At 45.5% G+C, this 144,179-nt stretch overlaps 4 protein-coding genes and 1 long non-coding RNA gene across 12 annotated transcripts; 1 reads left to right on the top strand and 4 right to left on the bottom strand.

Annotated features, from left to right (window-relative positions):
- Window positions 1-1,338: 1,338 nt before the first annotated feature.
- LOC142915738 (hydroxylysine kinase-like) lies at window positions 1,339-9,834 on the bottom strand. Its single transcript, XM_076061436.1, has 5 exons — window positions 9,510-9,834; window positions 6,358-6,500; window positions 5,689-5,869; window positions 4,234-4,543; window positions 1,339-4,097 (listed from the first exon to the last, which is right to left on the bottom strand). Exons 1-5 carry the CDS (start codon window positions 9,832-9,834, stop codon window positions 3,923-3,925), a joined length of 1,134 nt encoding a protein of 377 aa, XP_075917551.1. The 3' UTR covers window positions 1,339-3,922.
- Window positions 9,835-16,059: 6,225 nt separating this feature from the next.
- On the top strand, window positions 16,060-24,657 carry LOC142915737 (speckle-type POZ protein-like). 2 transcript variants are annotated; one of them, XM_076061434.1, is made up of 8 exons: window positions 16,060-16,150; window positions 16,713-16,834; window positions 17,005-17,156; window positions 20,375-20,502; window positions 21,286-21,463; window positions 22,858-22,913; window positions 23,341-23,463; window positions 24,487-24,657. In XM_076061434.1, the coding sequence occupies exons 1-8, from the start codon at window positions 16,073-16,075 to the stop codon at window positions 24,640-24,642; spliced, it is 993 nt and encodes a 330-aa protein (XP_075917549.1). In that variant the 5' UTR covers window positions 16,060-16,072; the 3' UTR covers window positions 24,643-24,657. The 2 variants fall into 2 exon arrangements, with proteins under 2 accessions (XP_075917549.1, XP_075917550.1); XM_076061435.1 differs by lacking the exon at window positions 16,060-16,150 and adding an exon at window positions 16,201-16,289.
- Window positions 24,658-33,998: 9,341 nt separating this feature from the next.
- On the bottom strand, window positions 33,999-51,326 carry LOC142915735 (hydroxylysine kinase-like). Its single transcript, XM_076061426.1, has 7 exons — window positions 51,192-51,326; window positions 47,624-47,721; window positions 44,782-45,109; window positions 41,645-41,787; window positions 37,812-37,992; window positions 36,353-36,662; window positions 33,999-35,684 (listed from the first exon to the last, which is right to left on the bottom strand). Exons 1-7 carry the CDS (start codon window positions 51,250-51,252, stop codon window positions 35,510-35,512), a joined length of 1,296 nt encoding a protein of 431 aa, XP_075917541.1. The 5' UTR covers window positions 51,253-51,326; the 3' UTR covers window positions 33,999-35,509.
- LOC142915736 (uncharacterized) lies at window positions 51,322-60,831 on the bottom strand. Of its 7 annotated transcripts, none has more exons than XM_076061427.1 (7): window positions 60,727-60,831; window positions 58,257-58,496; window positions 55,999-56,538; window positions 54,656-54,847; window positions 53,737-53,818; window positions 53,537-53,611; window positions 51,324-51,426 (listed from the first exon to the last, which is right to left on the bottom strand). In XM_076061427.1, the coding sequence occupies exons 2-7, from the start codon at window positions 58,411-58,413 to the stop codon at window positions 51,360-51,362; spliced, it is 1,113 nt and encodes a 370-aa protein (XP_075917542.1). In that variant the 5' UTR covers window positions 58,414-58,496; window positions 60,727-60,831; the 3' UTR covers window positions 51,324-51,359. The 7 variants fall into 7 exon arrangements, with proteins under 7 accessions (XP_075917546.1, XP_075917547.1, XP_075917548.1 ...); XM_076061428.1 differs by having other exon boundaries at window positions 53,737-53,800; XM_076061429.1 differs by having other exon boundaries at window positions 53,737-53,797.
- Window positions 60,832-62,672: 1,841 nt separating this feature from the next.
- Window positions 62,673-122,918, bottom strand: LOC142915734 (uncharacterized). The gene is made up of 2 exons (XR_012936075.1): window positions 119,506-122,918; window positions 62,673-63,099 (listed from the first exon to the last, which is right to left on the bottom strand). It is a non-coding gene; the product is annotated as an uncharacterized LOC142915734 (long non-coding RNA).
- Between the last annotated feature and the right edge of the window lie 21,261 nt (window positions 122,919-144,179).

Here is a 144,179-nt window from a genome sequence, read left to right as displayed (position 1 = left end):
AGCTATGGCAGGGAGCAATGTTGGGATTAACCACAGGTTGTCGCCCCAGGAGGTAGCCGTGCAGAGGAACGCAAGCATCGTTTCCGGAGGATAGCTCTCCGCAGCTGGGCCGCTCGCGTCTCTCCTGTTTTGTTAAAAAATAAAGGCACTTTTGAAGGCGGAAAACTACACGCGTTACGCCAGTACTATCCTGTGCGCGCAGGTTATGCATGTAGGTAAATATTAGGCATGTACGAATAAGACTACCCCCCCCCACCACCCAGCAGTTCGACGTATCGTCATCACTCGGGCGCTGCGATAGATTCAAGATTAAACAATTTGGTTTTAATTACCAAATGTGGTGAACGCGGCACCTCGAGTGCCTGCGGTAGATTAGGTGACCGGAACAATTAGGTGGATTGCACGGATGGAATGCAAGTGGTTTCCCAGTAAAAGTGGAACATCTGGACCAGCGCAAGGGGTGAACGTTCGGCCAACGTTGGCCAAACGGTTTACTGGGCGATTCTAACGTTCACTATTTGCCACACGTGTTGCGAGCATACGGAATCGAGGATTCTGATCCGCTGCGTCGTTACTACGACCGATAAAAACACCGGTCCTGCAGTGGGTCACCATCGATGATGAAACTCGCATTTGTATTGTTTCACACTTTTTTTCGTTCTCGTCTCTACGGTTTTCGTTCACTCAACTTGGCCCGACTGCGATGCGTACGGTGTCGCTCGGACGTCGTTTGCATCACTTGTAAATAACAAATTCCCAAATGCACGATTAGATGCGAACGTTTGTGGGTGTAGGAATCGTTTGTTTACGGTCTATGCATCGCTACACGCCTAGTATTTGTGTATGCACACCCATACTTGTGTGTACAGATACGCTTATGCATGTAAAATACTATGGGTGATTTTCTGATTTAAAAAAAATTACTTGCTTGCATTTGTAACAATTATGGATCTTCTTATGGATTTTTGACCACTTACACGATGTCCTAATTTTTATGCGTTTTGGGGTTTTAACAAGTGATGTCATGTGGCAATTACCTCCTGTCAAGTGACACCACTCTTGGCGTGAAGGTGATGCCACCTGTTTGTGACATCACTTTTTCAGATCAATATAAAGATTATTTATTTATTTTGTCCCAAATTTTATGTCTCAGCCTGGATTGCGATATTTTTCAGATTAATCTGAAAATCTGGAACATCCCTAATAGTAATACATATACATCATAATTCTAACAGCATGCATTTAATGTCTCAATGTACACGTTTACTGTATAAGATTGTGAATGTACCTGTTACATGGGTGTCCACCAATCACTGAAGAAAATGGATTACAGTAGACTGCAGTCCTAGCTATGTTTATGAAATCACATAACCCATACACACTTGGTAATGTGAAGATTTCATCATCTGTGTCTCATGCCCTCCTCTCGACCGCCACATGTCGACCATCGCGTTGACACGCATCATATCGAGATTTAAAAGTCCCAGGTGTTTGCCAACATCACGTGCTTTTCTCGTGTGCTGCTATCGGCGACCACTCTAGAAAGATGGATGACCAACGGATGCAGTTATTTAGGAATTGGTGATTTTGCACAATGACCAAGGCGGAGACATTTTTGTGCACTCGGCACGCGCCTCTGTGCGTGCTGCCGACACGGATTCGCTCGAGGTTTTCGCAATCGTTAAATGCAAGCACGGTAAGGATTATTTTTGCTGCCAATATTTCAGCCAGGGGGACACGTTAAAGATCCCTTGGCGTAGTTCGCAAGAGTGGGACCACTGTGCGCTGGCGTCAGGGTCCACGTTTGGCGAAAATTACACCGCAAATTATCTCGATTGGATACATGGTGTTCATCACTCTCCCTACTGCCCATCCGAATGGCCCAGGTCAGTCTTCACATGAGACCATCCTGGTCTCTTGGGTTCTCATCTGCATGAACATAGCAAACTTGAAACTTGAACCGCACAGTTCAATTAGATGTATAATTACGATTATTTAATTATGGGTACATTCAAGGACAACACACCCTGTACAGGACAATGTGCTATACATACGAATATAATTATATGGGCCTAAGTAAGCAATGTCATATACCCATGCATGTGTTGCGTACACATACATGGGTATATGTTTGTACGTGTATTTACAGATGTATATATCTGCAAACATGTTCCTACGTTTATTATTAGTGGACTTACATATATATCTGTACATATGAATGCATGTGTCTATGTATGAATGTACACATGCATACATGCATGTATACATACATGCATGCATACACACATGACCTATGGGAAAAAAATGTATGTGTATGGAAATACGTATACGTGTCAATGTGCGCGCCATACAGACATATACCCATGCATGTGATGCGTACACATACATGGGTATATGTTTGTAAATGTATTTACAAATGTATAGATATGCTAACATGTTCCTATGTAAATTATTAGTGGACTTATATATTTATATCTGCACATATGAATGCATGTGTGTAGGTATGAATGTACACATGCATGTATACATCCATGCATACACACGTAACCTATGGAAAGCAAATGTACATGTGTATGGAAATATGTATAAATCCGCGTATGTACATATGCAACAAGGCAGTGGGTGACCAGTGCCTCCAGGTTGAGGAAACAACAGCTTCCACTTCAGGTTTGTTCAACCTCCGGTGACGTGAGATTGAGAGGCACGCGTACAGGCCTCGTGTCAATCCACTGCTGTATGAGGACGACCCCCACCCCACGTCGTGCTGCTCCGTTGGGGTCACGTGACCACAATTCACCGTGCCGGTCAGTGCGGGTTAAAGGCGGCCAAGAATGGACACGGGAGCATAGAAGCACAATACGACAATGGATTTTGTCTGTGACGGCCCTGTGCTTTCCCCGCCCGTCACTTGGCGCGTACAGGTGGATTCATTGAGAACTGGAACGTGAAAAAAAAGTCTGATGATGATGATGAAGCTCCTTTGCTAGGGACCAATTATACGGAGCAGTTTATCCCGGGAAGATATGTGCCCCTGTCCGGTTGGAGAAAGCGCCGATGTAACTGCTGCTCCGAATCTTATTCGTGCCTTCATCATGCTCGTTGATTAATCATGGAGGGACCCCTCTCTGTGGACTCCACAAATCTCCCACCTTCCTAAGTGCAAGTGATCGTCCAACCTTCAAACTTGCACCCATCAATGAGAACGCATCAACCCGGTACTCGGATCCCTCCACTGTGCTCTCAACCTAATTCCGACTCAACCGCAAGATGGAGGATCTTGAAGACGCCTTCAATGTCTTCAAGATCTTCCATGGGCTCTCAACGCTCCAACCTCTCCCCCCCCCCTCTAATCGCCTATAATATTATCTGCACACCAGCAACTAAGATCTCCCATCTTACTGCCCCCTGTTCAAGTCCAGACCAAAATCTTTCCTCGTCCTTCTTGTCTACGATCGTCGCAAGTCTCCGAAATGTTTCAAAGAAGAAAATGAATACTTTCCTGTTTTTGGGCGATTCCCAGCGATGCGGATTTAGACGGTCTCTCAATGCGCTTGGATCGTATTGCTGATGAAGCCAATGCCGTCGCATTCCAGTTACTCAACGAATCCACCGGACGCGCGCGCCATCGCCCGAGACTGGAAAACCCGAGGTGGCACTTGTGGCCTCCTCAACCTGAAGCCACGAAAAACCTCCCCTATGCATTAAGTGCCTGGCATGAGCAATTCACATTTTTCAGATTCCGTATTCAAAGATCGCACGTGTCCAAAACCAACGGCGCCACGATCAAGTTGAAACCGGTTCCTTGCGAAGCCTCGGGAGGTACCGGTGGGGCGAGTGGGAGGACGTGTCTCACGGTGGGCCCCCCCCCACCCCAAACTCCCCCTTCTCTCTCCTCGCCGTTCGCTCGATCTCCACCGCGGTTCTAGTTTCTGTACCGTGCCGCAACATCGGACCACAGCCTCTGCATGTCCTCCAGGCCCCTGGTCCAGAGCTCGTGTAGCTTCACCCAGCCGGTGCGCGCCGTTATCAGCAGGTAGTCGGCGTTCTGCGGGTATCGCAGGATCGTGTAGCGGGCCATGACCAGCGACTGGCAGAACCTGCGGGGAAAAGTAGACCATATTGTTGTTGTCGCCGTTGCTGTCGTGACGGTTAATATCGTTTGTTATTCAAGAGGGTTTTTGCTGCCGACTTGTTGATCGACTGGGATTTTAGTGTCCCCACCTCTGCTCTCACCTGCACGCCACCAGGAAGTAAACGGCCCTCCTCTCGTCCTCGGTGAGGGCCTGCACGCTCTCGTAGCCGGCTAGGACGTGACCCCCGGCCTCCATCGCCTCTCCGCTCTCCACCATCATGTACATGATGGCCATGGCCAGGTCGTACACGTGGTAGCCGAACATCATCGAGTTGAGGTCCACAATGCCGGAGACGCGGTGCCGCGGCACTCCCTCCGCCGACTTGGGCCCCTGCTGCTGCTGCTGCTCGCTTCCCACGGCCACCTCCTGCACCAGGATGTTGTCGTCATTGAAGTCACCGTGGATTATGCCTGCGGCGAGGGGGAACGTCGAATTTGATTTCGTCCGTTGTCTTTTATTGTTGACCGTCCTCCCCTCGTCGCCGTCGTCATCGTTCGTGCCCGTGCCGTTTTTATTCCGGCCGCACGATTGGTGTTGCGCAAGCCGCGTGTGCGAGTCTAAGAACGGCCCCCGCAGAGTCTCAGTGAATCACCGACTTCTCCTGCCTTCAAAGGCACAGAATTACAATAACCCACCAGCGTCGTACAACCCTGCACGGGGGCGAGATATGGAGCGGTGTGTAGTGGTATGCACACCGCATCACGAGCCCTTGATTCCCGGCCATGGAGAACATCACTGATATCTGAACCAGTCCTGGGATCCTACCTACCTCCTCACCGACCAGCATGGTGAAGGTGGCAAAACAACCCCCATGACCCTACACAGCCTGGGAATGCCTTCGTCCAGATAGTGCATTTACAAAGGGCTGTACATTATTATTATGAGTATATGTGTAACAAAAACTGTTGAACACAATTTAGCATCCATTGAAAAATGATTTGGTAGAAATTACAATTATGATTTATATACAGTAGCGTCTGAATGTCATATCCCTGTCATTTGATTTCACCTGTGATCAGTGTCTGTGCGAGTGTCCCCCATTACATGCATGCCCTGTAATGCATCTGTGTATGCTGGGTAAAAGTAATCACGTAAAGCACATTGCAAAGAAAATGCTTGCCACAAATGAATCACAATACCTTGCTGATCTCGTCAAGCAGCATAAACCATCACGCGAATTCGGGTGATCCTCGCAGCGGCTTGTGGCTAACCATCGAACAAACAAAGACAGTCACCGCATCGCGCGCTTTCAGATGCACTTCTGCGGCCGTCTGAAAAGCTCTTCTTTCCGATATTAGGAAGGCACTGGAGCTATGCACTTTTAAACCTAGATTGAACACTAATTTATTTTTGAACTGATTTTTTGTGTTTAGTTTGTTGTCCTTCCCCCGCACCTCCGATTAGCACGGTTGGCTACGTACGGTGCGAAAGAAGTTCAACGTATACACGTACGCGGCACCCGTCGTGGCTTCAAGGCCTCGTCGGTGGCCTGAAGCGCCCCTCGCCCCCTGAGGCATGGAGCTACGTCCCGGGTGAAGCTGCGAGGCGAGCGTACATCTGGTAAACTTGTGCAGGTTGGGTTGGATCTCCTCGCGGAACTTGGCGATGACCTCCCTGACCAAACCCTGGTTGGGGTCGCCGTCCAGAGTGAAGAGGTAGGACTCGAGCAGGTGGGTGTTTGACAGGTTCCAGATGAAATCGTCTCGTTGCAGGGAGTGCAGGAACGGGTGCTCAAACTATGCAGATGTTTAAAAATGAAGGCGGTAAGATGACAAAAAATGCAATACGAGATTAACATCGCATTGGCCAGTTGAGTACATATGTAAGTTAAAGGCAGCAAAACGTCAAGCTAGCAAAGGATAGTCTTCGTTTCAAAAAAGATGTTCTCCTTGACTTATTATTTTCTCTTTGTTTTTTTTCGGTAAAGTCACGTAGGTAAAACTATAAAATAAAAGAATGAATGAAAAAACAACTACATTTTTTTCATCATCAGGTGTGAAAACCACAACAAGAATTTTTTTTTTTCAAATTTCCTTGTTGTGGTTTTCACACCTCATGACGATTGCTTGTGTTGCAGTCGAAACGTCGTGAGAATTTCATTGTTTTATATTTTTTATTATTTTATTGTTTCCCTTCTACGTGGTGGTGACTTTACCGAAAGCAACAAGAATATGAATCCCTGCAGTCTCACGTCACCTGTCAAGAGGCGCTCGTGCGCTCGTACCTGCTGCAGGGCTTGGTGGATGCTCGCTGCCAGCTTGCCCACCTGGTAGTACAGGCTGCCATCCGCCAGCACCCTGGACAGCGGCACGCCGGGCAGGTACGTGAGCAGCCGCACGTTGAACTCCTTCTCTCCTTCGCCGCAGTCTGAGAATTCACAGCAGGAGTCGCCACCGAGGTCAAGAGGTCACCATGGTTAGTGAAATCTCACCGTCGCTTCCTTTTGCTGGAACATAAAAAGCTGTTCGGAAGCTGATATCGGAACCTCCAAGGTCTGGCCAAAGTGTCAACTCACCACTTTGCGCCCTGTGTCCATTACCCACGTGCTATACTACACAGGGTCTCTTATGAATTGCTCAACTGATAGCCAAGGCTACTATTCTTTTTTTAGGAAATTAAGCGACAATTTGCTGCTCAGTATTAAATGGTTAATAACAATAATGAACGTGCTAAGTCCGATATATAACGCACATAAAATTCGTGTAGTCTTTAAAACGCCAATCTCTCAAGCAACTTGAATCGAGTATTTCTGTTCCCCCCCCCAAAAAATAGTAAATTGGAGTGATTTTTTCCTCATGACTTTCTTTCACGGTACTATTAACGCAGAAATTAATAACACGAACGCATTCCGAAATTCGCATTCCTATATAGCCTTGTTGTCTAAACCGCTGTAGCTAAATAAAGCATTTGAGAGGAATAATACCTCGCCACACCCATGCGTAAGGCATCCGCCAAAGTTGCAACGTGGCACGCAACCCTCACGCCTTAGCGCACGCTGGCCGGAACCGGGGGCAATTCGCCCAGGTTCGGGCCAGAATGGATACGTCAGCACCACGAGTCTAGCTGAATTCCCTGGGTTCAGCTTGAGCAAATTACTTAGGAGCAGGGTGAATGGGGGCCCCATCTGCATCAGGAGGCGACTTTTATCGCTCGTTCCATCACGTAAATATAAGGGTCAGCGGCATTCCGTGATCTTCGCATTCCAAACACGGCGTTGGGTGGCGATGTCAGCTCACGCGATGAACCCCAAGCCTGGGTTTAAAGGAGCGCTGCTAGCCCAGGCATTATAATCAGAATATGTACTTTTACTGGAGGAATCCGATGAGCTATGAAGCACTTTGCTTTACAAATGTTTAGCAGCCCAGTGTTGTCCCAACTACAGCCCGTGGGCCAAGCCCGAACCACCAAAATTAATTCATTCTGGTCTACAGGACAACTATCCCGCCACGCCTTACAAGAACTAATTAAGTACATGTCTCAGTCAGCAATACTCACTTGAAATTACACACGACAACCGTCGCCCCCGCGCCCTACCCCCAACTGAAAAGTTTGACAAGACCCTCCCGATACTCAGTGAGGCTCTGCTGTGAAAACAAGTGTAACGATGATGATTACAATAATAATATTAATAGAAGTGATGCGATGCAGGAGGTCGGAGTGGGTGTGGGGGAGAGATAAGCTCTGTATCGACATGTTTGCATTTCTCTAAATCTCTCCTCTTGCGGATAGATCTTTCTCCTATCTCTTCCATATAAATATATTTCTGATTAAATCTCTCTATGAATGAGTTAAATGATGACATCACCCTGCTGCTCTATTTAAGACCGGGAGCAAGTGAGGGCTTCACCATTCTGGCGAATTGCCCGATGATGCTGGATGTAATTACCAGCGAAACGTCGTACTCAAATATTGTAAATGTTGTGTATTCACTCATCACACCGGTGGGCTAAAGTAGTGAACTATTTTGTCTGTTGTCAACGTGACACATTTTTTACTGTTTGGCTGTGTCGGGTGGTGGAGGGTTACGACAAATTTATTAATAACGCGATCTCACCCAAAAACCTTTATCATGAATAAATCTCTCTCATATCTCTACATTATATTGCTTGTGACATCTCTCTCCCGTCTATGCTTGTTCATGTAATACATGGTTTTGGTTTGACGTGTTCCCCTTGTCAGCCAATCCGGAACTCGATGCAAAGAGTTTGACGTTTGCTTCTCTGTGCCATTAAAACGTCTCAGGGTCTCGTGGGAAGATAAGCAGAAACAAAAATTACGATTTAGGTTTCGTAAGTATGTTGAAATTCTTTCGCACCATACGTACGTAGCCAACCGTGCTCATCGGAGGTGTGGGGAGGTGGAACACACTGTGCAGTTGGCGAATGGCGGCGTCGGTGAACTGTACAAACATTATATCTACCAACCTGCAGGTCAGTAGATGAGAAAACAGCAAGTGTGCTTCTGATCTCTCACCACAGATGTTATCGTCTCGTCCGTGTGGCTTTGCTGTGAGCAGTCATTCCAGTTTCATCCCACACACCAAACATTGTTTTTTTTTATATACATGAAGAATTTACAAAATATCACAATGTGGACCTTGGGCCAGTACCAACAAGCAGTGCGTTACATCCACCAACCTCACAAAAACTAAAAAGTATGATCCTTTTACATCACTTATCGTCAGTGGAGTGCGACCCAGTATTATACCACCGCCTCATGCTCGGATATTGATCGTTGTCTTTGCAAGTATAAACCAATGCTGTGTTCGTATGATTACTATCAGCCTATTACTAAATCACCTGGAATGTGCCCTATCATAAGATCTGAAAGCTAAGCAGGTTGAGCCTGGATTAGGGCTTCTACGGGTGACAATCGTGCATTAAACAGGCATCACAGGCTGCTGCGTGGTGCTACGTTGTGGGGGCCAGAGTTCAGTTGCAGCAAAATCAATTGTACTGCACTGTACATCTATTAAACTTGATTTGTCGCTTTCGTGACTGCAGGAATTACTCTTTGGTTTTTTCGGTAAAGTCACGTAGAAATAAGAAATAATAATAAAATTACATAATAGCATACGACGTTTCGATTGCAACGCAAGCAATCATCATCAGGCATAGAAGAGCTAAATTTAAGAGAGAGGAAACACAGAACCGCAGATATATATACAGACACCTAAGTAGAAGGGAGTTCACACAGAGACACAAAGAGAGACACAACGTACGGAGCACAGAGAGATAGGGTCTCTGTGCCGAGGCCTTAGCATGTAGGGGGAGACAAAGAGAGATGGAGACGCACATCAAGTAGAACAAGATTTAGTATTATGTACATCTCTTCTCCAATGTCTCTGCTCCCGGGACCCACGCAGGCGCAGCTCACCGATGCTCTCGAGCGACATGATCTTCCCGCTGACGTTGTCCACCACCTCCTGCATGGGGAAGCCCCTCTCCCGCAGGAACCCCATCATGGCCATCTGCACCTCGAGCAGCTGCGGCCGCTGGCTGTCCCGCGTGTTGGTGACCTTGAGCACGAACTGGCGACCGTCGCGCGCCAGCACGTGGTAGTTCTGGTCGACGTAGCTCGCCAGCGGGCTCACCCCCGCCACGCTCACCCCGTAGAGGCGCTCCACCAGCTTCGCCGCGTGGGACTCGCTGATGCACGGCTTCTCGTGCTCGTGGCCATCGTCCTGCGGCGCGGCTTGCATCGTCTTCAACGGACAAAACGAGGGCAATCGAAAAGCTTTTGGGTTTTGCAAGTGCACGTTGGCGTTCGCTCCATTCGTGCAGCGCGAGGCGCCTCCGATGAGCACGGTTGGCTACGTACGGTGCGAAACAAGCTCAGCGTACACACGAGGCTACACCCTGGAGGCGCTACGCTTCGCGGACAGTCCACAGTAGTTTTCACATTTACAGAGTTGTGCCGACACACGTGGCATACTACTTATTTAAATTACATCTCCGAGATCTTTAGCATCCGACTGTGAAGCAGACAGTGCGCAATATTTACAGTTCATACACCCACAGTATTAACCGGGGTGGTCGTGGGGCTCATACCACAAACATCTGCAACGCGCTACCGCTCGGCCATGAAGTCAATCGATCGATCAGCGATCAATAAACACGTCTCTTTGCTCGCATCACATTTAATAGCGACACATTTCACCAAACAGAAAAGCACCACTTAAACATGTCAGATATAAGATTCGTAATAACAGAGAATTCTCCTTGTGTATTTCAGTGGAAATACAGCCAGTGCCTGATAAAGTAGCATTACTGTAACTGGAATTTTAACAAGAACCGTGGGTTTATGCAGCATTGGGGAGCTGCAGCTATGGCCCACCGAGTAAACACCTTGTCCCGTAAGCACGAAATCACGTGTTCAAATTCCACTGGATGTGTAATTGTGTGAATAATAATCAGGGCTTAATCTGTCACTGAATATTTTCCGGGTCGCTGGTGCGGAGTGGAGTGGGCAGCACAGCCCCGGTAGCCACGGCGATAGTGAAAGGTACACACTGGACGTGGTGTGCCGGGTGTCAGCAGATTTTTCAGAGTCGCTGACACAGGGCAGCCCTGGCCGAAATTATCTCCATACAAATGTAAAAGGCAAAGTTGTGATTATGTGTGTCTGTTCAAAATGTTTAGCGTACTTCCCGACATGCAACAAACTTGAAATTTGCCATGTGGGTACTTTCCAGACTGTACACCACGCAAAAATTATTAAAATACACTTTTGTGTTTTATTCTGGGAGGAGGAGGGGGGGAGCTCAATAATGCACTTTTTTTGCACGGCAAGTGAGCTGTGACGTCAAATCTGTCACGTGACCCACGCATGTGGAAGCTTAACGCATTGTAGTGTAGTGGTTAGCGCACTGCGCTACGAACCCGGCAACCCGAGTTCAATTCTCGCTCACGGCCACCATCGGTGACGATTATTTCAACCGCTCCTGGGCCTCCCCTAGATCGACTCAGCCTCAAACGAGTAATTGCTGTGGTGTGTGAACATCGCCACTGGGGACACAAAGGCGGCCGGGCGTGGTGCTGTCACCCACCCCTTCGTCTGTATATATAAAAGCGAAATTTGTGAATATGTGTGTCTGTTCGAAATGTTTAGCATACTTCCTGACATGCAACAAACTTGAAATTTGCCATGTGGGTAGCTTCCAGACTGTAAACAATGCAAAAAGTATAAAATATACTCTTTGGTTCTATTGGGTAAAGTCACGTAGGTGAAAATAAAATAACAAAAAATCACGACGTTTCGGCCACAACACAAGCGGCCTTCATCAGGTGAAGGGACGAGACTGTCTGGAGGACAGCGCTGGAGTGAGAGAAGCCACGCTTAGATCACGACCTTTAAGCTGTATGAGAAGAAAAGACCAAGCGTCTTGACAAAGGAATTAGCATATAATTTAGCATTGAAATGGCTCATTGAAATAGCTAAGTTAAAGTATACACATCCGCAGAGGTACCCCTTGACAAAGGAATTAGCATAGAATTTAGCATTGAAATAGCTGAGTGATTAGCTTGTAACTGGTCACAGAAATAGCTATGTTAAAGTCAGAGCATATTTCACGTAAACAAAACGTGCCAATTAGTTACTTCTTCAGCACACTGGTGTATTGGATAGTAAACCCAGAACATTTACCATTAGAGTATGACGTTTCTCTGATTATTACAACCAGCTTCATCAGGCGATTTGCCATAATTGTGAAGAAGTATTTCTGTTTCCGTCTTTGAAGTCAACTCAGCCTTAAATGAGTACTTGGTGCAGGCTGTGAACATCGCCACTTGGGAGACAAATGCGGCCGGGCGTGGTGTTTGGCCACCCACCCCATCGTGTGCTGGGCCGGCCTTCATAGGTGTTGGCTCCCAGCCATTGCCCCGAGTCTGTTAAGGCTATACGGGGGTCTTTGTCTTTGTGTGTGTGTATGAGATGCGTGTGTGTGTATGAGATGTGTGTGTGTATGAGATGTGTGTGTGTGTATGAGATGTGTGTGTGTTTGAGATGTGTGTGTGTATGAGATGTGTGTGTATCAGATACATGTGTGTATGAGGTGTGTGTATGAGATGCGTGGGTGTGTATGAGATGTGTGTGTGTATGAGATGTGTGTGTGTATGAGATGCGTGTGTGTGTGTATGAGATGTGTGTGTGTGTATGAGATGTGTGTGCGCGCGCGTGTGTGTGTATGAGATGTGTGTGTGTATGAGATGCACTGCTTTATAATAATGAACTACTCACTACTGAGTACACAGACAGTCCCCACTGTGTTCACAGCTACCACCCCAACGCACGCATAAACTCAACTCAGTCATTAAAAATGTTAAGTTATGTTTAGCAAACAATAGTCATTGCAACGTTATACTTGAATCTAATAACAAGTTTAAGGCACTGCTGTATAATAATGTACTTGTCACTACTAACCACACAGTACCCACTGTGTTCACAGCTACCACCCCAACGCACACAAACTCAACACACACAGTGTGCTAACCACTGCACCACCGCTCCCCACACACGCAGTGCGCTAACCACTGCACCACCGCTCCCCACTACACACACAGTGCGCTAACCACTGCACCACCGCTCCCCACTACACACACAGTGCGCTAACCACTGCACCACCGCTCCCCACACACACACAGTGCGCTAACCACTGCACCACCGCTCCCCACACACACACAGTGCGCTAACCACTGCACCACCGCTCCCCCACACACACACAGTGCGCTAACCACTGCACCACCGCTCCCCACACACACACAGTGCGCTAACCACTGCACCACCGCTCCCCACGTCCACCACAACCTGGCACCCGATGATGTATCGATCGGCTCGGCTCACCGTGGTTGCTGCGCCAAGTCACCTGCAGAAAAAATCGATTTAAATTTCGATTAACTATACTCGCGCCGATTCCTAATGGGATAACATTAGGAATCGATTATAGTAGAGTTACGAATGTATGAGTCGATTTCCATTGGGATAACATGAGAATCGATTTATTTGTGGCTTAGGCTAATAAAATCGATTTGCATTGGGATAACATGGGAATCAACAGTGGTCTAAAATGAACCTTCATTAATCGATTCCGACTGTGTAGACGTGGGAATCGACCACGTTAGACGATCACGTGTGTGGGCGTGGTCTCTCAACGTCAATCAACCAGGTAGGGCGTTGACTGGTGGAGAGTTTGGGATCTGATTGATTGCTTCTGTGGACAGCTGAGATTAGGAGCACACTCTTAAAGGGAGTGCTCCTAATCTCAGCTTGTTACCTGTATAAAAGACACCTGGGAGCCAGAAATCTTTCTGATTGAGAGGGGGTCAAATACTTATTTCCCTCATTAAAATGCAAATCAATTTATAGCATTTTTGACATGCATTTTTCTGGATTTTGTTGTTGTTATTCTATCTCTCACTGTTCAAATAAACCTACCATTAAAATTATATTTCTTAAAATTATATTTCTTTGTCAGTGGGCAAACGTACAAAATCAGCAGGGGATCAAATACTTTTTTTCCCTCACTGTAAACCCCAATGATCCGATCGAAATGAGGGATTTTGATCGGATCATTGGGGGGCCACGTGTCACCACCACCCCCCCCCCAAACAGTCATGAGCAGCACCTCCCCACACGCCCTGCCACGGAGAAAAATGTTTCACGTACGAGAGTGAAACTGATATTTTCATTCTCAGCTGGAATTTAGCCAAATGCAATACGCTTGAGAAACCTGGTTTAAAATCACAAGCAAGTTGCCTGAATTTCAAACTCATGGTCTCAGCGGTACAGCTCGGTGCTCTTGACAGGCTGAGCCAACCGGTCACTTCATCGCAAGCAACCGGAAGCATCAAGGTTGTCAATGCCGTGTGCGCCGTCCTAATGGGGAGCGGCAGTGTGGTGGCTTGCAACGCTGTGTTGCGAACCCAGTGAACAGAGTTCAATTCCTCCCCACTCACGACCAATAATGGTGCCGAATATTTAAACCGCTTTCCATGGGTCGGCATGGCTTTAAATGAGTACCTGGTGCAGTGTGATCGTGGTGGTGGTTGTGATGGTGGTGATGATCATGGTTGTGATGGTGGTGGTGATGGTGTCTCTATGGGTCTCTGTGAGTCCCTGAGCCTCTATGGGTGTCTACGAGTCTCAGTCACTCTGGGTCTATATGGGTCTCTATGAGTCTCTACGGGTCTCTACGGGTCTCTGTGTGTCCCTGTGGGTCTCTGTGAGTCTCTGTGTGTCTGTTGGTCTCTGTGTGTCTCTGTGGGTGTCTCTGGGTCTCTGTGTGTCTCTGTCGGTCTCTCTGAGTCTCTGTGGGTCTCTGTGTGTCTCTGTCAGTCTCTATGTGTCCCTGTGGGTCTCTGTGGGTCTCTGGTGGCCGGGCCTGCTCTTGGCCACCCACTGCTCGTGTGCTGTGCCAGCCTTCATAGACGCTGTTACTCGCCAACAGCAATTGCCTCAACAGTCTGTTATTTCAAGTTTCATTTCAAGTTTTCATGTATTAGGTATAGCCCTGTGACATGGGAATCAATAGTGGTCACCCACCTAAGTTCATTATAAATGTGGGAGCATTATACGCATTAGTTCGCTATCACGACATACAGTACCCTGGTGTCTACAAACTAAGTTGCCTCTGTGGTAGTAGTTACATTGTAGTTACATTGGTGAAACCAAACGCCATGTCTCGGACCGCATTCGTGAACACAAAGCACACCTTAAACACGGTAGGACCAACACCTCGGCCATGGCAGATCACTGTTATAATTCAGTAGGCTCACATGACATTGACTTCTCCAAGACAGAGGTTCTTTGCAATCCATCTGGCTACCATGAGAGATTTGTTCATGAGGCTATCCACATATACAAACACAGAGACAATTTCAACCGAGAAGATGGACTATGGCTTAGCAATCATTGGAAGGATTTGATAAACCATTTCAGGTCTTAATTGATTGTTCACGCTTACGGTGGCTTTCAGACAGCATAAATTAATTTTTCGTCTCCCCCCTCCTCTTTTCAGAACATAGATGGACTCTTGATTTAAAGCTTTCGTGACTGCAGTAATTCATATTCTTAGCTCTTTCGGTAAAGTCACGTTGAAGGGAAACAATAAAACAATAAAATATATATAAAAAAGAATATATATTTTATTATTTTATTGTTTCCCTTCAACGTGACTTTACCGAAAGAGCTAAGAATATGAATTACTGCAGTGACGAAAGCTTTAAATCAAAACATTAACAGGCTGATGTGCCACATCTCCTCCTTCAAGAAGTCTCACAGCCCTGCGATGTTGTGTCCACACAACCCAAACTACGGAGTGCCTGGTGGTAAACCGCTGTGCTGTAGCCTGCGCCCCTCCAGTGGAGGAGGAACAGTAAAACCTCGCTGATGCTCTCCTGAAGCACTCCTGTGCGCAACAATCATTGAGACTAGTTGCACGTGCATCGATTGTAAAACCCCGTTCCGTTTCAGGAAGTGGGGACAGTTGGTGCCGTGTGCTCGTTTCACGTCGGGGTGCCACTAAAGGCGCAGGTCCCACTCCTGAGTGATCGGTTACGCGACGCTCTTTTGCACGAATAATCAATCTCTTGCAATTTTATTTAATTATTTAAATCTTCCGTGACTGCAGCGATTCATATTCTTTGTTCTTTCGGTAAAGTCACCACGTAGAAGGGAAACAATAAAATAATAAAAAATATAAAGCAATAAAATTCTTACGACGTTTCGACCGCAACACAAGCAATCATCGTCAGGTGTGAAAACCACAGCAAGAACATTTAACTCGTAATCTCGTAGTCACTTACATGTTAATATCGCCTGACGATGTCACTTCCCTCTTAATGTCGCCTGATGATGTCACTTCCTGCTTAATGTCACCTCATGATGTCACTTCCCTCTTAATGTCACCTGATGATGTCACTTCCCTCGCATGCAATGCAAACATGTCCAGGGCCCCGAGCCCCCCACCTCCGTCTGAAATGTCCAATGCGCCCATCGCAGAAAGCTGGTGCTACACACAGGTACTTGTTCCCCTGTGGCCAATCACATTCAACGGGTCTCCATCTTGTGCCGGTCAAAGTATGCGCATGGCTAATGCATTTAACTTTTACACGGTTTTTGTTCATCGCAAAGCCATCCAAAATGGTTTCATAATTATGTGTAAGTGCAATTATGGATTATCATTGTACAGGCTATTTTTGTACATCAGATTGCAAAGTTCATAGAATTGCACTAACAACATTATACTAGATAATTGTCTCTGATTTTGACTGGTAGTGTATTTATACAAAAGGGGCAGCAGTTTTTATCAAATAAAAAAAATAAAAAGGCCTTTTATTGCACACTCTAATCTATGACATGTTGAGACTTGTGTTAACGCTGTGCAGTAATGCACATGCAAGGTAATCGCAGAACACTAATAAGACCCTTTCATTTACAGTAATGTTTCTTTCCTTATAGACAGTTTATGTTTTTTGAGCACAATATTCAGATGTGTGGGTGAAATACTTGAGGGTTTGTCAATGGTCATGTATTTATGGTAATGAATGAGCTTTATAGCTGTTATGTGCTCGTGTATTTCAGGTTAAGGTGGTAAAGTTCTCTTATATGTGGACCATCAACAATTTCAGCTTCTGTCGTAAAGAAATGGGCGAAGTTCTCAAGAGTTCTACATTTTCAGCAGGCACCAATGATACATTGAAATGGTACAGTAAATTCTGGCTATTTTATGACATTAAAAAATCACAATGCTCACGGAGGTGCTTTACTAGAACAATTTTGCATAGTGCATGTTTTAGTTCATACTATATTGTTTTAGTAATGTAGTCTGCGCGTACATACACACCTAATATGTCTTGTTTATATGTTCAATCAGGTGCCTACGCATACACCCCAAGGGTCTTGATGAAGAGAGTAAAGATTACCTATCGTTGTACTTGTTATTGGTCAGCTGTCCCAAGAATGAAGTCTACGCCAAGTTCAAGGTTTCTATTCTTAATGCCAAGGGAGAGGAAACCAAGGCTATGGGTGAAACTACTTGTATTTAAGTATCAATTCACGTCATATGTGTATTTGGTAACAGGATTATATCATAATCAGCCATTATTTATCGACTGCTTGAAACATTGTATAAACCTTCCGAACACCATCCCTCATCCTTCACATGAGCTGATCTAATATCTCCTTGTCTACGTTTGACATCGTCTTGGGCATGTACTCTACTTTTCTTCCTATTCGACCACTAGTCTCATCCATCAACCATCCCATTTAGCGATGTGTCCTGTCCAAGCCCAATCTATATTTACAACAGTGAATATGATGTCTCTAATTTGCCGTTTTGATTTGACCAACGTGTTCCTCTTTCAGTTTCTCACTGTAATTCTCAACATACTTCTCTCCACGCTTTGTGTACTTTTTAGTTTTGTTCCATTTGTCAGTGTTTCTATTTGTAATCAGTGTTTCATAGTAGGTAATATGCACTAGATTGGAATCTTTCATCCTGTAGCACATTGCAACTTTTCATTATCAAATTCATATTCCAAAAGTGCTCTTGATCCTGTTCCACCTTCAGAAGTTGCCATTATGCATATTTTTAGTGTTTTCCATGATATTGACCCTCCAATAATTATTTTATTTTGCTTAGTGTACCTGGACATTGTCATTCACGGACATTTCTTTTCCTAGTTTTACAATCTTCACCATGTGTTATTCCATTGTAATTTATCAAGTGACGGCTTTATTTTTTCTGCTTGCACTCACTGTTTATTACAACTTCATTATTTTTGTTTGTATTCTCATCCATTTTTGTATTCATTTCTGGTGGTTTTACAAAGGTTGGCATTTTCATCCCATTTCACACTTCTCTTTTACCTTGCTTTAGTGGTTCATATTGTTTGTTTTATAATTGCCTTATTACTTTCAGGATACTCTTTCAATGCGCGATAACTATTTTAAGTGATGACATACATACATTTACTGTGCTTTGCTAAGGCTATTAACATGTTTCTGAGAGTCTAAATCTATCTTTTTGTTTTAAACTTTCATGTTTTTTTCTTATTATTTGCTTTGGTGTTGTCTTTGGTAATGTTAACATGTAACTCACGTCACACAACCATGTTTACAAAGACAAGCATTATTAATACACAAACACATTCAACTAATCCATATGAACTATATCTTCATACACTTAAATCCAGGTCTGATTTTCATCTACCTTGAAGTTAAAAGCTAAACTGAACTATTTTTATTTTACCAGGCAAGGCCCACTGAGCTACAGTGTGGGAAAAAAGTATTTGATGCTCTGCTGATTTTGTACGTTTGCCCACTAACAAAGAAATGATCAGTCTATAATTTTAATGGTAGGTTTATTTCAACAGTGAGAGACAGAATAACAACAACAAAATCCAGAAAAACGCATGTCAAAAATTGTATAAATTGATTGGCATTTTAATGAGGGAAATAAGTATTTGACTCCCTCTCAATCAGAAAGATTTCTGGCTCCCAGGTATCGTTTATACAGGTAACGAGCTGAGATTAGGAGCACACTCTTAAAGGGAGTGCTCCTAATCTCAGCTTACCTGTATAACAGACACCTTTCCACAGAAGCAATCAATCAGATTCCAAACTCTCCACCATGGCCAAGACCAAAGAGCTCTCCAAGGATGTCAGGGACAAGATTGTAGACCTACACAAGGCTGGAATGGGCTACAAGACCATTGCCAAGCAGCTTGGTGAGAAGGTGACAACAGTTGGTGCGATTATTCGCAAATGGAAGAAACACATAAGAACTGTCAATCTCCCTCGGTCTGGGGCCCCATGCAAGATCTCACCTCGTGGGGTTGCAATGATCATGAGAACGGTGAGGAATCAGCACAGAACTACACGGGAGGATCTTGTCAATGATCTCAAGGCAGCTGGGACCATAGTCACCAAGAAAACAATTGGTAACACACTACGCCGTGAAGGACTGAAATCCTGCAGCGCCCGCAAGGTCCCCCTGCAAAACAAAGTACATATACATGCCTGTCTGAAGCTTGCCAATGAACATCTGAGTGATTCAGAGGACAACTGGGTGAAAGTGTTGTGGTCAGATGAGACCAAAATGGACCTCTTTGGCATCAACTCAACTCGCCGTGTTTGGAGGAGGAGGAGGAATGCTGCCTATGACCCCAAGAACACCATCCCCACTGTCAAACATGGAGGTGTAAACATTATGCTTTGGGGGTGTTTTTCTGCTAAGGGGACGGGACAACTTCACCGCATCAAAGGGAAAATGGACGGGGCCATGTACCGTCAAATCTTGGGTGAGAACCTCCTTCCCTCAGCCAGGGCATTGAAAATGGGTCCTGTATGGGTATTCCAGCATGACAATAACCCAAAACACATGGCCAAGGCAACAAAGGAGTGGCTCAAGAAGAAGCACATTAAGGTCCTGGGGTGGCCTAGCCAGTCTCCAGACCTTAATCCCATAGGAAATCTGGAGGGAGCTGAAAGTTCGAGTTGCCAAACGTCAGCCTCGAAATCTTAATGACTTGGAGAAGATCTGCAAAGAGGAGTGGGACAAAATCCCTCCTGAGATGTGTGCAAACCAGGTGGCCAACTACAAGAAACGTCTGACCTCTGTGATTGCCAACAAGGGTTTTGCCACCAAGTACTAGGTCATGTTTTGCAGAGGGGTCAAATACTTATTTCCCTCATTAAAATGCAAATCAATTTATAACATTTTTGACATGCGTTTTTCTGAATTTTGTTGTTTTTCTGTCTCTCACTGTTCAAATAAACCTACCATTAAAATGATAGACTGATCATTTCTTTGTCAGTGGGCAAACGTACAAAATCAGCAGGGAATCAAATACTTTTTTCCCTCACTGTACATAGCTCTTTTTCAGAAGTGCCCCGGCCACAAACGATAGCTTAACGAGATGGCTTATTGTGTGGAAATGTATAGCAGCCAAATACTCTGGATTTTTATAAATATGGAGGGAAAACCCGGAAGACCTGGATAAAAATACATGCAACCACAAGGAGAACATGCTGATTCCAAATATACAGGCATCAGGGTTGAGATCGAACCCATGACCTATATTCCAGGCGAGGTAGTTGACTGCCACCGTGGCGCAGGGCTTTAGAATACATTGCTGTCTTTACACTTTGAAAATAGAATTAAGTTTTTTTTTCCCATTACATGAAATTACCACAGTTTATTGTAAGAACTGGTGAGTATTGTTTGAAATCTTTTTTTACAGAGAGCCCGCGAGCATACCGCTTTTTCCAAGGAAAAGACTGGGGATTTAAAAAATTCATTCGAAGAAATTTTTTGCTTGATGAATCTAATAGCTTGCTTCCAGATAACAAACTGACACTCTTTGGTGAAGTAAGTATGACATGCTGCAGCTAATGTGTAATTTTCTATTTTAGTCATTACAATTGCACAGTTGGAGTCAATATTCTACTTAATTGAAGATTGTAATAATTACTTTCCCTGTTCCATACAAGGAAATTGTTAACATGAGTTTTACAAGCACGTTTTTCCTCCACTGGTGCTAGAGTTAACATAGCACAACAATTAAATAATCAAGCGTATTTTTTTTAGATTTTCTCCCTCTGGATAGTGTTTATATTTAAACCTTGACATTTTTATAAACTAGAATGTCAGGTATTACATAAAGTGTTTTGTTTAAATGTCGCCACATGAATTCCTTTTCCTATTCTCGGACATCAGCCAGTTTGATGTAAATGTTTCTTGTCCTTAGGGGGGTCCTTTTAATCAGCCAGATTTATATTTTTTATCTTTAAAATACTTTACAAAATACAAGCATTTTTGATAATGAAAGGAAGCACATCAAGAAGGGCTGTTCACTTCCTCTGTTGTTGTGCAGAACCCATAATTAGGGGCCTCACTACCTGTTTAAACTGTTTATACAGTGTAAAATAACTTGACAAAAATATAGAATGAAAATTGATTAATATGAAAAACATTTCACGGACCTCTATTTTGGCATTATTCACAACACTTGTTCTGATATAGGATGTCTGTGCAGATTTGCTTGCTTGATTGAACCAAAGCCTACATCTTCATGCAAAATGTGTAGTTAAGTGAGGATTTGTAAAAAAAAATCATCAAATGCCTTCTCAAAGCTGGTTGATGTCTATGCAGGTTAGTGTGGTGCAGGATTCCGTGAACTTTTCTGGTCAATCCAGCATGAGTACATTGAAAGTGCCAGATTGCCGGCTGGCAGTTGACTTCGGGGAGATCTGGGACAATTCCCGCTTCACTGACTGCCTGCTTCGTGTTGGTGGCCAGGAGTTTAAAGCACACAAGGCCGTATTGGCAGGTCTGTGCCACAACAAGCAACACATGTGTCGTTTAGTGTACAATAGAACCATATAATTAATGATACTGTAATTAGTTTGGGGTAATCAACTACAGCCATTTCCTGTTTTACACTGAATTTTATTAACTAACACTGGCAAATGATTACGTCAATTTGTAATGCTTTTTGTTATAGGATACATCAGTAAATATGTGTAATGAATTCAACTGAGTCACAGACGCACTTCTTCAACCGACACACGGGGTACTACCCCTTAACACATGAACAACCTATGGTGGTGGACCACCAGGCTATCTACACTAATTACACGGGAATTAGCTACGACGGACCGGACCCTGGCCGGGGTCCGGGTCCACGTGTTGGTGACTCTTGTAGGACGTAGATTCTTCAGGATGAACAACAGCAGCCGGTCCCTCTCAGGGACCCGGCTTTTATCCTCTGTGGCGGGGGTGGCTCCGCCCTTGGCCACGACCACCTTCTGGAATCCTCTAGCGGGTTCCGGGCCCTGACACGTGACCACCCCTAGCCCCCACCTGGGGGCCCTGTGTACACTTTACCGATCACGTGTCCTTCGTGGTCAAGTGCCATGGCCCTTGGTAACCCCATTCCCATGGCCAGCACTCTCACACCCTATCCTGTAGGGGTCGGCACCCCACGCAGAGCGTGGTGCCACTCAGCACTGTCAGACAGCGCTCACCATGCCCCTCTCGGGCCGGTACTGCACCCACATCCACGTGGTGCCCGCGATGTTAATACATCGCATGCTGTGCCTCTCTATAGCCGGCATTACACAGTGACATTCGCGATGTCACTACATATATAAATGTAATATTGTATTGTGTGAGAGATACACATATTTAATTAGCCTGTTGCTAAAGTTTGTATTCCGTTTTTATTTACTTCACTATATCGTTGTTGTGCAGGAATTCATTTTTCACAATGCAGTTATGGTGTAGGTTTTGAGCCTCTAATTTGGACATTTATTTGCGTCCATGTTTGACAAATCTGTAATGGATATGCCATATGAAATAAAATATGGATCTGGATTTTACCTCATTTGATCTCTAGATATAACATCTAAATGTGTCTGTACCACATTCCGGTGTTTTTCCAATTCACTGTACAGTAAAACCTTGAATTGCGAGTAACTTGGTCTGCAAGTGTTTTGCAAGACGAGCAAAATTTTTTAATAAATATTAATTTGATAAACGAGTGAGGTTTTGCAATACGAGTAGTACGTATACGCTTTGTCTGCCGAGCGTCACGTGATCACAACTGATATACGAGTGCTTTGATATACGAGTGCTTTGGATTACAAACACGTTTCCGGAACAAATTATTCTCGCAATCCAAGGTTTTACTGTATTTGTTAACAGTTGCTTTACCTTTTTCAGGTCGGTCACTTGTTTTTAATGCTATGTTTGAACATGAAATGGAAGAGAGGAAAAAGGTATCTTTAAATGCAATCTTAATACAGCACATTAATACTGTGATCATACATTTCCAAGGTGCATTTATCACAATGGAACGGTTGATAAGTATCTCTTGAGAGTGCTGTCAAATGTTGAACTATTACCCTAGTAACTCTTTTGGCGCATTGCACATTTATTATCAAAAAGTATTCATTCCGAGGGAATGTTAGATTGTATTTTATAGCTATTTTTTATTCAACATTTCACAGAAGGCCATTGCATGTGTGTCAAGAATGGATTTATTACGCGCAATAAATAGTCATCGGCAAGTTGAATACAACTTGAATGGAGCCACTTTACATGTGTTGTGTAGATATAAAGGATTTTTATTTAATTTAATGCTATATTTTCGTCTCCCAATATATGCCGAAGTTAATTTGAATATATTGTCTTGCTACCTTGCAGAATCGAGTGGAGATTAATGATGTGGACCCTGACGTGTTCAAGGAAATGATGAGTTTTGTCTATACGGGAAGGGCTCCAAACCTGGAGAAGATGGCTGATGAGCTGCTGGCCGCTGCTGACAAGGTTACACGCTTAAAATATTAACATGAGATCGCACCACCTTGTGATGTATCGGTATGCAGTTGCAGGTCGCAAGTGAAATTAAAACAGCATTTAGGTCTTTTCTAAAGCCCGTGTCACAAATAATATGAATAGCAAATGTATATGATGTAGACGTTCACATTAGTGCTTTCAGGTTTTGGAATTGATGTCCTGGGAGATGATTGAATTTTCAACAAAAAATAAAAATTGTCATGCAATTTCACAATTGAATTGAATGTCAAACTGGTATTAGTCCATGCTAGAGGCTAGTACGTGTGCATTGAAGTGCATTCACATGCAGCATTTTTATCCTAAGTGCAACCATTTGGCTGTGTGTTCTTGTATTGAGGGATTTTTGTTAATCACATTAACAATTGATATAATTAGTAATAAAATAAAGGGAAGTGTTTTAAAAGATTGTTTGATGTGGCATGGCTGTATAGAAATAAATTGGAACAAATATACTTTTATTAAGGAAACGGATATCCTGCTGTTCCTGAAGATCTGCCAGATAATCAGTTAAGAGTCATTACTCTCCCTTCTGGAACATCATATTCAATAGTTCCTAAAGCGATTGTAATGAAATAAGAATACAAATCGTATAAAGTCGCATGTTCAAGCTTTGTTCATTAAAGTTTAATATTCTGCTAGAGTTGAAATACGGTGGCTTGCAGTTGCATTGTTTATCAGCTTAACAACCAAACTCTTGAAGCTCTTGGAAAACAACATCTCACCTCCTTTGTAATTTGCATGACTTTGTAACCAATATAATAAAGTTTAGGACAAGGACCCCTAATTATAGTAGAGATCAATAAATACATGACTTAAAACATAAATATGCTGAAAGGTTGATGCCATGTTTTAAGAAAATTCTCAAACATTTGACTGCTGTATACTGCGTTTATAAAGTAGTTCATGGGGTGAGGGAATGTTATACAAGCGAAATAGGTAGAGAAAATAGTGTTCTTAATACTGAAATTGCACTTTGTTTTTACTTTTCTCAAGTATGCATTAGAGAGGTTGAAGGTGATGTGCGAGGAGGCACTATGCACAAACTTGTCGGTGGAAAATGTTGCAGAGACTTTGATCTTGGCCGATTTGCACAGTGCAGAGCAGTTGAAGGCCCGGGCCATTGACTTCATAATAAACAGGCAAGTCTAGTGAGAGTGTGACTGTCACTGAGCTGCGTAAGATTGATGATGCTTACATGGCAATTTGCATTACAGTCCCTTTTAATGGAGACTAACCGTTTGCCCCAATCCTTATAGACACTGCTTATTAGGAGCTCGCTTAACCCTGACTTGTACTTGCAGTCATGCGATGGACGTAATGGAGACGGCGGGCTGGAAGTCCATGGTTCTGTCTCGCCCTCACCTGGTTGCGGATGCTTTCCGTGCCTTGGCCACGGCCCAGTCTCCACAGCTGGGACCTCCATGCAAGCGTCTCAAACAGACTTAACGGTGGCAGGCAAAGAACATCTATGGCCAGGAAAACTTGGGCTGCACGGTGCGGTTATTTACCTGTGGCCTCCATGCAAACAACCGTGAAGACTTTGCATCAGACTACCAACTTTCCTCTGCTTTGAAAATAATGTTAATTTAAGCAAATATGTTTACTTTCACAAAAAGGTGGCCAAATTAACTTTACCATGTAATATAGTGCTACATCTATACATCTACAACTCTATAAACAAGTACATATGTAGAAAAAATGGAAAACTACAACCTAATAAACACCACGACATATCCCAATTGAGAGAGTGTAAAATAAAATGTTCGATGTGATTGTCCCTATTTGGCAGGACAATTTGGTTCAACTGTTTAGTTAAGTAAAAACAGAATGGTCTAAAACCCTGCAATGTCTACCTTAACGTGAAGGATGAGTATTCGTCCAGTGTCTGTGTACTCAAGGTTACAGATAGTGGTATAGGGAACCAGTTGTGAAAGATAAGAATGTGCCAAGCCATATAAGGCCTTAATTCAAGAGGTAAACTTTTCAGATTGATTTTTCATTGCACAGACAGCTTATGCATTGACTAGAACAGTACTATGATTGCCGAGTTTGAAGACTGACAAAGATAATATTGCAGTCGTGTATCCTGCGTATAACGAAGCATGGATGGAGTGCTCGGTGTAAGAAAAGGCAAGGCACAGCATCAATTTGGCTATGTTAAGCAGTTGATAACATTTCACTTTTTTGCTTGTATGGGCTTTCATGTATGACCCAAAGATTTTTGACTTACAACAAAAGTAAATCTTATTTCCATCAATTTAGTAGTTTGTATTCACGGAAACAAGATGTGCTGTTTTCTAAGTTTTGTTTCGTATTATATTGTAATGATTTGTTTTTATTATGAATTTCATCTATTACCAACTCGTAGCATCATGTCAACCCAGAGTTTTACGTGATTGGAAGGACCGTAATTTTTGCATCAGCGCTGTTTTACGTAACCTCCCATTTAAAATTAAATTGTACATAAAATTGCATAAGCTTTGAAGGATTACACACATAGATTTGGAAGCACCATTTAAATAATATTCAAAGCTGCAGGATATAATATGAAAGTACAACAAATGAGCAGTGTCATGGATTTGAGTCGATTTTAAGAATATTACAATCTAATGCAATGTGTTGGGATATGAACAAATGCAAACGACGAGAATGTTGGAGGTGCGGTGGACTAATTGAACCCTGAAATGTATCAGGCAGTTACCGATAATGTACTCTTCAAATTGTTGCCTTGTATGACTTCCGAAATTAAAAATACTTTGCGCCAAATGTAAATGTTTATTGGAAATGGACATACTGTAACTGCCAAAAATATATATAATTGCAGAAATAATAATATGGTCTTTGTAAAAAGTGTGTTTTGAAAAAGTGTGATTGCATGCAAGACAGTTTTGGGTTCTTCCCACGAGTTTTTTTGCATATTCAGAGATGAAAATATGTTAATTGGTTTAGTTTAAAAATTTTGCTACAATTGTAATACAAAATATAAACTTGAAGCTAGTAATGCGGTATAGTGCCCCAATGTTTGACCTTTTTTTCCATTACAGATAATACTGTTTTGGATGTAATATAAATGTTTTGTAAGGCCCTTTTACAATGAATTGTCAGCAGATGATTGGAATTGCAAAATGAACCATTCTTGTAAATTACGTGTTTTCTAAATTTATTTGCATTATAAATGGCAATATAAACCCTTTTCATATGGTAAATATATTACCGTTATCTGATCTCTTCTAGAAATCAGTATTTGGATGTAAGAAAAAAAAGCTGCTTTTAGCTCTGCACCACTTATTCCACATTTTTTTCATTAAAATTGTTTTTGATGTTAATATTTTCATTCATGACATTTTGCAGTGTTACACTTTTTTCGGTAAAGTCTCGTCGAAAGAAATCACTACACTTTACCCGAAAGAACCAAAGAGTCATTCCTGCAGTCACGAAAGCTTTGAATCTATTTTGCAGTGTATTTAAAAGTTGAATAAACATTAATGTACCTGAAAATATGTCCAGTTTAAGTTGTCATGTTCTTTACTCTGGGAATGTTACAGATATGTGGATATGTCAAATTTCAATTGACACCCAACAACATTTTAACAAGTTGTATTTTGGAGCCCTGCCACTTTTAAAGGCATGTTTACCATGTGTTGATAAACAGTTCACTGGAGAATTGTAATGTGTTCACTGTTCATCATTTACAGCGTTTTGTCAACCCACTGCTTAAACGAAGGCCTCACCACACCATGTCGGTCATTCTTCACCCACTGATGTTAACTGTGGCTGGGAATTGAACTGGTTGTTTCGTCAGTTTCCTAGTGCCACCACTCCATTCAATTACATCCTGTTTAATGTGTATAATTATAAGTGGCATTCTTACTCTTTGGTTCTATTCGGTAAAGTCACGTAGGTAATAACATTAAATAAACAAAAATAACGAAGTTTCGGCCACAACACAAGCGGCCTTCATCAGGTGAAGGGACCAACCTGTCCAGCGGGCAGCGTTGGAGTGAAGAAAGCCAAGCGCTGGTCGCCTCCCTTTAAGCTGTGAGGGGGCAAACAGCAAACGCTCTGACAAAGGAAATTAGCATGAAACGCACCACTGACAAAGCTTGGAAGTAGCACAAGATGATAATACACCACCCTGGGAGTTTGGAATACCACTATGCATGTTGTTGTTGCAACGCAACAACAACATGCATAAATACAAACTGACAATTTCATCCTTGCAGTCACGAAAGCTTCAAATCTAGAAGTCGCATTCTATTTTTGGTGATCATACGTTCAGTATTTTCTGCTGAACTGAGTGTTGGATTTATTCATTTTAAATGTACTTTTTGCTTGGTTACATTTTGCTCAGGTAACAGCTCGCATTTGCGGTAATTGGTGCCATACATCAATGTCTTGTCTGGCATTAGACACGTCTGTACGAACAGTGTTTTCATTTGCCTCCATTTATCAGTTAGGGGAACAACTAAGCTCGAAGGGGCAGTACGTGCCGTTCTGGTCACTCAACACGACGTGTACTGTTCACGGACCACTGAGAAAACGCGTTGCAACAACAATATGCATAATTACAAACTGACAATTTCAGCCAGTGCAGCAGCTTTATATAGCATGACCACATCGATTCAAGTTTCACAAACCTCTTATTCGTATGTGCAGACGTGTAGCAACTACAATAATGTTTCTTTGAGATGGTAGAGCCGGATGACTGCGTCAGCTGTAGCAGATTGTATCACTGTAATGCCTCCATTATGTTTGTGAATCGGGCATTGAATTGTTATATGTTCCATGGTTCTGGGTGACCCCAGTCGCACACTGGAGAGTTTTTTTTTTATTTTCCATTTTTGTGCATCGACCGGATGTTGTTTAGGGTAGCCCGTAAGCTTTACGGAAGATCGAAGCCAGGTACCTTTTACATCAGGTATTTCATGAGGTGTTTGTGTCTTGTGGACTTCATTCGGATTTCCAAGAATCACGCTTGAATGTTGACTTAAAGCTTTCGTGACTGCAGGAATTCACATTCTTGGGTCTTTCGGTAAAGTCACGTAGATAGGTTCAAAGAAAATAACAAAAAAACTACGTCGTTTCGATCACAGCACAAGCAATCGTCATCAGGAGAGCAATCTTATTATCCCTGAGATCAGGGCTAGGCCAGCCCTGAACAAGATCCGTTTACCATTGGGAGAAGTGACAACAGCAGATGTCAGTGTGAAGGCGATCGGTATTACCTTAGTGTCGCGGCATCTCTTCAGAAATGTGAGTGACTTGATCGAGTCGACGGATCTTGTTCAGGGCTGGCCTAGCCCTGATCTCAGAGATAATAAGATTGCTCTCCTGATGACGATTGCTTGTGCTGTGATCGAAACGTCGTAGTTTTTTTGTTATTTTCTTTGAACCTATCTACGTGACTTTACCGAAAGACCCAAGAATATCACGTTTTAAGTTACGTTGTTGAAGGTTAAGCGCGTGGGTCCAAAAAGGCTTGCTCGACTCGAGTGCTGGCGAGGGACTGTATTGAGATCCGAGTGGATGGGGAGACGTTCGTTTTTCCACGATTTGCTGTGCTTCCCGGACAGTTGCAGTATTGAGGCAAATGGATGGGGAAGTGATGCGTGGCAACTCGAGAAGCCAGGATTTTGGATCCTGCTTTAAGGTTCCAGTGCCACCGCATTGCATCGTTCAATTGGACATCAACAAGCCGGGTGTGTGCCGAGCTATTTATGGTCCATGCCGTTGCACAGAATACACAAGGACCATGGCTTATACCATAACACCGGTGATAAATAAGAATTATCAAACAAGAACATGGAACAAAAGCTGAACAGTATTTAGGAAAAAAGCGTGAAGCGGTGCATGCTGAGAGTTACTCTGGGATGGAAAGAGGAATGCAGATGTACTGACATCGCAGACGTCACTGTGTAATGCCGGCGCTAGAGGGGCACGGTGTGCGATGTACTCACATCGTGGACACCACGTATATAGTGACATCGTGGATGTCACTGTGTAATGCCGGCCCTAGAGAGGCACGGCGTGCGATGTACTCACATCGCGGACACCACTTGTATGCGGGTGTCGTGCTGGCCCTAGAGGGGCTCTGTGAGCGCTGAGTCATAGCGCTGAGTGACACCACGCTCAGGTGTGCATTGCCGACCCCTACAGGATGGGGTGTGAGAGTGTCAGCCATGGAATCGGGTTACTATAGGCCATGGCACTCTGGTTGACCCCGGAGAACACGTGACTGGTAAAGTCTACACAGGGTCCCCAAGTGGGGGGCTAGGGGTGGTCACGTGTCGGGGCGAGATCCTGCTCGAGGATTCTAGAAGGTGGTCGTGGCCAAGGGTGGGGCCAGCCACGACCACGGAGGATATAAGCTGGGTCCCCAGAGTTGCTGTTGTCATCCTGAAGATCTACATTCGACGTCCGTGAAGAGTCACCAACACGTGGACTTGGACCCAAGCTGGGGTCCTGTCCGTTGTAGCTACTCCCAGTGTAGTTACGGTGTAATTAGTGTAGTTAGCCTGGTGGTCACGTAGCTAGTTACGGTGTAATTAGTGTAGTTAGCCTGGTGGTCACGTAGCTAGTTACGGTGTAATTAGTGTAGTTAGCCTGGTGGTTACGTAGCTAGTTACGGTGTAATTAGTGTAGTTAGCCTGGTGGTTACGTAGCTAGTTACAGTGTAATTAGTGTAGTTAGCCTGGTGGTGACGTAGCTAGTTACGGTGTAATTAGTGTAGTTAGCCTGGTGGTCACGTAGCTAGCTACGGTGTAATTAGTGTAGTTAGCCTGGTGGTCACGTAGCTAGTTACGGTGTAATTAGTGTAGTTAGCCTGGTGGTTACGTAGCTAGTTACGGTGTAATTAGTGTAGTTAGCCTGGTGGTTACGTAGCTAGTTACTGTGTAATTAGTGTCGTTAGCCTGGTGGTCACGTAGCTAGTTACGGTGTAATTAGTGTAGTTAGCCTGGTGGTTACGTAGCTAGTTACGGTGTAATTAGTGTAGTTAGCCTGGTGGTTATGTAGCTAGTTACGGTTTAATTAGTGTAGTTAGCCTGGTGGTTATGTAGCTAGTTACGGTGTAATTAGTGTAGTTAGCCTGGTGGTCACGTAGCTAGTTATTGTGTAATTAGTGTCGTTATTCATAATAAAGGTTTTTGGGTTAGATCGCGTTATTTATAAATGTGTCGTAACCCTCCACCACCCGACACGGCCAATCAGCAAAAAAAGTGTCACGTTGACAAAAGAGTTTCACTACATCAGCCCACCGGTGTGTTGAAGAGTGAATCCACAACATTTACAGTTTGAATACGACGTTTCGCTGGTAATTACATCCAGCATCATCGGGCAATTCGCCAGAATGGTAAAGCCCTCACTTGCTCCCGGTCTTAAATAGAGCAGCAGCAGGGTGACGTCTTCATTTAACTCATTCAGGTGCAGTAATTATATAATCGATTGGTGATCAGTGACAGCACCGTGACTACACGGGATGTCGCGCTTGGCCTGAGCAAAAGGCAGACGGCACAAAGAATGAAGATGCACAATATGACACTGTGAACTTGCGAGACGATTTCGTTTTGCGCGTGCGACAATTACCGCCATTCTGCTGGGTAAAATGTGTAGTACTCTTTGGTTCTATTGGGTAAAGTCACGTAAGTGAAAATAACATAACAAAAAATCACGACGTTTCGGCCACAACACAAGCGGCCTTCATCAGGTGAAGGGACGAGACTGTCTGGAGGACAGCGCTGACTTTACCCAATAGAACCAAAGAGTATGGATCCTAGCAGTCACGAAAGCTTTAAATCTAGAATTAAAATGTGTAGTCCAATCACTTGGCACTAAACATTTTATTTAAATGTGAAGACCTTTGTCGATCCACTGCTGGATAAATTCCTCCACCACGATGTTTCTGCCATGGGGGTTGTTTGACCATCATTCACCACATTGGTCAGTGTGGATTGGTGAAGGACAGGTAGGTGCCCAGAATTAGTTCAGATATCACTCACTACTGATGTCATCTGTGATCAGTAATCAAACTTGAGTCGCTGCTGGGTTCATAGTGCATTGCGCTAACAATTGCACCGCTACTACACCTTAAACATTGAATGTCATCATTGACCACGATCAATCCACAGCTGGATGAAGACCTCCCGGTGCTATCCGTGTACCTGCTTGAGTCGCGAGTGGTTGGGGTCATCTGAGTGCAAGTGGTGTGTGGTTATCCACGTCGGGTGAGTTTCCTCACCAACCTGCATTGACCAGGGTATAATGACTAACGGTCACGTATCTTCCCCACAATTTTAACGCATCTTGATACATTAACCTGAATCTGAAAATTTGAAATATTCATCATTACGAGGAAATAAAACAGGAAAGAGACAGACTTCTAAACATGGATTTCTCTGTTAGATGCAGTCATTTGATGCCACTATTTGTGATATCTCAGGGAACACGATGTGACAAATCAAGCATACCAGCTTATATGGAAGAATGTCTCGATTCCAGCTCTCAAATCAACAGATAGACACTATGCTTATATAAATAACCACATTGTACAGCTTACCGACCTACCAAGGAGTTGACGCGTTCTTTCGCTGTCCTCTAGTACACAGGTAACTATAGGCTACAACAGGTGTTTCGTAAAGCCAGTAGATACACCTTTATGTGGCCCACTTTTCACTTCCCACAAAATCATCAGCCTGCAATACAATGCAGCGATACGGTCCAATTTACACTTCAATGGCGACTAATGGGAGATGCGAATGGACCGTGGAAGACTGGCCCGCAAATTTCAGTTTGAGAATGCAGAGGACTGGAGGGAAAAATGCCAAGGAAATCCCAATCGGATACCCCCCCCAATCTGTCTCTACGAAGAGTTGACGGCGGGGATTTGAGAGGCGGCAGCAGCAGCAGCAGATGGTGGCCGTACGCTTGTGGCAGCGAAGCCCCGAGTAGCCGTCCCTGCAGGTGCACACGCCAGGGAGCCGCGCAGCGCCCGCCGTTGACGCAGCCATCTCGGCACAGCGCTGTTCGGGGGGCATCGCCAGAGGCGCACGGGAGGAGGAGCCTTTAGCCGTCGGCAGAATCCTTGCATCGGGTAGAGCGGCCCCAGACATCGTCGTCGTCGTTGTCGTCGGCCGCCAAGTGATCGGAGTGGCGATGATGACGCATTGGCGAATGTCCGTGCGTGTGTATGTGGTCACAACGGTGACTTCCTGGGCCTCAATTATGTCGGCTCAGACTTAAATGAGTACCTGGTGTGCTGTGGATACGTCAGCATTGGGGCGACAAAAGCGGCTTTGGGGCCGTCCATAAATGACGTCACGCGATTTTGGACGATTTTTGACTCCCCCCCTCGTCATTGTCACAAATGTCTGACCCCCCCCCAAAAAAAAGAGATAAAACATCTTCTTTGGTCTTGTAGGACAGCACTCCAGCGCTGTCCTACCAGACAGTCTCGTCCCTTCACCTGATGAAGGCCGCTTGTGTTGTGGCCGAAACGTCGTGAGAATATTATTGTGTTATTTTATTTTATCAATTTATTATTTTATTCTCATTCTACGTGACTTTACCGAAAGAACCAAAGAAGATGAATCATTGCAGTCACGAAAGCTTTAAATCGAAAGATAAAACATGCTTCAAATCGCTTTAAACTATTGTCATTGTAGTGCGTATTTATTGTGCCGCTGCACTCTGATGTTGTAGGAGAAAACATTTATTAACAAGTCTATTTAATTAAGTGGAGCGTGTTGTCTATATTCATTTAAAGTTGCGCATTTTGATGTGACGTCACATTTCTCACCCCCCCCCCCTCGTCACGCATCGTCACAAATGTCTGACCCCCCCGCCCAGGTGCGTGACGTCATTTATGGACGGCCCCTTTGGCGTGGTGTTGGCCACACCACCTACTCGATACAAGACGTACACAAGCTGAAGAATCAGACTGGCGAACGAGAGGCACAATTGAAATAAATACATCGTGACACGGTTGGCATAGATGAGGTGAGAAGGAAAGGAGAGCACCCCATACCTCTGAAGAGTGGCATAACCTTTCCTATCATAGGAGCACAGCTGACAGTAATTCTAGAGGAATGGGATTATATTATTGCTGTCTCTGAGAATCGCACTTCGTGTTTGATCGCTCTCATCGGATAGGGCGACCTGAAAAACTGGCGGTGTACTTTCGGGTGTTCCAGAGCACAGAATGCAAGCTCACATTCACTCGGGTAAGATGGGCTGCAAGCACAGTGGCCAGATGTTAACTACCTCGCCTGGTATACAGGAGGTCGTTGGTTCGATCTCGACTGACGCCTGCTGCTGTATATTTGGATGTTCTCCCCTTGATCGTGTGGCTTTTTCTCCGAGTCCTCCGGTTTTTCCCTCCCAATTCAGAAGCATGCGTTTGGAGTATTTGGCTGCTAGAAATTTTCACACGATAAGCCACTTCGTTGAGCTATCATTTGTGGCCAGGTCGCTTCGAAAAAAAAAGAGCTTTATAGCTCAGTGGGCCCTGGTAAAATAAAAAATAGTTTTAATTTAGTATGAGAACGCAACATTCTCGTCGGCAATGGCATAAGACAGGAGGCGGCAGTGTATACGTGGTGCATCTGCGTTCGAGGCTTAGCCAATTTTCACAGCCTCAGATCAATCCACTGCTGGATGATGCCTTTCCCCATATTATATGGGTTGCTTGACCATACTGCACCACACTGGTCAATGCGGTTTGTTTGAAAAGGTCCAGATATCACTTCCAATTCATGTTATAGTCATTCCCTGTAATCGGACTTACAGTGAGGGAAAAAAGTATTTGATCCCCTGCTGATTTTGTACGTTTGCCCACTGACAAAGAAATGATCAGTCTATAATTTTCATGGTAGGTTTATTTGAACAGTGAGAGACAGAATAACAACAACAAAAATCCAGAAAAACGCATGTCAAAAATGTTATAAATTGATTTGCATTTTAATGAGGGAAATAAGTATTTGACCCCTCTGCAAAACATGACTTAGTACTTGGTGGCAAAACCCAGGAGTGTCCCACTTTTGTAGAGGAAACCTTTACAGCAAAATCATCAAACACCCACCACCCCCACCACACTACCGTTCCCAAAGTCCGCCGAGTGGAAGGTCATGGCAACGGAAGAAAGTCGACTGATCTTTCACGAGGCCAGGACTCCCCACGCCCATGTCTGAGGGTTCTAAGGTCAACTGTAGTTTAGATTTAAAAAATATCTGAATGCAACTGCAACTCACAAAATAACAAAATTAACCCAGAATGCACCAAATCTCGTCAGATCTTTGAAGCTCAACCGGGGAAGAGCCTGGGTTTAGTGCTTAATTTGAAGACTGTCTGGGAAAAGCAGACGTTTTAGGCCTTGCGCTGCAAGTTGGCCAACAGATGTCGGTGTACGGTGACGCTTTTTATATTCTTGGTTCTTTCGGTAAAGTCACGTAGCAGGGAAACAATAAAATAATAAAAATATAAAACATCTATGCAGTTGTCGAGTGTTACCCCCCCCCCCACCACCTTTCGTATGCACAGGTAATCTCCGAGTTACTCCGGTTTCCTCTCACGAGCCAAACAAGCTACAAAGGAATTGGTCGAACATCTGAACGCTGGAACTTCATGAATACAAAATCTCAGAAACAGTCAGGATTTCCTGAGTAAATGAACGGGAAAAAAATATTCTGACAGTATTATTATTATCACCCACGGATGCGCATGTGAACGCCGTTTTGTCAACAGCGCTGGATGCAGCAACAATACGTTCCTAACCTGAAGCCACGAAAAACCTCCCCTATGCATTAAGTGCCTGCATGAGCAATTCACATTTTTCAGATTCCGTATTCAAAGATCGCACGTGTCCAAAACCAACAGCGCCACGTTCAAGTTGAAACCGGTTCCTTGCGAAGCCTCGGGAGGTACCGGTGGGGCGAGTGGGAGGACGTGTCTCACGGTGGGCCCCCCCCCACCCCAAACTCCCCCTTCTCTCTCCTCGCCGTCCGTCTCGATCTCCACCGCGGTTCTAGTTTCTGTACCGTGCCGCAACATCGGACCACAGCCTCTGCATGTCCTCCAGGCCCCTGGTCCAGAGCTCGCGTAGCTTCACCCAGCCGGTGCGCGCCGTTATCAGCAGGTAGTCGGCGTTCTGCGGGTATCGCAGGATCGTGTAGCGGGCCATGACCAGCGACTGGCAGAACCTGCGGGGAAAAGTAGACCATGTTGTTGTTGTCGCCGTTGCTGTCGTGACGGTTAATATCGTTTGTTATTCAAGAGGGTTTTTGCTGCCGACTTGTTGATCGGCTGGGATTTTAGCGTTCAGGAATTGCAGCCATAGTTGGATCAAGTCTCGTGGTCAGCAGCAGAAGTGCCAGCAGAAGGAAAGTCGCCGTCTTCATCTTCCTCGTCTCCAGCAGCAGTAGCAGCAGCGTGATCAGCAACATGATCGTAAACAACATCGCTATGAGTGTCTTTTCTATAATCATCATCACCGTCATCAGCAGCATCCGTAGAAGTGCTGTTAGCAACATCATGGTAATCAGCATTATTATGTCTTAACTGTTACTGATCCCCCCCGTTCACCAATACACATTAACCAGCATGGTGAAGTATGGTCAACCACCGCGACGATCGACATGGCATTGGCAAGACCTTCATCATTGGTCTGATGAAGAGCTTTAAATAAATAATAAAGGACTTTTTTTGCCGCACAATCATCGAGTTTATCGGATTCTCGCCAGACCTAGATTAATTCTCGTTACGCAACCGCCACAGGTTTTTGAAGCCAACGTTTCCCGATGCGGCAAACGGCGATCCGGGCAGACCCGACCCGACCTGCCCCGGCCCCCCTCCCCACCTCCGCTCTCACCTGCACGCCACCAGGAAGTAAACGGCCCTCCTCTCGTCCTCGGTGAGGGCCTGCACGCTCTCGTAGCCGGCCAGGACGTGACCCCCGGCCTCCATCGCCTCTCCGCTCTCCACCATCATGTACATGATGGCCATGGCCAGGTCGTACACGTGGTAGCCGAACATCATCGAGTTGAGGTCCACAATGCCGGAGACGCGGTGCCGCGGCGCTCCCTCCGCCGACTTGGGCCCCTGCTGCTGCTGCTGCTCGCTTCCCGCGGCCACCTCCTGCACCAGGATGTTGTCGTCATTGAAGTCACCGTGGATTATGCCTGCGGCGAGGGGGAAACGTCGAATTTGATTTCGTCCGTTGTCTTTTATTGTTGATCGTCCTCCCCTCGTCGCCGTCGTCATCGTTCGTGCCCGTGCCGTTTTTATTCCGGCCGCACGATTGGTGTTGCGCATGCCGCGTGTGCGGGTCTAAGAACGGCCCCCGCAGAGTCTCAGTGAATCACCGACTTCTCCTGCCTTCAAAGGCACAGTATTACAATAACCCACCAGCGTCGTACAACCCTGCACGGGGGCGAGATAGGGAGCGGTGTGTAGTGGTTTGCACACCACATCACGAGCCCTTGATTCCCGGCCATGGAGAACATCACTGATATCTGAACCAGTCCTGGGATCCTACCTACCTCCTCACCGACCAGCATGGTGAAGGTGGCAAAACAACCCCCATGACCCTACACAGCCTGGGAATGCCTTCGTCCAGATAGTGCATTGACAAAGGGCTGTACATTATTATTATTATGAGTATATGTGTAACAAAAACTGTTGAACACAATTTAGCATCCATTGAAAAATGATTTGGTAGAAATTACAATTATGATTTATATACAGTAGCGTCTGAATGTTATAACCCTGTCATTTGATTTCACCTGTGATCAGTGTCTGTGCGAGTGTCCCCCATTACATGCATGCCTTGTAATGCATCTGTGTATGCTGGGTAAAAGTAATCACGTGAAGCACATTGCAAAGAAAATGCTTGCCACAAATGAATCACAATACCTTGCTGATCTCGTCAAGTAGCATAAACCATCACGCGAATTCGGGTGATCCTCGCAGCGGCTTTTGGCTAACCATCGAACAAACAAAGACGGTCACCGCATCGCGCGCTTTCAGATGCACTTCTGCGGCCGTCTGAAAAGCTCTTCTTTCCGATATTAGGAAGGCACTGGAGCTATGTACTTTTAAACCTAGATTGAACACTAATTTATTTTTGAACTTATTTTTTGTGTTTAGTTTGTTGTCCTTTCCCCGCACCTCCGATTAGCACGGTTGGCTACGTACGGTGCAAAAGAAGTTCAACGTACACACGTACGCGGCACCCGTCGTGGCTTCAAGGCCTCGTCGGTGGCCTGAAGCGCCCCTCGCCCCCTGAGGCATGGAGCTACGTCCCGGGTGAAGCTGCGAGGCGAGCGTACATCTGGTAAACTTGTGCAGGTTGGGTTGGATCTCCTCGCGGAACTTGGCGATGACCTCCCTGACCAGACCCTGGTTGGGGTCGCCGTCCAGAGTGAAGAGGTAGGGCTCGAGCAGGTGGGTGTTTGACAGGTTCCAGATGAAATCGTCTCGTTGCAGGGAGTGCAGGAACGGGTGCTCAAACTATGCAGATGTTTAAAAACGAAGGTGGTAAGATGACAAAAAATGCAATACGAGATTAACATCGCATTGGCCAGTTGAGTACACATGTAAGTTAAAGGCAGCAAAACGTCAAGCTAGCAAAGGATAGTCTTCGTTTCAGAAAAGATGTTCTCCTTGACTTATTATTTTCTCTTCGGTTTTTTTCGGTAAAGTCACGTAGGTAAAACTATAAAATAAAAGAATAAATGAAAAAACAACTACATTTTTTTTCATTCTATCATTTTATAGTTTTACCTACGTGACTTTACCGAAAAAACTAAAGAGTATGAATCCTTGCAGTCACGAAAGCTAAAAATCTAGACTTATTATGCAGCTGAGGGTGGGGCTGCCCAAGTCCTGCGTGCGGCTGGCAAATGTTTGATTGGTATTTGTGAATAACAGGACACTTGAATGGATCTGAGAAGTAGTTTTGTGAGATCACCTTCTGTGGGCCATTCTCTAACCAGAGGTGATGCACAGAATGAGATGTTTTTTTCCATCTCATGACATGGCACCAATTAGCACAACTCATACAGCCCTTATCAAGGCACTGCCGTATTCAGCGTTGGTCATGTAGGGTGTTTGACCATACTTCGCCAAACTGGTCAGTGTAGGTTGGTGAAGGATAGAGGACAAGGGGGGGTGGGGGGGGGCAGGACTGGTTCAGATATCACTTGCCACGAATGTTAGCCGTGGCCGGAAATAAAACTCAGGTGGCCGGGTTCGTAGCGCAGTGTGCGCACAACTGCGCCACCGCTCCAGCCCGACGCTTGGAATAAAATTTGGGGGGGGGAAACAACAAAAATACGTTGTTCATAATAAAGGTTTTTGGGTTAGATCGCGTTTATTTATAAATGTGTCGTAACCCTCCACCACCCGACACGGCCAATCAGCAAAAAAAAGTGTCACGTTGACAAAAAGACAAATAATTCACTACTTTAGCCCACCGGTGTGTTGAAGAGTGAATCCACATTTACAGTTTGAGTACGACGTTTCGCTGGTAAATACATCCAGCATCATCGGGCAATTCGCCAGAATGGTAAAGCCCTCGCTTGCTCCCGGTTTTATATAGAGCAGCAGGGTGACGTCATAACTTAACTCATATCAGGTGCAGTGATTAGAGGCGGAGGGGAGGGGGTATTGTAATTATATAATCGATTAGTAATCAGTCATTGGTTATGATTAGTAATGAGTTGTAGATTAGTAATTCTTTAAATCAAAATGTAATGTGTATTATTTAATAATACGCTTCCAGGCCGCACTAAGCCTGTAGCTGTCAGAGCGATTAAAGTTATTCTTGTTCCTCTCAATTTCAATGGATTCTCTAATTAGTCTTTGCCAGTAATAATTAGTTTTACACACCACTGCAACATTGTCAAAATCAATTGAGTGTCCTTGTTGACAAGCATGTTCTGCCACTGCCGACAGTTGTTTGAGATAATTTAATATTTATCTGATGTTCTTTTAGTCTTACGCTGATATTACGTCCCGTCTGCCCAATGTAGCAGCTGCCACATAAACAATTAATCCGATATACACCTTCTGTTGATAGTTAGGTAATGCGTCTTTAGTGCAAGATACTAGTTTTTTTTATTTTGTGTACTGTACCAAATCTTACTGTAATGTTTTGCTTTTGCAAAACACGGGCTAATTTGTCAGTTACTCCTGAGATATATGGAATTTTTATTGTTTTAACAATCTGGTCGCTTTCAGCAGTATTGCTTTGCGATCGTGATTTGGCATTTAGTGCTCTGTTAATTTGAGCATTATTGTAGCCATTCTGTCTTAGTGCGTCTTTAACGTGTTTAATCTCTCTCACTAGACTCTCACCATCTGACACTGTTTTAGCCCGATGTATAAGCATTTTATCTGAGCTGGATGATGATGTGATTCTGCATTCAGATAGGCATCAGTGTGCATTTGATTTATGTAAACGCTGTGTTATTTTATACATCGGGCTAAAACAGTGTCAGATGGTGAGAGTCTAGTGAGAGAGATTAAACATGTTAAAGACGCACTACGACAGAATGGCTACAATAATGCTCAAATTAACAGAGCACTGAATGCCAAATCACGATCGCAAAGCAATACTGCTGAAAGCGACCAGATTGTTAAAACAATAAAAATTCCATATATCTCAGGAGTAACTGACAAATTAGCTCGTGTTTTGCAAAAGCAAAACATTACAGTAAGATTTGGTACAGTACACAAAATAAAAAAAACTAGTATCTGGGACTAAAGACGCATTACCTAAATTATCAACAGAAGGTGTATATCGGATTAATTGTTTATGTGGCAGCTGCTACATTGGACAGACGGGACGTAACATCAGCGTAAGACTAAAAGAACATCAGAGAAATATTAAATTATCTCAAACACAACTGTCGGCAGTGGCAGAACATGCTTGTCAACAAGGACACTCAATTGATTTTGACAATGTTGCAGTGGTGTGTAAAACTAATTATTACTGGCAAAGACTAATTAGAGAATCCATTGAAATTGAGAGGAACAAGAATAACTTTAATCGCTCTGGCAGCTACAGGCTTAGTGCAGCCTGGAAGCATATTATTAAATAATACACATTACATTTTGATTTAAACAATTAATAATCTACAACTCATTACTAATCATAACCAATGACTGATTACTAATCGATTATATAATTACAATACCCCCCCCCTCCGCCTCTAATCACTGAACCTGATATGAGTTAAGTGATGACGTCACCCTGCTGCTCTATATAAAACCGGGAGCAAGCGAGGGCTTTACCATTCTGGCGAACTGCCCGATGATGCTGGATGTAATTACCAGTGAAACGTCGTACTGAAACTGTAAATGTGGATTCACTCTTCAACACACCGGTGGGCTAAAGTAGTGAATTATTTGTCTTTTTGTCAACGTGACACTTTTTTTGCTGATTGGCCGTGTCGGGTGGTGGAGGGTTACGACACATTTATAAATAAACGCGATCTAACCCAAAAACCTTTATTATGAATAATATTGGTCGCGAAAGCCTACATGTTAAACCAAAAATACGCCGCTTGAAAACCAGCCATTCGATCACTTGGAAGGACTCTCACGTTGCTAATTATGAACAGCTGCGTACGTTCCGAGCGAGTGGGCTCGTTACGTCACATTACACTTGCTTACCGAGAGAAAAGGCTCGCCGAGACTCAAGAGTTTTTTTTTTTAAGATTGTCGCAGTAAGGGGTTGGGGAAACTATCGCTCCGCATTTCCCAATGAAGTAATTTGCGAGATTTCTTTTTTGGCTTTTTACTTTGGCGAATATTCTCATATTCTTGTTTCTTTTGGTAAAGTCACGTAGAAGGGAAACAATAAAATAATAAAAATATAAAACAATAGAATTTTCACGACGTTTCGACCGCAACACAAGCAATCATCATCAGGTGTGAAAACCACAGCAATATATATTTTTTCAAATTTCCTTGTTGTGGTTATCACACCTGATGACGATTGCTTGTGTTGCAGTCGAAACGTCGTGAGAATTTTATTGTTTTATATTTTTTATTATTTTATTGTTTCCCTTCTACGTGGTGACTTTACCGAAAGCAACAAGAATATGAATCCCTGCAGTCTCACGTCACCTGTCAAGAGGCCCTCGTGCGCTCGTACCTGCTGCAGGGCTTGGTGGATGCTCGCTGCCAGCTTGCCCACCTGGTAGTACAGGCTGCCATCCGCCAGCACCCTGGACAGCGGCACGCCGGGCAGGTACGTGAGCAGCCGCACGTTGAACTCCTTCTCTCCTTCGCCGCAGTCTGAGAATTCACAGCAGGAGTCGCCACCGAGGTCAAGAGGTCACCACGGTTAGTGAAATCTCACCGTCACTTCCTTTTGCTGGAACATAAAAAGCTGTTCGGAAACTGATATCGGAACCTCCAAGGTCTGGCCAAAGTGTCAACTCACCACTTTGCGCCCTGTGTTCATTACCCACGTGCTATACTACACAGGGTCTCTTATGAATTGCTCAACTGATAGCCAAGGCTACTATTCTTTTTTTAGGAAATTAAGTGACAATTTGCTGCTCAGCATTAAATGGTTAATAACAATAATGAACGTGCCAAGTCTGATATATAACGCACATAAAATTCGTGTAGTCTTTAAAACGCCAATCTCTCAAGCAACTTGAATCGAGTATTTCTGTTCCCCCCCCCCCCCCCCCCAAAAATAGTAAATTGGAGTGATTTTTTTCTCATGACTTTCTTTCACGGTACTATTAACGCAGAAATTAATAACACGAACGCATTCCGAAATTCGCATTCCTATATGGCCTTGTTGTCTAAACCGCTATAGCTAAATAAAGCATTTGAGAGGAATAATACCTCGCCACACCCATGCGTAAGGCGCCAAAGTTGCAACGTGGCACGCAACCCTCGTGCCTTAGCGCACGCTGACCGGAACCGGGGGCAATTCGCCCAGGTTCGGGCCAGAATGGATACGTCAGCACACGAGTCTAGCTGAATTCCCTGGGTTCAGCTTGAGCAAATTACTTAGGAGCAGGGTGAATGGGGGCCCATCTGCATCAGGAGGCGACTTTTATCGCTCGTTCCATCACGTAAATATAAGGGTCAGCGGCTTTCCGTGATCTTCGCATTCCAAACACGGCGTTGGGCGGTGATGTCATCTCACGCGATGAACCCCGAGCCTGGGTTTAAAGGAGCGCTGCTAGCCCAGGCATTATAATCAGAATATGTACTTTTACTGGAGGAATCCGATGAGCTATGAAGCACTTTGCTTTACAAATGTTTAGCAGCCCAGTGTTGTCCCAACTACAGCCTGTGGGCCAAGCCCGAACCACCAAAATTAATTCATTCTGGTCTACAGGACAACTATCCCGCCACGCCTTACAAGAACTAATTAAGTACATGTCTCAGTCAGCAATACTCACTTGAAATTACACACGACAACCGTCGCCCCCACGCCCGCCCCCCAACTGAAAAGTTTGACAAGACCCTCCCGATACTCAGTGAGGCTCTGCTGTGAAAACAAGTGTAACGATGATGATTACAATAATAATATTAATAGAAGTGATGCGATGCAGGAGGTCGGAGTGGGTGTGGGGGAGAGATAAGCTCTGTATCGACATGTTTGCATTTCTCTAAATCTCTCCTCTTGCGGATAGATCTTTCTCCTATCTCTTCCATATAAATATCATATTTCTGATTAAATCTCTCTCTGAATGAGTTAAATGATGACATCACCCTGCTGCTCTATTTAAGACCGGGAGCAAGTGAGGGCTTCACCATTCTGGCGAATTGCCCGATGATGCTGGATGTAATTACCAGCGAAACGTCGTATTCAAATATTGTAAATGTTGTGGATTCACTCTTCATCACACCGGTGGGCTAAAGTAGTGAACTATTTTGTCTGTTGTCAATGTGACACATTTTTTTACTGTTTGGCTGTGTCGGGTGGTGGAGGGTTATGACACATTTATAAATAACGCGATCTCACCCAAAAACCTTTATCATGAATAAATCTCTCTCATATCTCTACAATATATCGCTTGTGACATATCTTTCCCGTCTATGCTTGTTCATGTAATACATGGTTTTGGTTTGACGTGTTCCCCTTGTCAGCCAATCCGGAACTCGATGCAAAGAGTTTGACGTTTGCTTCTCAGGGTCTCGTGGGAAGATAAGCAGAAACCAAAATTACGATTTAGGTTTCGTAAGTATGTTGAAATTATTTCGCACCATACGTACGTAGCCAACCGTGCTCATCGGAGGTGTGGGGAGGTAGAACACACTGTGCAGTTGGCGAATGGCGGCGTCGGTGAACTGTACGAACATTATATCTACCAACCTGCAGGTCAGTAGATGAGAAAACAGCAAGTGTGCTTCTGATCTCTCACCACAGATGTTATCGTCTCGTCCGTGTGGCTTTGCTGTGAGCAGTCATTCCAGTTTCATCCCACGCACCAAACATTGTTTTTTTATATACATGAAGAATTTACAAAATATCACAATGTGGACCTTGGGCCAGTACCAACAAGCAGTGCGTTACATCCACCAACCTCACAAAAACTAAAAAGTATGATCCTTTTACATCACTTATCGTCAGTGGAGTGCGACCCAGTATCATACCACCGCCTCATGCTCGGATATTGATCGTTGTCTTTGCAAGTATAAACCAATGCTGTGTTCGTATGATTACTATCAGCCTATGACTAAATCACCTGGAATGTGCCCTATCATAAGATCTGAAAGCTTAGCAGGTTGAGCCTGGATTAGGGCTTCTATGGGTGACAATCGTGCATTAAACAGGCATCACAGGCTGCTGCGTGGTGCTATGTTGTGGGGGCCACAGTTCAGTTGCAGCAAAATCAATTGTACTGCACTGTACATCTATTAAACTTGATTTGTCGCTTTCGTGACTGCAGGAATTACTCTTTGGTTTTTTCGGTAAAGTCACGTAGAAATAAGAAATAATAAAATTACATAATAGCATACGACGTTTCGATTGCAACGCAAGCAATCATCAGGCATAGAAGAGCTAAATTTAAGAGAGAGAGAGGAAACACAGAACCGCAGATATATATACAGACACCTAAGTGGAGGGAGTTCACACACAGACACAAAGAGAGACACAACGTACGGAGCACAGAGAGATAGGGTCTCTGTGCCGAGGCCTTAGCATGTAGGGGGAGACAAAGAGAGATGGACAAGCACATCAAATAGAACAAGATTTAGTATTATGTACATCTCTTCTCCAATGTCTCTGCTCCCGGGACCCACACAGGCGCAGCTCACCGATGCTCTCGAGCGACATGATCTTCCCGCTGACGTTGTCCACCACCTCCTGCATGGGGAAGCCCATCTCCCGCAGGAACCTCATCATAGCCATCTGCACCTCGAGCATCTGCGGCCGCTGGCTGTCCCGCGTGTTGGTGACCTTGAGCACGAACTGGCGACCGTCGCGCGCCAGCACGTGGTAGTTCTGGTCGACGTAGCTCGCCAGCGGGCTCACCCCCGCCACGCTCACCCCGTAGAGGCGCTCCACCAGCTTCGCCGCGCGGGACTCGCTGATGCACGGCTTCTCGTGCTCGTGGCCATCGTCCTGCGGCGCAACTTGCATCGTCTTCAACGGACAAAACGAGGGCAATCGAAAAGTTTTTGGGTTTTGCAAGTGCACGTTGGCGTTCGCTCCATTCGCGCAGCGCGAGGCGCCTCCGATGAGCACGGTTGGCTACGTACGGTGCGAAACAAGCTCAGCGTACACACGAGGCTACACCCTGGAGGCGCTACGCTTCACGGACAGCCCACAGTAGTTGTCGCATTTACAGAGTTGTGCCGACACACGTGGCATACTACTTATTTAAATTACATCTCCGAGATCTTTAGCATCCGACTGTGAAGCAGACAGTGCGCAATATTTACAGTTCATACACCCACAGCGTTAACCGGGGCGGTCGTGGGACTCGTACCACAAACATCTGCAACGCGCTACCGCTCGGCCATGAAGTCAATCGATCGATCAGCGATCAATAAACACGTCTCTTTGCTCGCATCACATTTAATAGCAACACATTTCACCGAACAGAAAAGCACCACTTAAACATGTCAGATATAAGATTCGTAATAACAGAGAATTCTCCTTGTGTATTTCAGTGGAAATACAGCCAGTGCCTGATAAAGTAGCATTACTGTAACTGGAATTATAACAAGAACCATGGGTTTATGCAGCATTGGGGAGCTGCAGCTATGGCCCACCGAGTAAACACCTTGTCCCGTAAGCACGAAATCACGTGTTCAAATTCCACTGGATGTGTAATTGTGTGAATAATAATCAGGGCTTAATCTGTCACTGAATATTTTCCGGGTCGCTGGTGCGGAGTGGAGTGGGCAGCACAGCCCCGGTAGCCACGGCGATAGCGAAAGGTACACACTGGACGTGGTGTGCCGGGTGTCAGCAGATTTTTCAGAGTCGCTGACACAGGGCAGCCCTGGCCGAAATTATCTCCATACATATGTAAAAGGCAAAGTTGTGATTATGTGTGTCTGTTCAAAATGTTTAGCGTACTTCCCGACATGCAACAAACTTGAAATTTGCCATGTGGGTACTTTCCAGACTGTACACCACGCAAAAATTATTAAAATACACTTTTGTGTTTTTTCTGGGGGGAGGAGGGGGGGGGGGAGCTCAATAATGCATTTTTTTGCACGGCAAGTGAGCTGTCACGTGATCCACGCATGTGGAAGCGTAACGAATTAGTGTAGTGGTTAGCGCACTGCGCTACGAACCCGGCAACCCGAGTTCAATTCCCGCTCACTGCCACCACCGGTGACGATTATTTCAACCGCTTCTGGGCCTCCCCTAGATCGACTCAGCCTAAAACGAGTAATTGCTGTGGTGTGTGAACATCGCCACTGGGGACACAAAGGCGGCCGGGCGTGGTGCTGTCACCCACCCCTTCGTCTGTATATATAAAAGGGAAATTTGTTATTATGTGTGTCTGTTCGAAATGTTTAGCATACTTCCCGACATGCAACAACTTTAAATTTGCCATGTGGGTAGCTTCCAGACTGTAAACAATGCAAAAAGTATAAAATATACTCTTTGGTTCTATTGGGTAAAATCACGTAGGTGAAAATAAAATAACAAAAAATCACGACGTTTCGGCCACAACACAAGCGGCCTTCATCAGGTGAAGGGACGAGACTGTCTGGAGGACAGCGCTGGAGTGAGAGAAGCCACGCTTAGATCACGACCTTTAAGCTGTGTGAGAAGAAAAACACAAAGCGCCTTGACAAAGGAATTCGCATATAATTTAGCATTGAAATGGCTAATTGAAATAGCTGTGTCTGTGTGTGTACAGCGTGTGTCTCTCTGTGTCTGTGTCCTGTGTGTCATCTGGTCCAACACCAGTGGAGACTAGGCTCTAAGAAAAGCCGTCTCGGGTGTGGACCAATCAAATTCAAGGACAGTGCATATTATTATCAGAGTTGTCTCTTTTGTTTGCATTTTGACTCCTTGTGTTGTGGTTATTGCAAACATGATGCCTTGAATAAAGGTGTCAGTTTTTGTGCCAGTTAAAAGGGTAAAACCTATTCCTATGACTTCGCGTTATCGTGGCCTGCCGTGCGGTTGTTGGAACGCGGCACGGGGTGACGCGAGACGGTTGAAGTCTGGTCGAACCGAGTCCTCGCCCACGGGTGGCGGAACGAGTTAAATTCACGGGAACAAAAATCCCGTGCTGGTGGCGAGAGAAGAGCGGTAGGGAGGGCGACTGACCGCCAGCGAGCGACCAGAAGCGAATCGGCGATTCACCGGATCGTCAATCGCCTTCGACGCCGCTTGGCCCTCGAGCACCGTCGCTCAAGGGCCAAGCGGCGTCCATCCCGGGCACTGACGCGTCCGTCCGTCTGCGTGTCCGTCCCCTCAGGTGCGAAACCTGAACCGCGCGTTCCTGCTCCTGCGTCGCCTGCTGCCACCGGACCGCCTCCGGCCGTCGCGGGCGGCGACACTGCGCGCGACCGTTCGCTACATCGGCCTGCTGCAGGCCATGCTGGCGGAGACCGCCGCGGCACGCGGCTCCTCCCCGCGTGGCGCGTGACAGCGCGGGGAGGGAGGGGGGAGCGGCGGTCAACCCACCTCGGAATGCAGCAGTGTGTGTGTTTGGTGAAGGGCGTCCCACCGACTCGGCCAGGTGCGTACACGTAGGTGCGCGTGAGCACGATGCCAACCGTGCGCTAGTCGGAGATGTGGGAGCGGGGGGGGGAAGGACAAAAACAGTTCTAAGTAATATTATATTCTTAGCTCTTTCAGTAAAGTCACGTTGAAGGAAAACAATAAAATATATAAAACAATAATATTTTATTATTTTATTGTTTCCTTTCAACGTGACTTTACCGAAAGAGCTAAGAATATGAATTACTGCAGTCACGAAAGCTTTAAATCAGTTGTAAGTGAATTAGTTTTCAACGTCAGACGATCATTTCAAAGTGCACAGCTCCCGTGGTGAGCGTTGTGTACGCGTCACGACGCCACGTGCACACGTCACGACGCCACGTGCACACGTCACGACGCCACGTGTACACATCACGACGCCACGTGTACGCGTCACGACGCCACGTGTACACGTCATGATGCCACGTGCACACGTTGTGTACACGTCATGATGCCACGTGCACACGTTGTGTACACGTCACGATGCCATGTGCACACGCGTTGTGTACACGGAACCGCCCCCGTTACCCGCCGGGTAGGTGGCTACGAGTTTGCCGGAACGCTCGACGACCCTCGCCGCTCGTTCCCCGAGCTACTTGGCCCGTCACCCAGTGGCGTGGGCTCCGTGGCGAGACCTTTGACGCCCGCTTGTGCTGTGGCCGAAACGTCGTGATTTTTGTTTTATTTTTTTACCCGCGTGACTTTACCGAATAGAACCAAAGAGCGTGGATCCTCGCAGTCACGAAAGCTTCAAATCTAGAATTGATAGCCTCTACGGGGAGGGTTTTCACCTGTTAGAGCTTTTAACAGACAACGGGACAATAAGTCACCTGATGAAGGCCGCTTGTGTTGTGGCCGAAACGTCGTGATTTTTTATTGTTTTTACCTGCGTGACTTTACCGAATAGAACCAAAGAGTGTGTGGATCCTCGCGGTCACTAAATCTTCAAATCTAGAATTTTTTTGCTCGTCTGCTTCGGCACCGTCGCCGCGGTACGTCGGGACTCGCGAGCGCGCCACGCCGCCCCGCGGTTTGTTATTTAGGGTCGCGTTCCTTAATATTTGTTGTTTGAGTGAGCCTCGAGATTTATTGTTTTTCCCCAATCGTTGACGCGGTTTCAACACCATTCTCGAATTTGCGCGGCGCTCTGGTTTTGTGCGCGCGGGCGCGTCGAAGGATTATCGACTTATTTCCACGTCAGCTAAAGTTTCCACAGCCGCGTGATTTGCAACGTTCCGCGCGTACGAGCTTGTCGCCCCGATCGCACATTTACCGCCGAAACGCTAAAATAAACAACCGCCGGATGAACCGATGCGCGTACATCACTCACTCGTCCTCACTCACACTCCCCTCTCTCTCTCACACTCTCCCTCACTCGCTCACTCATCCACCAACATCCAACATCGGGGCCGGATTCGGGCGTGGGGGCGGGGGGCTTCAGGGGCTGCAGCCCAGGGGCCTCGTCCAGCTGAAGCGCCTCCAGAGGCGAAGTGAAAAGTGATTTCAGTTGCGCATGCTGAATTTTATTCGTCGTTAGCCTTGTAACAAAAAATATACATTTTATTTTTCTTTAACTTTGTTTTCCTTATTCTTAGCTCTTTCGGTAAAGTCACGTTGAAGGGAAACAATAAAATAATAAAATATATATAAAGTCACATTGAAGGGAAACAATAAAATAATATATAGTCACGTTGAAGGGAAACAATAAAATAATAAATATATAAAGTCACGTTGAAGGGAAACGATAAAATAATAAAAAATATATAAAACAATAAAAAAATGTATTGTTTCCCTTCAACGTGACTTTACCGAAAGAGCTAAGAATATGAATTACTGCAGTCACGAAAGCTTTAAATAAAAATGTTTTCCTTTTGAACATTTTTATCAGGGGGCCTCACAGTACCTGTAGCCCAGGGGGCTTACACAATCTTAACCCGGCTCTGTCTCCAGTGGACTCCTATTAGTATTTGCCCTAACACGCTGTTAAGGCTGGGGGGGGGCTACTGGGGGGTGTGGGTTCTGTTCTTGTAAGCGCACGGGAAGGGTGCGGGGTGCTCGCGTAGCCTTAGGAATGCGGAATTCGGTCGTGCGGGTCAAGAGGTCACGTGCGCGGGAATCGCGTGGTGAGGCGCAGCCACGTGTCTACCCCAACTGGCGATCTTCCCATCAGCATCGGGGCCCCTGACTTGTCACGGTGAACTTTCGGGGGCCCACCACAACTCTACGCACACTGCCTCCTCTCTCTCTCTCTCGCTCTGGTAGAGTTGGCTTCAGGACGACCGTAACGCCTCTCAGGACAATATATTACCGTGGAGGTGTCCTGTTGAGTTTGGCCAGGGCGGCACGGCGATAAGGGGGCGATAACCGATGAACGCAGACGGGGCGGTAAGATCACAGCTCACGGGCAGAAAAAGCTCGGTGGCTTTTTGCCACCGTAGCCACGATTGAAGGGAGGCATTCAGCCAGCAAACAACAGATCGTAGCTTTTTGGATTCGCTCTGAATTGGGCTAGGGGGTAGGTCACGTGCCAGGGGGCGAGATCCCACGGGAAGGGTCGAGAAAGCCCAGGAGGCGTTCTCGACGGTGGTCGTGGCCGAGGGCGGGGCCTTAGCCACGGGCCAGGAGCCGGTAAACCGGGCTCCCCACCAGGGACCGGGGCTCTGCGTTGACTCTCGTCATCTGAAGATCGACGATCTACGTTCGGGAGAAGCAGTCACCAACACGCGGACGAGGACCCAGGCCAGGGTGTGGATTTTGTTTCCAGGTCCTTCCGGATTTCCCCTTCCACATTTGAGAAACGTGAGTTTGAGTATTTGGCAACTGCTGTAAATGTCCACGTGATGATGATGATAAATCTAACTGGTAGAGCTCTAATTTGTAATGGCCAGGTCAGGGCCGTTCTGAGAGAGCTACGCAGCATCTCAATGGGGGGCCTTACCCGGTAAAAATAAAACGTGGTTTAGTTTCTTGTTCGAGTCTCGTGCACGACTTGCAAAACGGCGTCGCGAACAACATCACGTGTCCTCCTGCTAAGAGGAGTTCCAGCCCAGGTGAGTGTTGAACCTGGCACCTTTATTATCACCACCATCACCATCGCCACCACCACTACAATGTCTCCAGCAAACAAAACAGCCGCCAAGTGCCCTCACTCTGAGGGCAGGCAGGCAGGGAGAGAGGAGGAGGCCACGACAGACCACGTGACCCACAACCAACCCTGGGACACGGGAGCGACGTCAAACAGAACCGCGACGCGGGGGGGGGGGAAGGGCGAGTCGAACGGACGACGCTTTTCTGTCGACGCTCGCATCGTTCCGGGAACGATGCGAGCGCCACCCCCCCCACGGTTTACAGCTTGAAAATCAAGTCGGGGGGGGGGGAAATTACTTTTAATCAACGTGAGGATAATAACAAAAACAATACCACACTCCAGTGGCGGACTTGCAAACGTTGCACACACAAACACAAAGATTCCCCGTGCCGCGTACAGCCTCACTAGGCTGCTGGGGGCTCGGTGTCAGTAGCCAGTGCACCAATGAAGGCCGGGAGAGAACCATCGGCAGGGCTTGTCACCGTCAGCCTCCTCCTCCCCTTACACCTCCACCACCTCCACCACCTCCTCCACCTCCACCACCTCCACCACCTCCTCCACCTCCACGTGCAGCTACATCATCTCCACGGTGTCGCTGCCGTCTCCGCCGTCACCGGCCAGCACGTTGCTCCCGTAGCCGCTGGAGGGAGCGGAGAAAGTAGGCGAGGGTGATACGTACGTACCTAGCGTGAGAGTGATAAGAAGTACTAACCTAGCGTGAGAGTGATACGTATGTACCTAGCGTGAGAGTGATACGTACGTACCTAGCGTGAGAGTGATAAGTACTAACCTAGCGTGAGAGTGATACGTATGTACCTAGCGTGAGAGTGATACGTACGTACCTAGCGTGAGAGTGATATGTACTAACCTAGCGTGAGAGTGATACGTACGTACCTAGCGTGAGAGTGATATGTACTAACCTAGCGTGAGAGTGATACGTACGTACCTAGCGTGAGAGTGATATGTACTAACCTAGCGTGAGAATGATACGTACTAACCTAGCGTGAGACTGATACGTAAGTACCTAGCGTGAGAGTGATATGTACTAACCTAGCGTGAGAATGATACATGCTAACCTAGCGTGAGAGTGATACGTACGTACCTAGCGTGAGAATGATACGTACTAACCTAGCGTGAGAATGATACGTACTAACTTAGCGTGAGGGTGATACGCACTAACCTAGGGTGAGGGTGATACGTACTAACCTAGCGTGAGAGTGATACGTACTAACCTAGCGTGAGAGTGATACGTACGTACCTAGCGTGAGAATGATACGTACTTACCTAGCGCGTGAGTGTGTACGTACGTACCTAGCGCGTGAGAATGATACATACTAACCTAGCGTGAGAATGATACGTACGCACCTAGCGTGAGGGTGATACGTACAAACCTAGCGTGAGAGTGATACGTACGTACCTAGCGTGAGAGTGATACGTACGTACCTAGCGTGAGAGTGATACGTACTAACCTAGCGTGAGAGTGATACGTACGTACCTAGTGTGAGAGTGATATTTACGTACCTAGCGTGAGAGTGATACGTACTAACCTAGTGTGAGAGTGATACGTACTAACCTAGCGTGAGAGTGATACGTACTAACCTAGCGTGAGAGTGATACGTACGTACCTAGCGCGTGAGAGTGATACGTACTAACCTAGCGTGAGAGTGATACGTACTAACCTAGCGTGAGAGTGATACGTACTTACCTAGCGTGAGAATGATACGTGCTAACCTAGCGTGAGAGTGATACGTACGTACCTAGCGCGTGAGAGTGATACGTACGTACCTAGCGTGAGAGTGATACGTACTAACCTAGCGTGAGAGTGATAGGTACTAACCTAGCGTGAGAGTGATACGTACTAACCTAGTGTGAGAGTGATAGGTACTATCCTAGTGTGAGAGTGATACGTACTAACTTAGCATGAGAGTGATACATACGTACCTAGCGCGTGAGAGTGATACGTACTAACCTAGCGTGAGAGTGATACGTACTAACCTAGCGTGAGAGTGATACGTACTTAACTAGCGTGAGAATGATACGTGCTAACCTAGCGTGAGAGTGATACGTACGTACCTAGCGCGTGAGCGTGTACATAGTAACGTAGCGTGAGAGTGACACGTACGTACCTAGCGTGAGAGTGATACGTACGTACCTAGCGTGAGAATGATACATACTAACCTAGCGTGAGAATGATACGCACTAACCTAGCGTGAGAGTGATACGTACTAACCTAGCGTGAGAATGATACGCACTAACCTAGCGTGAGGGTGATACGTACTAACCTAGCGTAAGAGTGATAGGTACTAACCTAGCGTGAGAATGATACGCACTAACCTAGTGTGAGGGTGATACGTACTAACCTAGCGTGAGAGTGATACGTACTAACCTAGCGTGAGAATGATATGTACGCACCTAGCGTGAGAATGATACGTGCTAACCTAGCGTGAGAGTGATACGTGCTAACCTAGCGTGAGAGTGATACGTGCTAACCTAGCGTAAGAGTGATACGTGCTAACCTAGCGTGAGGGTGATACGTACTAACCTAGCGTGAGAGTGATACGCACTAACCTAGTGTGAGGGTGATACGTACTAACCTAGCGCGAGAGTGATACGTACGTACCTAGCGTGAGAGTGATACGTACTAACCTAGCGTGAGAATGATACATGCTAACCTAGCGTGAGAGTGATACGTACTTACCTAGCGTGAGAATGATACGTACTAACCTAGCGTGAGAGTGATACGTACATACCTAGCGCGTGAGCGTGTACGTACGGAGCGCTGTGTCGCGTCGCCCCGCGTGGTGTGGCGACCACTTGGGGAGTGGCTTTCATCCGGCGGTGTCAACCGGGGGGGGGGGGGGGGGGGGGGGGGGGGGGGTGGGACGAGGTCTTAAAATTCAGATTGTTTCTGTTCCACCACGGTGGCGGCAGCTGTGTTGGCGGTGGCTACCTGCAATCAGAGACGGTATCCTTCTCGGGGACCAGGCTCGGGGCGTTTCCTCCTCGCTCGTCTGCTGGGGAACGAGAAAAATCTACGCGGAACGTTGCGACAAATGGAACACGCGAACACGAACACAAACGCATGCGCCGCCGTTGGCACGTGCAAAGTAGAGCAACGGTTAACAAATCTATAACAAGTATATAGATACAAACACCAATACCTTGTTTGTGTATCTTACCGGGTAAGCCCCCCACTGTGCTACTACGTGACTTGTTTAGTAGAAGCTACGCCGGCTATCACAAGTGACAGCTGAACTCAGTGGCTTATTGTCGTCGTCGTCATCGTCGTCGTTATCATCGTTGACGACATCATCATCGTCGTCGTCATCATCATCGTCATCGTTGTCATCATCGTCGTCATTGTCGTCATCATCACCGTCGTCATCATCGTCATCATCGTCATCATCGTCGTCATCATCGTCATTTTCCTCGTCGTCATCGTCATCGTCGTCATCATCGTCATCGTCATCATCGTCGTCATCGGGTGGCAAATAAAGAGCAGCAGCCAAATGGCTCTGAACGCGTAAACGCAGGAAGTGTCAGGGTCGGGATAGAACCCATGACCTCCTGCGTACCAGGCGAGGTAGTTAACATCTCATAGCCACCGTGATGATGATGATGAGGGAGACACCGCAAACTCCAAATATATAGGTGTCAGGGGCGGGGATGTAACCCACGGACTCCTGTGTACCAGGCGAGGTCGTCAACATCTCAGCCATTGTGATGATGATCATGAGAGACACCGCAAACTTTAAATAAACAGCGGCAGCAGCAGGCGTCGTCAGAGTCTGGATCCAACCCACGACCTCCCAAGCACGAAGCGAGGCAGTCAACATCTCCGTAGCCACCGCAACGCCACCGCCGCTCACCGGGACGCTTGCCGGCGCTCCCTCTGCCCCACACGGTGCACATCAGGAAGGGGAGGATCGCCAGCACCGTTATGACCGACAGGAAGCTGATGGAGGCGCTGCTACTGCCGCTGGAGGGGAGCGTCGCCTTGTCTCCCGTAGACACCCCGGACGAGGGTGGGAAGGAGCGGGAGGTGGTAGTGGTGGTGGTGGCTACGAGATTGGGGAGGCACGGGGAGATACGGGGAGACACGGGTAGAAATGGGGAGACGTAGAGACACGGGGAAACAGAGAGAAAAAGTGAGACAGATACAGACAGCGAGACACAGACAGACAAACACAGACAGATTGCATAGCTGAGCGGTGTTGTTGGATGAAGTTCGTGAGGAGGAGGATTTGGTCTTCATCAATTCTGTGTCTGTCTGTGTCTATGTCTTTGTGTATCTGTGTCTGTCTATGGCTTTTATGACCTCCTGTCACAGGTGCTAGCAAAAGTGGCCACTCGGGATAGAGTCATCCCGTTGGGCGACTTCAATGCGCGAGGCACCTGGTCTGGAGTGATTGGAAGGTGTGGGCCAGATCAGCTCAATAACAACGGTAGGAGGCCGCTAGATTTTTGTGCAGCCCATGGGCTTGTAATTACCAACACGCTGTTCCGGCATCGGCGCATCCGCACAACATCACGGATGGATGCCGAGTCCAAGCAAGAACCATCTGCCGGACTACGTAGTGGATGCAACAGCGGATGTGAGCCCGTGCCCTTGAGACCAGAACCTGCCGTGGAGCCGATCTGGACAATGACCATCGGCTAGTCATCTGTAAGATGTGCCTGCCATTCTTCCACTCCGGCGGTGGGTGTACACCCAGGAGCCCATTCCAACCTAAAGTGGCCTGGTCTCAGCCGTGCACCCCAAGGGACGGACACTAAAATGGTTGATGGGCGTGCAGTCCACGACCCCTTGCGGAGCTCCGCGGTGGGAACTTTGGGCGGCACGCGGGGGGGGGGGGGGGGGGGGGGGAAGGGGGGGCACTCAAGCAAAGGGCGACTGCTAAAAATGCAGACGGGGAAAATTAACCAGATGGAGACGAAAATGATTTCACGGCCCAAGTTGGCGTGGGTGTTCATCCCAGAGCCGTGTCAATTATCATTTGGCATGACACGAGAGAGAGGAGCGGTGCAGCAAGCCGACAGGGAAGGACTCGGGCCAGACGCGACCGTTAGCTGCGAAGACGCCAAGATCAGGAGGGAAAACACTCGGGAGACACGTCGGAGCGTCGGCGCGGCCGGCACGGCTACGGTGCGGCCGGCACGGCTACGGTGCGGCCGGCCGGGAACACGGCGCCCCCCCCCCACCCTGACGTACCATCGTCGCGCGTGCGAGCCTGGATGGGCGGCGACGAGGGCCCCGGGCTGGCCCCCGTGTAGGCCCGCACCGTCACCTCGTAGGGGGCCCACTTGGTCAGCCCGTGCAGCGTCACGCTCCTCCGGTACGCGGGCTGACGCGGCGTCCGGCGCCAGCCGCCCCCCCGGCTCGGTCGCCCTCCCGTGCCGTCCCCTTCCTCGTCCCCTTGGTGGTCCCCTTGGTGGTCCCCTTGGTGGTCCCCTTGATGGTCTCCTTCTTCCTCGTCGTCCCCTTCTTTTTCCTCCTCATCGTCGTCATCGTCCCCTTCTTCTTCTTCTTCTTCCTCGTCCTCCTCGTCGTCGTCCCCATCCCCCGAGCCGTCGTCTGCGTCTGCTGCGTGTGCCACGCCTTGGCTGGGCAACTCCCTGTAGGCCACCGTGTACCCCGTGATGCCGCCGCCGCCGTCCTGCTGGCCGTGAGCGGGTGGCGGCTCCCAGCTGACCAGCAGGCTGCTGGAGTTTAGGGCCACGCACGTGATGTTCTGTGGGGGCGCGGAGGGGGCTGTGGGTCGGGTTGGGATTGCGGTGGAGGTGACGGAGTGGGGGGGTGGGGGGGGGGTCACCGTGAGTCGTGGTAATTGAGAGAAACATCAGAAACCACCGGAACTTGTGAAAACGATGAGAATGACCCAGGGGGTGAAAAATTCAAGTTAGTCAATGGCTGACCCCCCAGACCTGCAAGTTAGTCAATGACTAACTTTAATGACTTCAATGACTAACTTCAATGACTAACAATGACTAACTTGCAGGTCTGGGGGGGAGGGTGGTGCTCAACTTTGTTGTTGTTGTTGTTAAGGAGACACCTTGAATTAGTGACTGCGAACATTCAATTAGCACCGCCATTGGATTCCCCACGACCTAACAAAAGAGCAAAAGCGGGAGCTTTACAATTCCAACGATGTGAAAACACAAACACATTAACACCACCGTAGACGTGGTGACAACAACAACAACTCTCGTTAGGGACGTTAATAAATTAGTGGTGAAAAAAAGTTCCTTGAAAGCTCAATGATAATTCCAAGTAAAATGCCATCATCATTAAAACCTTCCGGTTATCTGTGAAGTACCGTGAATGACACAAATACATTCAGCTGGCAGGGTAGCCGTGACATTCACATCCCTCTAACAGTCCCACAGAGGCCGTGTGCCCTGCAGTTAACTACACAGACACAATTAACAATCAACAGGGCACGTCACCACACAATAATAATTGGATCCTGTAACAATGACAATGGATCTCTCTCCCCTCCCCCCACACACACACATCCCCTCCCCCCACTCACCACATCCCCTCCCCCCACACACACACATCCCCACACACACCCCCCCCCCACACACACATCCCCCCCCCACACACATCCCCTCCCCACACACACACACATCCCCTCCCCCCCCACATCCCCCCCCACACACACACACCACACACACACATCCCCCCCCACACACACACACACCACACACACACACATCCCCACACACACACATCCCCACACACACACACATCCCCCCACACACACACATCCCCCCACACACACACACATCCCCTCCCCACACACACACACATCCCCTCCCCACACACACATCCCCTCCCCCCACACATCCCCCCCCACACACACATACATCCCCCACACACACACACATCCCCTCCCCCACACACCACACACACACACATCCCCCCACACACACGAAATCAATAGGAGTAATGAGTGTCACACACAGTGCTGGTACTTGTGTACGTGTTAGTGCGGTGTGTTCGTTTAAAGTTCTGTAGCGTCACGACGTGGCTTACTGGGGCTGACGAACACAACCAAATGAAGAAACAAAACTCTATTTTTTGGTTCTTTCGGTAAAGTCACCACGTAGAATGAGAATAAAATAATAAATTGATAAAATAAAATAACACAGTAAAATTCTCACGACGTTTCGGCTACAACACAAGTGGCCTTCATCAGGTGAAGGGACGAGACTGTCTGGAGGACATAATAGGCGAGAATTTTGTTTTATTATTTTATTGTTTCCCTTCTACGTGGTGACTTTACCGAAACAACCGAGAAGATGAATCCTTGCAGTCACGAAAGCTTTAAGTCTAAATGTTATTTTATAATTGCTTATGCCTCAAAACGTTGCTGTTGTGACGAGGACTTCACGTGAAGGGATGACACAAATAGACACTGCCTTTCCTTATTGTGAGAATATATAAATTACAAAAATATCACTCACCTCCTCCTGCTGCTGTTGCTCCTGCTGCTGCTCCTGCTGCTGCTGCTGTACCCGTGGCGTCGGTCTCTACACCGGCACAGGCGACGAGACCGACACAGCACGCGACACAGAGCCCCACGGGCACCAACAACGACGACGATCCCCGCAGCTCCGCCATCGTCGTCCTCGTCAAATCCTCCTCCTCAGTGAGCCTCGCCACAAGGCCTCGCTCTGTCTCCTCGTTGCCTGTCACGTGGCTCGCTAGCAGACACGGGGAGGGGGGGGTGAGGTGGGGGAGTGACGTGTGGGGGGGAGGGTGACAGGGCGTGGCTAACAGCCTTGGGGGGGTGGGGAGGGGGCTGACGTATGTGGGGGAGGGTGATGGGGCGTGGCTAACAAGGCTTGGGGAGGAGGGTGTGGGGGGGAGAGTGACGTGTGTGGGGGGGAGGGTGATGGGGCGTGGCTAACAAGGCTAGGGGAGGGGGGTGACGTGTGTGGGGGAGGGTGATGGGGCGTGGCTAACAGCCTTGGGGAGGAGGGTGTGGGGGGGGAGTGACGTGGTGGGGGGTGATGGGGCGTGGCTAACAGGCTTGGGGAGGGGGGGATAGGTCATAGTTCAGTTATTTGGTATAGCCCTGTGAGCCATTCGGCTCTTGAATCGGGTGCAACCGCAACAACAACAAAAAACTAAAACATGAACAAGAAAACATCTTGAAGTGACTTTGTGTGACTGTGCAAACAGAAAATCCAGGGAAAAACAGCAAAATATTCCACAAAAAGCACCGTACACCAACGCTGTGTGCACATAGCATGCGACATTTCAATTGCAACACAAGCAATCATCATCAGGTACAAATGCAAGAGAAAACAAACCTAGTTAACTTAGAAATGTAATGCAATACAACACAGAGAGTCGGCCAACATAACAGTCAACACCCCACCTGGTTGATCACGTTCTTCCAAAGGTTGCTCAATTTGAAAGAGAGACACACAGACAGAGACAGATATAACACAGAGACACACAGAGAGAGATACACACATACAGTGAGGGAAAAAAGTATTTGATCCCCAGCTGATTTTGTACGTTTGCCCACTGACAAAGAAATGATCAGTCTATAATGTTAACGGTAGGTTTATTTGAACAGTGAGAGACAGAATAACAAGGCCGTAGCCATGGAGTCAAGATTGGGGGAGACCAAATCTACCAGGGGGTCTGGGGTCCCCCCCCAGAAAGAAAAAATCTAAATTTTAAAACTAATTTCCTGACATTTCCTAAAATATTGAAAAATTTCGCTAACACATGGGATGGAATTTGTATTATTTGATACAATAATGTATAATATTGTATTGTATTACATTGCTCTGTGTTGTTTCTTTTTTAACTTTTCTTGTTTCATAGTATGTAATGGCAGAGATTAGGGATTCATAAAGTACAACGCAATCATATAAACACAAATCTACGCATTGTTATATGAAGACAAGTCCTGGTTTTGTGGCCAAGGTTTAGCGAAATTGTTGTTTTTATTAACATAGCATAGCAATTATTATTAAAAAAAATATTTTTATAGCAATATATTGGGGGGACATTTTGAGCATATTTGATTATTGTGGGGGGATATGTCCCCCACCAATATATATTATAATTATTATAACATATTATAATTATTATATATTATAATTACGGCCTTGTGTCAATGAGAGATTTGGAACTTTGGTGACTGCAGGAAATAATAATAACACGAGGACACGCAGAGAGAGAGAGAAAGCACACTTATATTCTTGGTTCTTTCGGTAAAGTCACCACCACGTAGAAGGGAAACAATAATATAATAAAAATATAAAACAATAAAATTCTCACGACGTTTCGACTGCAACACAAGAAGCAATCATCATCAGGTGTGAAAACCACAGCAAGAAAATGTTCTTGCAATCATCATCAGGTGTGAAAACCACAGCGTGAAAACCACAGCAAGAAAATGTTCTTGCTGATGGTTTTCACACCTGATGATGATTGCTTGTGTTGCAGTCGAAACGTCGTGAGAATTTTATTGTTTTATATTTTTATTATTTTATTGTTTCCCTTCTACGTGGTGGTGACTTTACCGAAAGAACCAAGAATATAAATCCCTGCAGTCACGAAAGCTTTAAATCAAAAGCACACTTAATCAAACAAACTGAGTAAAACTTGGAAATGTAATGCAATGCAAAACAGAGAGTCGGTCAACACACAATAAACGCATAGCCTGGTAGATTACTTTCTTACAAAGATTGCTCAACTAAGCGAGATAATTGAAGCAAACGCGATCAGGCGAGGGCAGGAGGCAAGGCCCCGCGTGGCTAGGCCCCGCGTTGTAAAGTTGCAACCTGGACATCGATTCCCATGCTCGCTGCTACTCAACTGACATCCCTACGAGAGAGAGAGGCTCTACCTTGGTAAACAACAACCACCACCACAACCACCACCACCACAACCGCGATGAGAATTTCTCACCTCGGATTTCAGTTCACGTGCGGAGCGGTAGATTTCTGTTACCTCGTGACGTCACGCGGCAGCAGGAGATGACGTCACTTGCGTGGTACAAGACACTCCCCTCCCGCAACGAGCGGGTGTTAATTTAAATAAATTATGTTAATGAACCAGGCCCATACGTGGAGGGATGGGGCATGGGTGCTGAAACCCGTCGCGACGGCCTTCACGAACACATTATGTTAATGAGCCGCCAGTCACCGGGCGTAGCTTTGCCCAAATAAGGATTGTACTTGAACAGATAACGAAAGTGACCCAGGCAGAGGTGACGTCACGCTCAAGGGCGCGGTAGACGGGGTGGGGGGTGAATACCTTGGTGACATGACGTCACTAGCGAGGTACACCTCCCCCTGGCGTTTCACGCTGATGAAGTAATGCTGAGTAGTGACGTCACAGAGCGGGATTGGAGTTTAAGTTGATTTAGATTCATTTTCATTGCTCCCTCCCTTGAACTATTTGGGGTACGGTGCTTTTCTCAGGAATATTTTGCCGTTTTTTTCATGGATTTTCTGTTTGCAGAGTCACACAGTCACTTTAAGATGTGTTTCTTGTTCGTGTTTGTGTTTGTTGTGGTTGCACTTGATTCAAGAGCCGAATGGCTCACAGGGGTATACCAAAATAAATAAACTGAAATTATTGTGTACACACTATGTGTGTGTACACTGTGTGTGTGTACACTGTGTGTGTGTGTGTACACTGTGTGTGTGTACACTGTGTGTGTGTACAGTGTGGGGGGCACAGTCATCTCAGTCGACCAATGGGCATCTTTTCATCAATTTTTTATTTTCCAATTTTCTTGTTTTTGTTACTTTCTATCTACGTGACTTTACCGAAAGAAGCAAGACTATAAATGTTAACGAGCTGCACCACGCTGTGTGGGAGCTGCCTGGCCTGTCGCTCCGCACGAAGCTGCGTGGAGCCTCTGCGTGGAAGTTCTGCGCCGGTGAGAAACTCTCTCAGGCTGACCCCCACCCCCACGCCTCCACGCAGATTGAGGCGAGCCGAGTGGTGGCGCATTCTCTTTTGACTTAAAACGTTCGCGACTGCAGGAATTAACGTTCTTGGTTCTTTCCGTCAAGTCACGGAAATGCATATTGTTAGCTCTTTCGGTAAAGTCACATTGAAGGGAAACAATAAAATAATAAAATATATAAAACAATAAAAAAATTATAACACAAAATTGTTTTAGAACACAAACGGTCGTCATCATCACCTGATGACGACCGTTTGTGTTACAGTCGAAACGTCGTGATAATTTGTATTGTTTTATATATATTTTATTATTTTATTGTTTCCCCTCAACGTGACTTTACCGAAAGAGCTAAGAATATGAATTACTGCAGTCACGAAAGCTTTAAATCAAAATTTAAAAAGTCACGTAAATTAAAATGTTTCATTAAAGAAAAAAATAAAATGACGATTTAAATAATAAAAAAACTCATTTTTTCTTTATTTTTGTTTTCCATCTACGTGACTTTACCGAAAGAACCAAGAATGTGGTAGCACATTCTCTATTTGTTGCAGGGGTTCAAGGTTAAAATCCGACAGGCACACCTGGCTACCCCAGTAACATTCACCACAATATGCGCGGTCTGCTAAACGGCAGATGTAAAATATAACGTTGCGTCATTCACAACGCACAGGTCATTGCATGTTGGTGTCACGGTCAAAATTGTGGCAATTCCAAACATTATCCAGAAACTCCACAAGGGAGACACGCACCCCCTGTACCAACGACGGAGGCGCAGGGACAGACGTTCGATTACGTTGGAATCGATCTGCAGACGGCCAGCAGCTCCGTGTCGCCTTATCTCGATCCCGCGATCCCAAACAGGTGAAAGTCCGCATCGAACCGAACCCCCGGCAAGGCCATCTACTTAACGACGAGAGAAAATTCACACCAAATGTCGTTTTCAATGAATAAGCTTTTAATGAAGAAATACAATTATACAATTCAAGACATAATACAATTCAAAGTTGTTTCATTTTCAAACTTCAAGACGGAGCATCGGGAGCTTGCGTGGAGGCGTCGTTCGCGTGCAATTTTTTTCGTGACTTTCCTGGCCCAAGGCCGCAAATGGTTGTGAGGGGCGCCGCAGGCGGTCAGGTTCGCTTCAACCCTTGGTCGTGAACATCCAGACGTGAATCAGCAAGGAGCATTTCATGTCCTAGTTCGACAAAATCTACGTCAACACGTAAGACAAAACTACAATTCGTGTTGCAGAGAATGTACCTCCTCTACGTGTAACCTTTGAGTGGTATGCCACGTAACTGATGAATGATCCGAGTGTGCTCCTTATTTCAAAGACGATGAGTTGCTGCAGAGGGAGATGCTTCCTGAAAACACAAAAATACCCTTTGACCTGTATCACAAGAACAATGAGTCTCACCTGAGTTATCGGTACAGGTTACTTCCAAAACACACACTTTGTCCTAACATCACTTATTCAATGTTTGACCCTTATGGACAAAATGTTACATGTACGCACATAATCGGACAAGTATTCATTCTAAATTATTGACAGGCATATTAACAAAATTTAATTACTGCACTGAAATATACTGCATCAGGTTACATCGCATTGACAAGAAGTTATTTTAAAAAATAGGCACCGTCTGCTTAACAGTGTATGTACAACAAACTATTGTAGCGTCATTCAAAACGAGTAGGCCATTGCATGCTGGCGTCTGGGTCAACATTTATAAAATTCTAAACATTACCTACAAACTACACAACTGAGATAACGCATCATCGCCCCCTACTGACAGGCTCTTGTCCACATGCAGGCCTGTGCAGGGCCACCACCCTGTGCTACACAGGGGCAGCTGCTACTTGGGGATGCTCTTCGAGTGTCTGAGACGAGATACAAAACTCCGAAATGCCAGAGGCGATTAAGCAAGCACCATATAAATGGAATTATTAAATAACAAAAATCACGACGTTTCGGCCACAACACAAGTAGCCTTCATCAGGTGAAGGGACGGTGCTGTCATGATGAAGGCCACTTGTGTTGTGGCCGAAACTTCGTGATTTTTGTTATTTTATCTTTTACCTACATGAATTTACCGAATAGAACCAAAGAGTATGTATCCTTGCAGTCACGAAAGCTTCAAATCTAGAATGGAATTATAATAACATAATGAATGCTTGGGAGCTTATTGGCTCTCGCTCCTGGTTAGAGATTAACCCAACCCACAGGTCCACAAAGACTGGCCACTCTTACTCTGCAGGTTTAACCTAGGAACTGAGTGTTCAACTTCACATTCTTGTCATTAAAGGCCTGTGACAAAGTTGCATCCATTGGGGCGACCAGAGTGGAGTCGGCTCCGGGAGAGGCAACCACCTCGCCCCACGCCGCTCCTCCACTTCGAGGTCTGCGGAGAACTTCGCCACCACCACCACCACCAGCGTGGCGATCTTCACGGCTGTGCTCACTGTGGTTCTGCTACTCACGCAGCCGATGGTGGAACTCCTCGGAGGATCTCGGCGTGGGGATTCGAACATCAACGGCTCCAACGCCACCACCACCACCACCACGATCAACAACTACTCGGGACTCGTGAAGGACGTCTCTCCACCGGCAGCGGTCGCCACCTGGGGACCGATGTTCACCAGCGGCCACGCAAACGGACAGGAGAGGGACGGCCCAGCCTGGCCCCCCGGGATGTCCTGGCTCATGGACAGCGCGCCGACTCCTCTCCTGCACGCTGCGGGTCAGCTGTGCAGTAGCCACAGTGAGGACATAGTGGACAGCGTGCTCCCTGCCCTAATGCAGGCTATGGGTCAGCTGTGCAGTAGCCACAGTGAGGACATTGTGGACAGCGTGCTCCCTGCCCTAATGCAGGCTATGGGTCAGCTGTGCAGTAGCCACAGTGAGGACATAGTGGACAGCGTGCTCCCTGCTCTACTGCAGGCTATGGGTCAGCTGAGCGGCAGCTGCCAGGACATAGTGGACAGCGTGCTCCCTGCCCTGCTCCACGTCGTGCGTCAGCTGTGCAGCGGCTGCAAGGAGGCCATCGGCTCCACCGTGCCGCTGAACACCCCGCACATCGCCGTGCGTCTCCGGCGTTTCGTACGTCGCAGAGTTGAGTGAGCAACATCCATCGTCGTCGTCGTCACCATCAGCCACGGTCAATCCACTAGCGGGTAGAGACCTCCACGTGCCGTCGCCACCTCCCACGATGCCGCTGTGCGGTGATCCACCCAGCGCCTGACACGTGGAGTGATTTCATTGCTTCATCTCCCCACTGGGCTTCCTCTCGGATGACCACCTCGCCGCCCATCGGCATCACTCGCCCCCTTCACACCATAATCTTTGGTTTTATTCGGTAAAGTCACGTAGGTAAAAAATAAAACAAAAAATCACGACGTTTCGGCCACAATACAAGCGGCCTTCATCAGGTGACTTTACCGAATAGCACCTTGCAGTCACGAAAGCTTTAAATCTAGAATTGATAACCCCTTCACACCCTCCACCGATCACCCTCAACTCCACCCGCGGTGTTTTCAGCAGCCTGGTTGGGCACTGGAACGGTATCCCGGACAGTGCCAGATTAAGCTCATGCGGGTCCTGTGGCATGTATTATAAAGGTGCCCAAAATGAAATTTAAAAAGCACAATTATTAAAACGCAAAGTTTACACATCTACCGGGTCACCATTTGACTTTGTATTGTCTCGGAGGAAGTCCACCCACACCTCCACTTCCACAAACTGCTGGGAGTTGCCTCGCTCTGCCTCACAGTCAGAATTCTCCTCCTGCTTCACGTTGCCTCTGTCGATGTGAAGGTCCCATTTTCGAGTTGAATCTTCATCTTCACATTTCACCTTCACTCCTTTGCTCTTCACTTCTTCACATTTCACCATCACCTCTTCATGTTTCACCCCGATACCTTTAAAAGTGTCCAAGCTGGGATTTTCTTCCGGTTCTTGTTTAATGAAGGATGGGCTCATGGTGGCACTTTGACTTTCACAAGCTGATTTCAGACTCCGCTCCTTGTGGATCTTCTGATGCTTCTGTGTTCTCTGGTGTACTTTAAGTTGTTGTTGCTGTGCAAACGCCTTCCCGCACGGAGTGCACCTGAAGGGTTTCTCTCCTGTGTGTTCTCTGGTGTACTTGAAGATTTGATGAATCTGCAAACGCCTTCCCACACACACTGCACTTGAAGGGTTTCTCTCCCGTGTGTGTTCTCTGGTGTACTACAAGAAGAGATGAACGTACAAACGCCTTCACGCACAGAGTGCACTTGAAGGGTTTCTCTCCTGTGTGTGTCCTCTGGTGTACTACAAGAGTAGATGAATGTGCAAACACCTTCACGCACACACTGCACTTGAAGGGTTTCTCTTCCGTGTGTGTTCTCTGGTGTGTTTTAAGGGTAGATGAATCTGGAAATGCCTTCCCACACACAGTGCACTTGAAGGGTTTCTCTCCCGTGTGTGTTCTCTGGTGTATTTTAAGAGCAGATGACCGTGAAAATGCCTTCCCACACACAGTGCACTTGAAGGGTTTCTCTCCCGTGTGTGTTCTCTGGTGTATTTTAAGAGTAGATGACCGTGAAAATGCCTTCCCACACACACTGCACTTGAAGGGTTTCTCTCCCGTGTGTGTTCTCTGGTGGGTCTCAAGAACTGATGGCCATGCAAATGCCTTGTCACACACAGTGCACTTGAAGGGTTTCTCTTCTGTGCGAGTTCTCTGGTGCTGTGTCAAATTTCCAGTCCAATCCGTGCTGTATGCGCGCTGGTCACATTGTTGACTTGTCGTACCGAGCTGCTGCGCTGAGTGCATTTGCTCCATCAGACCAGCGTCAGCTGCAGACAGAAAATAAGAATATCCACACCATCTACACGTCAGTATCGAGCCATGGAGGAATTAATATATACAGTCACACGTGACTTACACGTCTATATTCATTCATGTATTCATGACTAGCTGTACTACCCGGCTTCGCCCGGGACTTGGATCTACCACGTCCGGCTGCCTTTGTCTCCCCAGTGGCGATGTTCACACCACAACAGTTACTCGTTTTAGGCTGAGTCGACCTAGGGAAGGCCCAGAAGCGGTTCAAATAATTGTCGCCAGTGGAGGCCGTGAGCGGGAATCGAACTCGGGTCGCTGGGTTCGTAGCGCGGCGTAGCGCTAACCACTACACTACAATGCGTTAGGCTTCCACACACACACAGACACACACACAGATACACACACACAGGCACACACAGACACGCACACACAGGCACACACAGACACACACAGACAACGCTAACCACTACACTACAATGCGTGACGCTTCCACGTGCGAGGGTCACGTGACAGATTTGACGTCACAGCTCACTTGCCGTGCAAAAAATCTATACATTATTGAGCTCCCCTCCCCCCCCCCAATAAAACACAAAAGTGTATTTGTATAATGTTTGCACGGTGTACAGTCTGGAAAGTACCCACATGGCAAGTTTCCAGTTTGTTGCATGTCGGGAAGTACGCTAGACATTTTGAACAGACAACACACACAATCACAACTTTGCCTTTTATATATTTGGAGATGCAGTGAAAAACTTCCCCAAAATTCATCACGCGGTTTCAGTTTTTTTGATTTTCAGTTCGATTAATTTTGGTTATAGTCCCGTGAGCCATTCGGCTCTTGAATCGGGTGCAACCACAACAAGCAACAAAACAAAAACACGACCAAGAAAAACATCTTACAGTGACTGTGTGTGACTGTGCAAACAGCACTGTCATGGCACGCAATGAGAGGGCAAATGTCATAAATATTCCTGTAAGCACTCGCATCTTCAACATTAATGTTGCCATAGAAACGTTGTGGGGTTTTTGCTTCATTTAAAATAATTAAATAATGTTGTTTTATTTTCGATCTACGTGACTTTACCGAAAAAACCAAGAATATTAATTCCTGCAGTCACCAAAGTTTTAAGTCAAAACATTCACACACGTTGACAAAGCCTCACCTTGTGTTGTTGTGGGCAGGTCGCTTCTGATAACAAGAGCGGTATAGCAGCTCAAGCGGGCTTGGCCTGGTAACAAAAGAAAATAAAAACTGCGTGAATATTTACAATAAAACAAAGTTACAAAGTGGTGAGCCGGGTGAAGACAAATTAAACTTAAGTGAGATAATTAAAGTGAATGCAATCAGGCGAGGGCAGGAGGCAAGGCCCCGCGTGGCTAGGCTCCGCGTTGTAAAGTTCCAACCTGGACATCGATTCCCATGCTCGCTGCTACTCAACTGACATCCCTACGAGAGAGAGCGAGGCTCTACCTTGGTAAACAACAACCACCACTACCACCACCACAACCGCAATGAGAATTTCTCACCTCGGATTTCAGTGCAGGAAGCGATAGCGTCCTGTTACCTCGTGACGTCATGCGGCAGCAGGTGACATGACGTCACATCCGGGGTACGAGACACGCTCCTCCCACAATGAGCTGCTCCGTAAATAAATAAGTTATTGAATGAATAAATTATGTTAATGTTATCCGTCCCATGTCGTGGGGTGCTGAACCCGTCGCAAAAAAACTCGCGACGGCTTTAACGAATACATTATGTTAATGAGCCGCCAGTCACTGGGCGTAGCTTTGCCCAAATAAGGATTGGCACTGGAACGATATCGGCAGTGACCCAGGCGGAGGTGATGTCATGTTCAAGAGCGCGGTGGACGGGGGAGGGGTGAATACCTTGGTGACATGACGTCACTAGCGAGGGACACCTCCCTCTGGCGTTTCACACCGATGACGTGATGCTGAGTACTGACGTCACAGAGCGGGATTGGAGTTTAAGTTGATTTAGATTCATTTTCCATTGCTCCCTCCCTTGAACTCAGCAACAACAACGTGGACATTGCATCCCACTGGGATTTTTAGCACACAGCGTTGGTGTACGGTACTTTTTTCAGAAACATTTTGCTGTTTTTTTCATGAATTTTCTGTTTGCAGAGTCACACAAAGTAGTCACTTTAAGATGTGTTTCTTGTTCGGGTTTGTGTTTGTTGTGGTTGCACTTGATTCAAGAGCCGAATGGCTCACAGGGGTATACCAAAAAATATACTGAAATTATTGTGTACACTGTGTGTGTGTACACTGTGTGTGTGTGCACTGTGTGTGTACACTGTGTGTGTGTACACTGTGTGTGTGTGCACTGTGTGTGTGTGCACTGTGTGTGTGTACACTGTGTGTGTACACTGTGGGGGGCACAGTCATCTCAGTCGACCAATGGGCATCTTTTCATCAATTTATTATTTTCCAATTTTCTTGTTTTTGTTATTTTCTATTTACGTGACTTTACCGAAAGAACCAAGAATGTGGTAGCACATTCTCTATTCATTGCAGACGTTCCAGGTTAAAATCCGACAGGTACACCTGGCTACCCCAGTAACATTCACCACAATATGCGCAGTCTGCTAAACGGCAGATGTAAAACATAACGTTGTGTCATTCACAACGCATGTTGGTGTCACGGTCAAAATTGTGGCAATTCCAAACATTATCCAGAAACTCCACAATGGAGACACGCACCCCCTGCACCAACGACGGAGGCGCAGGGACAGACGCTCGATTACGTTGGAATCGATCTGCAGACGGCCAGCAGCTCCGTGTCGCCTTATCTCGATCCCGCAATCCCAAACAGGTGAAAGTCCGCATCGAACCGAACCCCCGGCAAGGCCATCTACTTAACGACGAGAGAAAATTCACACGAAATGTCCTTCTCAACGAAGTCTTCCGGATGTAAAATGAAATAAGCTTTTAATGAAGAAATAACAATCATCTAATTCAAAACACAACGCGATTCAAAGATGTTTCATTTTAAAACTTCAAAACGGAGCACGGGGCGCTTGCGTGAATGCGTCCTTCGTGTGCCGTAAGTGTTGTGACTTTCCTGGCCTGTAGGCCGTCAATGTGTTGGACCATTATTGGTGCACAGCATCTCAACAACAGCAGTGGGGTTTGCTTCAAGCGAGAGGTATGAACATCCAGACGTGAATCAGCAAGGAGCATTTCTAGTCCTAGTTAGACAAAATCTACGTCAATACGTAAGACAAAACTACAATTCGTGTTGTAGAGAATGTACCTCCTCCTATACGTGTAACTTTTAAGTGGTATGCCTTGTAACTGATGAATGATCCGACCGTGCTCCCTATTTCAAAGACGATGAGTTGCTGCAGAGGCAGATGCTTCATGAAACACAAAAGTACCCTTTGACCTGCATCACAAGAACAACGGGTCTCACCCGAGTTCTCTGTACAGGTTACTTCCAAACACACACACACTTTGTCCTAACATCACTTAATCAATCTAGATTTGAACACTTAATCAATGTTTGACCCTCATAGACAAAATGTTACATGTACACGCACAATCAGACAAGTATTCATTCTTAATTATTTACAGGCATATTAACAAAATTGAATTACTGCAGTGAAATATCCTGCATCAGGTTACGCCGTATTAACAAGAAGCTATTTTAAAAATATGCACCGTCTGCTTAACAGTGGATGTAAACATACTATTGTGTCATTCAAAACGAGTCGGCCATTGCATGCTGGCGAATTCTAAACATTAGCGACAAATTACCAAACTGAGAAGAAATATCAATCATCGCCCCCTACTGACAGCCTCTTGTTCACATACTCTTTGGTTCTTTCAGTAAAGTCACGTAGGTAGAACAAATAATAATAGATCACGACGTTTCAATCGTAACACAAGCGGTCGTCCTCAGGCAGAAAAAAAATGCAGGCCGGTGCAGGACCACCACCCTGTGCCACACAGGGGCAGCTGCTACTTGGGGATGCTCTTCGAGTGTTTCAGACGAGATACAAAAGTCCGAGTTGCCGAGGCGATTAAGCAAGCACCGAGTAAATGTAATTATTATAACATAGTGAATGCTTGGGGGCTTCTTGGCTCTCATTCCTGGTCAGAGATCTCCCAAATCCACGGGTCCACAAAGACTGGCCGCTCGCTCTTACTCTGCAGGTTGAACCTAGGAATTGAGTGTTCAACTTCACATTCTTTTCATTAAAGGCCTGTGACAAAGGTGCATCTATTGTAGCGACCGTCTCAAGCTTACACATATATCGGTTCTCCATTTGACTTTGTATTGTCTAGGAGCAAGTCCACCCACACCTCCACTTCCATGAATTGCTGGGAGTTGCCTCGCTCTGCCTCAGTCAGAATTCTCCTCCTGCTTTACGTTGCCTCCATCAATGTGAAGGTCCGATTTTGGAGTTGAATCTTCATCTTCACATTTCACCATCACCTCTTCCCTCTTCACCATCACCTCTTCATATTTCACCATCACCTCTTCATATTTCACCTTGATACCTTTAAAAGTGTCCAAGCTGGGATTTTCTTCCGGTTCGTGTTTCATGAGGGATGGGCTTATTGTGGCACTTTGACTTTCACAAGCTGATTTCAGACTCCACTCCTTGCAGATCTTCTGATGCTTCTGTGTTCTCTGGTGTACTTGAAGATTTTATGAATGTGCAAACGCCTTCCTGCAGAGTGCACCTGAAGGGTTTCTCTCCTGTGTGTATTCTCTGGTGTGTTACAAGAGGAGATGACTTTGCAAACGCCTTCCCACACACACTGCACTTGAAGGGTTTCTCTCCCGTGTGTGTTCTCTGGTGTACTTTAAGATGTGGTGACTGTGAAAACGCCTTCCCGCACAGAGTGCACTTGAAGGGTTTCTCTCCCCTGTGTGTTCTCTGGTGTTTTTTAAGAACAGATGACTGTGCAAATGCCTTCCCACACACAGTGCACTTGAAGGGTTTCTCTCCTGTGTGTGTTCTCTGGTGTTTTTTTAAGAACAGCTGACTGTGAAAATGCCTTCCCACACACAGTGCACTTGAAGGGTTTCTCTCCCGTGTGTGTTCTCTGGTGTCTTTGCAGATTTGATGAATGTGCAAACGCCTTCGCACACATCGTGCACCTGAAGGGTTTCACTCCCGTGTATGTTCTCTGGTGTGTTACAAGAGCAGATGAACGTGCAAATGCCTTCCCACACACAGTGCACTTGAAGGGTTTCTCTCCTGTGTGAGTTCTCTGGAGGGTCTGAAGAACTGATGGCCATGCAAATGCCTTCACAGACACAGTGCACTTAAAGGGTTTCTCTCCTGTGTGTGTTCTCTGGTGTACTTGAAGATGTGGGGACTGTGAAAATGCCTCCCCACACACACTGCACTTGAAGGGTTTCTCTCCTATGTGTGTTCTCTGGTGTGCTACAAGAGTAGATGAATGTGCAAACGCCTTCCCACACACACTGCACTTGAAGGGTTTATCTCCCATGTGTGTTCTCTGGTGTTCTACAAGAGTAAATGAACGTGCAAACGCCTTCCCACACACACTGCACTTGAAGGGTTTCTCTCCTGTGTGAGTTCTCTCGTGCCGTGTCAAATCTCCAGTACGATCCGTGCTGTATGCACACCGGTCGCATTGTTGCTTTGTAGTACCGAGCTGCGCTGAGTGCATTTGCTCCATCAGACCAATTCTGCGGAGGAAGCGTCAGAGGAAGCGTCAGCTGCAGACAGATAAAAATAATATCCACACCATCTACACGTCAGTATCGATGCACAGAGGAATGCATATATAGTCACATGTGACTTACATGTCTATATTCATATATTCATGATGTAGTAAAAACGTTTCCCAAATTCATCACAGGGCTGTTATGGCACACAATGAGAGGGCAAATGGTCATAAACATGCCTGGAAGCCCTCGTATCTTCAAAATTAATGTTCACCCAAAACTCTAAGCACACAATTTCGGCTGTCTAGCTACAAAAGGAATATTTATGAGAGCTAAATTCAGCTGACATAGCAAAGGGTGTTGAAAACAATACTATTTGTGTTATGCAGAAATTCATAAATTAATGTTCAATCACAACTTAGAGGTGTGAATCTAGGCTCAGATGTCCTTGAATGCTGGGATGAACAGTTCCGACTTCAGCTGAATGTGTGTGCTGTGTTAACTTCCTGTTTCCATTCTTATAAAGAGTTCCAGAGAAAAACAAAAATAAACTATTGTTACGCTATAACCTCCGTGTTCAACAGAGTTAATAGACGTTAATGCAAACACAAACTGTACACTGTCAATGGGTAAACAGGCAGTGGCGTGTCTAGAATCACGCCTGGCCACCTTCATCTGCATGGCATGAATGCTTCATCACTCCACCAAGTAATTGAGGATCAACGAACATAGCCGAGGCTAACTGGAGTTTGCGTGTCTCTCTCCGTGGTGAGATGTTAACTACCTCACCTGGTGTACAGGAAGTCGTGGGTTCGATCCCGACCCTGACGCCTGCTGTATATTTGGAGTTTGCGTCACTCCGTTTAGCGATTTGACCGATAGACATTGACACACGTATTCTTGTTTCTTTCAGTAAAGTTACGTAGATAGAAAATAACAATAACAGATAATACAATTACATTAAATAAAGACCACTTGTGTTGCAATCAAAACGCGGGTTTTTTTGCTTTATTTAATATTTTTTGTGTTTATTATGTTATTGTTATTTTATTTTTTATCTACGTGACTTTACCGAAAGAACCAAGAATATTAATTCCTGCAGTCACCAAAGTTTTAAGTCAAAACATTCACACACGTTGAGAAAGCCTCACCTTGTGTTGTTGTGGGCAGGTCGCTTCTGATAACAAGAGCGGTATAGCAGCTCAAGCGGGCTTGGCCTGCTAACAAAAGAAAATAAAAACTGCGTGAATATTGACAATAAAACAAAGTTACAAAGTGGCGAGCCGGGTGAAGACAAATTAAACTTAAGCGAGATAATTAAAGTGAACACAATCAGGCGAGGGCAGGAGGCAAGGCCCCACGTGGCTAGGCCCCGCGTTGTAAAGTTCCAACCTGGACATCGATTCCCATGCTCGCTGCTACTCAACTGACATCCCTACGAGAGAGCGAGGCTCTACTTTGGTAAACAACAACAACCACCACCACCTCGGATTTCAGTGCAAGCGTGCACACGGCAGCTTCCTGTTGCCTCGCAACAGCAGGAAGTAGTATGACGTCACTTCCCTCCCACGAGCGACTCTTGAACTGAATAAATTATGTTAATGAGGCCGGCCTATATGTCGAGGGATGGGGGCGTGGGCGCTGAACCCATCGCAATAAACTCGCGACGGCTTTAACGGACACATTATGTTAATGAGCCACCAGTCACTGGGCGTAGCTTTGCCCAAATAAGGATTGCCACTATATCCTCAGTTTTTTCGGTAAAGTCACGTTGAAGGGAAACAACAAAATAATAATATATATAAAACAATAAAAAATTCTCACGACGTTTCGACCATAACTCAAACGGTCATCTTCAGGTGTGTTGGTTTGCATAAATTTATTTTTAAACGGCGCATTTATTTATTTAAAAAAAACGTTAGCGCCACGCGCAGCGATTTGGCAATTTATTTAGGACTAGTCCATCTATATTCTGAAAAGAGGAGGGGGGAGACGAAATTTTATAATGTATGCTGTCTGAAAGCCACTGTAAGCGTGAACAATCAATTAAGACCTGAAATGGTTTATCAAATCTTTCCAATGATTGCTCAGATAGAATCCATCTTCTCGGTTGAAATTGTCTCTGTGCTTGTATATGTGGATAGCCTCATGAACAAATCTCTCATGGAAACTCAAGCACATACACCAAGCTCTTAGGGCTAATGGTTACTCCGACTATACAATCCGCAAAGCTATTACTCAAACCATGAAGAAGAACCCTCTTGAGGAGCCTTTCAAAACCATCATTTTACCCTACATTGCGGGGATCACAAAAAAGATCTCCAAAATCTTAAATAAACACAAGATCCAGGTCCGTTTCAACACATTACATAAAATCCGTGATCTGGTTCCATCTGTAAAAGATGTGATTCCGGACATACAATACCCTGGTGTCTACAAACTAAGTTGCCTCTGTGGTAGTAGTTACATTGGAGAAACCAAACGCCATGTCTCGGACCGCATTCGTGAACACAAAGCAGACCTTAAACACGGTAGGACCAACACCTCGGCCGTGGCAGATCATTGTTCTAATTCAGTAGGCTCACATGCCATTGACTTTTCCAAGACAGAGGTTCTTTGTAAGCCATCTGGCTTCCATGAGAGATTTGTTCATGAGGCTATCCACATATACAAGCACAGAGACAATTTCAACCGAGAAGATGGATTCCATCTGAGCAATCATTGGAAAGATTTGATAAACCATTTCAGGTCTTAATTGATTGTTCACGCTTACAGTGGCTTTCAGACAGCATACATTATAAAATTTCGTCTCCCGCCTCCTCTTTTCAGAATATAGATGGACTAGTCCTAAATAAATTGCCAAATCGCTGCGCGTGGCGCTAACGTTTTTTTTTTAGATAAATAAATGTGCCATTTAAAAATAAATGTATGCAAACCAACACACCTGAAGACGACCGTTTGAGTTATGGTCGAAACGTCGTGAGAATTTTTTTTATTGTTTTATATATATTTTATTATTTTGTTGTTTCCCTTCAACGTGACTTTACCGAAAAAACTAAGAATATGAATTACTGCAGTCACGAAAGCTTTAAATCAAAATTTAATCGCCTCTACGGGGAGGGTTTTCACATAACTTTAAGATCCTTCAACAAACTCCGGGATAAGAAAGCTCAGCTGATCGAGTCTCTCACCTTCCTGAAGAGATGCTGCGACTCTGGGGTAATACCAATCGCATTTACACTGACCTCTGCTGCTGTAACTTCTTCTAATGCGAAACGAATTCTTTTCAAAACTAGCTTAGCTCTTATCTCAGAAAAAATCAGACTTATACGCACCGAACTAGATCAGTTAGACAAGTCACTCTACAAATCACACTTATCATTGACGGCAACAATGTCCACATCGGATTGGGAACATGTAGACAATATGACTGCCTCTTCAGCTGCTACTATGTCGACCAAATGTAAGGAAAACCTGATTTCCAAATTTAACCTCCTCTTCAACAAAAGACCGGACCCACACACCAAAAAGTTAGACGTTAATAAAGTCGTAATTAATCGCAGTAACAGTTCTATTTCCGATGGTCTGAAATCCGTTTTAGCTAAAGGTCTAAACTTTGCAGTCACACCTAAACACATACCAGTTAATGATATAATTGCCCAAGTAGACGTTACTCTCAGGGGCCTGGGTCACATCGCTGCAGACGTAGCAAGATCTGAAATCGCTGCAACCCTCAAAAACGCTAAGATGCCAGCTAGCAACCTCAGCAAATATGAGCGTTTTGAATTATATAAATTAAAAAAGAGGAATGATATTGTAGTCCTCTCAGCTGACAAAGGCAATGCTACTGTCATCATGGATAAAATAGAATACAACAACAAAATTAAATAATTACTCGACGATGGTAGTTATACAAAAATAAAAAGAGATCCCACCAACAGCCTCGTCACACAAACCAACAAAATAATTTCTGATTCAACCGCATTAATTGATCAATGTAAACAGTTTTCGTTGAAACCTTCTGCTGCCAGGCCACCACGATTATACGGCTTACCAAAAATACATAAAGTAGATACACCCCTTCGTCCCATAGTCTCTACTATCGGCTCCCCCACCTACAAACTAGCTCGTTTTTTGTCTGAAATCCTGCGTCCTTTCACTGGAAAGACCACCTCTGCGGTACAAAAATTCTACTCACCTGGTATCGACAATCAAGGGTATTTCCCTGTCCCCAGACGACCTGCTTGTCAGTTTCGATGTAGTTTCCTTATTCACCAAGGTTCCTGTACCTGACACCATTGCAATCATTGAAGACTTGGTTCATCAAGGACTAAACACTGAGGTACCCCCCCTGGTGATACACTGTTTAACCAATACATACTTCACTTGGAATGGAACTTTCTACAAACAAACTGAGGGCACCCCAATGGGCTCCCCCCTTTCTCCAGTTATAGCTAACATTTTCATGGAGAAATTTGAGACTGACGCCATCCAGACTGCCACTCTGCGCCCAACCTTATGGAAGAGGTACGTGGATGACACTTTTGTCATCTGGCCACATGGCCGGCCTGCTCTAGACCAATTCTTCGACCACATCAATTCCATACACCCAGCCATCAGATTTACCATGGAAGTCGAAATAGATGGCAAGATACCTTTTTTGGATGTCCTAATTAAAAAGAGACCTGATGGTTCAATGAGCCACTCTGTCTACAGGAAAGCTACCCATACGGATGCTTATCTGAAACCGGATTCCCACCACCATCCATCACAGAAGAATTCTCTCATCAAGACTCTGTATCATAGAGCCCAATGCATATCCGACCAGGACCACATAAGCAGTGAACTCAAGCACGTACACCAAGCTCTTAGGGCTAATGGTTACTCCGACTATACAATCCGCAAAGCTATCACTCAAACCATAAAGAAGAACCCTCTTGAGGAGCCTTTCAAAACCATCACTTTACCCTACATTGCGGGGATCACAAAAAAGATCTCCAAAATCTTGAATAAACACAAGATCCAGGTCCGTTTCAACACATTACATAAAATCCGTGATCTGGTTCCATCTGTAAAAGATGTGATTCCGGACATACAATACCCTGGTGTCTACAAACGAAGTTGCCTCTGTGGTAGTAGTTACATTGGAGAAACCAAACGCCATGTCTCGGATCGCATTCGTGAACACAAAGCAGACCTTAAACACGGTAGGACCAACACCTCGGCCGTGGCAGATCATTGTTCTAATTCAGTAGGCTCACATGCCATTGACTTTTCCAAGACAGAGGTTCTTTGTAAGCCATCTGGCTTCCATGAGAGATTTGTTCATGAGGCTATCCACATATAGAAGCACAGAGACAATTTCAACCGAGAAGATGGATTCTATCTGAGCAATCATTGGAAAGATTTGATAAACCATTTCAGGTCTTAATTGATTGTTCACGTTTACAGTGGCTTTCAGACAGCATACATTATAAAATTTCGTCTCCCCCCTCCTCTTTTCAGAATATAGATGGACTAGTCCTAAATAAACTGCCAAATCGCTGCGCGTGGCGCTAACGTTTTTTTTTAAATAAATAAATGCGCCGTTTAAAAATAAATTTATGCAAACCAACACACCTGAAGACGACCGTTTGAGTTATGGTCGAAACGTCGTGGGAATTTTTTATTGTTTTATATATTTTATTATTTTGTTGTTTCCCTTCAACGTGACTTTACCGAAAAAACTAAGAATATGAATTACTGCGGTCACGAAAGCTTTAAATCAAGGATTGCCACTGTAACGATATCGGCAGTGACACAAGCGGAGGTGACGTCACGCTCAAGAGCGCGGTGGACGGGGGAGGGGTGAATACCTTTGTGACATGACGTCACTACCGAGGTACACCTCCCCCTGGCGTTTAACGCCAGGGGGAGGTGTAGGGCCACCTTGTGCCACACAGGGGCAGCTGCCACTAGGGGGCGCCCTTCCATTATTTGAGATGAGGTTCGATACGAAACACCGAGTTGCTGAGGCAATAAGGCAAGCGACTTATGATACCAGCCGCTCCTCCTGGGCAGGTTCGGTTATGTACGGTGCGAAATAAGTTCCAGATACACACACAGAGACTCACACAGATACACACACAGAGACTCACACAGATACACACACAGAGACTCACACAGATACACACACACAGATACACACACACAGAGACTCACACAGATACACACACAGATACACACAGAGATTCACACAGATACACACACAGACTCACACAGATACACACACAGATACACACACAGAGATTCACACAGATACACACAGACTCACACAGATACACAGAGACTCACACAGATACACACACACAGATACACACACAGAGACTCACACAGATACACATACAGAGACTCACACAGACACACACACACAGACTCACACAGAGACTCACAGACTCACACAGAGACCCATAGATTATCACGGTTGGCTAGGTATGGTGCGAAAGTTACAGATAAACAAGTTTGAGTCGCGGGCCGTGGAAGTTGACCGGGCGCGTGTTGCTACTGACAGTCGTTGAATACGGTTGGATAGACGCTGCTAGAGAGGCACAGACAAGACAGGCGGACAGACACAGACAAGAGGAACACAGAGACGACAGAGAGACACAGGCAGAGAGAAACACAGAGGCAAACAGATGACACAGACGGACAGGGACAGAGAGATGTTGAATCGAACACACTGAACTCGCTCCATTGAAAGAGATTCCTTGATCTTCGCAATGCCCGGAAGTCATTCTTATTCTTATTGATTTAATTGCGTGTGGTGTGTACGTGCAAGCAATGTGGGATATCGATGTACACAGATATGAACAAGATCAGCAGACAAGACGTCTTTAATTTAATCGGTCTCTCCACGAAACAAAGGAATGTTTAACTCGAAATATAAATCCCACGGCCTTCGTGCGAGTCCATAATTACTGCATTGCTTCAGTGCAAGCCAACTGTGGACCGGTTTTGGTGGACAATGTCTCAACAGCAGTGGGGCTTGCTTGAAGCCATGGTTGTGAACATCCAGACGTTAATCAGCAAGGAGCATTTCTAGTCTGAGTTCGACAAAATCTACGTCAACACGTAAGACAAAATTATAATTCGTGTTGTAGAGAATGTATTTCCTCTACGTGTAACTTTAAGGTGGTATGTCTTGTAACTGATGAATGATCCGAGTGTGCTTCCTATGTCAAAGACAATGAGTTGCTCCAGATGCTTCCTGAAACACAAAAATACCCTTTGACCTGTATCACAAGAACAACGGGTCTCACCTGAGTTCTCTGTACAGGTTACTTCCAAAACACACACACACTTTGTCCTAACATCACTTATTCAATGTTTGACCCTTATAAAAAATAAAGTGATGCATGTACACACAAAATCAGACAAGTGTTCATTCTAAATTTCGATTTAAAGCTTCCATGACTGCAAGGATTCATCTTAAGTCACGTAGAATGAGAATAAATTAATAAATTCATAAAACAACACAATAAAGCAATTTATATGACCAGTCTATTTCTATGACCAGTCACAAGCTAATCACTCAGCTATTTCAATGCTAAATTCTCCCGTTTTATATGTAAACCCCTTTGTCAAGGTGCCTCACTTCTCTAAACCAGCTTAAAATACGCTACGAATCTTAACAACGTTCATTGAAGCTCTGTCGTCCCGACAGGTTTGTTCCTTTCACCTGAAGGCCACTTGTGTTGTGGCCGAAACGTCGTGAGAATTTGATTGTTATTTTATTTTATTATTATTTTATTCTCATTCTACGTGGTGACTTTACCGAAAGAACCAAAGAAGATGTTCATTCTAAATTATTGACAGGAATTTCAACAATATTTAATTACTGCAGTGAAATCTACTGCATCAGATAACATCTGATTAAAAAGCTATTTAAAAAAATATGCACCGTCTGCTTAACAGTGGATGTAAAACATACTATTGTGTCATTCAAAACGAGTAGGCCATTGCATGCTGGCGAATTCTAAACATTAGCGACAAATTACACAACTGAGATGAAACATCAATCATCGCCCCCTACTGACAGCCTCTTGTTCACATACTCTTTGATTCTTTCAGTAAAGTCACGTAGGTAGAAAAAATAATAATATATCACGACGTTTCGATCGTAACACAAGCGGTCATCCTCAGGCGGAAAACAAAATAAATGCAGGCCGGTGCAGGGCCACCACCCTGTGCCACACAGGGGCAGCTGCTACTTGGGGATGCTCTTCGAGTGTTTCAGACAAGATACAAAACTCCGAGTTGCCGAGGCGATTAAACAAGCACCGAGTAAATGCAATTATGATAACATAGTGGATGCTTGGAGGCTTCTTGGCTCTCGCTCCTGGTCAGAGATCTCCCCAACCCACAGGTCCACAAAGACTGGCCGCTCGCTCTTACTCTGCAGGTTGAACCTAGGAATTGAGTGTTCAACTTCACATTCTAGTCATTAAAGGCCTGTGACAAAGGTGCATCTATTGTAGCGACATCGTCTTTGGCTTACACATCTACCGGGTCTCCACTTGACTTTGTATTGTCTAGGAGCAAGTCCACCCACACCTCCACTTCCACAAACTGCTGAGAGTTGCCTCACTCTGCCTCACAGTCAGAATTCTCCTCCTGCTTCACGATGTGAAGGTCCCATTTTGGAGTTGAATCTTCATCTTCACATTTTACCTTCACTTCTTCACTCTTCACCATCACTTCTTCACATTTCACCATCACCTCTTCATATTTCACCTTGATACCTTTAAAAGTGCCCAAGCTGGGATTTTCGTCCGGTTCTTGTTTCATGAGGGATGGGCTCATTGCGGCACTTTGACTTTCACAAGCTGATTTCAGACTCCACTCCTTGTGGATCTTCTGATGCTTTTGTGTTTTCTGGTGTACTTGAAGATGTAGTTTCTGTGCAAACGCCTTCCTGCACAGAGTGCATCTGAAGGGTTTCTCTCCCGTGTGTGTTCTCTGGTGTACTTGAAGATTTGATGAATCTGCAAACGGCTTCCCGCACAGAGTACACTTGAAGGGTTTCGCTCCCGTGTGTGTTCTCTGGTGTACTTGAAGATTTGATGAATGTGCAAACGCCTTCCCGCACAGAGTGCACCTGAAAGGTTTCTCTCCCGTGTGTGTTCTCTGGTGTTTTTTAAGAGCAGATGACCGTGAAAATGCCTTCCCACAAACACTGCACTTGAAGGGTTTCTCTCCCGTGTGTGTTCTCTGGTGTGTTACGAGATTATATGACTGTGCAAATGCCATCCTGCACATCGTGCACCTGAAGGGTTTCTCTCCCGTGTGTGTTCTCTGGTGTGTTACAAGAGCAGATGACTGTGCAAATGCCTTCATGCACACACTGCACTTGAAGGGTTTCTCTCCCGTGTGTGTTCTCTGGTGTACTTGAAGATGTGGTAACTGTGCAAACGCGATTCCGCACACAGTGCACCTGAAGGGTTTCTCTCCCGTGTGTGTTCTCTGGTGTTTTTTAAGAGCAGATGACCATGAAAATGCCATCCCACAAACACTGCACTTGAAGGGTTTCTCTCCCGTGTGTGTTCTCTGGTGTGTTTTAAGAGCAAATGAACCTGAAAATGTCTTCCCACAAACACTGCACTTGAAGGGTTTCTCTCCCGTGTGTGTTCTCTGGTGTGTTTTAAGAGCAGATGACTGTGCAAACGCCTTCCCACACACAGTGCACTTGAAGGGTTTCTCTCCCGTGTGTGTTCTCTGGTGTGTTTTAAGAACAAATGAACCTGAAAATGTCTTCCCACAAACACTGCACTTGAAGGGTTTCTCTCCCTTGTGTGTTCTCTGGTGTATTACAAGATTATATGACTGTGTAAACGCCATCCCGCACATCGTGCACCTGAAGGGTTTCTCTCCCGTGTGTGTTCTCTGGTGGTTCTGAAAAACTGATGGCCATGCAAATGCCTTGTTACACACAGTACATTTGAAGGGTTTCTCTCCTGTGTGACTTCTCTGGTGCCGTGTCAGATTTCCAGTCCGGTCCGTGCTGTATGCACGCTGGTCGCATTGTTGACTTGTCGTACCGAGCTGCGCTGAGTGGCTTTGCTCCATCAGACCAATTCTGCAGAGGAAGCGTCAGCTGCAGACATAAAAAAAAGAATATCCACACCATCTACACGTCAGTATCGATGCACAGAGGAAAGCATATATACACAGTAACACGTGACTTACACGTCTATACTTATTCATATATTCATGATATAGTGGAAAAGTGTCCCAACTTCATCACACGGGCTGTGATGGCACACAATGAGAGGGCAAATGTTTATAAACATGTCTGGAAGCCCTCGTATCTTCAAAATGAATGTTCACCCAAAACTCCGAGCACACAATTTCAGCTGTCTGGCTTCAAAAGGAATATTTATGAGAGCTAAATTCAGCTGACATAACAAAGGGTGTTTAAAATAATACTATTTGTGTTATGCAGAAATGCATAAATTAACGTTCAATCGCAACTTAGAGGTGTGAATCCAGGCTCAGATGTCCTTAAATGCTGGGATGAACAGTTCCGACTTCAGCTGAATGTGTATGCTGTGTTAACTTCCTGTTTCCTTTCTTACAAAGAGTTCCAGAGGAAAACAAAAATAAACTATTGTTACGCTATAACCTCCGTGTTCAACAGAGTTAATAGACGTTACTGCAAACACAAACTGTACACTGTCACTGGGCAATCAGGCGGTGGCGTGTCTAGAATCATGCCTGGCCACCTTCATCTGCTTGGCATGAATGCTTCCTAACTCCACCAAGTAATTAATTGAGGATAAGCGAACACAGCCGAGGCTAACTGGAGTTTGCGTGTCTCTCTCCGTGGTGAGATGTTAACTACCTCACCTGGTATACAGGAAGTCGTGGGTTCGATCCCGACCCTGACGCCTGCTGTATATTTGGAGTTTGCGCGTCACTCCGTTTAGCGTCTTTGACCGATAGACATTGACACATGTATTCTTGTTTCTTTCAGTAAAGTTACGTAGATAGAAAATAACAATAACAGATAAAACAATTACATTAAATAAAGACCACTTGTGTTGCGATCAAAACGACGTGAGTTGCTTTTCTTTATTTGGAATTATTCATTTATTTTATTGTTATATTTCATTTTCTATCTACGTGACTTTACCGAAAGAACCAAGAATATTAATTCCTGCAGTCACCAAAGTTTTAAGTCTAAACATTCACACACGTTGACAAAGCCTCACCTTGTGTTGTTGTGGGCAGGTCGCTTCTGATAACAAGAGCGGTATAGCAGCTCAAGCGGGCTTGGCCTGGTGAAAAAAATAAAAACTGCGTGAATATTGACAATAAAACAAAGTTACAAAGTGGCGAGCCGGGTGAAGACAAATTAAACTTAAGCGAGATTATTAAAGTGAATGCAATCAGGCGAGGACAGGAGGCAAGGCCCCGCGTGGCTAGGCCCCGCGTTGTAAAGTTCCAACCTGGACATCGATTCCCATGCTCGCTGCTACTCAACTGACATCCCTACGAGAGAGAGGCTCTACCTTGGTAAACAACCACAACAACCACCACCACCACCACAACAACAACCACCACCACAACTGAGAATTTCTCACCTCGGATTTCAGTGCAAGCGCGCACACGGCAGCTTCCTGTTACCTCGCGACAGCAGGAAGTAGTATGACGTCACTTCTCTCCCAAGAGCGGCTCTCCAACAGAATAAATTATGTTAATGAGGCCGGCCCATATGTGGAGCGATGGGGGCGTGGGCGCTGAACCCGTCGCTATAAACTCGCGACGGCTTTAAGGGATGCATTATGTTAATGAGCCGCCAGTCACTGGGCGTGATGAGTACTAGGTGCCTCGGTGAATGTATATGCTCTGACTTTAACATAGCTATTTCTGTGACCAGTTACAAGCTAATCACTCAGCTATTTCAATGCTAAATTATATGCTAATTCCTTTGTCAAGGGGCACATCTGCAGATGTGTATATTTTAACTTAGCTATTTCAATGAGCCATTTCAATGCTAAATTATATGCTAATTCCTTTGTCAAGGCACTTGGTCTTTTTCTTCTCACACAGCTTAAAGGTCGTGATCTAAGCGTGGCTTCTTCCACTCCAGCGCTGTCCTCCAGACAGTCTCGTCCCTTCACCTGATGAAGGCCGCTTGTGTTGTGGCCGAAACGTCGTGATTTTTTGTTAATTTTGTTATTTTATTTTCACCTACGTGACTTTACCCAATAGAACCAAAAAGTATGGATCCTAGCAGTCACGAAAGCTTTAAATCTAGAATTTACCCAATAGAACCAAAGAGTACTGGGCGTAGCTTTGCCCAAATAAGGATTGCCACTGGAATGATATCGGCAGTGACCCAAGCGGAGGTGACGTCATGCTCAAGAGCGCGGTGGACGGGGTTGGGGTGAATACCTTGGTGACATGACGTCACTAGCGAGGTACACCTCGCCCTGGCATTTCACGCCGATGAGGTAATGCAGAGTGGTGATGTCACAGAGTTGGAGTTTAAGGTGATTTAGATTCATTTTCCATTGCTCCCTCCCTTGGGTGCGTGAGCTCAGCAACAACGTGGACATTATTGTGTATACACTGTGTGTGTGTACACTGTGTGTGTGTACACTGTGTGTGTGTACACTGTGTGTATGTGTACACTGTGTGTGTGTACACTGTGTGTGTACACTGTGTCACTGTGTGTCACTGTGTGTGTACACTGTGTGTACAGTGTGTGTATGTACACTGTGTGTACGTATATACATTGTGTGTGTACACTGTGTGTGTACACTGTGTGTGTGTACACTGTGTGTCACTGTGTATACACTGTGTGTGTATACACTGTGTGTACACTGTGTGTGTACACTGTGTGTATACACTGTGTGTGTCACTGTGTGTCGCTGTGTGTGTCACTGTGTGTGTCACTGTGCCTGGCACAAGCGTCGTGGTGACGTCACCGCCACTTAGTGGCGAATGGCGGTTATGTCACTGTGTCACTGTGTGTATGTCACTGTGTCACTGTGTGTACACTGTGTGTGTACACTGTCACTGTGTCACTGTGTGTGTCACTGTGTGTGCACACTATGTGTCACTGTGTCACTGTCACTGTGTGTGTACACTGTGTGTGTGTACACTGTGTGTGTGTGTACACTGTGTATACACTGTGTCACTGTGTGTGTACACTATGTGTATACACTGTGTGTCACTGTGTGTCGCTGTGTGTGTCACTGTGTCACTGTGTGTGTGTGTCACTGTGCCTGGCACAAGCGTCGTGGTGACGTCACCGCCACTTAGTGGCGAATGGCGGTTGTTGTGTCAGTGTCACTGTGTGTCACTGAGTGTGTACATTGTGTGTCACCGTGTGTACACTGTGACACAGTGTGTACACTGCGTGTGCACTGTGTCACTGTGTGCCACTGTACACTGTGTACACTGTGTGTATACACTGTGTATGTACCATGTTTGTGTCCACATTGAACCAAACCCCCGGCAAGGCCATCTACTTAATGACGAGAGAAAATTCAGACGAAATGTCCTTTTCAATGAAGTCTTCCAGATGTAAATTGATACAAGCTTTTAATGAGGAAATAAAATCATCTAATTCAAAACACAACACAATTCAAAGATGTTTCATTTTAAAACTTCAAAACGGAGCATGGGGTACTTGCGTGAATGCATCCTTCGTGTGCAAATGTTGTGACTTTCCCGGCCTGAAGGCCGTCAATGTGTTGGACCATTATTGGTGCACAGCGTCTCAACAACAGCAGTGGGGTTTGCTTCAACCGATAGGTAGGAACATCCAGACGTGAATCAGCGAGGTGCATTTCTAGTCCTAGTTAGACAAAATCTACGTCACCACGTAAGACAAAACTACAATTCATGTTGTAGAGAATGTACTTCCTCCTATACGTGTAACTTTCAAGTGGTATGCCTTGTAAGTGATGAATGATCCGAGCGTGCTCCCTATTTCAAAGACAATGAGTAGCTCCAGATGCTTCGTGGAACACAAAAGTACCCTTTGACCTGTATCACAAGAACAACGGGTCTCAACTGAGTTCTCTGTACAGGTTACTTCCAAACACACACACACACTTTGTCCTAACATCACTTATTCAATGTTTGACCTTTACAGATCAAATGTTACAAGTATGCACAAAATCAGACAAGTATTCATTCTAAATTATTGACAGGCATATTAACAAAATTGGATTACTGCAGTGAAATATACTGCATCACATTACATCGTATTAACATGCTTTTTAAAAAAAGTTGCAGTCTGCTTCAGAGTGTATGTAAAACATACTATTGTGTCATTCAAAACGAGTAGGCCATTGCATGCTGGCGTCTGAGTGAAAATGTAGCAAATTCTAAACATTAAATACAAACTGCACAACTGAGATGACACATCAATCATCGCCCCCTACGGACAGGCTCTTGTCCACATGCAGGCCGGTGCAGGGCCACCACCTTGTGCCACACAGGGGCAGCTGCTACTTGGGGATGCTCTTTGAGTGTTTCAGACGAGGTACGACACGTAACTCCGAGTTGCTGAGGCGATTAAGCAAGCACCATGTAAAAGAAATTATGATAACATAGTGAATGCTTGGGAGCTTATTGGCTCTTGCTCCTGGTTAGAGATCTACCCAACCCACGGGCCCACAAAGTGTTCAACTTCACATTCTTGTCATTAAAGGCCTGTGACAAAGGTGTATTTATTGTAGCGACATCGTCTCTGGGTTACACATCTACAAGGTCTCCACTTGACTTTGTATTGTCTAGGAGCAAGTCCACCCACACCTCCAATTCCACAAACTGCTGGGAGTTACCTCATTCTGCCTCACAGTCAGAATTCTCCTCCTGCTTCACGATGTGAAGGTCCCATTTTGGAGTTGGATCTTCCTCTTCACATTTTACCTTCACTTCTTCGCTCATCACCTCTTCATATTTCACCTCGATACCTTTAAAAGTGTCCAAGCTGGGATTTTCGTCCGGTTCTTGTTTCATGAGGGATGGGCTCATTGCGGCACTTTGACTTTCACAAGCTGATTTCAGACTCCGACTCCGCTGCTTGTGGATCTTCCGATGCTTTTGTGTTCTCTGGTGTCTTCGAAGATTTGATGAATCTGCAAACGGCTTCCTGCACAGAGTACACCTGAAGGGTTTCTCTCCTGTGTGTGTTCTCTGGTGTTTTACAAGAGCAGATGACTGTGCAAACGCCTTCACGCACACACTGCACTTGAAGGGTTTCTCTCTCGTGTGTGTTCTCTGGTGTACTTCAAGATTTGATGAACGTGCAAACGCATTCCCGCACAGAGTGCACCTGAAAGGTTTCTCTCCCGTGTGTGTTCTCTGGTGTTTTTTAAGAGCAGATGACTGTGAAAATGCCTTCCCACAAACACTGCACTTGAAGGGTTTCTCTCCCGTGTGTGTTCTCTGGTGTAATACGAGATGAGATGACCGTGAAAATGCCTTCACGCACACATTGCACTTGAAGGGTTTCTCTCCCGTGTGTGTTCTCTGGTGTGTTACAAGATTACTTGACTGTGTAAACGCCATCCTGCACATCGTGCACCTGAAGGGTTTCTCTCCCGTGTGTGTTCTCTGGTGGTTCTGAAAAACCGATGGCCATGCAAATGCCTTGTTACACACAGTACATTTGAAGGGTTTCTCTCCTGTGTGACTTCTCTGGTGCCGTGTCAGATTTCCAGTCCGGTCCGTGCTGTATGCACGCTGGTCGCATTGTTGACTTGTCGTACCGAGCTGCGCTGACTGCCTTTGCTCCATCAGACCAATTCTGCAGAGGAAGCGTCAGCTGCAGACAGAAAAAAAGAATATCCACACCATCTACACGTCAGGTACAGAGGAATGCACACGTGACTTACACGTCTATACTTATTAATATATTCATGATGTAATGAAAAGTTTCCCAAATTCATCAGATTTGATGAACGTGCAAACGCCTTCACGCACAGAGTGCACCTGAAGGGTTTCTCTCCACAGGCTGTTATGGCACACAATGAGAGGGAAAATGTCATTAATATGCCTGGAAGCCTTCATATCTTCAAGATGAATGTTAACCCAAAACTCTAAGCACACAAATTTGGCTGTCTGACTACAAAAGGAATATTTATGAAAGCTAAATTCAGCTGACATAGCAAAGGGTGTTGAAAACAATACTATTTGTGTTTTGCAGAAATGCATGAATTAATGTTCAATCGCAACTTAGAGGTGTGAATCCAGGCTCAGATGTCCTTGAATGCTGGGATGAACAGTTCTGACTTCAGCTGCATGTGTGTGCTGTATTAACTTCCTGTTTCCATTCTTACAAAGAGTTCCAGAGGAAAACAAAAATAAACTATTGTTTTGATATAACCTCCGTGTGCAATAGAGTTGATAGACTTTACTGCAAACACAAACTTGACACTGTCACACACTGCCATGAGTAAACAGGTGGTGGTGTGACCACAACCATGCCTGGCCACCTTCATCTGCTCAGCATTAATTCTTCCTCACGCCACCAAGTAATGAATCGAGGATCAATCAACATAGCCGAGGCTATCCGTGTCTCTGTCTCCCTCTCTCCTCGTGGTGAAGGTGTTCCCCTCCACACATTCTGAGTCAACAGCGGCACGCGCTTAGCGTCTTTGACCGATAGATACATTGACACACGTATTGTTGGTTCTTTCAGTAAAGCCACGTAGATAGAAAATACAAATAACAGATTAAATTCAATAAGATAAAGACCACTTGTGCTGCGATCGCAACGTCGTGGGTTTTTTGCTTCATTTTCATTTTTTTTATTTTTCATTTAATTTATTATCTGTTATTTTAATTTTATTTTCTATCTACGTGACTTTACCGAAAGAACCAAGAATATTAATTCCTGCAGTCACCAAAGTTTTAAGTCAAAACATTCACACACGTTGACAAAGCCTCACCTTGTGTTGTTGTGGGCAGGTCGCTTCTGATAACAAGAGCGGTATAGCAGCTCAAGCAGGCTTGGCCTGCTAACAAAAGAAAATAATAACTGCGTGAATATTGACAATAAAACAAAGTTACAAAGTGGCGAGCCGGGTGAAGACAAATTCAACTTAAGCGAGATAATTAAACGCAATCAAGCGAGGGCAGGAGGCAAGGCCCCGCGTGGCTAGGCCTCGCGTTGTAAAGTTCCAACCTGGACATCGATTCCCATGCTCGCTGCTACTCAACTGACATCCCTACGAGAGAGAGGCTCTACCTTGGTAAACAACAACCACCACCACCACTACCACAACCACCACCACAACGATGAGAATTTCTCACCTCAGGATTTCAGTGTAAGCGCGCACGCGGCAGCTTCCTGTTACATCGCGACAGCAGGAAGTAGTATTACGTCACTTCCTTCCCACGAGCGGCTCTCCAACTGAATAAATTATGTTAATGAGGCTGGACCCTACGTCGAGGGATGGGGGCGTGGGCGGTGAACCCGTCGCAATAAACTCGCGACGGCTTTAACGGACACATTATGTTAATGAGCCACCAGTCACTGGGCGTAGCTTTGCCCAAATAAGGATTGCCACTGGACGGATATCGGCAGTGACCCAAGCGGAGGGGACGTCACGCTCATGAGCGCGGTGGACGGGGGAGGGGTGAATACCTTGGTGACATGACGTCACTAGCGAGCTACACACCCCCCCTGGCGTTTCACGCCGATGAGGTAATGCAGAGTGGTGACGTCACAGAGTTGGAGTTTAAGTTGATTTAGATTCATTTTCCATTGCTCTCTCCCTTGGGTGTGTGAGCTCAGCTACAACAACGTGGACATTATTGTGTATACACTGTGTGTGTGTACACTGTGTATGTACACTGTGTGTATACACTGTGTCACTGTGTGTCACTGTGTGTCGCTGTGTGTCACTGTGTGTGTGTACACTGTGTGTATATATACAGTGTTCCCTGTGTGTGTACACTGTGTATACCGTATGTATAGTGTGTGTGTACACTGTGTGTACAATGTGTACATTGCGTGTGTACACTGTATGTACACTGTGTGTGTACAGTGTGTGTACACTGTGTGTACACTGTGTGTGTACACTGAGTGTGCACACTGTGTGTGTACACTGTATGTACACACACAGTGTACGTACACTGTGTGTGTACAGTGTGTACACTCTGTGTACAGTGTGTGTGCACACTGTGTGTGTGTACACTGTATGTACACACACACAGTGTACACTGTGTGTGTGTACACTGTTTGTGTCCGCATTGAACCGAACCCCCGGCAAGGCCATCTACTTAATGACGAGAGAAAATTCACACGAAATGTCCTTTTCAATGAAGTCTTCCAGATGAAAATTGATACAAGCTTTTAATGAAGAAATAAAATCATCTAATTCAAAACACAACACAATTCAAAGATGTTTCATTTTAAAACTTCAAAACGGAGCAAGGGGTGCTTGTGTGAATTCGTCCTTCGTGTGCAAATGTTGTGACTTCCCTGGCCTGAAGGCCATCAATGTGTTGGACCATTAAATGGTGCACAGCGTCTCAACAACAGCAGTGGGGTTTGCTTCAACTGATAGGTAACGAACATCCAGACGTTAATCAGCAAGGTGCATTTCTAGTCCCAGTTAGACAAAATCTACGTCAACATGTAAGACAAAACTACAATTTGTGTTGTAGAGAATGTACCTCCTCCTATACGTGTAACTTTCAAGTGGAATGCCTTGTAACTGATGAATGATCCGAGCGTGCTCCCTATTTCAAAGACAATGAGTTGCTCCAAATGCTTCGTGGAACACAAAAACACCGTTTGACCTGTATCACAAGAACAACGGGTCTCACCTGAGTTCTCTGTACAGGTTACTTCCAAACACACACACACACTTTGTCCAAACATCACTTATTCAATGTTTGACCCTTACCGATCAAATGTTACAAGTATGCACAAAACCAGACAAGTATTCATTCTAAATTATTGACAGGCATATTAACAAAATTGGATTACTTCAGTGAAATATCCTGCATCACGTTACATCGTATTAACAAGAAGCTTTTACAAAAAAGTTGCAAAGTCTGCTTCACAGTGTATGTAAAACATACTATTGTCATTCAAAACGAGGCCATTGCATGCTGGCGTCTGAGTGAAAATGTAGCAAATTCTAAACATTACCTACAAACTACACAACTGAGATGACACATCAATCATCGCCCCCTACGGACAGGCTCTTGTCCACATGCAGGCCGGTGCAGGGCCACCAACTTGTGCCACACAGGGGCAGCTGCTACTTGGGGATGCTCTTCGAGTGTTTCAGACGAGGTACGACACAAAACTCCGAGTTGCTGAGGTGGTTAAGCAAGCACCATGAATGCTTGGGAGCTTATTGGCTCTTGCTCCTGGTTAGAGATCTACCCAACCCACGGGCCCACAAAGACTGGCCGCCCTTACTCTGCAGGATGAGCCTAAGAAATGAGTGTTCAACTTCACGTTCTTGTCATTAAAGGCCTGTGACAAAGGTGCATCTATTGTAGCGACATCGTCTTTGGCTTACACATCTACCAGGTCTCCACTTGACTTTGTATTGTCTAGGAGCAAGTCCACCCACACCTCCACTTCCACAAACTGCTGGGAGTTGCCTCGCTCTGCCTCAGTCAGAATTCTCCTCCTGCTTCACGATGTGAAGGTCCCATTTTGGAGTTGAATCTTCATCTTCACATTTTACCTTCACTTCTTCGCTCATCACTTCTTCACATTTCACCTTCACCTCTTCATATTTCAGCTTCACTTCTTCATATTTCACCTTTATACCTTAAAAGTGTCTAAGCTGGGATTTTCGTCCGGTTCTTGTTTCATGAGGGATGGGCTCATTGCGGCACTTTGACTTCACAAGCTGATTTCAGACTCCACTCCTTGTGGATCTTCTGATGCTTCTGTGTTCTCTGGTGTACTTGAAGATTTGATGACTGTGCAAACGCTTTCCCGCACAGAGTGCACTTGAAGGGTTTATCTCCCGTGTGTGTTCTCTGGTGTATTACAAGATTACATGAATCTGAAAATGTCTTCCCACACACACTGCACTTGAAGGGTTTCTCTCCCGTGTGTGTTCTCTGGTGTTTTTAAAGAGATGACCGTGAAAATGCCTTCCCACACACACTGTACTGGAAGGGTTTCTCTCCCGTGTGTGTTCTCTGGTGTAATACAAGATTATATGACTGTGTAAACGCCATCCCACACACACTGCACCTGAAGGGTTTCTCTCCCGTGTGTGTTCTCTGGTGTTTTACAAGAGCAGATGAATCTGAAAATGTCTTCCCACACACACTGCACTTGAAGGGTTTCTCTCCCGTGTGTGTTCTCTGGTGTACTTTAAGATGTGGTGACTGTGCAAACGCCTTCCCGCACAGAGTGCACCGGAAGGGTTTCTCTCCCGTGTGTTCTCTGGTGGGTCTGAAGAACTGATGGCCATGCAAATGCCTTTTTACACACAGTACATTTGAAGGGTTTCTCTCCTGTGTGCGTTCTCTGGTGCCGTGTCAAATTTCCAGTCCGGTCCGTGCTGTATGCACGCTGGTCGCATTGTTGACTTGTCGTGCCGAGCTGCGCTGAGTGCCTTTGCTCCATCAGACCAATTCTGCAGAGGAAGCGTCAGCTGCAGACAGAAACAAAGAATATCCACACCATCTACACGTCAGGTACAGAGGAATGCACACGTGACTTACACGTCTATACTTATTAATATATTCATGATGTAATGAAAAGTTTCTCAAATTAATCAGATTTGATGAACGTGCAAACGCCTTCACGCACAGAGTGCACCTGAAGGGTTTCTCTCCACGGGCTGTTATGGCACACAATGAGAGGGAAAATGTCATTAATATGCCTGGAAGCCCTCATATCTTCAAGATGAATGTTAACCCAAAACTCTAAGCACACAATTTCGGCTGTCTGACTAAAAAAGGAATATTTATGAGAGCTAAATTCAGCTGACATCGCAAAGGGTGTTGAAAACAATACTATGTGTGTTATGCATAAATGCATTAATCAACGTTCAATCGCAACTCAGGTGTGAATCCAGGCTCATATGTCCTTGAATGCTGGGGATGAACAGATCCGACTTCAGCTGCATGTGTGTGCTGTGTTCACCTCCTGTTTCCATTCGTATAAAGAGTTCCAGAGGAAAACAAAAATAAACTATTGTTTTGATATAACCTCCGTGTTCAACAGAGTTAATAGACTTTACTGCAAACACAAACTTGACACTGTCACACACTGTCATGAGTAAACAGGTGGTGGTGTGACCAGCACCATGCCTGGCCACCTTCATCTGCTCAGCATTAATTCTTCCTCACTCCACCAAGTAATGAATCGAGGATCAATCAACATAGCCGAGGCTATCCGTGTCTCTGTCTCTCTCTCCCCGTGGTGAAGGTGTTCCCCTCCACACATTCAGAGTCAACAGCGGCACGCGCTTAGCGTCTTTGACCGATAGATACATTGACGCACGTATTGTTGGTTCTTTCGGTAAAGTCACGTAGATAGAAAATAAAAATAACAGATTAAATTTAATAAGATAAAGACCACTTGTGTTGCGATCGAAACGTCGTGGGTTTTTTGCTTTATTTTCAATTTTTTATTTTATTGTTATTTTAATTTTATTTTCTATCTACGTGACTGTACCGAAAGAACCAAGAATATTAATTCCTGCAGTCACCAAAGTTTTAGGTCAAAACATTCACACACGTTGACAAAGCCTCACCTTGTGTTGTTGTGGGCAGGTCGCTTCTGATAACAAGAGCGGTATAGCAGCTCAAGCGGGCTTGGCCTGGTGAAAACAAAAGAAAATAAAAACTGCGTGAATATTTACAATAAAACAAAGTTACAAAGTGGCGAGCCGGGTGAAGACAAATTAAACTTAAGCGAGATAATTAAAGTGAACGCAATCAGGCGAGGGCAGGAGGCAAGGCCCCGCGTGGCTAGGACCCGCGTTGTAAAGTTCCAACCTGGACATCGATTCCCATGCTCGCTGCTACTCAACTGACATCCCTACGAGAGAGAGCGAGGCTCTACCTTGGTAAACAACAACAACCACCACCACCACAACGACCACCACCACAACGATGAGAATTTCTCACCTCGGATTTCAGTGCAAGAGCGCACACGGCAGCTTCCTGTTACCTCGCGACAGCAGGAAGTAGTATGACATCACTTCCCTCCCACGAGCGGCTCTGTAACTGAATAAATTATATTTTGATTTAAAGCTTTCGTGACTGCAGTAATTCATATTCTTAGTTTTTTCGGTAAAGTCACGTTGAAGAGAAACAACAGAATAACAAAATATATATAAAACAATAAAAAATTCTCACGACGTTTCGACCATAACTCAAACGGTCATCATCAGGTGTGTCGGTTTGCATAAATTTATTTTTAAAACGGCATATTTATTTTAAAAAAAACGTTTGCGTCACGCGCAGCGATTGGCAGTTTGCCCAGGACTAGTCCATCTATTTTTTGAAAAGAGGAGGGGGGAGACGAATTTTTTTTTATGCTGTCTGAAAGCCACTGTAAGCGTGAACAATCAATCAAGAACTGAAATGATTTATCAAATCTTTCCAATGATTGCTAAGATAGAATCCATCTTCTCGGTTGAAATTGTCTCTGTGCTTGTATATGTGGATAGCCTCATGAACGAATCTCTCATGGAAGCCAGATGGCTTACAAAGAACCTCCGTCTTGGAAAAGTCAATGGCATGTGAGCCTACTGAATTAGAACAATGATCTGCTACGGCCGAGGTGTTGGTCCTACCGTGTTTAAGGTCTGCTTTATGTTCACCAATGCGGTCCGAGATATGGCGTTTGGTTTCTCCAATGTAACTACTACCACAGAGGCAACTTAGTTTGTAGACACCAGGGTATTGTATGTCCGGAATCACATCTTTTACAGACGGAACCAGATCACGGATTTTATGTAATGTGTTGAAACGGACCTGGATCTTGTGTTTATTCAAGATTTTGGAGATCTTTTTTGTGATCCCAGCAATGTAGGGTAAAGTGATGGTTTTGAAAGGCTCCTCAAGAGGGTTCTTCTTCATGGTTTGAGTGATAGCTTTGCGGATTGTATAGTCGGAGTAACCATTAGCCCTAAGAGCTTGGTGTACGTGCTTGAGTTCACTGCTTATGTGTTCCTGGTCGGATATGCATTGGGCTCTATGATACAGAGTCTTGATGAGAGAATTCTTCTGTGATGGATGGTCTGAAATCCGTTTTAGCTAAAGGTCTAAACTTTGCAGTCACACCTAAACACATACCAGTTAATGATATAATTGCCCAAGTAGACGTTGCTCTCAGGGGCCTGGGTCACATCGCTGCAGACGTAGCAAGATCTGAAATCGCTGCAACCCTCAAAAACGCTAAGATGCCAGCTAGCAACCTCAGCAAAGATGAGCGTTTTGAATTATATAAATTAAAAAAGAGGAATGATATTGTAGTTCTCTCAGCTGACAAAGGCAATGCTACTGTCATCATGGATAAAATAGAATACAACCACAAAATTAAAGAATTACTCGACGATGGTAGTTATACAAAAATAAAAAGAGATCCCACCAACAGCCTCGTCACACAAACCAACAAAATAATTTCTGATTCAACCGCATTAATTGATCAATCTAAACAGTTTTCGTTGAAACCTTCTGCTGCCAGGCCACCAAGATTATACGGCTTACCAAAAATACATAAAGTTGATACACCTCTTCGTCCCATAGTCTCTACTATCAGCTCCCCCACCTACAAACTAGCTCGTTTTTTGTCTGAAATCCTGCGTCCTTTCACTGGAAAGACCACCTCTGCGGTACAAAATTCTACTCACCTGGTATCAACCATCAAGGGTATTTCCCTGTCCCCAGACGACCTGCTTGTCAGTTTTGATGTAGTTTCCTTATTCACCAAGGTTCCTGTACCTGACACCATTGCAATCATTGTAGACTTGGTTCATCAAGGACTAAACACTGAGGTACCCCCCCTGGTGAGACACTGTTTAACCAATACATACTTCACTTGGAATGGAACTTTCTACAAACTGAGGGCACCCCAATGGGCTCCCCCCTTCTCCAGTTATAGCTAACATTTTCATGGAGAAATTTGAGACTGACGCCATCCAGACTGCCACTCTGCGCCCAACCTTATGGAAGAGGTACGTGGATGACACTTTTGTCATCTGGCCACATGGCCGGCCTGCTCTAGACCAATTCTTCGACCACATCAATTCCATACACCCAGCCATCAGATTTACCATGGAAGTCGAAATAGATGGCAAGATACCTTTTTTGGATGTCCTAATTAAAAAGAGACCTGATGGTTCAATGAGCCACTCTGTCTACAGGAAAGCTACCCATACGGATGCTTATCTGAAACCGGATTCCCACCACCATCCATCACAGAAGAATTCTCTCATCAAGACTCTGTATCATAGAGCCCAATGCATATCCGACCAGGAACACATAAGCAGTGAACTCAAGCACGTACACCAAGCTCTTAGGGCTAATGGTTACTCCGACTATACAATCCGCAAAGCTATCACTCAAACCATGAAGAAGAACCCTCTTGAGGAGCCTTTCAAAACCATCACTTTACCCTACATTGCTGGGATCACAAAAAAGATCTCCAAAATCTTGAATAAACACAAGATCCAGGTCCGTTTCAACACATTACATAAAATCCGTGATCTGGTTCCGTCTGTAAAAGATATGATTCCGGACATACAATACCCTGGTGTCTACAAACTAAGTTGCCTCTGTGGTAGTAGTTACATTGGAGAAACCAAACGCCATATCTCGGACCGCATTCGTGAACATAAAGCAGACCTTAAACACGGTAGGACCAACACCTCGGCCGTAGCAGATCATTGTTCTAATTCAGTAGGCTCACATGCCATTGACTTTTCCAAGACGGAGGTTCTTTGTAAGCCATCTGGCTTCCATGAGAGATTCGTTCATGAGGCTATCCACATATACAAGCACAGAGACAATTTCAACCGAGAAGATGGATTCTATCTTAGCAATCATTGGAAAGATTTGATAAATCATTTCAGTTCTTGATTGATTGTTCACGCTTACAGTGGCTTTCAGACAGCATACATAAAAAAAAAATTTCGTCTCCCCCCTCCTCTTTTCAAAAAATAGATGGACTAGTCATGGGCAAACTGCCAATCGCTGCGCGTGACGCAAACGTTTTTTTTTAAATAAATAAATAAATATGCCGTTTTAAAAATAAATTTATGCAAACCGACACACCTGATGATGACCGTTTGAGTTATGGTCGAAACGTCGTGAGAATTTTTTATTGTTTTATATATATTTTGTTATTCTGTTGTTTCTCTTCAACGTGACTTTACCGAAAAAACTAAGAATATGAATAAATTATGTTAATGAGGCCGGCCCATATGTCGAGGGATGGGGGCGTGGGCGCTGAACCCGTCGCAATAAACGCGCGACGGCTTTAACGGACACATTATGTTAATGAGCCGCCAGTCACTGGGCGTAGCTTTGCCCAAATAAGGATTGCCACTGGAACGATATCGGCAGTGACCCAGGCGGAGGTGACGTCACGCCACGAGCGCGGTGGACGGGGAGGGGCGAATACCTTGGTGACATGACGTCACTAGCGAGGACACCTCCCCCTGGCGTTTCACGCCGATGAGGTAATGCAGAGTGGTGACGTCACAGAGTTGGAGTTTAAGTTGATTTAGATTAATTTTCCATTGCTCCCTCCCTTTGGTGTGTGAGCTCAGCAACAACGTGGACATTATTGTATATACACCGTGTGTGTATGTACACTGTGCGTGTACACTGTGTGTGTGTACACTATGTGTATACACTGTGTGTGTCACTGTGTGTCGCTGTGCCACTGAGTACCTGGTGCGGTGTGTAAATATCGCCACTAGGGAGACAAAGGCGGTCGGGCGTGGTGCTGGCCACCCACCCCCTCGTGTACCGTTCCGGCATTCATAGGTGCTCGCTAACAGCACTTGCCCCTACAGTCTGTTAAGGCTATACGGGGGATCTTTATCTTTGTGTACACTGACTGGCTCCAGTTTAACAGCAGAGGTCTCACTCCGAATCAGTCGAGCGGCAATATCTTTTCATCGGTTGCGTAACGCTGTGTGGAAGCTACCTGGTCTGTCGCTCCGCACTATGCTTCAGGTCTTCTCGGCCATGGTCATTCCCTCCCTTCTCTACGCTTGCGAAACGTGGACCCTCTTAATGGAACATCTTCGCCAGTTAGAAACATTTAGGCTGGCCTGCCTACGATCCATCCTGGGTTTAACCAGACTGGATTGTGTGAGGAGCTCACAAATCCTTGAAAGATCTGGGCAAGGTCCCATCGGTGAGCTCCTCCGGCGGGCAAGGCTGCGATGGCTGGGTCATGTAGCCCACATGCCCAGCCACCGCATGCCGAAACAGCTTTTGTGCGGCCGGATCGAGGGGGCTAAGCGGGCGCGGCACGGGCTAGAGAAGAGATGGAGTGATGTGGTACAGGAGGACGTGGAGCTGAGTGGACTTGCCGATGACTGGTACCAGCGGTGTCAAGATCGGCTTCTGTGGAGGCTCGTGAAGGATGCTACTGGGCAGTTGGAGGTAGTCGCCCTCCAACAACAACTGAGGGCGGAGGAGCGACGCTCAGAACAACGAGCGGAGCGCCGGGTGGCTAAAGTACAGCAGGTTGGCACAGTAGGGGGCACAGGTGGTGCATCATCCAGTGATCTCAGTCAGTCGACCCGTGGCACCTGGGTCTGCCCCGTGACCTCCTGCCAGCGGGCGTTCGACACTTCACGTGGCCTCAGGGTGCACATAGCTTGGCACAAGCGTCGTGGTAACGTCACCGCCACTTAGTGGCAAATGGCGGTTGTTGTTGTGTACACTGTGTGTGTACACTGTGTCACTGTGTGTTTGTACACTCTGTGTGTGTACATACACTGTGTGTGTACCCTGTGTTTGTACACTGTGTGTGTACACTGTGTGTACACTATGTATATACACTGTGTGTGTGTACACCTTGTGTGTACACTGTGTGTACATTGTGTGTGTACACTGTGTATAAACTGTGTGTGTACACTGTGTGTACAATGTGTGTGTACATTGTATGTGTACACTGTGTGTATACTGTGTGTACACTGTGTGTGTGTGTACACTGTATACTGTGTGCACACTATGTGTGTACTCTGTGTATACACTGTGTGTGTGTACACTGTGTGTGTGCACTGTCTGTGTACACTGTGTGTGTGTGCAGTGTCTGTGTACACTATGTGTACATTGTGTATACACTGTGTGTATAAACTGTGTGTGTACACTGTGTGTACACTGTGTGCACTGTGTGTACATTGTGTGTACACTGTGTGTGCACACTGTGTGTGTATACTGTGTGTGTGCACACTGTGTGTGTGTGTACACTGTGTGTACACTGTTTGTGTCCGAACCCCCGGCAAGGCCATCTACTTAATGACGAGAGAAAATTCACACGAAATGTCCTTTTCAATGAAGTCTTCCAGATGTAAATTGATACAAGCTTTTAATGAAGAAATAAAATCATCTAATTCAAAACACAACACAATTCAAAGATGTTTAATTTTAAAACTTCAAAACGGAGCATGGGGTAAATTTTGATTTAAAGCTTTCGCGACTGCAGTAATTCATATTCTTAGTTTTTTCGGTAAAGTCACGTTGAAGAGAAACAACAAAATAACAAAATATATATAAAACAATAAAAAATTCTCACGACGTTTCGACCATAACTCAAACGGTCATCATCAGGTGTGTTGGTTTGCATAAATTTATTTTTAAAACGGCACATTTATTTATTTATAAAAAACGTTGGTGTCACGCGCAGCGATTGGCAGTTTGCCCAGGACTAGTCCATCTATTTTTTTGAAAAGAGGAGGGGGGAGACGAAATTTTTTATAATGTATGCTGTCTGAAAGCCACTGTAAGCGTTAACAATCAATCAAGAACTGAGATGATGGATTCTATCTTAGAATAGATAGAATCCATCTATCTATGGATCATTGGAAAGATTTGATAAATCATTTCAGTTCTTGATTGATTGTTAACGCTTACAGTGGCTTTCAGACAGCATACATTATAAAAAATTTCGTCTCCCCCCTCCTCTTTTCAAAAAAATAGATGGACTAGTCCTGGGCAAACTGCCAATCGCTGCGCGTGACACCAACGTTTTTTATAAATAAATAAATGTGCCGTTTTAAAAATAAATTTATGCAAACCAACACACCTGATGATGACCGTTTGAGTTATGGTCGAAACGTCATGAGAATTTTTTATTGTTTTTATATATATTTTGTTATTTTGTTGTTTCTCTTCAACGTGACTTTACCGAAAAAACTAGGAGCATGGGGTACTTGCGTGAATGCGTCCTTCGTGTGCAAATGTTGTGACTTTCCTGGCCTGAAGGCCGTCAATGTGTTGGACCCTTATTGGTGCACAGCGTCTCAACAACAGCAGTGGGGTTTGCTTCAACCGATAGGTACGAACATCCAGACGTGAATCAGCAAGGACCATTTCTAGTCCCAGTTAGACAAAATCTACGTCAACACGTAAGACAAAACTACAATTGGTGTTGTAGAGAATGTACCTCCTCCTATACGTGTAACTTTTAAGTGGTATGCCTTGTAACTGATGAATGATCCGAGCGTGCTCCCTATTTCAAAGACGATGAGTTGCTCCAGAGGCAGACGCTTCGTGAAACACAAAAGTACCCTTTGACCAGTATCACAAGAACAACGGGTCTCACCTGAGTTCTCTGTACAGGTTACTTACAAAACACACACACACACTTTGTCCTAAGATCACTTAATCAATGTTTGACCCTCAGACAAAATGTTACATGTACGCGCACAGTCAGACAAGTATTCATTCTAAATCATTGACGGGCATATTAACATTGAATTACTGCAGCGAAATTGACTGCATCACGTTACATCGTATTAACAAGAAGTAATTTTACAAATACGCACCGTCTGCTTAACAGTGTATGTACAACGTACTATTGTTGCGTCATTCAAAACGAGTAGGCCGTTGCATGCTGGCGTCTGGGTCAAAATGTAGCAAATTCTAAACATTACGCTACAAATAATAGATCACGGCGTTTCGATGGCAACACAAGCAATCGTCATCAGGTGGGACAAGCACAGCAGCAATAAGAGGAAACTGCTGGAGTAGGCGCCTACTACTTCAGCAGTTTCTCTTGCTGTGGTTGTCCCACCTGATGACGATTGCTTGTGTTGTGATCTAAACGCCGTGATCTGTTATGTTTCTACCCACGTGGTGACTTTACCGAAATAACTCAAGAGTGTGGATTCCTGCAGTCACGAAAGCTTCAAATCAAGATTACCTACAAACTACACAACTGAGATGACGCATCGATCATCACCCCCTACTTACAGGCTCTTGTCCACATGCAGGCTGGTGCAGGGCCACCACCTTGTGCCACACAAGGGCAGCTGCTACTTGGGGATGCTCTTCGAGTGCTTCAGACGAGGTACGACACAAAACTCTGAGTTGCCGAGGCGATAAAGCAAGCACCGTGTAAATGCAAATATTATAACATAGTGAATGCTTGGAAGCTTATTGTCTCTCGCTCCTGGCTAGAGATCTACCCAACCCACAGGTCCACAAAGATTGGCCGCCGTTACTCTGCAGGTTGCACCTAGGAACTGAGTGTTCAACTTCACGTTCTTGTCATTAAAGGCCTGTGACAAAGGTGTATCTATTGGAGCGACATCGTCTCAAGCTTACACATCTACCGGGTCTCCACTTGACTTTGGATTGTCTCGGAGGAAGTCCACCCACACCTCCACTTCCACAAACTGCTGGGAGTTGCCTCACTCTGCCTCCGTCAGAATTCTCCTCCTGCTTCACGTTGCCTCCATCGATGTGAAGGTCCCATTTTGGAGTTGAATCTTCATCTTCACATTTCACCTTCACTTCTTCGTTCTTCACCATCACTTCTTCCCTCTTCACCTTCACCTCTTCACATTTCACCTGCACCTCTTCATATTTCACCTCGCTACCTTTAAAAGTGTCCAAGCTGGGATTTTCTTCCGGTTCGTGTTTCATGAGGGATGGGCTCATTGCGGCACTTTGACTTTCACAAGCTGATTTCAGACTCCACTCCTTGCAGATCTTTTGATGCTTCTGTGTTCTCTGGTGTAGTTGAAGATTTGATGAATGTGCAAAAGCCTTCCCGCACACACTGCACTTGAAGGGTTTCTCTCCCGTGTGTGTACTCTGGTGTACTTGAAGATTTGATGAATGTGCAAATGCCTTCCCGCACACACTGCACTTGAAAGGTTTCTCTCCCGCGTGTGTTCTCTGGTGTGTTTTAACAGCAGATGAATCTGAAAATGAATTCCCACACACACTGCACTTGAAAGGTTTCTCTCTCGTGTGTGTTCTCTGGTGTGTTTTAAGAGCAAATTAATCTGAAAATGTCTTCCCACACACACTGCACTTGAAAAGTTTCTCTTCCGTGTGTGTTCTCTGGTGTTTTAAGAGCGGATGACCATGAAAATGTCTTCCCACACACACTGCACCTGAAGGGTTTCTCTCCCGTGTGTGTTCTCTGGTGTTCTTTAAGAGTAAAGTTCCAACCTGGAGCAAAGTTCCAACCTGGACATCGATTCCCATACTCGCTGCTACTCAATTGACATCCCTACGAGAGAGGCTCTACCTTGGTAAACAACAACCACCACAACCACCACCACCACCACAACGATGAGAATTTCTCACCTCGGATTTCAGTGCAAGCGCGCACATGGCAACTTCCTGTTGCGTCGCGACAGCAGGAAGTAGTATGACGTCACTTCCCTCCCAAGAGCGGCTCTCCAACTGAATAAATTATGTTAATGAGGCTGGCCCATATGTCGACGGATGGGGGCGTGGGCGCTGAATAATCTCGCGACGGCTTTAACGAACACATTATGTTAATGAGTCGCCAGTCACTGGGCGTAGCTTTGCCCAAATAAGGATTGCCACTGGAACGATATAGGCAGTGACCCGAGCGGAGGTGACGTCACGCTCAAGAGCGCGGTGGACGGGGGAAGGGTGAATACCTTGGTGACATGACGTCACTAGCGAGGTACACCTCCCCCTGGCGTTTCACGCCGATGAGGTAACGCAGAGTGGTGACGTCACAGAGTTGGAGTTTAAGTTGATTTAGATTCATTTTCTATTGCTCCCTCCCTTGGGTGCGTGGGCTCAGCAACGTGGACATTATTGTGTATACACTGTGTGTGTACACTATGTGTATACACTGTGTGTGTCACTGTGTGTGTGTACACTGTGTGTGTGTACACTGTGTGTGTACACTGTTTGTGTCCACATTAAACCAAACCCCCGGTAAGGCCATCTACTTAATGACGAGAGAAAATTCACACGAAATGTCCTTTTCAATGAAGTCTTCCAGATGTAAATTGATACAAGCTTTTAATGAGGAAATAAAATCATCTAATCCAAAACACAACACAATTCAAAGATGTTTCATTTTAAAACTTCAAAACGGAGCACGGGATACTTGCGTGGATGCGTCCTTCGTGTGCAAATGTTGTGACTTTCCTGGCCTGAAGGCCGTCAATGTGTTGGACCCTTATTGGTGCACAGCGTCTCAACAACAGCAGTGGGGTTTGCTTCAACCGATAGGTACGAACATCCAGACGTGAATCAGCAAGGTGCATTTCTAGTCCCAGTTAGACAAAATCTACGTCAACTAGTAAGCCAAAACTACAATTCGTGTTGTAGAGATTGTACCTTCTCCTATACGTGTAACTTTCAAGTGGTATGCCTTGTAACTGATGAATGATCCGAGCATGCTTCCTACTTCAAAGACAATGAGTTGCTCCAGAGGCAGACGCTTCGTGAAACACAAAAGTACCCTTTGACCTGTATCACAAGAACAACGGATCTCACCTGAGTTCTCTGTACAGGTTACTTCCAAAACACACACACTTTGTCCTAACATCACTTATTCAATGTTTGTTCCTCATACAAAATGTTACACGTACGCACACAATCAGACAAGTATTCATTCTAAATCATTGACGGGCATATTAACAACATTGAATTACTGCAGCGAAATTGACTGCATCACGTTACATCGTATTAACAAGAAGTTATTTTACAAATACGCACCGTCTGCTTAACAGTGTATGTACAACGTACTATTGTTGCGTCATTCAAAACGAGTAGGCCGTTGCATGCTGGCGTCTGGGTCAAAATGTAGCAAATTTAAAACATTACGCTACAAATAATTGCTTGTGTTGCCATCGAAACGCCGTAATCTGTTATGTTTCTACCCACGTGGTGACTTTACCGAAATAACTCAAGAGTGTGGATTCCTGCTGTCACGAAAGCTTCAAATCAAGATTGCCTACAAACTACACAGCTGAGATGACGCATCAATCATCGCCCCCTACTGACAGGCTCTTGTCCACATGCAGGCTGGTGCAGGGCCACCACCTTGTGCCACACAGGGGCAGCTGCTACTTGGGGATGCTCAAGTGTTTCAGACGAGGTACGACACAAAACTCTGAGTTGCTGAGGCGATTAAGCAAGCACGGTGTAAATGCAATTATTATAACATAGTGAATGATTGGGGGCTTATTGTCTCTCGCTCCTGGTTAAAGATCTACCCAACCCACAGGTCCACAAAGACTGGCCACTCTTACTCTGCAGGATGAACCTAGAAACTGAGTGTCCAACTTCACATTCTTGTCATTAAAGGCCTGTGACAAAGGTGCATCTATTGGAACGACATCGTCTCTGGCTTACACATCTACCGGCTCTCCACTTGACTTTGGATTGTCTCGGAGGAAGTCCACCCACACCTCGACTTCCACAAACTGCTGGGAGTTGCCTCGCTCTGCCTCACAGTCAGAATTCTCCTCCTGCTTCACGTTGCCTCCATCGATGTGAAGGTCCCATTTTGGAGTTGAATCTTCATCTTCACATTTCACCTTCACTTCTTCGTTCTTCACCATCACTTCTTCCCTCTTCACCTTCACCTCTTCACATTTCACCTGCACCTCTTCATATTTCACCTCGCTACCTTTAAAAGTGTCCAAGCTGGGATTTTCTTCCGGTTCGTGTTTCATGAGGGATGGGCTCATTGCGGCACTTTGACTTTCACAAGCTGATTTCAGACTCCACTCCTTGCAGATCTTTTGATGCTTCTGTGTTCTCTGGTGTAGTTGAAGATTTGATGAATGTGCAAAAGCCTTCCCGCACACACTGCACTTGAAGGGTTTCTCTCCCGTGTGTGTACTCTGGTGTACTTGAAGATTTGATGAATGTGCAAATGCCTTCCCGCACACACTGCACTTGAAAGGTTTCTCTCCCGCGTGTGTTCTCTGGTGTGTTTTAACAGCAGATGAATCTGAAAATGAATTCCCACACACACTGCACTTGAAAGGTTTCTCTCTCGTGTGTGTTCTCTGGTGTGTTTTAAGAGCAAATTAATCTGAAAATGTCTTCCCACACACACTGCACTTGAAAAGTTTCTCTTCCGTGTGTGTTCTCTGGTGTTTTAAGAGCGGATGACCATGAAAATGTCTTCCCACACACACTGCACCTGAAGGGTTTCTCTCCCGTGTGTGTTCTCTGGTGTTCTTTAAGAGTAAAGTTCCAACCTGGAGCAAAGTTCCAACCTGGACATCGATTCCCATACTCGCTGCTACTCAATTGACATCCCTACGAGAGAGGCTCTACCTTGGTAAACAACAACCACCACAACCACCACCACCACCACAACGATGAGAATTTCTCACCTCGGATTTCAGTGCAAGCGCGCACATGGCAACTTCCTGTTGCGTCGCGACAGCAGGAAGTAGTATGACGTCACTTCCCTCCCAAGAGCGGCTCTCCAACTGAATAAATTATGTTAATGAGGCTGGCCCATATGTCGACGGATGGGGGCGTGGGCGCTGAATAATCTCGCGACGGCTTTAACGAACACATTATGTTAATGAGTCGCCAGTCACTGGGCGTAGCTTTGCCCAAATAAGGATTGCCACTGGAACGATATAGGCAGTGACCCGAGCGGAGGTGACGTCACGCTCAAGAGCGCGGTGGACGGGGGAAGGGTGAATACCTTGGTGACATGACGTCACTAGCGAGGTACACCTCCCCCTGGCGTTTCACGCCGATGAGGTAACGCAGAGTGGTGACGTCACAGAGTTGGAGTTTAAGTTGATTTAGATTCATTTTCTATTGCTCCCTCCCTTGGGTGCGTGGGCTCAGCAACGTGGACATTATTGTGTATACACTGTGTGTGTACACTATGTGTATACACTGTGTGTGTCACTGTGTGTGTGTACACTGTGTGTGTGTACACTGTGTGTGTACACTGTTTGTGTCCACATTAAACCAAACCCCCGGTAAGGCCATCTACTTAATGACGAGAGAAAATTCACACGAAATGTCCTTTTCAATGAAGTCTTCCAGATGTAAATTGATACAAGCTTTTAATGAGGAAATAAAATCATCTAATCCAAAACACAACACAATTCAAAGATGTTTCATTTTAAAACTTCAAAACGGAGCACGGGATACTTGCGTGGATGCGTCCTTCGTGTGCAAATGTTGTGACTTTCCTGGCCTGAAGGCCGTCAATGTGTTGGACCCTTATTGGTGCACAGCGTCTCAACAACAGCAGTGGGGTTTGCTTCAACCGATAGGTACGAACATCCAGACGTGAATCAGCAAGGTGCATTTCTAGTCCCAGTTAGACAAAATCTACGTCAACTAGTAAGCCAAAACTACAATTCGTGTTGTAGAGATTGTACCTTCTCCTATACGTGTAACTTTCAAGTGGTATGCCTTGTAACTGATGAATGATCCGAGCATGCTTCCTACTTCAAAGACAATGAGTTGCTCCAGAGGCAGACGCTTCGTGAAACACAAAAGTACCCTTTGACCTGTATCACAAGAACAACGGATCTCACCTGAGTTCTCTGTACAGGTTACTTCCAAAACACACACACTTTGTCCTAACATCACTTATTCAATGTTTGTTCCTCATACAAAATGTTACACGTACGCACACAATCAGACAAGTATTCATTCTAAATCATTGACGGGCATATTAACAACATTGAATTACTGCAGCGAAATTGACTGCATCACGTTACATCGTATTAACAAGAAGTAATTTTACAAATACGCACCGTCTGCTTAACAGTGTATGTACAACGTACTATTGTTGCGTCATTCAAAACGAGTAGGCCGTTGCATGCTGGCGTCTGGGTCAAAATGTAGCAAATTCTAAACATTACGCTACAAATAATAGATCACGGCGTTTCGATGGCAACACAAGCAATCGTCATCAGGTGGGACAAGCACAGCAGCAATAAGAGGAAACTGCTGGAGTAGGCGCCTACTACTTCAGCAGTTTCTCTTGCTGTGGTTGTCCCACCTGATGACGATTGCTTGTGTTGTGATCTAAACGCCGTGATCTGTTATGTTTCTACCCACGTGGTGACTTTACCGAAATAACTCAAGAGTGTGGATTCCTGCAGTCACGAAAGCTTCAAATCAAGATTACCTACAAACTACACAACTGAGATGACGCATCGATCATCACCCCCTACTTACAGGCTCTTGTCCACATGCAGGCTGGTGCAGGGCCACCACCTTGTGCCACACAAGGGCAGCTGCTACTTGGGGATGCTCTTCGAGTGCTTCAGACGAGGTACGACACAAAACTCTGAGTTGCCGAGGCGATAAAGCAAGCACCGTGTAAATGCAAATATTATAACATAGTGAATGCTTGGAAGCTTATTGTCTCTCGCTCCTGGCTAGAGATCTACCCAACCCACAGGTCCACAAAGATTGGCCGCCGTTACTCTGCAGGTTGCACCTAGGAACTGAGTGTTCAACTTCACGTTCTTGTCATTAAAGGCCTGTGACAAAGGTGTATCTATTGGAGCGACATCGTCTCAAGCTTACACATCTACCGGGTCTCCACTTGACTTTGGATTGTCTCGGAGGAAGTCCACCCACACCTCCACTTCCACAAACTGCTGGGAGTTGCCTCACTCTGCCTCCGTCAGAATTCTCCTCCTGCTTCACGTTGCCTCCATCGATGTGAAGGTCCCATTTTGGAGTTGAATCTTCATCTTCACATTTCACCTTCACTTCTTCGTTCTTCACCATCACTTCTTCCCTCTTCACCTTCACCTCTTCACATTTCACCTGCACCTCTTCATATTTCACCTCGCTACCTTTAAAAGTGTCCAAGCTGGGATTTTCTTCCGGTTCGTGTTTCATGAGGGATGGGCTCATTGCGGCACTTTGACTTTCACAAGCTGATTTCAGACTCCACTCCTTGCAGATCTTTTGATGCTTCTGTGTTCTCTGGTGTAGTTGAAGATTTGATGAATGTGCAAAAGCCTTCCCGCACACACTGCACTTGAAGGGTTTCTCTCCCGTGTGTGTACTCTGGTGTACTTGAAGATTTGATGAATGTGCAAATGCCTTCCCGCACACACTGCACTTGAAAGGTTTCTCTCCCGCGTGTGTTCTCTGGTGTGTTTTAACAGCAGATGAATCTGAAAATGAATTCCCACACACACTGCACTTGAAAGGTTTCTCTCTCGTGTGTGTTCTCTGGTGTGTTTTAAGAGCAAATTAATCTGAAAATGTCTTCCCACACACACTGCACTTGAAAAGTTTCTCTTCCGTGTGTGTTCTCTGGTGTTTTAAGAGCGGATGACCATGAAAATGTCTTCCCACACACACTGCACCTGAAGGGTTTCTCTCCCGTGTGTGTTCTCTGGTGTTCTTTAAGAGTAAAGTTCCAACCTGGAGCAAAGTTCCAACCTGGACATCGATTCCCATACTCGCTGCTACTCAATTGACATCCCTACGAGAGAGGCTCTACCTTGGTAAACAACAACCACCACAACCACCACCACCACCACAACGATGAGAATTTCTCACCTCGGATTTCAGTGCAAGCGCGCACATGGCAACTTCCTGTTGCGTCGCGACAGCAGGAAGTAGTATGACGTCACTTCCCTCCCAAGAGCGGCTCTCCAACTGAATAAATTATGTTAATGAGGCTGGCCCATATGTCGACGGATGGGGGCGTGGGCGCTGAATAATCTCGCGACGGCTTTAACGAACACATTATGTTAATGAGTCGCCAGTCACTGGGCGTAGCTTTGCCCAAATAAGGATTGCCACTGGAACGATATAGGCAGTGACCCGAGCGGAGGTGACGTCACGCTCAAGAGCGCGGTGGACGGGGGAAGGGTGAATACCTTGGTGACATGACGTCACTAGCGAGGTACACCTCCCCCTGGCGTTTCACGCCGATGAGGTAACGCAGAGTGGTGACGTCACAGAGTTGGAGTTTAAGTTGATTTAGATTCATTTTCTATTGCTCCCTCCCTTGGGTGCGTGGGCTCAGCAACGTGGACATTATTGTGTATACACTGTGTGTGTACACTATGTGTATACACTGTGTGTGTCACTGTGTGTGTGTACACTGTGTGTGTGTACACTGTGTGTGTACACTGTTTGTGTCCACATTAAACCAAACCCCCGGTAAGGCCATCTACTTAATGACGAGAGAAAATTCACACGAAATGTCCTTTTCAATGAAGTCTTCCAGATGTAAATTGATACAAGCTTTTAATGAGGAAATAAAATCATCTAATCCAAAACACAACACAATTCAAAGATGTTTCATTTTAAAACTTCAAAACGGAGCACGGGATACTTGCGTGGATGCGTCCTTCGTGTGCAAATGTTGTGACTTTCCTGGCCTGAAGGCCGTCAATGTGTTGGACCCTTATTGGTGCACAGCGTCTCAACAACAGCAGTGGGGTTTGCTTCAACCGATAGGTACGAACATCCAGACGTGAATCAGCAAGGTGCATTTCTAGTCCCAGTTAGACAAAATCTACGTCAACTAGTAAGCCAAAACTACAATTCGTGTTGTAGAGATTGTACCTTCTCCTATACGTGTAACTTTCAAGTGGTATGCCTTGTAACTGATGAATGATCCGAGCATGCTTCCTACTTCAAAGACAATGAGTTGCTCCAGAGGCAGACGCTTCGTGAAACACAAAAGTACCCTTTGACCTGTATCACAAGAACAACGGATCTCACCTGAGTTCTCTGTACAGGTTACTTCCAAAACACACACACTTTGTCCTAACATCACTTATTCAATGTTTGTTCCTCATACAAAATGTTACACGTACGCACACAATCAGACAAGTATTCATTCTAAATCATTGACGGGCATATTAACAACATTGAATTACTGCAGCGAAATTGACTGCATCACGTTACATCGTATTAACAAGAAGTTATTTTACAAATACGCACCGTCTGCTTAACAGTGTATGTACAACGTACTATTGTTGCGTCATTCAAAACGAGTAGGCCGTTGCATGCTGGCGTCTGGGTCAAAATGTAGCAAATTTAAAACATTACGCTACAAATAATTGCTTGTGTTGCCATCGAAACGCCGTAATCTGTTATGTTTCTACCCACGTGGTGACTTTACCGAAATAACTCAAGAGTGTGGATTCCTGCTGTCACGAAAGCTTCAAATCAAGATTGCCTACAAACTACACAGCTGAGATGACGCATCAATCATCGCCCCCTACTGACAGGCTCTTGTCCACATGCAGGCTGGTGCAGGGCCACCACCTTGTGCCACACAGGGGCAGCTGCTACTTGGGGATGCTCAAGTGTTTCAGACGAGGTACGACACAAAACTCTGAGTTGCTGAGGCGATTAAGCAAGCACGGTGTAAATGCAATTATTATAACATAGTGAATGATTGGGGGCTTATTGTCTCTCGCTCCTGGTTAAAGATCTACCCAACCCACAGGTCCACAAAGACTGGCCACTCTTACTCTGCAGGATGAACCTAGAAACTGAGTGTCCAACTTCACATTCTTGTCATTAAAGGCCTGTGACAAAGGTGCATCTATTGGAACGACATCGTCTCTGGCTTACACATCTACCGGCTCTCCACTTGACTTTGGATTGTCTCGGAGGAAGTCCACCCACACCTCGACTTCCACAAACTGCTGGGAGTTGCCTCGCTCTGCCTCACAGTCAGAATTCTCCTCCTGCTTCACGTTGCCTCCATCGATGTGAAGGTCCCATTTTGGAGTTGAATCTTCATCTTCACATTTCACCTTCACTTCTTCCCTCTTCACAATCACCTCTTCCCTCTTCACCATCACTTCTTCCCTCTTCACCATCACCTCTTCATATTTCACCTCGATAACTTTAAAAGTGTCCAGGCTAGGATTTTCTTCCGGTTCTTGTTTCATGAGGGATGGGCTTATTGTGGCACTTTGACTTTCACAAGCTGATTTCAGACTCCACTCCTTGTGGATCTTCTGATGCTTCTGTGTTCTCTGGTGTACTTGAAGATGTGATTGCTGTGCAAACGCCGTCCCGCACGGAGTGCACCTGAAGGGTTTCTCTCCCGTGTGTGTTCTCTGGTGAATTACAAGAGGAGATGACTGTGCAAACGCCTTCCCACACACACTGCACTTGAAGGGTTTCTATCCCGTGTGTGTTCTCTGGTGTATTACAAGAGCAGGTGACCGTGAAAATGCTTTCCCACACACACTGCACCTGAAGGGTTTCTCTCCCGTGTGTGTTTTCTGGTGTTCTACAAGAGTAGATGTTTGTGCAAACGCCTTCCCACACACACTGCACCTGAAGGGTTTCTCTCCTGTGTGTGTTCTCTGGTGTTCTACAAGATTAGATGACTGTGCAAACGCCTTCCCACACACAATGCACTTGAAGGGTTTCTCTCCCGTGTGTGTTCTTTGGTGTGCTACAAGAGCAGATGAATGTGCAAACGCCTTCCCACACACACTGCACTTGAAGGGTTTCTCTCCTGTGTGTGTTCTCTGGTGTTCTACAAGATTAGATGAATGTGCAAACGCCTTCCCACACACACTGCACTTGAAGGGTTTCTCTCCTGTGTGAGTTCTCTGGTGCCGTGTCAAATCTCCAGTACGATCCGTGCTGTATGCACACTGGTCGCATTGTTGACTTGTCATACCGAGCTGCGCTGAGTGCCTTTGCTCCATCAGACCAATTCTGCAGAGGAAGCGTCAGAGGAAGCGTCAGCGGCAGACAGAAAAAAATAATATCCACACCATCTACACGTCAGTATCGAGGCACAGAGGAAAGCATATATACACAGTAACACGTGACTTACACGTCTATACTTATTCATATATTCATGATATAGTGGAAAAGTGTCCCAAATTCATCACACGGGCTGTTATGGCACACAATGAGAGGGCAAATAGTTATAAACATACCTGGAAGCCCTCGTATCTTCAAAATGAATGTTCACCAAAAACTCCGAGCACACAATTTCAGCTGGCTGGCAACAAAAGGAATATTTATGAAAGCTAAATTCAGCTGACGTAGCAAAGTGTGTTTAAAATAATACTGTTTGTGTTATGCAGAAATTCATAAATTAATGTTCAATTGCAATTTAGAGGTGTGAAGCCAGGCACAGATGTCCTTGAATGCTGGGATGAACAGATCCGACTTCAGCTGCACGTGTGTGCTGTGTTAACTTCCTGACTCCATTCTTACAAAGAGTTGCAGAGGAAAACAAAACTAAACTACTGTTTTGATATAACCTCCGTGCGCAATAGAGTTAATAGACTTTACTGCAAACACAAACTTGACACTGTCACACACTCAGAGGTGGAGCCAGGTTTTCAGGTAGGGGGGGCAACCCTTCCAGAAATGAAAAAATGATAGTAGTTGTTAGTAAGTAAGAAGTTGTTAGTAAGGAGTTGTTAGTAAGGAGTTGTTAGTAAGGAGTTGTTAGTACGTAAGGAGTTGTTAGTAAGGAGTTGTTAGTAAGTAAGGAGTTGTTAGTAAGGAGTTGTTAGTAAGTAGTTGTTAGTAAGTAATGAGTTGTTAGTAAGTAAGGAGTTGTTAGTAAGTAAGGAGTTGTTAGTAAGGAGTTGTTAGTAAGGAGTTGTTAGTAAGGAGTTGTTAGTAAGGAGTTGTTAGTACGTAATGACTTGTCCCTTGCTTTTTATTCGACGGGTGTGATCGGCATTGCGCTCGCTGAAGGTGTTTGCCTTCAGGGAAGTCGTGTACTGTATACGCAACTGCGCAAAATTCTGTGAGTCGCTTGTAACTGCTTTGCCGTTACTTATTGCCAATTATGGACTCGGACTGTTGTCCTCTCATAGAGTCCCTGGCACGTAATAATATGCCACACGGTGGCAGTGGGGGTCGCAAAATGCTGATTTATCTACATATATATGAAAGGGAAATGTGTGGATACGTGTGTCTGTTCGAAATGTTTAGCATACTTCCCAACGTGCCACACACTTGAAATTTGGCATGTGGGTATGTTCCATACTGTACACAATGTAAAAAATATAAATAGTCTTTTGTATTTTTTTTGGGGGGGGGGGGGAAATGACCATGAAGTGTCTGGCGTCAACCCGCAACACCTCTGAGTTAAGCGCTCTGCAATGCTTAGAGCTGTTAACAGCGTGCCGGGAGATTTTAGGTGGCGCTTCGCTACTGGCCGATGAAGCCATTGGATTCTCCGAGTTCAATACATATCCTCCGTGCGAAGAACGGGTAGAACTGCTATCTTAAATATGAAGCAGAACATTCCATCTGTTTGTTTGTGCGAAGCAGCAAAAACCTCTCCAACGCTGAGCTCTGGCGTCGTGAAAATTTGCACAGCTTACGCTGTCTGGAATTTCTAAGTGAACGTGACTATTTTCAGCTCGCCACGTCATTATTCCCTTCCCGAGTGGCCGAAATCGACCTTACGTAGAAGTGGGGTAAGGTTGAATTTCCTTGAGTGAAAACATCCGATTTAGGTAAGTTGATTTGTTTCGGCTTTTTTCTTTCTTGCAAGCATCAATTTTTTCCAGGGTTTTTCAGTGAAATAGAAGGGAATGTGAAGTTAATCAAAGACAATAATCCAAGTCCCGGGCGAAGCCTGGTAGTGAAGCTCGTTACTAATAAACCCCAATGATCCTATCAAAATTAGGGATTTCGATCGGATCGTTGGGGGGGCACGTGCAACTCCACCCCCACTGGCTCCACCACTGTCACACACTGGCATGGTTCACAGGTGGTGGTGTGTCCAGACCCACGCCTGGCCACCTTCACCTGCTCAGTATTAATGCTTCCTCACTCCACCAAGTAGTTAATTGAGGATCAATCAACACAGCCGAGGCTGCGTGTCTCTCTCCCCGTGGTCGTGTAGATTTCCTTCCCGATCCCCCGGTCTCCCCTCTACGTGTAGAGAATGAACACCGCCACGCGTCTAGAGTGAACACCGCCACGTGTCTAGAGTGAACACCACTACACATCTAGAGTGAACACCACCAAGCGTCTAGAGTGAACACCACCAAGTGTCTAGAGCAGGGGTCGGGAACCTTTTTGACTAAGAGAGCCATGAAAGCAAAACATTTGGAAATTTATTTCAGTGAGAGCCATATAATATATTTTAAAAGTGAATTCAACTAAATGTCAGTATAATAAGCCTCTGAATTTATTCTTTTAAATAATGTTGTTATAACACTCACCATTAATGCGACTTCTGGTGCTGCATGGATTTGCTGATGTCTTTGTAGTCGGGTTGGTACTTGGTGAGGTTAAGCTTCATGCAAGCGTTGAGGCTTTCATCCGTTAAACGTGATCGTAGGTTGGACTTGATGTTTTTAAGATGTGAGAATGACTGCTCACATGCATACGTAGATCCAAACATGGTCAATACAGCAATACTCACACGCTGCAGTGTGTGGTATGTGACAGGAAGCGCGTTCCAAGTTTTGAGAATCAGCTGGTCTTCGGGTTGGAGTTTTTTCATTTCTGTCCACATGTGCTTGCTCGCCAACTCCGCTTTCTGTCGTGTGATTCTTTCCAAATCTTCATTCAGTGACTTGAACTTATTCACCCACATGTCCGAGGCCTTCAGGTCAGCCACTTCTGCTTCAAAATCTCTGACAGAGACACCAGGGATGTAATTCAGGTCGGCTGTGTTCAGTGAACACTCGTTTGGATGGGTGATTAACTTAAAAAGACGAGTGTGCTCACGAAATTCTCCAAAGCGTGCTTTGAAGGACTGTAGGAGACTGGATGTGCAGCCAGCTAGCTGGTGGAGATCAAGTTTTTGAATGGGCTCACTTGCTGTGCATGCATCTTTAAATTGGCTCAGTTTTTCAAAATGTAGTAAACGACCTGTTTCAAGATCCGTGATGAAAAGCTCCAGCTTGTTTTCAAAAGCAAATACAGCTTGTTGAAGGGATAACACTGTATTTCCAATGCCTTGCATTTTCACGTTGAGCTGGTTCAGATGTTCAGTCAGATCTACGAGATAGTAAAACTTGAGGAGCCACTCGGTGTCGGCTAGCTCAGGATGCCCGACGCCTTTCATTTCAAGGAAAGTCCGGATTTCGTTCAGGCAAGCCGCAAAACGGCTAAGCACCTTCCCTCTTGACAACCAAAGCACATTGCTGTGCAAAAGCAGACCAGGATAGTTATTTACAACTTCATCCAGCAGTGTTTTAAACTGGCGATCATTTAAGGCTCGGGCAACAATAAAGTTGATCACACGAATGACCAGCGACATCACTTCGCCAAACTGCCTGTCACACATCTGAGCACAAAGTGCCTCCTGGTGTATAATGCAATGGAAACTTAGGATGGGTCTATTTTCATGTTCACGGAGAAGCGCCACAAATCCTTTGTTTTTCCCCACCATACACGGAGCACCATCAGTACACACTGAGAGAAGTTTATCCATAGGTAGACTTTTTTCTTGAGCAAACTCCATGAAAGACTTGAATAAATCCTCACCTCTTGTGGACCCTTTTAATGGCAGAACAGCAAGACTTTCTTCGCGCAGTGTGTCACCAACAGCATATCTTGCAATCACGCTGAACTGCGACAAATGGCTCACGTCTGTTGACTCATCCAAAGCCAGAGAAAAGAACGGCGCTGCATTTATGTCCTTCACTTGCGTTTCCTCCACTTTGTTTGCCATCACGATGGTACGATCATGAACAGTTCTTGCCGACAGAGGCATGTCTTGTATCCGTTTGATTATCTTGTCTTTGTTCGGAAGATCATCAAAAAGTTAATTGGCTACATCCAGCATGAACGTTTTAGCATACTCGCCATCTGTGAATGGTTTTCCGTTCCTCACTATTGCTAAAGAACCAGCAAAGCTAGCCGAATTATAGTCACCTTGCCGGGTCCATACGCGGAGTTGCTGCTGGCTAGCTTGCACCCTGCTCAAAAGCTCTTGGCACGCTTTCTTTCTGCTGTCTCCCGCAGGGTATTTTGATGCAAAGGTAGCGTGGCGCGTGTCGAAGTGCCGCTTTACATTCGACCGTTTCAACGATGTAATTTTGTCATTGCAAATTAGACACACCGCAGAACCCGCTCTCTCCACAAAGGCGAATTCTTCGGTCCATTCGTCCTGAAATGTACGATACTCGTCGTCTTTTTTTCTTTTCGCCATCTTCTTTGTCGAAGGGTTAGCTTTGAGCTAATGACCGAGCAGACGCAGTCTCAGACTGATTCAAAAGGGGGCGTTTACCTGTTTTACCCAGCAACGGCAAACGTAGGCCAGTATCATCCAATTAAAATAATGGACAATTGCTCCTGCAGCCCTGAACAGGACATGCGCAGTGAAAAATCGATGTATGGATTAAAACAAGTGAGAATATTTTGTTTTATCTGCGAGCCATATGCAATCATCAAAAGAGCCACATCTGGCTCGCGAGCCATAGGTTCCCGACCCCTGGTCTAGAGTGAACACCGCCACGTGTCTAGAGTGAACACCGCCACGCGTCTAGGGTGAACACCACCCCGAGTCTAGAGTGAACACCGCCACGCGTCTAGAGTGAACACCGCCACGCGTCTAGAGTGAACACCGCCACGCGTCTAGAGTGAACACCACCACGTGTCTAGAGTGAACACCACCACGCGTCTAGAGTGAACACCACCACGCTGTTGACAAAGCCTCACCTTGTGTTGTTGTGGGCAGGTTGCTTCTGATAACAAGAGCGGTATAGCAGCTCAAGCGGGCTTGGCCTGGTGAAAAAAAATAAAAACTGCGTGAATATTTACAATAAAAACAAAGTTACAAAGTGGCGAGCCGGGTGAAGACAAATTAAACTTAAGCGAGATAATTAAAGTAAACGCAATCAGGCGAGGGCAGGAGGCAAGGCCCCGCGTGGCTAGGCCCCGCGCTGTAAAGTTCCAACCTGGACATCGATTCCCATGCTCACTGCTACTCAACTGACATCCCTACGAGCGAGAGAGAGCGAGGCTCTACGTTGGTAAACAACAACCACCACAACCACCACCACCACCACCACAACCGCGATGAGAATTTCTCACCTCGGATTTCAGTTCACGTGCGGAGCGGCAGATTCCTGTTACCTCGTGACGTCACGCGGCAGCAGGAGGTGACGTCACTTGAGTGGTACAAGACACTCCCCTCCCGCAACGAGCGGGTCTTAATTTAAATAAATTATGTTAATGAGTCCGGCCCATACGTGGAGGGATGGGGCGTGGGTGCTGAAACCCGTCGCAATAAACTCGCGACGGCCTTCACGAATACATTATGTTAATGAGCCGCCAGTCACCGGGCGTAGCTTTGCCCAAATAAGGATTGTACTTGAACAGATAACGGAAGTTGACCCAGGCAGAGGTGACGTCACGCTCAAGGGCGCGGTAGACGGGGTGGGGTGAATACCTTGGTGACATGACGTCACTGGCGAGGTACACCTCCCCCTGGCGTTTCACGCCGATGAGGTGATGCTGAGTGGTGACGTCACAGAGCGGGATTGGAGTTTAAGTTGATTTAGATTCATTTTCCATTGCTCCCTCCCTTGAACTCAGCAACAACAACAACGTGGACATTGCATCCCACTGGGATTTTTTTAGCACACAGCCTTGGTGTACGGTGCTTTTTTCAGGAATATTTTGCTGTTTTTAATTCATGGATTTTCTGTTTGCAGTCACACAAAGTAGTCACTTTAAGATGTGTTTCTTGTTCGTTTTTGTGTTTGTTGTGGTTGCACTTGATTCAAGAGCCGAATGGCTCACAGGGGTATACCAAAATATATAAACTGAAACTATTGTGTACACTGTGTGTACACACTGTGTACGTACACGCTGTGTGTGCACTGTGTGTGTGTACACGTACACACTGTGTGTACGTGTACACTGTGAATGTACAGTGTGTGTACACTGTGTGTACACACACTGTGTGTGCGTGCACTGTGTGTGTGCACTGTGTGTGTCTGTGCACTGTGTTGTATATACACTGTGTGTGTGTACACTGTGGGGGGCACAGTCATCTCAGTCGACCAATGGGCATCTTTTCATCAATTTATTATTTTCCAATTTTCTTGTTTTCTATCTACGTGACTTTACCGAAAGAACCAAGAATGTGGTAGCACATTCTCTATTTATTGCAGAGGTTCAAGGTTAAAAACCCGACAGGCACACCTGGCTACCCCAGTAACATTCACCACAACATGCGCAGTCTGCTAAACGGCAGATGTAAAACAAACCACTGTGTCACTCACAACGCACATTGCATGTTGGTGTCACGGTCAAAATTGTGTCAATTCCAGTAACACTATCCAGAAACTCCACAACGGAGACACGCACCCCCTGTACCAACGACGGAGGCGCAGGGACAGATGCTCGATTACGTTGGAATCGATCTGCAGACGGCCAGCAGCTCCGTGTCGCCTTATCTCGATCCCGCGATCCCTACCAGGTGATAGTCCGCATCGAACCAAACCCCCGGCAAGGCCATCGTCTACTTAACGATGAGAGAAAACTCACACGAAATGTCGTTTTCAATGAATAAGCTTTTAATGAAGAAATACAACTATATAATTCAAAACATAATACAATTAAAAGCTGTTTCATTTTCAAACTTCAAGACGGAGCATCGGGAGCTTGCGTGGAGGCGTCGTTCGCGTGCAATTTTTTTCGTGACTTTCCTGGCCCAAGGCCGCAAATGGTTATGAGGGGCGCCGCAGGTGGTCAGGCTTGCTTCAACTCTTGGTCGTGAACATCCAGACGTGAATCAGCAAGGAGCATTTCATGTCCTAGTTCGAGAAAATCTACGTCAACACGTAATACAAAACTACAATTTGTGTTGCAGAGAATGAACCTCCTCTATGTGTAACCTTTGAGTGGTGTGCCACGTAACTGATTAATGATCCGAGTATGCTCCTTATTTCAAAGACGATGAGTTGCTGCAGAGGGAGATGCTTCCTGAAAACACAAAAATACCCTTTGACCTGTATCACAAGAACAATGAGTCTCACCTGAGTTCTCTGTACAGGTTACTTCCAAACACACACACACACTTTGTCCTAACATCACTTATTCAATGTTTGACCCTTATAGACAAAATTTTACATGTATGCACACAATCAGACAAGTATTCATTCTAAATTGAATTACTGCACTGAAATATACTGCATCAGTTTACATCGCATTAACAAGAAGATATTTTAAAAAATACGCACTGTCTGCTTAACAGTGTATGTACAACGTACTATTGTTGCGTCATTCAAAACGAGTAGGCCATTGCATGCTGGCGTCTGGGTCAAAATTTATCAAATTCGAAACATTGCCTACAAACTCCACAACTAAGATGCCACATCAACCATCGCCCCCTACTGACAGGCTCTTGTCCACATGCAGGCCGGTGCAGGGCCACCACCTTGTGCCACACAGGGGCAGCTGCTACTTGGGGATGCTCTTCGTGTGTCTGAGACGAGATACAAAAGTCCGAATTGCCAGAGGCAATAAAGCAAGCACCATATAAGTGGAATAATTAAATAACAAAAATCACGACGTTTCGGCCACAACACAAGTGGCCTTCATCAGGTGAAGGGACCGTGCTGTCATGATGAAGGCCACTTGTGTTGTGGCTGAAACGTCGTGATTTTTGTTATTTTATCTTTTTACCTACGTGACTTTACCGAATAGAACCAAAGAGTATGGATCCTTGCAGTCACGAAAGCTTCAAATCTAGAATGGAATTATTAAAACCGAGTGAATGCTTGGGAGCTTATTGGCTCTCGCTCCTGGTTAGAGATCTACCCAACCCACAGGTCCACAAAGACTGGCCACTCTCACCATGCAGGTTTAACCTAGGAACTGAGTGTTCAACTTCACATTCTTGTCATTAAAGGCCTGTGACTAAGGTGTATCCATTGGAGCGACCAGAGTGGAGTCGGCTCCGGGAGAGGCAACCACCTCGCCCCACGCCGCTCCTCCACTTCGAGGTCTGCGGAGAACTTCGCCACCACCACCACCACCAGCGTGGCAATCTTCACGGCTGTGCTCACTGTGGTTCTGCTGCTCACGCAGCCGGTGGTGGAACTTCTCGGAGGATCTCAGCGTGGGGGTTCGAACATCAACGGCTCCAACACCAGCACCACCACCACGATCAACAACTACTCGGGACTCGTGAAGGACGTCTCTCCACCGGCAGCGGTCGCCACCTGGGGACCGATGTTCACCAGCGGCCACGCACACGGACAGGAGAGGGGCGGCCCAGCCTGGCCCCACGGGATGTCCTGGCTCATGGACAGCGCGCCGACTCCTCTCCTGCAGGCTGCGGGTCAGCTGTGCAGTAGCCACAGTGAGGCCATTGTGGACAGCGTGCTCCCTGCCCTACTGCAGGCTGTGGGTCAGCTGTGCAGTAGCCACAGTGAGGACATAGTGGACAGCTCGCTCCCTGCCCTACTGCAGGCTATGGGTCAGCTGAGCGGCAGCTGACAGGACATAGTGGACAGCGTGCTCCCTGCCCTGCTCCACGTCGTGCGTCAGCTGTACAGCGGCTGCAAGGAGGCCATCGGCTCCACCGTGCCGCTGAACACCCCGCACATCGCCGTGCGTCTCCGGCGTTCTGTAAGTCGCAGAGTTGAGTGAGCAACATCCATCATCGTCGTCGTCACCATCAGCCACGGTCAATCCACTAGCGGGTAGAGACCTCCCCGTGCCGTCGCAACCTCCCACGATGCCGCTGTGCGGTGATCCACCCAGCGCCTGACACGTGGAGCGATTTCATTGCTTCATCTCCCCACTGGGCATCCTCTCGGATGACCACCCCGCCGCCCATCGGCATCAATCGCCCCCTTCACGTCCTCCACCGTCACCCTCAACTCCACCCGCGGTGTTTTCAACAGCCTGGTTGGCCACTGGAACGGTATCCCGGACAGTGCCGGATTAAGCTCGTGCGGGTCCTGTGGCATATATTATAACGGTGCCCAAAATAAAATAACACAATTATTAAAACGCAAAGTTTACACATCTACCGGGTCTCCACCTGACTTTGTATTGTCTTGGAGGAAGTCCACCCACACCTCCACTTCCACGAACTGCTGGGAGTTGCCTCGCTCTGCCTCAATCAGAATTCTCCTCCTGCTTCACGTTGCCTCCATCGATGTGAAGGTCCCATTTTGGAGTTGAATCTTCATCTTCATATTTCACCTTCACTTCTTCGCTCTTCACCATCACTTCTTCACATTTCACCTTCACTTCTTCGCTCTTCACCATCACTTCTTCCCTCTTCACCATCACCTCTTCATATTTCACCTCGATACCTTTAAAAGTGTCCAAGCTGGGATTTTCTTTCGGTTCTTATTTCATGAGGGATGGGCTTATTGTGGCACTTTGACTTTCACAAGCTGTTTTCAGACTCCACTCCTTGTGGACCTTCTGATGCTTGTGCGTTCTCTGGTGTACTTGAAGATGTGATGACTGTGCAAACGCCATCCCGCACAGAGTGTACCTGAAGGGTTTCTCTCCTGTGTGTGTTCTCTGGTGTTTTTTAAGAGCAGATGAACGTGCAAACGCCTTCCCACACACACTGCACTTGAAGGGTTTCTCTCCCGTGTGTGTTCTCTGGTGTACTTGAAGATGATGATGAAAGTGCAAACGGCTTCCCGCACAGAGTGCACTTGAAGGGTTTCTCTCCCGTGTGTGTTCTCTGGTGTACTTGAAGATGTTGTTGCTGTGCAAACGCCATCCTGCACAGATTACACTTGAAGGGTTTCTCTCCTCTGTGTGTTCTCAGGTGTCTTTTAACAACAGATGACCGTGAAAATGCCTTCCCACACACACTGCACTTGAAGGGTTTTTCTCCCGTGTGTGTTCTCTGGTGTGCTACAAGAGGAGATGAATGTGCAAACGCCTTCCCACACGTACTGCACTTGAAGGGTTTCTCTCCCGTGTGTGTTTTCTGGTGTACTAGAAGATGTGGGGACTGTGCAAACGCCTTCCCGCACAGAGTGCACTTGAAGGGTTTCTCTCCTGTGTGTGTACTCTGATGTCTTTGCAGATGTGATGACTGTGAAAATGCCTTCCCGCACACCGTGCACCTGAAGGGTTTCTCTCCCGTGTGTGTTCTCTGGTGGATCTCAAGAACTGATGGCCATGCAAATGCCTTCCCACACACAGTGCACTTGAAGGGTTTCTCTCCCGTGCGAGTTCTCTGGTGCCGTGTCAAATTTCCAGTCCGATCCGTGCTGTATGCACGCTGGTCGCATTGTTGCCTTGTCGTACAGAGCTGCGCTGAGTGCCTTGCTCCAGCAAACCAGCGTCAGCTGCAGACAGAAAAAAATAATATCCACACCATCACCACGTCAGTATCGAAGCACAGAGGAATTAATATATACACAGTAACACGTGACTTACACGTCTATACTTATTCATATATTCATGAAGTAGTGAAGAAGTGTCCCAAATTCATCACAGGGCTGTTATGGCACACAATGAGAGGGCAAACGGTCATAAACATGCCTGGAAGCCCTCGTATCTTCAAAATGAATGTCCACCCAAAACTCCGAGCACACAATTTCAGCTGTCTGGCTACAAAAGGAATATTTATGAGAGCTAAATTCAGCTGACATAGCAAAGGGTGGTGAAAACAATACTATTTGTGTTAGGCAGAAATGCATAAATTAACGTTCAATCGCAACTTAGAGGTGTGAATCCAGGCTCAGATGTCCTTGAATGCTGGGATGAACAGTTCCGACTTCAGCTGAATGTGTGTGCTGTGTTAACTTCCTGTTTCCATTCATATAAAGAGTTCCAGAGGAAAACAAAAGTAAACTATTGTAATGCTATAACCTCCGTGTTCAACAGAGCTAATAGATGTTACTGCAAACACAAACTGTACACTGTCACTGGGTAAACAGGCGGTGGCGTGTCTAGAATCACGCCTGGCCACCTTCATCTGCTTGGCATGAATGCTTCCTCACTCCACCAAGTAATTAATTGAGGATCAACGAACATAGCCGAGGCTAACTGGAGTTTGCGTGTCTCTCTCCGTGGTGAGACGTTAACTACCTCACCTGGTATACAGGAAGTCGTGGGTTTGATCCCGACCCTGACGCCTGCTGTATATTTGGAGTTTGCGCGTATCTCCGTTTAGCGTCTTTGACCGATAGACATTGACACAGGTATTCTTGTTTCTTTCGGTAAAGTTACGTAGATAGAAAATAACAATAACAGATAATACAATTACATTAAATAAAGACCACTGTGTTGCGATCAAAACGACGTGAGTTTTTTGCTTTATTTACATTTTTTCATTTATTTTCATTTAATTTTCTATCTACGTGACTTTACCGAAAGAACCAAGAATATTAATTCCTGCAGTCACCAAAGTTTTAAGTCAAAACATTCACACACGTTGACAAAGCCTCACCTTGTGTTGTTGTGGGCAGGTTGCTTCTGATAACAAGAGCGGTATAGCAGCTCAAGCGGGCTTGGCCTGCTAACAAAAGAAAATAAAAACTGCGTGAATATTTACAATAACACAAAATTACAAAGTGGTGAGCCGGGTGAAGACAAATTAAACTTAAGTGAGATAATTAAAGTGAATGCAATCAGGCGAGGGCAGGAGGCAAGGCCCCACGTGGCAAGGCCCCGCGTTGTAAAGTTCCAACCTGGACATCGATTCCCATGCTCGCTGCTACTCAACTGACATCCCTACGAGAGAGAGCGAGGCTCTACCTTGGTAAACAACAACAACCACCACTACCACCACCACAACAACCACAATCGCAATGAAAATTTCTCACCTCGGATTTCAGTGCAGGAAGCGATAGCTTCCTGTTACCTCGTGACGTCATGCGGCAGCAGGTGACATGACGTCACATCCGGGGTACGAGACACGCTCCTCCCACAATGAGCTGCTCCGTAAATAAATAAGTTATTGAATGAATAAATTATGTTAATGTTATCCGTCCCATATGTTGTGGGGTGCTGAACCCGTCGCAAAAAACTCGCGACGGCTTTAACGAACACATTATGTTAATGAGCCGCCAGTCACTGGGCGTAGCTTTGCCCAAATAAGGATTGGCACTGGAACGATATCGGCAGTGACCCAAGCGGAGGTGACGTCATGTTCAAGAGCGCGGCAAACGGGGGAGGGGTGAATACCTTGGTGACATGACGTCACTAGCGAGGGACACCCTCTGGCGTTTCACACCGATGAAGTGATGCTGTGTAGTGACGTCACAGAGCGGGATTGGAGTTTAAGTTGATTTAGATTCATTTTCCATTGCTCCCTCCCTTGAACTCAGCAACAACAACAACGTGGACATTGCATCCCACTGGGATTTTTAGCACACAGCGTTGGTGTACGGTGCTTTTTTCAGGAACATTTAGCTGTTTTTTTCATGAATTTTCTGTTTGCAGAGTCACACAAAGTAGTCACTTTAAGATGTGTTTCTTGTTCGGGTTTGTGTTTGTTGTGGTTGCACTTGATTCAAGAGCCGAATGGCTCACAGGGGTATACCAAAAAATATACTGAAATTATTGTGTACACTCTGTGTGTGTGTGTACACTGTGTGTGTGTGCACTGTGTGTGTACACTGTGTGTGTGTACACTGTGTGTGTGTGCACTGTGTGTGTCTGTGCACTGTGTTGTATATACACTGTGTGTGTGTACACTGTGGGGGGCACAGTCATCTCAGTCGACCAATGGGCATCTTTTCATCAATTTATTATTTTCCAATTTTCTTGTTTTTGTTATTTTCTATTTACGTGACTTTACCGAAAGAACCAAGAATGTGGTAGCACATTCTCTATTCATTGCAGACGTTCCAGGTTAAAATCCGACAGGCACACCTGGCTACCCCAGTAACATTCACCAAAATATGCGCAGTCTGCTAAACGGCAGATGTAAAACATAACGTTGTGTCATTCACAACGCATGTTGGTGTCACGGTCAAAATTGTGGCAATTCCAAACATTATCCAGAAACTCCACAACGGAGACACGCACCCCCTGTACCAACGACGGAGGTGCAGGGACAGACGCTCGATTACGTTGGAATCGATCTACAGACGGCCAGCAGCTCCGTGTCGCCTTATCTCGATCCCGCAATCCCAAACAGGTGAAAGTCCGCATCGAACCGAACCCCCGGCAAGGCCATCTACTTAACGACGAGAGAAAATTCACACGAAATGTCCTTCTCAACGAAGTCTTCCGGATGTAAAATGAAATAAGCTTTTAATGAAGAAATAACAATAATCTAATTCAAAACACGCGATTCAAAGATGTTTCATTTTAAAACTTCAAAACGGAGCACGGGCCGATTGCGTGAATGCGTCCTTCGTGTGCCGTAAATGTTGAGACTTTCCTGGCCTGTAGGCCGTCAATGTGTTGGACCATTATTGGTGCACAGCATCTCAACAACAGCAGTGGGGTTTGCTTCAAGCGAGAGGTATGAACATCCAGACGTGAATCAGCAAGGAGCATTTCTAGTCCGAGTTAGACAAAATCTACGTCAATACGTAAGACAAAACTACAATTCGTGTTGTAGAGAATGTACCTCCTCCTATACGTGTAACTTTCAAGTGGTATGCCTTGTAACTGATGAATGATCCGACCGTGCTCCCTATTTCAAGGACGATGAGTTGCTGCAGAGGCAGATGCTTCATGAAACACAAAAGTACCCTTTGACCTGCATCACAAGAACAACGGGTCTCACCCGAGTTCTCTGTACAGGTTACTTCCAAACACACACACACTTTGTCCTAACATCACTTAATCAATATAGATTTGAACACTTAATCAATGTTTGACCCTCATAGACAAAATGTAACATGTACACGCACAATCAGACAAGTATTCATTCTTAATTATTTACAGGCATATTAACAAAATTGAATTACTGCAGTGAAATATCCTGCATCAGGTTACATCGTATTAACAAGAAGCTATTTTAAAAATATGCACCGTCTGCTTAACAGTGGATGTAAACATACTATTGTGTCATTCAAAACGAGTCGGCCATTGCATGCTGGCGAATTCTAAACATTAGCGACAAATTACAAAACTGAGATGAAACATCAATCATTGCCCCCTACTGACAGCCTCTTGTTCACATACTCTTTGGTTCTTTCAGTAAAGTCACGTAGGTAGAACAGATAATAATAGATCACGACGTTTCGATCGTAACACAAGCGGTCGTCCTCAGGCGGAAAAAAAAAATGCAGGCTTGTGCAGGGCCACCACCCTGTGCCACACAGGGGCAGCTGCTACTTGGGGATGCTCTTCGAGTGTTTCAGACGAGATAGAAAACTCCGAGTTGCCGAGGCGATTAAGCAAGCACCGAGTAAATGTAATTATTATAACATAGTGAATGCTTGGGGGCTTCTTGGCTCTCATTCCTGGTCAGAGATCTCCCAAATCCACGGGTCCACAAAGACTGGCCGCTCGCTCTTACTCTGCAGGTTGAACCTGGGAATTGAGTGTTCAACTTCACATTCTTTTCATTAAAGGCCTGTGACAAAGGTGCATCTATTGTAGCGACCGTCTCAAGCTTACACACATATCGGTTCTCCATTTGACTTTGTATTGTCTAGGAGCAAGTCCACCCACACCTCCACTTCCATGAATTGCTGGGAGTTGCCTCGCTCTGCCTCAGTCAGAATTCTCCTCCTGCTTTACGTTGCCTCCATCAATGTGAAGGTCCGATTCTGGAGTTGAATCTTCATCTTCACATTTCACCATCACCTCTTCATATTTCACCTTGATACCTTTAAAAGTGTCCAAGCTGGGATTTTCTTCCGGTTCGTGTTTCATGAGGGATGGGCTTATTGTGGCACTTTGACTTTCACAAGCTGATTTCAGACTCCACTCCTTGCAGATCTTCTGATGCTTCTGTGTTCTCTGGTGTACTTGAAGATTTTATGAATGTGCAAACGCCTTCCTGCAGAGTGCACCTGAAGGGTTTCTCTCCTGTGTGTATTCTCTGGTGTGTTACAAGAGGAGATGACTTTGCAAACGCCTTCCCACACACACTGCACTTGAAGGGTTTCTCTCCCGTGTGTGTTCTCTGGTGTACTTTAAGATGTGGTGACTGTGAAAACGCCTTCCCGCACAGAGTGCACTTGAAGGGTTTCTCTCCCGTGTGTGTTCTCTCGTGTACTTCAAGATGTGATGACTGTGCAAACATCATCCCGCACAAAATGCACCTGAAGGGTTTCTCTCCTGTGTGTGTTCTCTGGTGTATTTTAAGAACAGATGACTGTGCAAATGCCTTCCCACACACAGTGCACTTGAAGGGTTTCTCTCCTGTGTGTGTTCTCTGGTGTTTTTTAAGAACAGCTGACTGTGAAAATGCCTTCCCACACACAGTGCACTTGAAGGGTTTCTCTCCCGTGTGTGTTCTCTGGTGTCTTTGCAGATTTGATGAATGTGCAAACGCCTTCGCACACATCGTGCACCTGAAGGGTTTCACTCCCGTGTATGTTCTCTGGTGTGTTACAAGAGCAGATGAACGTGCAAATGCCTTCCCACACACAGTGCACTTGAAGGGTTTCTCTCCCGTGTGTGTTCTCTGGTGTCTTTGCAGATTTGATGAATGTGCAAACGCCTTCGCACACATCGTGCACCTGAAGGGTTTCACTCCCGTGTATGTTCTCTGGTGTGTTACAAGAGCAGATGAACGTGCAAATGCCTTCCCACACACAGTGCACTTGAAGGGTTTCTCTCCTGTGTGAGTTCTCTGGAGGGTCTGAAGAACTGATGGCCATGCAAATGCCTTCCCAGACACAGTGCACTTAAAGGGTTTCTCTCCTGTGTGTGTTCTCTGGTGTACTTGAAGATGTGGGGACTGTGAAAATGCCTCCCCACACACACTGCACTTGAAGGGTTTCTCTCCCGTGTGTGTTCTCTGGTGTGCTACAAGAGTAGATGAATGTGCAAACGCCTTCCCACACACACTGCACTTGAAGGGTTTATCTCCCGTGTGTGTTCTCTGGTGTTCTACAAGAGTAAATGAACGTGCAAACGCCTTCCCACACACACTGTACTTGAAGGGTTTCTCTCCTGTGTGAGTTCTCTCGTGCCGTGTCAAATCTCCAGTACGATCCGTGCTGTATGCACGCTGGTCGCATTGTTGCTTTGTAGTACCGAGCTGCGCTGAGTGCATTTGCTCCATCAGACCAATTCTGCGGAGGAAGCGTCAGAGGAAGCGTCAGCTGCAGACAGAAAAAAATAATATCCACACCATCTACACGTCAGTATCGAGGCACAGAGGAATGCATATATAGTCACATGTGACTTACACGTCTATATTCATGATGTAGTAAAAACGTTTCCCAAATTCATCACAGGGCTGTTATGGCACACAATGAGAGGGAAAATGGTTATAAACATGCCTGGAAGCCCTCGTATCTTCAAAATTAATGTTCACCCAAAACCCTAAGCACACAATTTCGGCTGTCTGGCTACAAAAGGAATATTTATGAGAGCTAAATTCAGCTGACATAGCAAAGGGTGTTGAAAACAATACTATTTGTGTTAAGCAGAAATTCATAAATTAATGTTCAATCACAACTTAGAGGTGTGAATCTAGGCTCAGATGTCCTTGAATGCTGGGATGAACAGTTCCGACTTCAGCTGAATGTGTGTGCTGTGTTAACTTCTTGTTTCCATTCTTATAAAGAGTTCCAGAGGAAAACAAAAATAAACTATTGTTACGCTATAACCTCCGTGTTCAACAGAGTTAATAGACGTTAATGCAAACACAAACTGTACACTGTCAATGGGTAAACAGGCAGTGGCGTGTCTAGAATCACGCCTGGCCACCTTCATCTGCATGGCATGAATGCTTCATCACTCCAAGTAATTGAGGATCAACGAACATAGCCGAGGCTAACTGGAGTTTGCGTGTCTCTCTCCGTGGTGAGATGTTAACTACCTCACCTGGTGTACAGGAAGTCGTGGGTTCGATCCCGACCCTGACGCCTGCTGTATATTTGGAGTTTGCGTCACTCCGTTTAGCCTCTTTGACCGATAGACATTGACACACGTATTCTTGTTGATTTCGGTAAAGTTACGTAGATAGAAAATAACAATAACAGATAATACAATTACATTAAATAAAGACCACTTGTGTTGCGATCAAAACGACGTGAGTTGTTTTGCTTTATTTGCAATTATTTTTATTATTTTTATTTAATTTTCTATCTACGTGACTTTACCGAAAGAACCAAGAATATTAATTCCTGCAGTCACCAAAGTTTTAAGTCAAAACATTCACACACGTTGACAAAGCCTCACCTTGTGTTGTTGTGGGCAGGTCGCTTCTGATAACAAGAGCGGTATAGCAGCTCAAGCGGGCTTGGCCTGGTAACAAAAGAACGAAAATAAAAACTGCGTGAATATTTACAATAAAACAAAGTTACAAAGTGGCGAGCCGGGTGAAGACAAATTAAACTTAAGCGAGATTATTAAAGTGAATGCAATCAGGCGAGGGCAGGAGGCAAGGCCCCGCGTGGCTAGGCCCCGCATTGTAAAGTTCCAACCTGGACATCGATTTCCATGCTCGCTGCTACTCAACTGACATCCCTACGTGAGAGAGCGAGGCTCTACCTTGGTAAACAACAACAACCACCACCACCGCCACAACCACCACCACCACAACGATGAGAATTTCTCACCTCGGATTTGAGTGCAAGCGCGCACACGGCAGCTTCCTGTTGCCTCGTGACAGCAGGAAGTAGTATGACGTCACTTCCCACCCAAGAGCTGCTCTCCAACTGAATAAATTATGTTAATGAGGCCGGCCCATATGTGGAGGAATGGGGCCGTGGGCGCTGAACCCGTCGCAATAAACTCGCGACGGCTTTAACGGATACATTATGTTAATGAGCCGCCAGTCACTGTGCGTGATGAGTACTAGGTGCCTCGGTGAATGTATATGCTCTGACTTTAACATAGCTATTTCTGTGACCAGTTACCAGCTAATCACTCAGCTATTTCAATGCTAAATTCTATGCTAATTCCTTTGTCAAGGGGTACCTCTGCGGATGTGTATACTTTAACTTAGCTATTTCAATGAGCCATTTCAATGCTAAATTATATGCTAATTCCTTTTTCAAGGCGCTTGGTCTTTTTCTTCTCACACAGCTTAAAGGTCGTGATCTAAGCGTGGCTTCTTCCACTCCAGCGCTGTCCTCCAGACAGTCTCGTCCCTTCACCTGATGAAGGCCGCTTGTGTTGTGGCCGAAACGTCGTGATTTTTTGTTAATTTTTTATTTATTTTATTTTCACCTACGTGACTTTACCCAAGCTTTAAATCTAGAATTTACCCAATAGAACCAAAGAGTACTGGGCGTAGCTTTGCCCAAATAAGGATTGCCACTGGAACGATATCGGCAGTGACCCAAGCGGATGTGACGTCACGCTCAAGAGCGCGGTGGACGGGGTTGGGGTGAACACCTTGGTGACGTGACATCACTAGCGAGGTACACCGCCCCTGGCGTTTCACGCCGATGAGGTAATGCAGAGTGGTGACGTCACAGAGTTGGAGTTTAAGTTGATTTAGATTCATTTTCCATTGCTCCTTCCCTTGGGTGTGTGGGCTCAGCAACGTGGACATTATTGTGTATACACTGTGTGTACACTATGTGTGTACACTGTGTGTGTGTACACTGTGTGTGTGTGTACACTGTGTGTGTACACACTGAATGATCCGAGCGTGCTCCTATGAATGATCCGAGCGTGCTCCCTATTTCAAAGACAATGAGTTGCTCCAGAGGCAGACGCTTCGTGAAACACAAAAGTACCATTTGACCTGTATCACAAGAACAACGGGTCTCACCTGAGTTCTCTGTACAGGTTACTTCCAAACACACACACACTTTGTCCTAACATCACTTATTCAATGTGTGACCCTCAAACAAAATGATACATGCACGTGCACAATCAGACAAGTATTCATTCTAAATCATTGATGGGCATATTAACATCGAATTACTGCAGCGAAATTGACTGCATCACGTTACATCGTATTAACAAGAAGCTATTTTACAAATACGCACCGTCTGCTTAACAGTGTATGTACAACAAACTATTGCTTCGTCATTCAAAACGAGTAGGCCGTTGCATGCTGGCGTCTGGGTCAAAATGTAACAAATTCTAAATATTACGCTACAAATAATAGATCACGGCACTTCGATGGCAACACAAGCAATCGTCATCAGGTGGGACAAGCACAGCAGCAATAAGAAACTGCTGGAGTAGGCGCCTACTACTTCAGCAGTTTCTCTTGCTGTGGTTGTCCCACCTGATGACGATTGCTTGTGTTGTGATCTAAACGCCGTGATCTGTTATGTTTCTACCCACGTGGTGACTTTACCGAAATGACTCAACAGTGTGGATTCCTGCAGTCACGAAAGCTTCGAATCAAGATTGCCTACAAACTACACAACTGAGATGACGTATCAATCATCGCCCCCTACTGAAAGGCTCTTGTCCACATGCAGGCTGGTGCAGGGCCACCACCTTGTGCCACAGATGACTGCGATTAAGCAAGCACCGTGTAAAAGCAATTATTATGATAACATAGTGAATGCTTGGGAGCTTATTGCCTCTTGCTCCTGGTTAGAGATCTACCCAACCCACCGGCCCACAAAGTGTTCAACTTCACATTATTGTCATTAAAGGCCTGTGACAAAGGTGCATCTATTGTAGCGACATCGTCTCTGGCTTACACATCTACCGGGTCTCCACTTGACTTTGGATTGTCTCGGAGGAAGTCCACCCACACCTCCACTTTCACAAACTGCTGGGAGTTGCCTCGCTCTGCCTCACAGTCAGAATTCTCCTCCTGCTTCACGTTGCCTCCATCGATGTGAAGGTCCCATTTTGGAGTTGAATCTTCATCTTCACATTTCACCTTCACTTCTTCGCTCTTCACCATCACTTCTTCCCTCTTCACCATCACCTCTTCATATTTCACCTCGATACCTTTAAAAGTGTCCAAGCTGAGATTTTTGTCCGGTTCTTGTTTCATGAGGGATGGGCTTATTGTGGCACTTTGACTTTCACAAGCTGATTTCAGATTCCACTCCTTGCAGATCTTCTGATGCTTCCGTGTTCTCTGGTGTGCTTGAAGATTTGGTGACTGTGCAAACGCCTTCCCGTAGAGTGCCCCTGAAGGGTCTCTCTCCCGTGTGTGTTCTCTGGTGTGTTTTAAGAGTAGATGACTGTGCAAACATCATCCCACACAGAGTCTACCTCAAGGGTATCTCTCCTGTGTTTTCTCTGGTGTACTTGAAGATTTGATGAATGTGCAAATGCCTTCCCGCACACACTGCACTTGAAGGGTTTGTCTCCCGTGTGTGTTCTCTGGTGTGATTTAAGACCAGATGACTGTGAAAATGCCTTCCCACACACACTGCACTTGAAGGGGTTCTCTCCCGTGTGTTTTCTGGTGTGTTTTAAGAGCAGATGACTGTGAAAATGCCTTTACACACACACTGCACTTGAAGGGTTTCTCTCCCATGTGTGTTCTCTGGTGTTTTTTAAGAGCAGATGACCGTGAAAATGTCTTCCCACAAACACTGCACTTCAAGGGTTTCTCTCCCGTGTGTGTTCTCTGGTGTTTTATTAGATGAATCTGGAAATGCCTTCCCATACACACTGCACTTGAAGGGTTTCTCTCCCGTGTGTGTTCTCTGGTGTTTTTTAAGAGTAGATGAATCTGAAAATGTCTTCCCACACACACTGCATCTGAAGGGTTTCTCTCCCGTGTGTGTTCTCTGGTGTTTTTTAAGAGCAGATGAATCAGAAAATGTCTTCCCACACACACTGCACAAGAAGGGTTTCTCTCCCGTGTGTGTTCTCTGGTGTGTTTTAAGAGTAGATGACTGTGCAAACATCATCCCACACAGAGTGTACCTCAAGGGTTTCTCTCCTGTGTTTTCTCTGGTGTACTTGAAGATTTGATGAATGTGCAAATGCCTTCCCGCACACACTGCACTTGAAGGGTTTCTCTCCCGTGTGTACTCTGGTGTTTTTTAAGAGCAGATGAATGTGAAAATGCCTTCCTACAAACACTGCACTTGAAGGGTTTCTCTCCCGTGTGTGTTCTCTGGTGTGATTTAAGACCAGATGACTGTGAAAATGCCTTCCCACACACACTGCACTTGAAGGGGTTCTCTCCCGTGTGTTTTAAGAGCAGATGACTGTGAAAATGCCTTTACACACACACTGCACTTGAAGGGTTTCTCTCCCATGTGTGTTCTCTGGTGTTTTTTAAGAGCAGATGACCGTGAAAATGTCTTCCCACAAACACTGCACTTCAAGGGTTTCTCTCCCGTGTGTGTTCTATGGTGTTTTATTAGATGAATCTGGAAATGCCTTCCCATACACACTGCACTTAAAGGGTTTCTCTCCCGTGTGTGTTCTCTGGTGTTTTTTAAGAGTAGATGAATCTGAAAATGTCTTCACACACACACTGCACTTGAAGGGTTTCTCTCCCGTGTGTGTTCTCCGGTGTGTTTTAAAAGCAAATGAATCTGAAAATGTCTTCACACACACACTGCACTTGAAGGGTTTCTCTCCTGTGTGTGTTCTCTGGTGTGTTTTAAGAGCAGATGACCATGAAAATGTCTTCCCACACACACTGCACCTGAAGGGTTTCTCTCCCGTGTGTGTTCTCTGGTGTGTTTTAAGAGTAGATGAATCTGAAAATGTCTTCCCACACACACTGCACTTGAAGGGTTTCTCTCCCGTGCGTGTTCTCTGGTGTGTTTTAAGAGCAAATGAACCTGAAAATGTCTTCCGACACACACTGCACTTGAAGGGTTTCTCACCCGTGTGTGTTCTCTGGTGTTTTTTAAGAGTAGATAAATGTGAAAATGCCTTCCCACACACACTGCACTTGAAGGGTTTCTCTCCCGTGTGTGTTCTCTGGTGTGTTTTAAGAGCAAATGAATCTGCAAATGTCTTCCCACACACACTGCACTTGAAGGGTTTCTCTCCCGTGTGTGTTCTCTGGTGTCTTTGAAGATGAGATGAATATGAAAATGTCTTCCCACACACAGTGCAATTGAAGGGTTTCTCTCCTGTGTGTTCTCTGGTGTGTTACAAGATTACATGACTGTGCAAACGCCATCCCGCACATCGTGCACCTGAAGGGTTTCTCTCCCATGTGTGTTCTCTGGTGTTTTACAAGATCAGATGACTGTGCAAATGCCTTCATGCACACACTGCACTTGAAGGGTTTCTCTCCTGTGTGTGTTCTCTGGTGCTTTTTAAGAGCAGATGACCATGAAACTGCCTTCCCACACACACTGCACTTGAAGGGTTTCTCTCCCATGTGTGTTCTCTGGTGTGTTACAAGATTACATGACTGTGTAAACGCCATCCCGCACATCGTGCACATGAAGGGTTTATCTCCCGTGTGTGTTCTCTGGTGGTTCTGAAAAACTGATGGCCATGCAAATGCCTTGTTACACACAGTACATTTGAAGGGTTTCTCTCCCGTGTAAGTTCTCTGGTGCCGTGTCAAATTTCCAGTCATGTCCGTGCTGTATGCACGCTGGTCGCATTGTTGACTTGTCATACCGAGCTGCGCTGAGTGCCTTTGCTCCATCAGACCAATTCTGCAGAGGAAGCGTCAGCTGCAGACAGAAAAAAAGAATATCCACACCATCTACACGTCAGGCACAGAGGAATGCACACGTGACTTACATGTCTATACTTATTAATATATTCATGATGTAGTGAAAAAGTTTCCCAAATTCATCAGATTTGATGAACGTGCAAATGCCTTCACGCACACACTGCAACTTGAAGGGTTTATCTCCCGTGTGTGTTCTCTGGTGTACTTTAAGATGTGGTGACTGTGCAAACGCCTTCACGTACAGAGTGCACCTGAAGGGTTTCTCTCCACGGGCTGCTATGGCACACAATGAGAGGGAAAATGTCATTAATATGCCTGGAAGCCTTCATATCTTCAAGATGAATGTTAACCCAAAACTCTAAGCACAATTTCGGCTGTCTGACTACAAAATGAATATTTATGAAAACTAAATTCAGCTGACATAGCAAAGGGTTTTGAAAACAATACTATTTGTGTTTTGCAGAAATGCATGAATTAATGTTCAATCGCAACTCAGGTGTGAGTCCAGGCTCAGATGTTCTTGAATGCTGGGGATGAACAGTTCTGATTTCAGCTGAATGTGTGTGCTGTGTTCACATCCTGTTTCCATTCTTACAAAGAGTTCCAGAGGAAAACAAAAATAAACTATTGCTTTAATATAACCTCCGTGTTCAACCTAGTTAATAGACTTTACTGCAAACACAAACTTGACACTGTCACACACTGCCATGAGTAAACAGGTGGTGGTGTGACCAGCACCATGCCTGGCCACCTTCATCTGCTCAGCATTAATTCTTCCTCACTCCACCAAATAATGAATCGAGGATCATCAACATAGCCGAGGCTATCCGTGTCTCTGTCTCTCTCTCCCCGTGGTGAAGGTGTTCCCATCCACACATTCAGAGTCAACAGCGGCACACGCTTAGCGTCTTTGACCGATAGATACATTGACGCATGTATTGTTGGTTCTTTCAGTAAAGTCACGTAGATAGAAAATAAAAATAACAGATTAAATTCAATAAGATAAAGACCACTTGTGTTGCGATCGAAACGTCGTGGGTTTTTTGCTTCATTTTAAAAAATATATATTTTCATTTAATTTTCTATCTACGTGACTTTACCGAAAGAACCAAGAATATTAATTCCTGCAGTCACCAAAGTTTTAAGTCAAAACATTCACACACGTTGACAAAGCCTCACCTTGTGTTGTTGTGGGCTGGTCGCTTCTGATAACAAGAGCGGTATAGCAGCTCAAGCGGGCTTGGCCTGGTGAAAAAAATAAAAACTGCGTGAATATTTACAATAAAACAAAGTTACAAAGTGGCGAGCCGGGTGAAGCCAAATTAAACTTAAGCGAGATAATTAAAGTAAACGCAATCAGGCGAGGGCAGGAGGCAAGGCCCCGCGTGGCTAGGCCCCGCATTGTAAAGTTCCAACCTGGACATCGATTCCCATGCTCGCTGCTACTCAACTGACATCCCTACGAGAGAGAGAGGCTCTACCTTGGTAAACAACAACAACAACCACCACAACCACAACGACCACCACCACAAGGATGAGAATTTCTCACCTCGGATTTCAGTGCAAGCGCGCACACGGCAGCTTCCTGTTACCTCGCGACAGCAGGAAGTAGCATGACGTCACTTCCCTTCTACGTGGTGGTGACTTTACCGACAGAACCAAGAATATAAGTGTGCTTTCTCTCTCTCTGCGTGTCCTCGTGTTATTATTATTTCCTGCAGTCACCAAAGTTCCAAATCTCTCATTGACACAAGGCCGTAATTAAAATATATAATAATTATAATATGTTATAATAATTATAATATATATTGGTGGGGGACATATCCCCCCCCAATAATCAAACATGCTCAAAATGTCCCCCCCCCAATATATTGCTATAAAAATATTTTTTTTAATAATAATTGCTATGCTATGTTAATAAAAACAACAATTTCGCTAAACCTTGGCCACAAAATCCGGACTTGTCTTCATATAACAATGCGTAGTTTTGTGTTTGTATGATTGCGTTGTACTTTATGAATCCCTAATCTCTGCCATTACATACTATGAAACAAGAAAAGTAAAAAAAATAAACAACAGAGCAATGTAATACAATACAATATTATACATTATTGTATCAAATAAAAGAAAAATTCCATCCCATGTGTTAGTGAAATTTTTCAATATTTTAGGAAATGTCAGGAAATTAGTTTTCAAATTTAGATTTTTTTTTCCTGGGGGGTGGGGACCCCAGAGCCCCTGGTAGATTTGGTCCCCCCCAATGTTGACTCCATGGCTACGGCCTTGCATTAACTCGCGGATTTCTCTACACCCCCTCCCCTCTCTCTCTGCCCCCCTCTCTCTATTTAAGGCCTCGACACAGAGGCGTTGTTTCTCTGTGCCTACAGTGAGGGAAAAAAGTATTTGATCCCCTGCTGATTTTGTACGTTTGCCCACTGACAAGGAAATGATCAGTCTATAATTTTAATGGTAGGTTTATTTGAACAGTGAGAGACAGAATAACAACAAGAAAATCCAGATAAACGCATGTCAAAAATTTTATAAATTGATTTACATTTTAATGAGGGAAATAAGTATTTGACCCCCTCTCAATCGGAAAGATGTCTGGCTCCCAGGTGTCTTTTATACAGGTAACGAGCTGAGATTAGGAGCATAATCTTAAAGGGTGTGCTCCTAATCTCAGCTTGTTACCTGTATAAAAGACACCTGTCCACAGAAGCAATCAATCAATCAGATCCCAAACTCTCCACCATGGCCAAGACCAAAGAGCTCTCCAAGGATGTCAGGGACAAGATTGTAGACCTACACAAGGCTGGAATGGGCTACAAGACCATTGCCAAGCAGCTTGGTGAGAAGGTGACAACAGTTGGTGCGATTATTCGCAAATGGAAGAAACGCAAAAAAACTGTCAATCTCCTTCGGCCTGGGGCTCCATGCAAGATCTCACCTCGTGGAGTTGCAATGATCATGAGAACGGTGAGGAATCAGCCCAGAACTAAACGGGAGGATCTTGTCAATGATCTCAAGGCAGCTGGGACCATAGTCACCAAGAAAACAATTGATAACACTTCACCGTGAAGGACTGAAATCCTGCAGCGCATGCAAGGTTCCCCTGCTCAAGAAAGCACATATACATGCCCGTCTGAAGTTTGCCAATGAACATTTCAATGATTCAGAGGACAACTGGGTGAAAGTGTTTTGGTCGGATTAGACCAAAATGGAGCTCTTTGGCATCAACTCAACTCGCCGTGTTTGGAGGAGGAGGAATGCTGCCTATGACCCCAAGAACACCATGCCCACCGTCAAACATGGAGGTGGAAACATTATGCTTTGGGGGTGTTTTTCTGCTAAGGGAACAGGACAACTTCACCGCATCAAAGGGACGATGGACGGTGCCATGCACCGTCAAATTTTGGGTGAGAACCTCCTTCCCTCAGCCAGGGCATTTAAAATAGATGGTGGATGGGTATTCCAGCATGACAATGTCCCAAAACACACGGCCAAGGCAACAGGAGTGGCTCAAGAAGAAGCACATTAAGGTCCTGGGGTGGCCTAGCCAGTCTCCAGACCTTAATCCCATAGGAAATCTGGAGGGAGCTGAAGGTTCGAGTTGCCAAACGTCAGCCTCGAAACCTTAATGACTTGGAGAAGATCTGCAAAGAGGAGTGGGACAAAATCCCTCCTGAGATGTGTGCAAACCTGGTGGCCAACTACAAGAAACGTCTGACCTCTGTGATTGCCAACAAGGGTTTTGCCACCAAGTACTAAGTCATGTTTTGCAGAGGGGTCAAATACTTTTTTCCCTCATTAAAATGCAAATAAATTTATAACATTTTTGACATGCGTTTATCTGGATTTTTTTGTTGTTATTTTGTCTCTCACTGTTCAAATAAACCTTCCATTAAAATTATAGACTGATCATTTCTTTGTCAGTGGGCAAACGTACAAAATCAGCAGGGGATCAAATACTTTTTCCCTCACTGTATGTGTGTATCTCTCTCTGTGTGTCTCTCTGTTATCTCTCTCTGTCTATGTGTCTCCGTGTCTGTGTTTTGTCTCTCTTTCAAATTGAGCAATCTTTGGAAGAACGTTATCAACCAGGTGAGGTGTTGACTCTTATGTTGGCTGTCTCTGTTGTATTGCATTACATTTCTATTCTAGATTTAAAGCTTTCGTGACTGCTAGGATCCATACTCTTTGGTTCTATTGGGTAAAGTTACGTAGGTAAAAAATAAAATAACAAAAATCACGATGTTTTGGCCACAACACAAGCGGCCTTCATCAGGTGAAGGGATGAGACTGTCTAGAGGACAGCGCTGGAGTGGAAAAAGCCACGCGCAGATCACGACCTTTAAGCTGTGTGAGAAGAAACAAAGCGCCTTGACAAAGGAATTAGCATATAATTTAGCATTGAAATGGCTCATTGAAATAGCTAAGTTAAAGTATACACATCCGCAGAGGCACCCCTTGACAAAGGAATTAGCATAGAATTTAGCATTGAAATAGCTGAGTGATTAGCTTGTAATTGGTCACAGAAATAGGTATGTTAAAGTCAGAGCATATACATTCACCGACGCACTTAGTACAAATCAAACAGGAGAATTTAGCGAAATACAACCACGCTCAGACCGCGGACCTTTAAACTGTGTGTGAGCAAACAAGGTGTCCTGACAAAGAAATTAGCATAAAAATTAGCATTTGATTGGCCGATTTTAGAAAAGAGGTGTTGTACGTGCCAGTGGACTTGCCGTTTGGCGCGGGGGGGGGGGGGGAGGAGAGTTTACCTATTGATGGTGTGAAAAGGGAATTTATAAGAGCTGCGAAAGTTTGGGGTACCACTACTTGAAAAATATACTGTACCATTGAAATTAGTTTAATGTTTAGTTCGATTTAGAACATCTTTCCAATGGTTGCTTAATTTGAAACCATCCTCTCGGTTGAAATTGTGTCTGTGTTTGTAGATCTGAATTGCCTCATGAACAAATCTCTGATAAAAGCCCGTGGGTTTGCAAAGAACCTTGGTATCGGAGAAAATTATATCGTGATCCCCCACAGCGTTGTAACAGTGATCAGCCACGGCAGAAAAGAATTCGTTTTGCCGTGTTTCAAATCTGATTTGTGGTCGCGAATTCGGTCAGAGACATGTCAATTTGTCTCCCCGATATAGCAATCACCGCAGGTACAACTCAATTTGTACACCCCGGGGTACTGTAAGTCAGGAATGACATCCTTCGCGGATGGGATCAGATCACGAATTTTGTGTACTGTATTGAACCGGACCTGGATCTTGTGTTTGTTTAGAATTTTGGAAATCTTTTTAGTAATGCCTGCTATATATGGTAGTGTGATGGTTTTGACCGGAGTATCAAGTGGTTGTTTCTGTATGGAGGGAGAAACAGCTTTGCGGATGGTACGGTCAGAGTAACCATTCCTTTTGAGGACCAGTTGTACATGTTTTAATTCACTGGTCAGGTGGTGTTGGTCCGAAATGCAATGAGCCCTATGGTATAAAGTTTTGATGAGATAATTATTTTGGGTTGGGTGGTGGTGGGAATCAGGTTTCACGTAGGAATCTGTGTGGGTGGGTTTCCTGTAGACAGAATGCCCCAATGAGCCATCAGGTCTCCTCTCAAACAGAACATCTAAGAATGGTAGCTTGCCATCTTTCTCCACTTCCATGGTGAATTTGATGGCGGGATGTTTGGAATTGATGTAGTGTAGGAAAAGGTTCAGAGCTGGGAGGCCATGTGGCCAAATCACGAAAGTGTCATCCACATATCTCTTCCACAGGGAAGGTCTGAGGGTGGAAGTCTGGATGGCGTCTGATTCAAATTTCTCCATGAAAATATTGGCTATCACTGGTGATAAGGGGGATCCCATGGGGGTACCCTCATTTTGTCTGTAGAAGGAGCCATTCCAAGTAAAGTAGGTATTGTTGAGGCAGTGCCTAACCAGTGCAGGTGTGTCGGGGTCTAGTCCATGTTGGACCAAATTTTCAATTATTTCAATGGTATCAGGTACTGGGACCTTGGTGAACAAAGAGACCACATCGAAGCTGACAAGGATATCGTCAGGGGACAGTACGTCTTTGACCTACGTGACTTTACCCAATAGAACCAAAGAGTATGGATCCTTGCAGTCACGAAAGCTTTAAATCTAGAAGTGTACACACACACACTGTACACACACACAGTGTACACACACACAGTGTACACACACACACAGTGTACACACACAGTGTACACACACACACAGTGTACACACACACACAGTGTACACACACAGTGTATACACAGTGTACACACACACACAGTGTACACACACACGGTGTACACACACACAGTACACACACACACAGTATACACAGACACAGTGTATACACACAGTGTACACACACACACAGTGTACACACACACAGAGTATACACAATAATGTCCACGTTGTTGTTGCTGAGCTCACGCACCCAAGGGAGGGAGCAATGGAAAATGAATCTAAATCAACTTAAACTCCAATCCCGCTCTGTGACGTCACCACTCAGCATTACTTCATCGGCGTGAAACGCCAGGGGGAGGTGTACTTCGCTAGTGACGTCATGTCACCAAGGTATTCCCCCGTCCACCACGCTCTTGAACGTGACGTCACCTCCGCTTGGGTCACTGCCGTTATTGGTCCAGTGGCAATCCTTATTTGGGCAAAGCTACGCCCAGTGACTGGCGGCTCATTAACATAATGTAATTCTTTGAAGCAGTCGCGAATTTATTGCGACGGGTTCAGCACCTACAATATATCGAATGGTACATTAACATAATTTAATCATACTTTAATTTGTTTACGGAGCAGCTCATTGTGGGAGGAGCGTGTCTCGTACTCCGGAAGTGACGTCATGTCACCTGCTGCCGCGTGGCGTCACGAGGTCACAGGAAGCTATCGCTTCCTGCACTGAAATCCGAGGTGAGAAATTCTCATTGCGATTGTGGTTGTTGTGGTGGTGGTTGTGGTGGTGGTGGTTGTTGTTGTTTACCAAGGTAGAGCCTCGCTCTCGTAGGGATGTCAGTTGAGTAGCAGCGAGCATGGGAATCGATGTCCAGGTTGGAACTTTACAACGCGGGGCCTAGCCACGCGGGGCCTTGCCTCCTGCCCTCGCCTGATTGCGTTCACTTTAATTATCTCGCTTAAGTTTAATTTGTCTTCACCCAGCTCGCCACTTTGTAACTTTGTTTTATTGTAAATATTCACGCAGTTTTTATTTTCTTTTGTTAGCAGGCCAAGCCCGCTTGAGCTGCTATCCCGCTCTTGTTATCAGAAGCGACCTGCCCACAACAACACAAGGTGAGGCTTTGTCAACGTGTGTGAATGTTTTGACTTAAAACTTTGGTGACTGCAGGAATTAATATTCGTGGTTCTTTCGGTAAAGTCAAGTAGATAGAAAATTGAATAAAATAACAATGAAATAAATAAATTACTTCAAATAAAGAAAAACAACTCACGTCGTTTTGATCGCAACACAAGTGGTCTTTATTTAATGTAATTGTATTATCTGTTATTGTTATTTTCTATCTACGTAACTTTACCGAAATCAACAAGAATACGTGTGTCAATGTCAATCGGTCAAAGACGCTCAGCGGAGAGACGCGCAAACTCCAAATATACAGCAGGCGTCAGGGTCGGGATCGAACCCACGACTTCCTGTACACCAGGTGAGGCAGTTAACATCTCACCACGGAGAGGGACACGCAAACTCCAGTTAGCCTTGGCTATGTTCATTGATCCTCGATTAATTACTTGGTGGAGTGAGGAAGCATTCATGCCAAGCAGATGAAGGTGGCCAGGCATGATTCTAGACACGCCACTGCCAGTGTGTGACAGTGTCAAGTTTGTATTTGCAGTAAAGTCTATTAACTCTGTTGAACACGGAAGTTATATCAAAACAATAGTTTCTTTTTGTTTTCCTCTGGAACTCTTTGTAAGAATGGAAACAGGAGGTGAACACAGCACACACGTGCAGCTGAAGTCGGAACTGTTCATCCCAGCATTTAAGGACATGTGAGCCTGGATTCACACCTCTAATTTGCGATTGAACGTTAATTTATGCATTTCTGCCTAACACAAATAGTATTGTTTTCAATACCCTTTGCTATGTCAGCTGAATTTAGCTCTCATAAATATTCCTTTTGTAACCAGACAGCAGAAATTGTGTGCTCGGAGTTTTAGGTTAACATTCATTTTGAAGATACGAGGGCTTCCAGGCATGTTTATGACCATTTGCCCTCTCATTGTGTGCCGTAACTGCCCTGTGATGAATTTGTGAAACGTTTTTACTACATCATGAATATATGAATATAGACGTGTAAGTCACATGTATATATGCATTCCTCTGTGCCTCGATACTGACGTGTAGATGGTGTGGATATTATTTTTTTCTGTCTGCAGCTGACGCTTCCTCTGACGCTTCCTCCGCAGAATTGGACTGATGGAGCAAATGCACTCAGCGCAGCTCGGTAGGACAAGTCAACAATGCGACCGGTGTGCATACAGCACGGATCGGACTGGAAATTTGACACGGCACCAGAGAACTCACACAGGAGAGAAACCCTTCAGGTGCACGATGTGCGGGAAGGCGTTTGCACATTCATCTACTCTTAAAATACACCAGAGAACACACACAGGAGAGAAACCCTTCAAGTGTAGTGTGTGCAACTATGCATTTGCACGGTCATTTGCTCTTAAAATACACCAGAGAACACATACGGGAGAGAAACCCTTCAAGTGCACTGTGTGTGGGAAGGCATTTTCACAGTCATCTGTTCTTAAAGAACACCAGAGAACACACACAGGAGAGAAACCCTTCAAGTGCAGTGTGTGTGGGAAGGCGTTTGCACGTTCATCTGCTCTTGTAACCCACCAGAGAACACACATGGCAGTGAA

Source organism: Petromyzon marinus, unplaced genomic scaffold (genome assembly GCF_048934315.1).
Source record: "Petromyzon marinus isolate PM22_M1 ecotype Great Lakes invasive population unplaced genomic scaffold, UKy_Petmar_22M1.pri1.0 PM_G_Scaffold_34, whole genome shotgun sequence".
In the NCBI taxonomy this organism is placed as follows: Eukaryota; Metazoa; Chordata; class Hyperoartia; order Petromyzontiformes; family Petromyzontidae; genus Petromyzon; species Petromyzon marinus.
This window is presented reverse-complemented; position numbering and strand designations above follow the sequence as displayed.

What these genes read in the sequence shown, in the direction of transcription:
- LOC142915738 (XM_076061436.1), bottom strand. Translation starts at nt 9,834, where the DNA reads ATGCAAGCCGCGCCGCAGGACGATGGCCACGAGCACGAGAAGCCGTGC. An exon ending in CATGTCGCTCGAGAGCATCG is followed by an intron (nt 6,501 to 9,509) that starts GTGAGCTGCGCC and finishes GTGAATTCTCAG; the next exon opens with ACTGCGGCGAAGGAGAGAAG. An exon ending in TCCACCAAGCCCTGCAGCAG is followed by an intron (nt 5,870 to 6,357) that starts GTACGAGCGCAC and finishes ACATCTGCATAG; the next exon opens with TTTGAGCACCCGTTCCTGCA.
- LOC142915737 (XM_076061434.1), top strand. Translation starts at nt 16,073, where the DNA reads ATGTCCAGGGCCCCGAGCCCCCCACCTCCGTCTGAAATGTCCAATGCG. An exon ending in AAAGCTGGTGCTACACACAG is followed by an intron (nt 16,151 to 16,712) that starts GTACTTGTTCCC and finishes CGTGTATTTCAG; the next exon opens with GTTAAGGTGGTAAAGTTCTC. An exon ending in AGAGGAAACCAAGGCTATGG is followed by an intron (nt 17,157 to 20,374) that starts GTGAAACTACTT and finishes CTTTTTTTACAG; the next exon opens with AGAGCCCGCGAGCATACCGC.
- LOC142915735 (XM_076061426.1), bottom strand. Translation starts at nt 51,252, where the DNA reads ATGGTTCTCTCCCGGCCTTCATTGGTGCACTGGCTACTGACACCGAGC. An exon ending in CCTGCACAAGTTTACCAGAT is followed by an intron (nt 36,663 to 37,811) that starts GTACGCTCGCCT and finishes CCCTCGCCGCAG; the next exon opens with GCATAATCCACGGTGACTTC. An exon ending in TACTTCCTGGTGGCGTGCAG is followed by an intron (nt 35,685 to 36,352) that starts GTGAGAGCGGAG and finishes TTTTCCCCGCAG; the next exon opens with GTTCTGCCAGTCGCTGGTCA.
- LOC142915736 (XM_076061427.1), bottom strand. Translation starts at nt 58,413, where the DNA reads ATGGCGGAGCTGCGGGGATCGTCGTCGTTGTTGGTGCCCGTGGGGCTC. An exon ending in AGCAACAGCAGCAGGAGGAG is followed by an intron (nt 56,539 to 58,256) that starts GTGAGTGATATT and finishes CCCGACCCACAG; the next exon opens with CCCCCTCCGCGCCCCCACAG. An exon ending in GATACCGTCTCTGATTGCAG is followed by an intron (nt 53,612 to 53,736) that starts GTAGCCACCGCC and finishes GCCGGATGAAAG; the next exon opens with CCACTCCCCAAGTGGTCGCC.